The 122,418-nt window shown below is 44.7% G+C and overlaps 2 protein-coding genes across 2 annotated transcripts in view; both read left to right on the top strand.

Annotated features, from left to right (window-relative positions):
* The first annotated feature begins 936 nt into the window (after positions 1-936).
* LOC143788465 (cytochrome P450 2D15-like) lies at positions 937-75,336 on the top strand. Its single transcript, XM_077278158.1, has 9 exons — positions 937-1,396; positions 17,189-17,360; positions 19,181-19,333; positions 23,148-23,308; positions 44,863-45,036; positions 52,700-52,841; positions 54,032-54,219; positions 57,230-57,371; positions 74,982-75,336. Exons 1-9 carry the CDS (start codon positions 1,187-1,189, stop codon positions 75,158-75,160), a joined length of 1,521 nt encoding a protein of 506 aa, XP_077134273.1. The 5' UTR covers positions 937-1,186; the 3' UTR covers positions 75,161-75,336.
* A 45,368-nt stretch (positions 75,337-120,704) lies between these two features.
* The window catches only part of LOC143788251 (uncharacterized), a 9,835-nt gene continuing 8,121 nt past the window's right edge, over positions 120,705-122,418 (top strand). Inside the window, exon 1 of the mRNA XM_077277775.1 lies at positions 120,705-120,812. The gene's annotated coding sequence lies outside the window, so the exon portion shown is untranslated. The remainder of the gene's footprint in view (positions 120,813-122,418) is intronic.

Below are 122,418 nucleotides of genomic sequence, written 5' to 3'. Positions count from 1 at the left end.
TTACGTGAATAACTTCTGAACTACACATAGACTTGATATTTTTTTTGGCAAATATTGTTCAGGACATTGATATGTTCATTTTGAGTGCTAGTAGTCCAGGGTACCTCTTTTCAAATTGAACTTACGTACGATTGAGTGCGTTTGTTTATTCGCGACATAAGCGATTTACGTGAATAACTTCTGAACTACACATAGACTTGATATTTTTTTGGGCAAATATTGTTCAGGACATTGAGCTGGTCATTTTGAGTGCTAGTGGTCCAGGGTACCTATTTTCAAATTGAACTTACGTACGATTGAGTGCGTTTGTTTATTCGCGACATAAGCGATTTACGTGAATAACTTCTGAACTACACATAGACTTGATTTTTTTTTGGTAAATATTGTTCAGGACATTGATATGTTCATTTTGAGTACTAGTGGTCCAGGGTACCTCTTTTCAAATTGAAGTTACGTACGATTGAGTGCGTTTGTTTATTCGTGACATAAGCGATTTACGTGAATAACTTCTGAACTACACATAGACTTGATATTTTTTTGGGCAAATATTGTTCAGGACATTGAGCTGGTCATTTTGAGTGCTAGTAGTCCAGGGTACCTATTTTCAAATTGAACTTACGTACGATTGAGTGCGTTTGATTATGTGCGACAAAAGAGATTTATGTGAATAACCCAGGACCACAAGTAGGCAAAATAAACATCTCAAAGTCCTGATCAAAATTTTACCCAAACAATATCCACTCTATGTATAATTCCCCATGCATGGAAAATCGAATAGCTAACTAATAACTAATAGCTAACTGCCATACATGAAAATCGAATAACTAACTAATATCTAATAGCTAACTGCAGACTAACTTGAATCCGGTAGTGGATTATGGACTTTTTGTGATTTGCTTCCTCTGACGAGCAGCTGCTCCTCCTGGCAGTTTTTTCACTTGGCATCGAAGCTCTTAAAGCTGCTTTATATAATGTTCCTCATTCTTGTTATTAAAAAGGATTTTGCCGCTTTAAAGATTAGGACGGAAGTGAAGCTTGGCTGGCAAACAGCCCTGCTTTCTGTGCAGCAAATGAGAGCTGCTTCTTGTTGGCCTGTGAATGAACACCGTAGACTGAGGGCTGTGACTGTAGATAGCAAAAGCTTGGAAGTGACTCCTCTGCTGGTGGCCGCCTCCGACTCGCAGTAATGCAGCTGCTCAAGTTCTGCTCGTATATCCTTGGGTTCTTTTCTAATGTTTTCTCCTTGGGTGTTATCCTGGCCATCTCTCTTCTGTTTCTGGACTTCATGAAGCGCCGGAAGAGGTGGGATCAATACCCTCCAGGCCCACCTTCTCTACCTTTTGTTGGGAACATATTACAAGTTGACTTTTCCAACATTCATAACAACTTTAGAGAGGTAAATGGCCATGCTTCACTTATATTTTTTTCTATCCAAAGTTTACTTCAGAATTTATTTTGCTTTCAGTCATGCTTATGCTAGGTGCGTACTGTGCTCATAACCACTTTCTTATGTACCCAACAGTGGCCTGAGACTGCAACGTTGAAGGCATCTACCCTCCATAGATAGCCATTGTTTTTGAGGTGTCCCGCTGAATAGGAAAAAAAATTTGTCTACTTTGGAGAAAAATAACACTGTTTAAGATTTTCATTCTGAATTTTTCACCTCCAAAAAGATATAAATTAGTATTCGTTATGCTGTGTATATCCTGTCTTTGGCACACAGTGGAGGCCCAGTTTTTGCCGCTAACTGCTAACAAGATATACTGCAGATATAACAGCATGATATAACCTTTTTCTGTTAAAAAGATCGACACACCGGAAACCTGATTATTATCAATGGGTAACATAATGCATCCATATTACGCAGAAATGAATAACACAGGTGTAAACATGGCCTTAGCAATATATGAACTTTGCTGCCCAGACATTGTCCATCAGCAGTATGGCAACAATGTGGCTATCTATAGCCTATGTACTGTGCGTTCCAGCACGCCATACAATTCTCGCTGCGCTGAACTTGTAGATTAGTTTAATTTTCTTCAGAGGGATTTATCAAAAATATTAACAGTCCCATTTTGGTGGAATATAAACCACTTTTTCTTATTTGAGAGACGTGTGCAACATATTTTCATGGTAGGATGGTGCATGGCTCCTGGTTAGGCTATGTGCACACGATGCGGATTTGCTGCGGAACCGCAGCGGATTTTTCGACGCAGAAGCGCTGCAGATTCGCACTGTGATGTACAGTACAATGTTATTCAATGGGAAAAAAAAGCTGTGCAGATGGTACGGAATTGCTGCGGATTTCAAAGAGGTGCATGTCACTTCTTTTGTGCGGATCTGCAGTATTTCTGCACCCCTCCATGTTAAAATTCCGTAGTGGCAAAAACCACAGAAAATCCGCACAAAATCCGCATAAAAACTTCGGCAAATCTGTGGCGGGGGATTCTGCCAGGAAATGCGGATTTTGTGCAGAAAATTCTGCACCTCTTTTCCTACGTGTGCACATAGCCTAAATTCCATTAATATTACAATTTGTCATAAAATGGACACATGGTCTACAATAGGCTCTTGAGTCCTGTGTCTCTAATGACAAATTGTCATTTTGAAAGTGCTAAATTTTTAACATGTTGGGTAGAATGTAAGTCACGTGTAAAGATAGAACCATGGCCACTCCTGTGTCACCACATTGTGCCTTCACTCTATTATGGAAGCATTTAGCCTTAAGGCCAGGGCTCGCTCCAGGTTTTCGTGGGCCCTGGGCAAAAGAGTCTCAGTGGGCCCCTTTAACACATACCACGATACACGATGCACAGATACAGCAGAGAAATATAGGTATAGTACAATGCCAAAGACTTCACTTATCTATAGCTCAGAAACCGTACTGTATAGTCCTCCATACAGTATTATGGGCACCACATAGTGCTCCATACAGAATAATGAGCCCCATATATTGCTCCAAACAGAATGGACGCTATATACTGCTCCATATGTGATTGGCCCCATACAATGCTCCATATGTAATTGGCCTCATAAGATGCTCCATATGTAATTGGCCCCATAAGATGCTCTATGTAATTGGCCCCATATACTGCTCCATACGTAATTGGCCCCATAAGATGCTCCATATGTAATTGGCCCCATAAGATGCTCCATATGTAATTGGCCCCATATACTGCTCCATACGTAATTGGCCCCATAAGATGCTCCATATGTAATTGGCCCCTTAAGATGCTCTATGTAATTGGCCCCAATAGATGCTCCATATGTAATTGGCCCCATAAGATGCTCCATATGTAATTGGCCCCATATACTGCTCCATACGTAATTGGCCCCATAAGATGCTCCATATGTAATTGGCCCCTTAGATGCTCCATATGTAATTGGCCTCTTAAGATGCTTTATGTAATTGGCCCCATAAGATACTCCATATATAATTGGCTCCATAAGATGTTCCATATGTAATTTGCCCCATAAGATGCTCCAAACATTTAAAAAAAAAAAAAACCTCTCCTCGCTGGTCGCTGCTCTGCTCTGAACTCCTCAGCGTCGCCGCCTTCCGGCTCTCTGCACCATGACTGCTAAGGCAGAGTGCGCACAGACCTGATATTATTGTGCCCTATGACCTGAACATCATAGTCAAAGGAAGCGGAAGACGCCGCAGCAGTGGAACCAGGAGAGATAAGTATCGCAAGTGTGCTGCCTGAGCTGGAAGAAATGGAGCTGTTGGCTGACAGCGATTTGGAGATTGATGACTTTGAATTTGGGACTTGTGCTTTGTTGACCGCCGTTACAGCACTGCAGGCGAATGATAGAGACTTTGAGCAGTGGACTGTGGCAAAATAAGCAAAGATGGTGGATGTCACTGATTTACAAATGGCGCCAACCGCTATGGAGAAGATGGCCGCCGTTAGCGCGAAAAATGGGGAAATTGCCGCCTTTTGGCGGTGCCATGCAGAGAATTTGGTGCCATGAGAAAATAGGCAGCACCCCGTTGTGATGGATGCCCACCCTAACTGGGTGTGGGTGAAGACAGAGCTCTCGCCCCCACAGTTGAACTTCAAGAAATGGGTGGAGCCACAGGAAGTGACCCCACCCACGAATGGGTGGGACCCAGGAAAGACAGACTACCTGGCGTTGGACGAGGTGCCATTATCTGTTTACAGAGAGAGACACAACATGTCACACCGTGGTGGTATGGGCCACCAGGATTGGAGGCTCTCCAAGGTCTGTGTGGAGGCGGGTCTGAGGTTCGAGGCCTGGTGGTCGGAAGAACTGGAGGAGCAACCCCGATGTTGGCAGCCAGGTCAGCGACCGGAGGAGGAAAAGGACCTGACTTTGCCATGGTGGGAAACCTGAGGAGTACAGAAGACCCAGGAAGCAGCCTTGTGGGGGATCATGGCGACTGCAATCACCGACACTGGCGACCGTGCAAGAGGACTACTGATGGCTGTGGCGGTGAGTAAAGGACCCTTGCTCGGCCATCCCACTGTGCTGCCCTTGGCCTACTCACCTCCCATGGCTCTGCCGTCGTCTCTGGAGGTGCCTCGGCTGCTGACTCCGCCACCTTCCCTAGCCGTGCTGGTGCCTGCGCTCTCCTAGGCCGCACCCATCCCAGCAGATGTCAGCGGCCTATGTGCAGAGGAGCCCCATGTACCTTCAGGAGCCAAGTGGATTCACAAAGTGATCCGGGAGAAAAGGCGGCGGGAGCGCCACGTCCTTGATGAACTGCCGCTCCCTGGTGGAGGAACCGCTGCGGGCTGGATGACTTTCGGCCTTGTCCGGTACCTGGACCGACGCTGAGGATATAGTTTCCTGCAGGGGCTGGGGACCGGGACCAGAGTGTACCTGAATGCCGGGTCCCTCTGGTTTCATGTTCCTCTCTGGGAGGGAGACTATGTATTCTTCATCAAGGAAGAAGGACCCCGGGGGCCCTATGCAGTGGCTGTCAAATTGGCCTCTGATCAGGAGACTAGCCCACCACACGAGGTCCCGCATGTGGAATGGCAGGCCTCTACGGCTGTAAATGCCCCAGCCGCACAAGAGCAAGTGGTGCCTGGGAGCAGTGAGGGAGGCTGCTTCAAATGCCTCAGCAGAGCCGGAGGCTCAAGGAGCCACAGGACCACCACTGGAGGGACTGCAGAGCTGGAGGAATAGCGGAGACTCTTCCTCCTTCAGTGGGTCTGCATCTAATGTTTGTGTGGTTGTCCAGGGCCCCCATGCGTCCCACTATGCAACACAGCAGCTGTGTCCAGACTGATGTGGTTTCTTGAAGGAAGTGCTGTTAATAGGGGTCAGTTGCACCCCAGCTGTTCTAAGGGACTGTTGTGCGTTGTTGTGTCAAGAGGGCAGTTAGCCCTGCATGGCGCATGAAGGACAATGGCGCCTGATGTGGCCCCATGTTAATGGCTGCAATTGTTTGTTTTCCCCTCCTCCCAGTTTTGTTTGCACCCAATGGTACCTCCCTTACTGTATCACGGGACCAAGACCCCATGGGGGTTAAAGATGATGGACTTCAGATGTTGCTGTCGGACTGCCTGCTCCTGAACTTTGTCCCCATTCTCGTCCTTGGACTGGCCCCATGTTTAAATGCAGCCCACCACTGTCAAAAGGGCCCGTGGTCTGCTGAAAGGAGGGAGGGAGACTGTCCTCAGAAGGACTATGGTCACGTGGACCCTTACATAGGAGAAGGACTGTCGGGTCTGAGTGAGGCCCACTTCAAGGACTGTGGCCGCCCATGTTAAAGGGTTAACCTGCCATTAAAGAACTGAGTGTGTTTTGTGTTTTGCCATAGCCGGGGACGGCCATGTTTAAAGAGGGGGGATTGTAAAGAGGTGGCCGGTCCCCTCAGTTGCACCCTATCCTTCTCAGTGTGGACCCCCATGCTGTACATGGACGATTTACCCATTTAGTAGTAATGTCTGTATCATTATTGCCTTGTGTGTATCTGTGTTAACTTGTAATGTTTCTGTATTCCCCCATGGTATTAATGCTGTTTCTGTATCTCATGTTTATACTAGTGTCAGGGAAAGCAACAGTTAAACTGGTGGGCTGGGCCAGCAGCAGAGAGGCTGGACTTTCAGCTACAAGGAGAAAGGAAGCTATTGCTTCCTTAGAAATGCCTGGTACCCTGGCCAGGGCAGACATGTTTCACAGATGGGCACTGCCAGAAACCCTGGACAGGAGAGGTCTGTTGCCCTGGACTTCAAGGACTTTGAGGACCCCAGGATTCAGGAAGGGTCAGGAGGACTGAAGACTGCAGCATGTGCCCCAGGACTCTGGAAGGACCCCTGCTTCTTAAGGGTTAATACCGGCGTGTGGACTACTGTCTATTTTTGGCTTCTACAGCTGCTGTGGGTGCAACTGCGGAGAGTTTCAGGGAAAGATCAGGAATGCAGTGTTGTACTCTTTTTCCTTTTTTTCCATTCTATGCCATCCCTGTTTATTAAACATTTTTTCCCCGTTGAACAACGGTTGCCTCCCAGACTCTAATTTACTTGGACTACTGTGGACTGCTGTGACCAGAAGAGAAGGTAACCTGTGGGGAAAAGCTGTGTTGGTCCCGTCTATCTACGTGCAAGGGACCGGGGGTGCTCGCTAATAGTGTGCTCAGTGGACTCTGCCTATGTACTGTACCTTTAAGAACTCGGCCACAACTACCCCCTTGGTGTCCTTGTTACATATCCACCTCATGGGACATGCTGGGGTCGACGTGTATCCACCACATGGGACATGCTGGGGTCAATGTGTATCCACCATACGGGACACACTGGGGCCGGCGCATATCCATCACACGGGACATGCTGGAGCCAACGTGGAAACACTACATGGGACAGGCTGGGGCCGACGTGTATCCACCGCAAGGGATATGCTGGGGCCGGCGTGTATCCATTACATGGGACACACTGGGGCTGGCGCATATATGATGCCCCAGGGTCCTGGCCATCACAGTGGCATTGCTTTCCCCACGGGGAGAGTGATGTCACGCTTGGAAACGATGAAGGATAATAATATAATAATAATAATAATTTTTATTTATATAGCGCCAACATATTCCGCAGCGCTTTACAACTTATAGAGGGGACTTGTACAGACAATAGACATTACAGCAAAACAGAAATCACAGTTCAAAACAGATACCAGGAGGAATGAGGGCCCTGCTCGCAAGCTTACAAACTATGAGGAAAAGGGGAGACACGAGAGGTGGATGGTAACAATTGCTTTAGTTATTTGGACCAGCCATAGTGTAAGGCTCGGGTGTTCATGTAAAGCTGCATGAACCAGTTAACAGCCTAAGTATGTAGCAGTACAGACACAGAGGCTATTGACTGCATAAAGTGTATGAGAACATGATGCGAGGAACCTGATTATTTAATTTATTTATTAGGCCACACAGGGATAGTTAGGTTAATGCGTTGAGGCGGTAGGCCAGTCTGAACAAATGCGTTTTTAGGGCACGCTTAAAACTGTGGGGATTGGGGATTAATCGTATTAACCTGGGTAGTGCATTCCAAAGAATCGGCGCAGCACGTGTAAAGTCTTGGAGATGGGAGTGGGAGGTTCTGATTATTGAGGATGCTAACCTGAGGGCATTAAAAAGAAAAAAAAAAAACACAAGGCGCCCCCAATGTGTCACACTGTATATAGATAAATACAGACTTGGTAGGGAATATGCTCACCTATTGCAGTTGTGAAAATGGGTCACAACTCCCATGCGGGTGTAACCGTAGCAGCAGGTCTCCACAGAAATCCAGGAGGATGTTGGGAGTAGTAGTCTTAGGCAAAATGAAGACCGCGCTCACGGGATATATTTAAAATGGTTTATTATGGTTTAAAAAGGCAAAAACGATCCTCAATAACACCCAATAATGTCTTCAACCTTTCCTCCTTGGCATTGACTGTAACAGATTTAACCCTTTTATCTAGAGGTCTATCTTATTGCCCCAATTCAGGCAGTAAGAATCTTGATATATTTCTTGATGTTCATAGGTTTGTTAGAAAACTGACTTTAAAGAGACACCATGAAATCAAAAAATGTGTGCCTAATATTAATGATAATGTAGAACCATCTAATACACCCGAACTCACAGGGTTACATTTGGATGTCAAACGAAAAAGCAAATTTTATCCGATAGAAAGTAAGGGTCCTCATTTGGAAACATTTTCCAATTTACTACTTAAAAAATTTAATAATATTGAAAAAAATTGCAAGTTAAAATCTAAAAAAGGTGGGAATTTAACACCCGATGAGAAAGCGTCTCTTTTAAAACTCAAAAATAATAAAGAGATAGTCATCAGAGCTGCGGATAAGGGAGGTGGTATAGTGGTGCAAGACCGTGGTGACTATATAAAAGAAGCCCATAATATATTGTCTGACCATGATTTTTATTCTAAAATAACCAATGATCCTTTTTCAGAAATGCAAAAAGCCTATAAATTCATGATCAAGGAAGCTTTTGATAGTGGTGTCGTAAATGAGAACGAGAGCAAGTTTCTTTCCATAACAAACCCAAGCGTACCTTTCATGTACCATATTCCTAAAATTCACAAGAGTCTAAAAAATCCCCCGGGTCGTCCCATTATTTCTAGTATTGGTTCCCTGACCTCAAACCTATCTAGCTATATAGACAGTATTATGCAGGTACATGTTACCCAATTGAGAAGCTATATTAAGGATTCTGCACATGTGATCAGACGTATCAGAAATATTAAATGGAAAGATAGTTATGTATTTGTTACAGTTGATGTTTGCTCATTATATACAAATATCAAACACGAAATTGGACTTGAAAGTATGAAATTATTTATGGATACAGATCCGAGATTATCGGACAAACAAAAACAATTTTTAATGTCGGGAATGAGTTTTATTTTAAAAAATAATTATTTTACTTTCTTGGGTGAACTGTACCACCAGACACGTGGTGCAGCAATGGGATCTCGGGTAGCACCAACTTATGCTAATTTATTTATGGGTCATTTTGAGAATTCCTTTATTTATAATAGTGCTTTTACTGATTGTATGGTTTTTTATGGACGTTATATTGATGACCTTGTTTTTATTTGGGATACAACTTTTAAACCTCCTGAATTTTTAATATCAGAGCTGAAAAACAACCCCTGGGGTCTCGATTTTACTTCTGTTTTTAATAAAACTGCTATCAATTATCTAGATGTGATATTCTTTATTGTGGATGGCGAAATTCATACAAAGAACTTTTTAAAAAAAGTAGATAGTAATAGCTATGTTCATTATAATAGCAACCATCTTGATAAATGGCTTTGTAATATTCCAAAAAGCCAGTTCATGCGTATTAGGAGAAATTGTTCTTCTGATAGTGATTTTAAGGATCAATCGGAGGTTTTAAAAAATAAGTTTTTAGCACAAAAATACCCCAGGGAGTTGGTAAACAGAGCAATCGAACACGTTTTTAAGAATTTTAATCAAGAAATGTTATTAAAAAAAGAAAAAGGTGACACTGCAGCTAATTTAGATGAATACACCTGTAGTTTTTTAACCACATTCAGTACAGACCACAAATTCATTAAAAAATCTATTAATGAATTATGGCATATAATAAGAGAGGATAAAATACTTGGTAAACTGGTGCCACAACATCCTAAAATTATTTTTAGGAGAGCACCAAGCCTGAAAAACAAATTGGCTCCCAGCAGACTTCTTGATGAAAGAAAAAAATCATTTGTTGCACAAAAACCAGGGATTTTTAAATGTTTTCACAAAAAATGTCTATGTTGTGGTATTATAGCCCATACCAGTACAGGATTCAAACATCCTTCCTTTCCTTATTCTTTTCCAATCAGTCATGTCTTCACCTGCACCACTTCCTTTGTTATTTACATTATCACTTGTCCTTGCAACAAGATATATGTTGGTAGGACTACACAACCACTCCACCTCCGTATGAACTCACACCGACACAATATTAAAACAGGTTATCTAAAACATGGTCTTTCTAGACATTTCAATATCGCACATAATTGTAATCCTTTATTATTTCGTGTTCACCCCATTGATCACGTTCCTGCACATGTTTCTAATCGTATACAGTCACTTAATAGGAAATAAATTTATTGGATATACACCTTGAATTCCCTTGAACCTGAAGGGCTAAATGTAATAGCAGACATCCTCTAACCTATCAGGAACCAGTGGCACAATGACTTGAGGAGCTTAAATAATAGAATTACCATACAAGGGTCCCCGGTTCGAATACTTGTTGTGCTACCTGAGATCCCTGCCTTTTTATACTCAGCTCCCAGTTTATTTTTTATTTATTTTAATAATTTTTTTCATCTTTTCATGTTTCTGTTTGTCTTTTTAATAAATTTTCGTTTTAGGTTATTGATATTAATGTGTATTGCCTTTGTATTACCATATATATATGTTTTTAACTAGTTCAAGTACTATAATATAGGGGCATTGTCGCCGCTCCCCTTCCTTTCTTTTCTATAAATATACTCCATATTGTGTTATGTATTACATGCCCTGAGGAAGAGAGCAGGAACGCTCTTGAAACGCGTAGGCTAAAATAAACCATTTTAAATATATCCCGTGAGCGCGGTCTTCATTTTGCCTAGGAACCTGAGGTCATTAGCGGAGCGGAGGGCATGGGTAGGGTGGTAGACTGAGACCAGAGAGGAGATGTAGGGTGGTGCTGAGCCATGGAGTGCTTTGTGGATGAGGGCAGTAGTTTTGTACTGGATTCTGGAGTGGATGGGTAGCCAGTGTAATGACTGGCACAAGGTAGAGGCATCGGTGTAACGGTTGGTGAGGAATATGATCCTGGCAGCAGCATTCAGGACAGATTGGAGCGGAGAGAGTTTGGTAAGAGGGAGGCCGATTAGTAGAGAGTTACAATAGTCCAGACGAGAATGAATAAGTGAGACAGTAAGAGTTTTTGCAGAGTTGAAAGTAAGAAAAGGGCGAATTCTAGAAAAATTTTTGAGATGCAGATAAGAAGAGCGAGCCAGTGATCGGATGTGGGGGGTGAATGAAAGCTCGGAATCAAGGATGACCCCAAGGCAGCAGGCATGTTGCTTGGGAGTAATGGTGGAACCGCACACGGAGATGGCAATGTCAGGCAAAAGTAGGTTAGTAGAGGGAGAGAACACGAGGAGTTCAGTTTTTGACAGGTTCAGTTTCAGATAGAGGGAGGACATGATGTTAGAGACAGCGGTAAGACAATCACTGGTGTTTTCTAAGAAGGTCGGAGTGAAAGCAGGAGAAGAGGTGTATAATTGGGTGTCGTCAGCATAGAGATGGTACTGGAAACCAAATCTACTGATTGTTTGTCCAATAGGGGCAGTATACAAAGAGAAGAGGAGGGGGCCTAGGACTGATCCTTGAGGAACCCCAACAGTAAGGGGAAGGGGAGAGGAGGAGGAACCAGCAAAACATACAGTGAAGGATCGGTCAGAGAGATAGGAGGAGAACCAAGATAGAACGGTGTCCTTGAGGCCGATGGAGCGGAGCATAGTGAGGAGGAGCTGATGATCCACAGTGTCGAATGCTGCGGAAAGATCCAAGAGAATTAGCATGGAGTAGTGACCATTAGATTTAGCGGTTAGTAGGTCATTAGAGACTTTAGTGAGGGCAGTTTCAGTAGAGTGTAAAGAGCGGAAGCCAGATTGAAGAGGGTCGAGAAGAGAGTTATCTGAGAGATAGCGGGTAAGACGGGAGTGGACCAGGCGTTCCAGGAGTTTAGAGATGAAGGGAAGATTAGAGACAGGTCTATAATTAGCGGCACAGTTTTGGTCGAGGGAGGGTTTTTTAAGTAATGGATGTATGATGGCATGCTTAAATGAGGAGGGAAAAATACCGGAAGTGAGGGAAAGATTGAATATTTTTGTTATGTGAGAGGTGACAGCCGGGGAAAGGGACTGGAGGAGATGTGACGGAATGGGGTCACTGGTGCAAGTGGTCGGGCGAGAAGATGCAAGGAGCCTGCTTACTTCTTCTTCTGTAACTGGTTCAAAGTCAGAGAGTGAACTAGATGCAGTGGGGGGAGGGAGGACAGTGCCTGGTATGAAGAGATTGGGAGATGATTTCCTGTCGAATGTGGTCAATTTTTTCTTTGAAGTAATTGGCCAGATCGTCAGCGCGGAGATCTGTGGTTGGGGCCTGCTCTCTTGGGTTGAGTAGGGACTGGAAAGTGTCGAAGAGACGTTTAGGGTTATTGGACAGCGAGGTGATGAGGGTGTTGAAATAGGTTTGTTTGGAGAGGCGAAGGGCAGAGTTGTATGTTTTTAGCATGAACTTATAATGGATGAAATCTTCGGGTAGATTAGATTTTCTCCACAGACGTTCGGCGCACCTGGAGCACCACTGCAGCGTGTGCCACGGTTGTCGCCGTCTGTGCCGAGTTGTTCTATGTATAGGAGGTGCAGCTTCATCCAGGGCACTTTGCAGGGTTTCATTGTAATGCTTCAGAGCAGAATCAGGACATGAGATGGAGAAGATTGGGGCCAATGAGGACTGTAAGTTCTTCATAAGTTTCTGGGTGTTAATGGCCTGTATGTTTCTATAAGTGTGGAAAGTGGGGGTGACCTGAGCGGGATGGCAGTTCTTGATAGAGAATGAAAGAAGGTTGTGGTCAGAGAGCGGGAGAGGGGAGTTTGTGAAATCATCCACTGAGCAAAGCCGGGAGAAGACCAAGTCAAGGGAGTTTCCATCTTCATGCGTTGGAGAGTTAGTATGCTGCGAGAGGCCGAAAGAGGACGTTAGAGATAAAAGGTGAGAAGCACATGGGGAGAGGGGAGAAGCAATGGGGATGTTGAAATCACCCATGATAAGGGTGGGGGTGTCACAGGAGAGAAAGTGTGGAAGCCAGGTGGCAAAATGATCCAGGAACTGATGAGAGCGGCCAGGAGGACGATACACCACCGCCACTCGCATGGAGAAGGGGACGTAGAGTCTGACAGCATGGACCTCAAAGGAAGGGAATACAAGTGAGGGTACTTGGGGGATAACCTGGAAGGTACATTTGGGTGAAAGGAGCAGACCAATGCCTCCACCTGCTCTGTTGTCTGAAAGGATAACTTTCACCAGGTAAACACTACATGCAACACGTTCACACTCCAGACCAGAAGGGGGAGCTCTGAACTCGGATTCAGGGTGAACTCATCTTGATATATTCTGGTTTTGGAGGGAAAGGAGGCAGTTCATCCCAGACAGCAGACAGTGCAGACTGTCAGGGGACCTGAAGAGAGCAGACAGGCAGTGAGTGCCAGAAAGTCTGAAGGGGTCGGGTAGTCCAAGGTATTACATCTCCAGGAAGAAGGAAACAGAAAGGAAGAACAGCTTGTAGAAAGAGTGCAGGAGAGAGAAAGTGCAGAACAACACCAGTGGAGCAGAGCTGAGAAACTGCTACTTCCCTGGCTAGTGCAGATTCCGGTAGCTGGAAGACCGTGGTCATGCTAAACTCTATAGTGACAGCTGAAACCGGCAGGAAAGCTGGATTGTACATCACCTGTCCACATTGATACTCCTGAGACACAGTGATATCTATAGGGCCCGGGTCATGATAGAGACCCTGTAAAAAGGCCTAGTTCACCTGTCATATGGGTTGTGTCCTAACTTTTATGGGGAACAGAGAGGAACTGTGAGGATCTTATTGGAAGCCTTAGGCAGTAAGGGACTACAACACCACTGCACTTGGAGGAAGGCTTTGATCTCCACCTGGTAAGGGAGACTCTGGATTCACTTCCAAGCAGGCTGGACCCTGCCTGTACCTGTTGTCTGGTGCCCTGGACTGCGGTTGCCTGAAGCCTACAGTAAACTAGGTAAAGACATTGCAAACCTGTGTCCTCATTCTTCATCGCACCACCCACCGTCTTCACCATACACTGGGAGCCCTGGGAACCTACTTCACCTGAGGGAAGTTATACCATCTAGCTGCCATACCATCAGCCAGATGACCCCTTTAAGCAGCGTCGGTCCCTACTTACCAAATACCACAGGTGGCGTCATGAACTTTTTTCATAAAACCCCTAAAAGACTTTTCCTTTAACTAGGCGCCCAGGGCCAGGGACCGGGTTGCAGCCACCATGACATCCCCTTTAAGACCGGACCTGGTACCGAGTACCCCACTGCCCAGGCGGGCGACTCACATATCCATCACACGGGACACGCTGGGGCCAATGTGTGTCCACCACATGGGATACGCCTAGACTGATATACAGTATATACATTATATATGTAATATATGGAGCATGAAAGTGAAATTATGGGCTTTCTAAAATAGACATTGTCAGCTGGTGGCCTGTAATAGGCTGGCAGCCACTGTAGCTATTGCGGTGCAGGCAGTTGGTGGATCTCTGCGCCACAATATATGAAGGAACAGGTTAAGACCTGTTCACACAGGAGGAGAACTGCAAGGCTGCGAATAAGAGCAGAAAGAGATTCTGCAGCAGCAGAACCAGAGTGAAGCAGAACTGCAGGAGTACGGAGCACAGGCAGAGCCATAAGAGGACAGAGCAGGCAGAGAGACAAGGGTACAGAGCAAGCTGAACCGCAAGAGTGCGGAGCATTAGCAAAGCTGCAAGAGAGCGGAGCACAGGCAAAGTCACAGGAGTACTGAGCAGGCAGAGCTGCAAGAGTGCGGAGCATAAGCAGAGCTGCAAGAGTACAGAGCACAGGCAAACAGAGAGGACACAAAGAAAGACACAGCAGGGAAAAAAGCCACAGACAAGGAGATAGAGGTAGGACAGAGTTTAGACAAGGTAATGGAACGAGACAAGGTACAAGAACAAAGACACTGAGACCAGGATATACAGCCTCCTGGAGGGCAGACAGAGAAAAACCAAGCAAAGCTAGGAGTAGAGCCTCCAGAGAAGGAGGAACACGGAGCAAGACACTAACTGAGTTAACACATTGCACAGGCAGAGTTCCACAGGGTGGAGCTGCCCTAAATGCTAGAGGCCTCTTGGTAATTGGTCAAGAACACATTAGACAGGTGCACCCTGATTCCATAAGAAACAAGAGAGTTCTGGCACCGCCCCCTATGCACACAGCCAGGAAGCATGCAGAGAGCAGGCAGAAAGCAAGAGGCACAGAACATGGAGCCGGCAGCAGACAGAAATCACAATATGACCTGGAGCCGTGAGTAAGATGATGTGTGAGGGATGGGAGGTCATGCAGTGATGCCAACACAGTTGTTACATATTGCATTGCACATGCGCCAGCTTTACTTCTGGGTCATTGGCGCTCTTTTGCCTTTCTTGGCGCAGGTGGATTTCAGTACTGTGCTCTGCCTTCGGCAGAGCAGAGACAGGTGCGCTTGCGCTGGGGTGTAAGAATAGCAGGAACGCAGGATGCAGTGACGAGCAGGAGGTAGAGCAATAGTTAATTACAAGGAATACTCCTCGCAGGGCGAGGAAGGGTTAAGAGGCGAGTAAAACTGGGTATAGTGTCAGGGTGACAACAAACAGTTATAAAACTGGTAAACTTATCAGTCTGATGGTTTCCTGGCAGTGGAAACTTGGAATCCCACGGTGGCGCTGTAGGTGATGCGTGAAGTCTCTGGCCTGTTCCTGAAGGAAGTTGATGCACTGGCTCTTGACAGAAGCGACGTATCCTGGCTCCCAGAGGCAAGGTTATCGATTACCGGGCTGATGTACGTGGAGTGAAGCAGACTCTGACACCGCCGGAAAGCGAATAAGTTCAGTGGCGGTGACGGGGATAAGGCCACCTGACTCTGGGTGACTCACCTGGTAAGGATTGGGCCACGCACTCGCGGCAGTCAGTGGAACGATGTAGGGCAGACTGTCACAGGAGTTAGAGGATGCACGGATTCACGTCCTCCACAGTCAGAGTACGCAAGGGCTGAGGTGCTGCAGCGCAGGACTGTCCTATCGCAGAGTCCGCTGGAGAGTGTCAACCTTCTCCTACTGTGCGCTCTGTCTTCCAGCTAAGTGTCCCGCTTTCCCGCGCACACTGCCTTTTATCCCTGACATGCCCCCTACAGTCGAGTGCAAAGGTCTGTTCAGGTCAGAAGGCTGTCCCCCGGCAACAATGGTGACAGCCCCAATTAGTTCCAGAATTGACATGAGAGAAGTTTCACCGGCCCAGTCCATCTTCCTACAGGAGCACAATTGGGGTACCCTGTGTGGATAACATAGGACACCTCATCCACCCCAAGCAGGAAAGGAGGACGGCGATTGAAGTAAGAGAGTTGGCGTCGGATCGTGAAGGCACTAGGCCCAATTCAATATACATAAATAAAGTGCTAACCAAAATAAAGACACCAACACATTCATTGGATAAAATAGGCTGCAATATTTATTAAGGGTTACCATATTCAAATTAAAAAATCACTCCTCCCATCCATGTTTTTATCCTCTTAATATATTGCAATCATCATAGTATATAGCAATGTGTACTTACAATTGCTCATTTTGCCTTTCTACCAAGATAATTCTTCCCTCTGCTCTATGTAGAAACAGGAAGTCTATTTTCCCTCATTTATCATTCCCCTCTTCAACTTCTGACCGAACTGCTCTGCTCCTCCACCTGCCAGAGACTTTTGCAGTGAGTGATGACTCATACAGGAAAAATTATCCTTCTGTTTCTACATAGAGCTTAGGAGGATTCAGCTAGTCTATTTTTAACCACATGATGTCATTGAACAAATGGAAAGCAGAAGAAATAAGTGGGTAGAAAGGCAAAATGAGCAATTGAAAGTACACAATGATATATAATATGATGATTTCAATACATTAAGGGGATACAAATTTTGCTGGGAGGAGTGCTTCTTTAGTTTAACAATAGATAATTAAAAATTAGGAATTCATCAATAAATAAATAATGAATCAATTAATTTGTATGACCTTTAAAAAGAAACAAGTCCACCCAGCATTACCTGGTCGACTATAACATCTAACAAATATCGCAGTGGAAAAATTTGGGGAGAGTGGGAGAGGCACTTTTCTGGCGCCACTGTCTGTGCTCTCCACGTAGAAACTTCTGTAATTAGCTTTTATGTTGCTGTTCTGAGAGTAATATGCGTAGGTGGCTCAGAGAGGAAACGAAAAGCCTGAAAGATAGAAAGAGGCATTTGTTAGCTAACAAATAATATTAAACACTCTCTTTTATTTTCTTTTACTATTGAAATTAAATTAAAAGATATTAGTGACTTTTTATCCATGCATCTTATTCTTTACTCCCTAGCTTACCAAGCAGTATGGAGATGTATTCAGCCTGCAATACTTTTGGCAAAATATGGTTGTGCTCAATGGGTTCGAAGTCATGAAAGAAGCTTTGATGCAAAAGTCTGAAGATATAGCTGATAGGCCTCGATTTCCTTTGTTTGAATCTCTTGGGATAACTGGAAATTCAAAAGGTAACCATGAAATATATTATGGAAATACATTAAAGGGGTTTTCAGGGCACAAAAATTATTTAAACATTTTAAAGGTTTTCAGAAATGAAGACTCTTCATAATTCACTTGTACACAATGTGTCAAGGTCCCCTTAGTACCCCCACACAGTCATGGCCCACCATAGTAGCCCCTACACTCTGATAACCCCATTAGTAGCCCCCTACTATGTATGATGGCCTCCCCTCAGTAGTCCCCACTCTTTATGGGGGCTTCCTTATTAGCCCTCACTATTTTTGTTGAGCCCCCACACATTATGACCATAATGCAATTTTAAAAGAAAAAAATGATCATCATATACTCACCTTACCCCAGCAAGTACGTGGACAGCACACAGATTAGAGATGCCATCCGTGTGCTGTACTTGTGTTTCACGGACCCATATACTTGTATTTGCCCTTCTCCCTGTGTTGCCGGAAAAAAAACCAGACATGTCTCCATGTTTTGCATGGACACACTGTTCATGTAGAAACACGGATATGTGCATAGCACCATAGGTTATATTGGGTATACATGGTATCTGTGAAAAAAACAGATTCCACATGTATTGTAAACACTGACGTGAAGGACACCTTACACTTACACTTTTAATAAAGCTTTTGAGCCAGCCAGGGTATGTTAACACAGTTCTTGATCACATATATTGTCATAAAAAAGCACATTAACCACTCCAAAATGTGAGTAAGAACACTGTATGTGTTGTATGCTTTATAAATGTTAGTTGGCCCCCAGACAAAGCATTTTTAGTGAAACGCATATCAGGATTCTCTCGGGGGAATGTATGCTCGTGTGACCCTAGCCTTAAGGCCCCGTCTCACATAGCGAGATCGCTAGCGAGATCGCTGCTGAGTCACAAGTTTTGTGACGCAACAGCGACCTCAGTAGCGATCTCGCTATGTGTGACACGTACCAGCGACCTGTGCTGTGAGATCGCTGGTCGTGTCGGAATGGCCTGGACCTTTTTTTGGTCGTTGAGGTCCCGCTGACATCGCTGAATCGGTGTGTGTGACACCGATCCAGCGATGTCTTCACTGGTAACCAGGGTAAACATCGGGTTACTAAGCGCAGGGCCGCGCTTAGTAACCCGATGTTTACCCTGGTTACCAGCGTAAATGTAAAAAAAACAAACAGTACATACTCACCATATGATGTCCGTCAGGTCCCTTGTCGTCTGCTTCCTGCTCTGACTGAGATCCGGCCGTACAGTGAGAGCACAGCACAGCAGTGACGTCACCGCTGCGCTCTGCTCTCACTGTACGGCGGCACTCAGTCAGAGCGGGAAGCAGACGGCAAGGGACCTGACGGACATCAGATGGTGAGTATGTACTGTTTGTTTTTTTTGGTAACCAGGGTAAACATCGGGTTACTAAGCGCGGCCTTATTTTAAATAAGCCTTATTTTGCATACATGACAATTCACCTGTAAGATATATGCAAATCAAGACTTTTTATATCCACTACTATGAATTTCAATGGTTTTCTACTGCAAGCCCCAAAATGTGGAGCAATCACCTGTATGCAAATTAGGGGTCTTCTGTGCCTGCTCTGTGATGAGGAGGATTATGAATGCTGATAGAACTCGTTGAGACAGCTAAGTACAGCACAGTTCTATTCTGTTACTCCATCATGTAATATCTCCAGCTGTGCGGAGCCTGTGGTCAGTCCAGCAGTACCGGTATGAGACGACACTTGAGAACATTTTTTTCTGTGTGCAAAATTTCACTATTTTCTGTAAAATAGCAACGGATTTCAATCTGTGTGATATTTGCATCATATGTTATTAGGGGTAAGTCTGGCACATTATGGTCGAGCTTGGCAGGAGCAAAGAAGATTTACCTTAACTACACTGAGAGATTTTGGCATGGGAAAAAAATCTCTTGAAGCAAGAGTTTCAGAAGAAGCAGAATTTTTGTGTGCGGAGTTCCAATCACTAAAAGGTCAGTGAGCCTAAAAACTCTCTGGTAGTGCGCTTGTGGCGTGAATCACATGTCAGTGGGTAAAGTGCCAATAGATGAACTAAAAACAAGCCAGTTATCTACCTACAGTATATAGATGATGCAGGGGGGTAACGATTGTGGTCGTAAGGGGTTCCACCTGGCACCAAGGAGTATGGCGACACATACGGTTGTAGAAATAGCAGCTCTTTGGCCTTGTTTGCATGCACAGAGACGGCAAATGAGAAGGTTGGTGCGTTGTGGCAGTGACTGGCACTGTATAAACTATAGGCAAGATCGCTATATGCTGCCAGTCCAACATTTCTATATACAGCATTGAGTCAGAGAGAATCTCTAGATCAGGGGTCCCCAACCTGTAGCTCGGGAGCCACGTGTGGCTCATGGTCCCATGAATTGTGGCTCGCGGCTTTCTGCCAGCTTGGTGCATTAGCTCCAGATTTAGTAAACTGGTATGAAGAGCACATCTCAAAATGGTGAACTTTGTGAGTAGTCCTGCAGAGAAGAGCAGACCTGGGTACACATCTACTGGTCTTGGGGGTTTAGAGATAATTTAAGTATGGTGTGCTGGAGACAGGATGACACTACCAGTCAGAGAAGGTGATTGAAGATGGATGTGACTGTTGGGAGTGCGTGATGGGAGAATGCTGAATGTGATGGGGTTTGGTGGGAACCCCTGGATCTTGGTATACTGCTTCGGGGTGATTTGTGTGGAAAAGCTTTGGTTATCATTATACCCTTAAAGGGGGCTTTGGTTGCCAATACTGTGAGAGGGGCAGTAGCTGGATGTGGCTCGCGACCCTTTTGCAAATCTGAATGTGGCTCTCAAGGTCAGAAAGGTTATGGACCACTGCTCTAGATCATAAAGAGCTACATGAATACTATACTCTGTATTACCAGGGTTCCTATAGAGCCAGCTTTGTGCTTGGATCTGTCATGTTTTCATGTGCCTCCAGGATGGAGCCTAAAGCCTCTCCATCCCCAGCAATAATGCAGGCTGCAATTTCATATATACAGGGCTGTAGCCAGACTGATAGGAGAGGGAGGATGTGAGCAGAAGCAAACACAGAAAACAGGACACAGCAAATACAGCAGTCTCCTGTCTAGAGCCCGTTCCCCCAGCTGCTTTCTGTTTCATCCTTCCTCTCCCATTTAGTTGCTTTGCACTGTCCATCGCCCTCTGCACCTGATTTCTGACGTCCTCTGCCTCCTGCCTCTCTAGCTTATTTCTCTCTTTCTCTGCTGCTTCAGCTCTACTTATCTATTAGTACCTCACTTCCATCTCCTGGTATGAGAATACTGACTGACAAGAAGCTGTCTGAAGTGGCGTAACTAGTCTGATGGGCTCGGGTGCAAGATTTGGATCGGGCCCCTCCCCATCCAGATTATATATATGCCCTCCATCCTGGTATTTATGTCCCTCATCTTGACCCCATCCTGATATATATCCCCCATCCTGCTGCTGTTTTTTAATGTATATAAAAAAATAAACACGTATACTAAACAAGGGCATACATAAAAATCATGGGGCCCTATAGCAGAAGTATAATGCACTCCCCATAGAGCTTCATATAGCATAATGCGCACCTCATAGTCCTCCCTATAGTACAATGCACCTCTCATAGTCCTCCATACAGTATATTGCACCCCCCATAGTCCTCCATACATTATAATGCACCCCCCCATAGTCCTTAATATAGTACTGTACAATGCACCTCCATAGTCCTCCATATAGCATAATGGGCCCTTTCAATTTTTATCAGAGATTTTTAAAGCTATTTTTACTTTATTTTGCTTTTTTTGCACGTGTCCTACAAATTTGCTGTTGTGTGGTTCTTCACCTAGCTGGTTGTTCTATTGCTTCTGATGTAGATCCAACTGTTTATGGCTGTGTAGGCTGTTTCTGCTCTTACTACACCCTTCACGTAGTGTTAATGAGCATAGAAAGGAAGGTTGTTCATTGTATTGATTCCAAAGTGTACCAGTTAAGGTCCTGGCCCATTAATTTGGCTGGCAGCACCCAGTGAAAAAAGGTCATTGCGTCTTACAACTGTTATCTATCTATCTATCTCCTTAGAACGTTAATAAAGATAAATACTATAGAAGAAAAAGTAGCTATTGGCTTCCTGTCCCACCAGTCATTCTAGTATGGCCATAGGAAACACCAGGAATATGGCCTACAAGGTACTGAAACCTTAGTGTAGGCTGACACAATGTGATTAAATTACCCGACCTGTGCAACAGACAAGGAGCAGTGGTTTCATCTCCATAGTTGTGGCTTGCGATATGGACAGAGCCTTAGCAGAACATACAGTGGGGGAAATAAGTATTTGATCCCTTGCTGATTTTGTAAGTTTGCCCACTGACAAAGACATGAACAGTGTATAATTTTAAGGGTAGGTAACATTTTTTACATTTTAACATTGAGAGATAGAATATCAAAAATAAAATCCAGAAAATCTTATTGTATAAATGATATACATTTATTTGCATTTTGCAGTGAGAAATAAGTATTTGGTCCCCTACCAAACATTAAGAGTTTGGGCTCCTACAGACCAGTTAGACACTCCTAATCAACTAGTTACCTGCATTAAAGACAGCTGTTTTACATAGTCACCTTTATAAAAGACTCCTGTCCACAGACTCAATTAATCAGTCAGACTCTAACCTCTACAGCATGGGCAAGACCAAAGAGCTTTATAAGGCTGTCATGGACAAGATTATAGACCTGCACAAAGCTGGAATGGGCTATAAAACCATAAGTAAGACGCTGGGTGAGAAGGAGGCAAGTGTTGGGGCAATAGTAAGAAAATGGAAGAAATACAAAATGACTGTCAATTGACATCGATCTGGGGCACTATGCAAAATCTCACCTTGTGGGGGTATCCTTGATCATGAGGAAGGTGAGAGATCAGTATAAAACTACACAGGGGAACTTGTTAATGATCTCAAGGCAGCCGGGACCACAGTCACCAAGAAAACCATTGGTAACACATTACACTGTAAAGGTTTAAAATCCTGCAGTGCCCGCAAGGTCCCCCTGCTCAAGAAGGCACATGTGCAGACCTATCTGAAGTTTGCCAATGAACACCTGGATGATTCTGTGAGTGATTGGGAGAAGGTGCTGGGTCAGATGAAACAAAAATTGAGGTCTTTGGCATTAACTCAAATTACCGTTTTTGGAGGAAGAGAAATGTTGCCTATGACCCAAAGAACACCATCCCCACTGTCAAGCATGGAGGTTGAAACACTATGTTTTTGGGGTATTTCTCTGCTAAGGGCACAGGACTACTTCACCGCATCAATGGGAGAATGTATGGAGCCATGTACCATAAACTCCTGAGTGACAACCTCCTTCACTCAGCCAGGACATTAAAAATGGGTCATGGCTGGGTCTTCCAGCAAGACAATGACCCAAAACATACAGCCAAGGCAACAAAGGAGTGGCTCAAAAAGAAGCACATTAAGGTCTTGAAGTGGCCTAGTCAGTCTCCAGACCTTAATTCCATAGAAAACTTATGGAGGGAGTGGAAGCTCCGAGTTGCCAAGCGACAGCCTCAAAATCGTAATGGTTTAGAGATGATCTGCAAAGAGGAGTGGACCAAAATTTCTCCTGACATCTCTCAATGTTAAAACTAACATAGCCTTAAAATTATAGACTGTTCATGTATTTGTCAGTGGGCAAAATTACCAAATCAGCAAGGGATCAAATACTTATTTCCCCCACTGTAGAAGCAGAGTTTTGTGGATTCTGTTATAGTTTGAAGCATTGTTTTGTATTTTTTGCTCATATTTACAGGCCAGCCCTCTGACCCACATTTTTTGCTGAATACTGCAGTTAGCAACATTATCAGTTCCATAGTGTTTGGGGACAGATTTGAGTATGATGATGAAAAGTTTAATAAACTTCTGCGTGTCTTTGAAGATGCCTTAAAAGCAGAAAGTGGGTTTTTTGCACAGGTAAGAAAACTAAATATTTATTCATGTTTGTAGATTTTGTATTTGTATTTGCTCATTGCTTAGGTTACCGACCTCCTCTACAACCACGGAGTGGCCGGTTACCCAGAAAAAAGATTTTTCATTGTTTCACATATTGAAAATGTAACACAAAGTACACTGGTAGGTGTGTTGTTTTCTGAACCACTAAGTTGCTTATTTAGTAAGCACTAGTGGCTCACACAATATATTTGGAGTAAAGGGGCATTTACACTGAAAGATAATTGTGAAGTTGTTAAAAACGCTCATTTCACGATTATCTTGCCATGTAAATAGGCTGCGATCAACCCATAAATGAGCAAAAGCTTGTTCACTGGGTAAAATGATCTTTTGGGCAGCACAAAAAAGTCTATGGCAGCACAAAAAGAATCAATTGTGATCCCATCAGTGGCAGACACTGATAGCTTGGGGCCCCTGTGCAAGAAATGTGTCTGGGCCCCCTCCTTGCTCTATACACTGCTTATGATGATTGCAATCTGCCACTGGGACCTCTGGAGCCTCGGGCTCTGAGCAACAAGCAAGATTATCCTCCTTATTACCCCCCTACATAGCAATCACAGCGCCCAATAGCAAAAGTTCTATTTGGGCACCTCACACCTCTAAAAAATATATATTTACATAGTTTCACAGAGATGGAGATATATACTGTATATATACTGTGTGTCTATACATATATATACATATATATATTGTAAGAGTCATGTCGGCCTGGTAGTCGGGGGCAGGTATATCTCGCCCAGGTACTTGTCCTATGTGAATTAGGCCGCTCAGTATCTTCAGGATACCGAGGGGTTAATAACTGCAGGAATAAAGGCTGACCAGCTGGAGGTTTCAGGTGTCAGCCTGGGGCACACAGAATGCCTGTCTGTGTGAGACAATGTGAGTAAGAGCTGTGCTCATGACCTGTGTTATGTTTGCTGGGTGGGAGTAGCCCCCCCAGTTGTTAGATAGGAACGTGTTTGTTTAGTAAGTGCCGGACAGGCAAGGATTTATTTTTATGATTTGTTTTCTGTATTTGCTTTCACTTTAATAAACCTGACCTGAGGTCAGTCTACCTGGAAACCTGCTGTCGCCTCAGAGTTTAATGCACAAACCACGTGACCTTTGACCCCAGCAAAGGCGATCCCGGAGTGTTTTGTTACAATATATATATATATATATATATATATATATATATATATATACATATATATATTGAAAGAAAAAGGGGAAACAGCACAGCAGACTACAGAAAATATATAATATATAAGTGACCAAAAAATGTCATTATTACAATACAATATCTCAGATATTGTGCAGAGTACAAGTGAAATATCATAAATAGTTAAATGGTTCCAGGTGTCGCATCCTAATAGAAACCGCATTCACATGCTCCAAATAACGCTGCACGCCATGTCCTCGGCATCCATACATATCTATTGCGCATGTCTGTGATATCATAAAAGTTTTCCCATAGTTCCAGAAGCCCGCGCATGCGCACGGACAACCATGAGACTCATATCGTCATCTTGGAAAAGGTCAAATTTGCGATATACTCCCATATCTTCAAAGATGGCAGATTCAAAAACAGGGTTTGTAAATCCAAAATATATATACAGCGTTCATTACTCCAATGGGGTCACCAATGTCACATATACATAACCATATAAATAAGTTCACATAATTAGTATTCATGCAGAGAAGTATATAATAAAGGTGATATACCATAATATAAACTATGCCATAGCAGGCAGGGCATGAGTCCCTAAATGTCACTAGGTGGGGGAATATCCCAACAATTAAGTGGGACGTCCGTCCCACACCTTTATGAGGAAGGCAGAAAAGAGGGGAGTGTGAATCACCACCATCCATCTCCCACAATCTCAACAAAATAAGGACCCAACAGCCCCATAAATATATCTTCATCACTTCTCCACAAAAAGATTGTGACTAGTGATGCGCGAGCACTAAAATGCTCGGGTGCTCGTTGCTCGGGTCGAGCAGATTGGAATACTTGGGTACTCAGCCAGAACAATGAGCCCAATGTAATTCTATGGGAGACCCGAGTATTTTTACCGCGATCCCCCCTGGGGGTCCTTTTAAGGTCTAAAAACGTCTGAAAATGATGGAAACACTGCTCAAATGACACAGGAACATCATGGGGATCGCCCCTGGAAGCATTCCTGACTCCTAGTTTTTAATCAATTTTTTCCGAGATTCATGCCATTTTTCCCGGTGCCACAAAAAACACATTAAAACGAAACCAAAACGGGTTTTGCTTGGAAATATGTCAAGATACATCCTTTGCAGGTTAATGACTTGCCTGTAAGGCCAAATATTTAACCCCAGACCAAAAATTTCCTCCCCCACTTAGGCTTAGTTCAGACACAGCTTTTTTGAGTGGTTTTTCAAGTTTAACATTGCTTTCAACCACTACAAATGCATTCACTGGAAAATGTCATTGTAACATTTAACAACCCTAGCTGGCCATGTGGTGTGTGACACATAAGCAGACCCATCTTGTTTCATTTATGAAGGAGGAACTCTTAAAGTCACAGAGCTTATTTTTAATGGTGCATCAGGCGGCATTCATCTTTTTAAAGGGCCATTATGAAACAGTGCGTCTCCTATGCTGTTGTAGCCTACGCTGTGAGTGGATGGGCTGCCAAGAATTACGACGCACCACAATGCCCCTGTCATAAGATATCCAGGGGGACTCCTGAAAAAGTGGTGCATTGAATTCAAGGCCTGCCCTGCTACCAATTCATATGCACCCCAATAAGCCTTTGAACCCACATACTGGATGGGCCCATGAAAATCCACTGCACAATATGCATTTTGTACTCCCGTACTCCTTTGCTTTACACATTGGCAGCAAGGCATGCCCTGCTGCATAGTCAGTCATATGCACCCCATTACACCTTGGAACCCACATACTGGATGGGCCCATGAAAATCCACTCGTATTTTTAATGGTATCAAGGTTCCCTCTTTGCACAATTATTTACAGGAGAAATTGGCAATTTTATTTGCCATGTGTTTAACACTATGGTTCTGAAACGGCTTTAAAAAAGGCTAATACTTGCAATACAACGCAATTTTATTGCAAACTACAAAATTCAAGGACTAGTATGATTGAATAGTGTGAGTGTGCTCACTTTTGTATATGTTAACATACACAGGTTAATAAGTACATATAAGGATTAAATAAATATAGTGATTACATATATATGAAGATTAACTTCATACAGTATACTTAGATCATCACCAAGAGGCTTTTAACCATCTTCCATCTGGAATATCAGAGAAGCAACACCAAGACAGAGAACCCCTGGGAGATTACCTACCCTGCATGGGTGTTACCAATTATGCAGGTATCAGCACACTGTACATGTACAGGTACCCCAATTTTAGCATCTGTCTTTAGTTATGTTTCTCTGGTCTTATATAGCGATTTACACTATGTAGTAACTCTAGTTTCACCCAGACCTTCAAGTGGCCACTTTTCAAAGTTGGATGAAACTGAGATATCATGGACTCATCAGACGAGGGGCCATAAACCCCTAGAAAATAAAAGCCACAAGGATTTAGATCAAACCACCACTGGCATAGTTTCAGTAAACCTTAATGTTTTACAATGATAAACAGCAAACATATAGAGGCTTACAACTGTCTGTGAAGTGAATAAACAAGCATTAACCAAGATTGTGTCACTATGAGCATTGTCTGTCACATCTGTAAATGTTTTACAAGAAATGCAGCTCTGTGATTGTCTGAATGCATTGGGTATACAGTATTTAAATCTTGGTTACAAATCGCCATTTGTATACTCGCCATTTGTACATTTGACGCAGCCGAAGTTATGGCTCTCAATGAGAGAAACTAATATAGTGGACAAAGCTAAATTTTTAATGAACTACTGAGCCAAACTAACAGCATTGCTTTATCAAATTTATATGAAGTGTATTACATAGAAACATAGTAGCATAGTTATTAAAGTTGAAGGAAGACTTTAAGTCCATCTAGTTCAACCCATAGCCTAACCTACATGCCCTAACATGTTGATCCAGAGGAAGGCAAAAAAAAACCACGTGGCAAAGAGTAAGCTCCACTCTGGGGAAAAAAATTCCTTCCCGACCACATACGGCAATCAGACTAGTTCCTTGGATCAACACCCTAACAAGGAATCTAGTGTATATACCCTGTAACATTATACTTTTCAAAAAAGGTATCCAGTCCCCTCTTAAATTTAAGTAATGAATCACTCATTACAACATCATACGGCAGAGAGTTCCATAGTCTCACTGCTCTTACAGTAAAGAATCCGCGTCTGTTATTATGCTTAAACCTTATTTCCTCCAGAAGTAGAGGATACCCCCTTGTCCCTGTCTCAGGTCTATGATTAAAAAGATCATCAGAAAGGTCTTTCTACTGTCCCCTCATATACTTATACATTAACATAAGATCACCCCTTAGCCTTTGTTTTTCCAAACTAAATAGCCCCAAGTGTAATAACCTATCTTGGTATGGCAGACCCCCCAGTCCTCAAATAACCTTGGTCGCTCTTCTCTGCACCCGCTCCAGTTCAGCTATGTCTTTCTTATACACTGGAGACCAGAACTGCACACAGTATTCTAAGGGTGGTCGAACTAGTGACTTGTATAGAGGTAAAATTATGTTCTCCCCATGAGCATCTATGCCTCTTTTAATTCATCCCATTATTTTATTTGCCTTTGTAGCAGCTGCCTGACACTGGCCACTAAATGTGAGTTTGTCATCCACCCATACACCCAGGTCTTTCTCATTGATGGTTTTGCCCAGAGTTTTAGAATTAAGCGCATAGTTATACATCTTATTACTTCTACCCAAGTGCATGACCTTACATTTATCCCTATTAAAGCTCATTTGCCATTTATCACCCCAAGCTTCTAGTTTACATAAATCATCCTGTAATATAAAATTGTCCTCCTCTGTATTGATTACCCTGCAGAGTTTAGTGTCATCTGCAAATATTGAAATTCCACTCTGTATGCCCCCTACAAGATCATTAATAAATATGTTAAAAATAAGAGGGCCCAATACTGACCCCTGTGGTACCCCACTGCTAACCGCGACCCAGTCCAAGTGTGCTCCATTAATAACCACCCCTTGTTTCCTATTCCTGAGCCAGCTCTTAACCCACTTACACATATTTTCCCCTATCCCCATTATTCTCATTTTATGTATCAACCTTCCGTGTGGCACCGTATCAAAAGCTTTTGAAAAGTCCATATACACTACGTCCACTGGGTTCCCTTGGTCCAGTCCGGAACTTACCTCCTCATAGAAATTGATGAGATTAGTCTGACAGGAACGGTCCCTAGTAAACCCATGTTGGTATTGGGTGATGAGGTTATTCCTCTTCAGATACTCCAGCATAGCATCCCTTAGAAAACCCTCCAGGATTTTACCCACAGTAGAGGTTAAACTTACTGGCCTATAATTTCTGAGTTCAGTTTTTGTCCCCATTTTGAATATTGGCACCACATTTGCTATACGCCAGTCCTGTGGTACAGACCCTGTTATTATGGAGTCTTTAAAGATTAAAAATAATGGTCTATCAATGACTGTACTTAGTTCCTGCAGTACTCGGGGGTGTATCCCATCCGGGCCCGGAGATTTGTCAATTTTAGTGATTTTTAGACGCCGCCGTACTTCCTGCTGGGTTAAGCAGGTGACATTTAATATGGAATTTTGTTATCACTGATCATATTGGCTGCCATGGAATTTTCTTGTGTAAATACTGATGAAAAAAAGTCATTTAGCATATTGGCTTTTTCCTCATCCTCTTCCACCATTTCACCCAGACTATTTTTAAAGGGGACAACACTATCATTTTTTAGTTTCTTACTATTTACGTAGTTAAAGAATATTTTGGGATTATTTTTACTCTCTCTGGCAATGAGTCTCTCTGTCTCAATCTTTGCTGCCTTGATTTGCTTTATACAGAATTTATTTAACTTTCTGTATTTATTTAATGCCTCATCACTACCTACTTCCTTTAATTCTCTAAATGCTTTATTTTTGTCACTTATTGCGCCCCTTACAGCTCTATTTAGCCATATTGGTTTCCTCCTATTTCTAGTATGTTTATTCCCATATGGTATATACTGTGCACAGGTCCTATCCAGGATACTAATAAACGTCTCCCATTTTCTTTGTGTATTTTTATGTCTCAGGATATCGTCCCAGTTTATTGCACCAAGATCATCTCTCATCCATTGGAAATTTGCCCTCCTGAAGTATAGTGTCCTTGTCACCCCTCTACTACACATCTTATTAAAGGATACATGAAAACTTATTATTTTGTGTTTACTTTTCCCCAAGTGACCCCCAACCCTTATATTTGATATGTGGTCTGGCCTGTTGGTTAATATTAGGTCTAGCAGTGCCCCCTTCTTGTTGAGTCCTGAACCAATTGTGGAAGGTAATTGTCTCTCATAGTTGTCAAAAACCGATTACCTTTGCTGGAACTGCAGGTTTCTGTTCCCCAATCTATTTCAGGGTAGTTGAAGTCCCCCATAATAACGACTTCTCCTTGAGTCACAGCTTCATCTATTTGCTTTATGAGGATATTCTCCATTGCTTCCACTATTTTTGGAGACTTATAACAAACCCCTATCAGTATTTTATTATTTTTTCCCACTCCCCTTATCTCCACCCACAGGGACTCTACATTTTCATTAGATTCACCTATATTATCACTCAGGATGGGTTTTAAGGATGATTTTACATATAGACACACACCTCCGCCTCGCTTATCCGTTCAGTCATTTCTGAACAGACTATAACCCTGCAAGTTAACCTCCCAGTCATGGCTCTCGTCCAGCCATGTTTCAGATATCCCACACCATGTCATAATTATGCTCCAACACCATTAATTCTAATTCGTCCATTTTGTTGGCGAGGCTTCTGGCATTAGTATACATACATTTTATGTATCTCTCTGCACCTCTATTCTTTCTTAAATTATTAATTGATCTAACCCCACTCCCCATGCCACCGCCACCCCCAACTTCCTTATTTGTGCCCAGGTCTCTATCTGCACTATCTTCCCCTCCTATAAATTGAATACCCTCCCCCCATTCCCTAGTTTAAAAACTCCTCCAACCTTCTAGCCATTTTCTCCCCCAGCACAGCTGCACCTTCCCCATTGAGGTGCAGCCCGTCCCTAGCATAGAACCTGTAGCCAACTGTGAAGTCGGCCCAGTTCTGCAGGAACCCAAACCCCTCCATTCTACACCAATTCTTGAGCCCCTTAATAACCTTCCTAATCTCTCGTTGCGTCTCTTTGGCGTGGCACGTGGTACAGGCAGTATTTCGAAAAATGCCAAGTTGGAGGTCCTTGCTTTCAGCTTGCAGCCTAATTCCCTGAAATTGTTTTTAAGGACCTTCCACCTACCTCTAACTTTGTCGTTTGTGCCAATGTGCACCATGACCTCTGGGTCCTCACCAGCCCCTCCCAGTAATCTGTCCACCCGATCAGCGATGTGTCGGACTCGAGCGCCAGGTAGGCAGCACACCGTTCGACGATCCCTGTCTTTGTGACAGATTGTCGTCTCTGTTCCCCTAATAATTGAGTCCCCCACTACCAGCACCTAGTTATTAAACACAGTATACCCACACTAATCCACAGAATAATATTATTAATCTGGAAGATATTTAAATAAATCACAATATGCCCGTGGTTAGGATATGCTGTGAGACAACACCAGTGGAAACCACTGTAATCCAGAGACAGATACCAAACCACCGTGGATAGGAGATCACCAGAAAAAAATCAATGAATACGGGAATAAAAAAATAGGCCTTTATTTATAGAATTGGCAACAATTACATACAATAATAAAAGAATTTATTATATAAAATAACACATATAAAAGGTATATATACCCTACTGACGAGGTCAGGGAGAAAAAATGTTTTTCTGGTGATCTCCTATCCACGGTGGTTTGGTATCTGTCACTACCAGCACCTGTCTGGCCTGCCCTGCTCTCCTATTTCCCTCCTTACTGGAGCAGTCACTCCTCCGGCTTTCAGAGGACATGCCTGGCTACAGCAGTGCTACCCCTGTACTGGCATCCCCCTCATCTGCCAACTTAGCAAACTTATTGGGTTGTGCCAGATCAGGACTAGCCTCCCTGGCACTCTTCCCTCTACCCGGTCTTCTAACTGTCACCCAGATTGTGTCCAATGTGAGCAACCAGGCAACACAAAAAGGAGCTTTTTAAGGGAGCTCTTTAAGGTACACAAATGTTATGAAGTCTTTGCCAACAAGGAATCTGGTTTCACCAATGAGGGGTACCTTTCTTAAAAATATACTAGTGCCATCGCAGGCCCCTTGCCCAAAGCTCACCGGCCTATAACAGTACAAAGCACGTTCACCCTGGTGATCTAGTGGCAGTTAAACAAGAGACATTGCAGGAGACAAAGTTAAGAATTAGGCCCAATGTAGTGGTGTGTGTCTGTGAAACTTGTAATGCAGTGCATGAGCTGCCAAACAATTCCCCAATGGGGGTACCTTTTTTATAAATAGACTAGTGCTATCACAGCCCCCTTGCCCAAAATGCACCGTACAGAGCACGTTCACCCTGGTGATCTAGTGGCAGGTGAAGAACACATTGCAGGAGACAGAAAGAAGAAGTAGGCCCAATGTAATGTAATGCCCAATTCCCCAATGTGGGGTCCTTTTTTAAAAAAATAAGAGTGCCATCACAACAGCCCCCTTTCCCAAAATGCACTGTACAGAGTATATCCACCCTGTGTAATAATTATAGGGGATAATTCAGGAGACTCTGCGTGGAACAAGACAACAGGACACAGTTTTATAAGTGGTAAAGTTTATATTATCACATGGTGATTCAAGCAGGTGCAGAGAGAAACTCAAGTCCACAACACTTGGTGCAAATAATAAACGCAGCTTAGCAGTCAATAGGAAACTTCAGAGGTGGATGCAAACAAACAGAAAGTCTATGAAGCACAGTTATTCTTGAGGAAACTTGACACAAATAGATCCTTGACTTAGTCCAGACACAGATAGATATGCTATTAAGCAGTTCAAATCATATCTTAGCTCAACCAGGGAGGCCTGGTTAATAGTCTCAGGATTTGCAGAGCAGAAACAGCTTACATGTCCAGCAAATGCAGATGGAAGTAACACGAGCAGCAGATGAAGGAGGATTACTGAACACTGGTGTATGCAGCAGGAACTCAAAGCAGAGTGGCAGGATCTCCAACACAGGTTCACAGGAGCAGGTGCAGGTGCAAAGCCAGGGAGTAATCAGGAGCTGGATGCAAAGCAGAATAATCTAGCACAGACTGAAGGCTGGGGTGGAGTTTTATAGCAGGAAGACAAGTGCACATGAGACCAAAGACGCCATGTTGGAAAAGGGCAGTAATGCACAAAAGGTAAAAAATGTTCAGAGTCCTGACACCCTGGTGATCTAGTGGCAGGTAAAGGACACACTGCAAGAGACAGAGTTAAGAAGTAGGCCCAATGCAATGCAGTGGCCAATTTCCCAATATGGGGTCTTGTTTTTAGAAAATAAAATAGTGCCTTCACAGCCCTCTTCCCCAAAATTCACCGGCCTATAACAGTACAGAGCACGTTCACCCTGGTCATCTAGTGGTTCTGGATGATAAGGACGAGGATAACAACAATCAGACCAAATGTGAAAGAGTATACCCATGTGTGGTTGTGAAGAAGTGCATGAGAATACACCTCCCCAAAAGAGAGAATGTATTTGAGGTTATGTTTCGCTGTTTTCACTTGGTGGTGTACAGAATTCTTTCCCAATCCAACCCTTGTTCATTTTTATAAGAGGCAGCCTGTCAGTATTTTCAGTTGACAGGCGGATGCGTGTATCCGTTATAATTCCACCAGCGGCACTAAAAACCCGCTCTGACAGAACGCTAGCAGCAGGGCAGGCCAGGACCTCCAAGGCATAGAGAGCCAGTTCATGCCACGTGTCCAGCTTGGATACCCAATAATTAAAAAGCACAGAGGAATCACGGAGGATATTTGTATGATCTGCAAGGTACTCCCTCACCATCTTCACAAACATTGCACCCTTTACCTCTGTGCTGTCTCAATGGGAGGGTCTGAGAAAACTGTCCCAGAACTTTGCCATTGTTCCTCTGCCTGAGCTGGATTGCACTTCTGTCTCTCTCGCTTGGACTCCTTGGTTGTACAACAAACTCTGACGTCTGCTGCCAGCGTTCTCACATGGGAATTTTCTAAGTAATTCCAGTACAAGGGTCCTCTGGTACTGCAAAATTTTAGTACACCTCTCTGCTTCTGGTAGAAGAGATGGAAAGTTCTCCTTGTAGCGTGGGTCTAGAAGTGTCACCAACCTGTAATGAGTGTTACCCAAAATTTTTATAATGCGAGGGTCACGTGAAATGCAGCACAACATAAAGTCAGCCATGTGTGCCAGACTGCTAAAAGGCAAGACTTCCGTGTCCTCACCAACAGGACGACTGACCATGCTGTCCTCTTCCTCCTCATCCTTATCCTCCTCCTCCCTGTCCTCAGGCCATCCCCGCTGAACAGACAGTATGACAGCTGTGTTTGTAGTACCGTCTATAGCACATGAAAGTAGCTCCTGTTCTTCCTCCTCCTCCTCATTGACTACCAATCCACGATGAGAAGACATGAGGCTGAGTTGAGTGTAATCCCCCTGTATGGCTCCTTGCTCCATGTCCTTGTGCTCTGCCTGCAATACATCCTCATTAATTGTGAGCAGAGAGGTTTTCAGAATGCTGAGAAGCGGGATGGTGATGCTAATTATGGCGTCATCACCACTCAACATCTTGGTGCAGTCCTCAAAGTTTTGGAGGATGATACATATGTCGGACAGCCATGTCCACTCCTGATGTCTTATGTGAGGAGTTTGAACTGAATATCGACAGCCTTGTTGATGTTGGTAGTCAACAACTGCCCTCTTCTGCTCACAAAGCCTTTCCAATATAAGCAGCGTAGAGTTCCAGCACGTGGGGACATCACACACCAGCCAGTGAGCTGGAAGCTGCAAACGTTGCTGAAGCATGGCAAGGGTGGCTGAAGCTGTAGCTGACTTTCTAAAATGGGCAGACAGATGGCGTACTTTCACTATCAGATCCAGCAGCTCCGAGTAGCTTTTTAGAAAACGTTCAACCACGAGGTTAAGCACATGGGCCAAGCAAGGTACGAGTGTGAGCTCACCTTGCCTCAGAGCAGCCACCAGGTTACGGCCATAGTCACACATGGCCATGCCTGGCTGTAGGTTCAGCGGTGTTATCCAAACATCTGACTGCTCTTTCAGCTCTGTCCACAACTCTTCTGCATTGTTCAGTTTGTCACCTATGCAGATTAGCTTCAGCACAGCCTGTTGCCAATTGGCTGAGGCAGTGCTGCAGTGCTTCCAGCTTCTGACTGATGTGTTGATTTCAGAGATGGAGGATGAAGTGGAGGAGGAGGTGCAGGAGCTGTAGACTGTGGGGGCAACCCTGATTGACGTAGGGCCCGCAATCCTCGGCGTGGGGAGGATGTGGAACACATCCTCCCCACGCCGAGGATTGCGGGCCCTACGTCAATCAGGGTTGCCCCCACAGTCTACAGCTCCTGCACCTCCTCCTCCACTTCATCCTCCATCTCTGAAATCAACACATCAGTCAGAAGCTGGAAGCACTGCAGCACTGCCTCAGCCAATTGGCAACAGGCTGTGCTGAAGCTAATCTGCATAGGTGACAAACTGAACAATGCAGAAGAGTTGTGGACAGAGCTGAAAGAGCAGTCAGATGTTTGGATAACACCGCTGAACCTACAGCCAGGCATGGCCATGTGTGACTATGGCCGTAACCTGGTGGCTGCTCTGAGGCAAGGTGAGCTCACACTCGTACCTTGCTTGGCCCATGTGCTTAACCTCGTGGTTGAACGTTTTCTAAAAAGCTACTCGGAGCTGCTGGATCTGATAGTGAAAGTACGCCATCTGTCTGCCCATTTTAGAAAGTCAGCTACAGCTTCAGCCACCCTTGCCATGCTTCAGCAACGTTTGCAGCTTCCAGCTCACTGGCTGGTGTGTGATGTCCCCACGTGCTGGAACTCTACGCTGCTTATATTGGAAAGGCTTTGTGAGCAGAAGAGGGCAGTTGTTGACCCAAGGTCTGACTGGGTCCCAGCTTCCACTATGTTAACCCAGTGTGCCTTCAGTGAGATGTACCGTCCCTGCCCACAAGCACTCGTCCACTTGTTCTTGGTTAGGTGGACTTTCCCTGTAACAGCATTGTTGAGGGCACAGGTAATGTTGTGGGACACATGCTGGTGTAAAGCTGGTTTGGCACACTTGGAGAAATAGTGGCGACTGCAGACCGAGTACCTTGGGACGGCCGCTGCCATCAGGTTGCGGAAAGCTTCCATCTCAACGAGCCTAAAAGGCAGCATTTCTAGAGCAAACAGAAGAGAAATATTAGAATTTAGGACTGTGGCCTGTGGAGGGGTATTTCTGGTTGTGTTCCAAAGACTGGGTTATAGACAACTGAAGGCTTTGCTGGGACAAGGACGTGGATGGGCGTGATAATGGTGCTGCTTGACTGTGGGCCACAATAGGTGCAGGGCTAGAGGCATCTTCACATGCACGGTCTACTGGGGATTGGCTTCTCTGCAAAACAGTCGAAGAAGCAGTGGTGTGACCTGCAGGCAGTTGTCCTTGAGCCTGGGGTTCGGCCCACAGAGTTGGGTGCTTTGCTGCCATGTGCCTAATCATGCTGGTGGTGGTCAGGCTGGTTGTTTTGCTACCCCTGCTGATGCGCGCATGGCAGGTGCTGCAAATGGCCTGTTTGAGGTTATCGGCAGAGTCTTTATAAAATAACCAGACTCGGGAAGATATAACAGTTGGAATGGCTACTTCCCTCATGTTGATATTACGGGGAATGGATGCACGCTTTCTGTCTGTGGCCACCACACTGCTTCTTCCTGGCTGTTGTGGTGATATGTCTCCTTCCCCATGTGTGCTGTATCCCTCACTCTGCATGTCCTCCTGCCAGGTTTGGTCAGTCACTATGTCATCCACCACCTCATCATCCACATCCGCATCCTGCTCCTCCTCCTGACTTTCTGGCAATTGTGTCTCATTATCGTCCACCTCTTCTGACACTTTCCCACCTTCGCCTTCCCATGACCGGGGCTGGTCAAAGCTTTGGGCATCTGTACATGCAATCTCATCGGTCCCCACTTCAAGTTGACCGGCTGAGAGTTCAGAATCTTGAAATTGAAAACTGAAAAGCTCTTGAGAGTGTTCAAGTGTGGGATCAGCTGTCTCAGGGCACTCGGCATGGTGGGAGGAAGCAGGATCAGGGTGAGGAATATCCGGTACACACTCATGGCTACTCAGACTTGACCATGTGGAAGACATGGTGGTGGTGGTGGCTATGTGACTGGAAGCATTACCCGCTATCAAACCAACAATCGTTTCACACTGCTCTGGCTTCAATAGTGGTGTGCTGCGGTCCCCTAGAAACTGGGACAGGAAGGTCGGACGAGAAGATGTGGGTCTTTGTTGTTGCTCACTTTCTCCTTGGCCACGGCCTCGTCCTCTGTATGCACCATCATCATCACGTCCACTTCCCCGTCCCTTGCCCCTTGCCTTGCCCATTTTAAATGGACTACTGCACTATTTCAAATGCTCAACACAAATTTATTTATTAGTAGCCAAATAATATCTGATCACTTGATCAGTATGCCTGCAAATCTACGATTTTTAAAACCCAAACACCAGGCAGGCCTCAGCCTGATATAACGGACTGTGCTCAATTTTGGGGGGTTTTGTTGTGAAGTAAATTTATGCAAAATAGTGCTGTATAGAATTAGAGTATCAGTCAGCAAAAAAAGGGGTCCACCGACCTACAATGACCAAACTTTGAGCAGGCAGATATATGAGGGCTGTCACGGAAATACCACACTGGCAAAAACGTGTTTTTTCTTTTTTTAAATGCAAAATAGTGCTGTATAGAATTAGAGTATCAGACAGCAAAAAAAGGGGTCCACCGACTTACAATGACCAAACTTGGAGCACGCAGATATATGAGGGCTGTCACGGAAATACCACACTGGCAAAAACGTGGGGTTTTTTTTGTTTGTTTTTAAATGCAAAATAGTGCTGTATAGAATTAGAGTATCAGACAGCAAAAAAAGGGGTCCACCAGCCTATAATGCCCAAACTTGGAGCATGCAGATATATGAGGGCTGTCACGGAAATACCACACTGGCAAAAACGTGTTTTTTTTTTTTTAACCCCTTACTGACCTCGGACGGGATAGTACGTCCGAGGTCAGCTCCCCTGCTTTGATGCAGGGCTCCGCGGTGAGCCCGCATCAAAGCCGGGACATCTCAGCTGTTTTGAACAGCTGACATGTGCCCGCAATAGCGGCGGGTGAAATCGCGATTCACCCGCTGCTATTAAATAGTTAAATGCCACTGTCAAACGCAGACAGCGGCATTTAACTACCGCATCCGGCCGGGCGGCCGGATATGAGCACATCGCCGACCCCCGTCACATGATCGGAGGTCGGTGATGCTTCTCCATTGTAACCATAGAGGTCCTTGAGACCTCTATGGTTACTGATCGCCGGTAGCTGTGAGCGCCACCCTGTGGTCGGCGCTCACAGCACACCTGATTTTCTGCTGCATAGCAGCGATCTGATGATCGCTGCTATGTAGCAGAGGCAATCAAGTTGTGCCAGCTTCTAGCCTCCTATGGAGGCTATAGAAGCATGGCAAAAGTAAAAAAAAAAGTAAAAAAAAAAGTGAAAAAAATAAAAAAAATATAAAAGTTTAAATCACCCCCCTTTCGCCCCAATCAAAATAAATCAATTAAAAAAAAATCAAACCTACACATATTTGGTATCGCCACGTTCAGAATCGCCCGATCTATCATTAAAAAAAAGCATTAACCTGATCGGTAAACGGCGTAACGAGAAAGAAAATCAAAACGCCAGAATTACGTTTTTTTGGTCACCGCGACATTGCATTAAAATGCAATAACGGGCGATAAAAAGAACGTATCTGCACCAAAATGGTATCATTAAAAACGTCAGCTAGGCACGCAAAAAATAAGCCCTCAACCAACCCCAGATCATGAAAAATGGAGACGCTACGAGTATCGGAAAATGGCGCAATTTTCTTTTTTTTTAGCAAAGTTTGGAATTTTTTTTCACCACTTAGGTAAAAAACAACCTAGTCATGTTAGGTGTCTATGAACTCGTAGTGACATGGAGAATCATAATGGCAGGTCAGTTTTAGCATTTAGTGAAGCTAGCAAAAAAGCCAAGCAAAAAACAAGTGTAGGATTGCACTTTTTTTGCAATTTCACCGCACTTGGATTTTTATTCCTGTTTTCTAGTACACGACATGGTAAAACCAATGATGTCGTTCAAAAGTACAACTCGTCCCGCAAAAAATAAGCCCCCACATGGCCAAATTGACGGAAAAATAAAAAAGTTATGGCTCTGGGAAGGAGGGGAGTGAAAAACGAACACGGAAATATGAAAAATCCCAAGGTCATGAAGGGGTTAAAATGCAAAATAGTGCTGTATAGAATTAGAGTATCAGACAGCAAAAAAAGGGGTCCACAGACCTACAATGACCAAACTTGGAGCACACAGATATATGAGGGTTGCCACGGAAATACCACACTGGCAAAAATGTGTTTTTGTTTTTTTAAAAATGCTAAATAGTGCTCTACAGAATTAGAGTAATAGACAGCAAAAAAAAGGGGGTCCTCTGGCCTACAATGCCCAAACTTGGAGCAGGCAGATATATGAGGGCTGTCAGGAAATACCCCACTGGCAAATATGTGGCTTTTTTATATGCAAAATAGTGTTGTATAGAATTAGAGTATCAGACAGCAAAAAAAGGGGTCCACCGGCCTACAATGCCCAAAGTTGGAGCACGCAGATATATGAGGCCTTTTTCGGTGAATTTAAAACACAAAAAAAGTGGCACAAGGGTAGCACACACAACTATGCTACGTATGCCTGACAAACTATGATTTTTCAACAGGCCTCAGTCTTACAGAACAGACTGTATATTTTTGTTTTTTGGGGGTGAATTTTTGGAAAAAAAAAATCCAACTAGGTATATAGTAAAGAAGCTGCAGCAGCAGACAGTTATGGAGCTTTGGGAGGGATGCAGTGGGAGCAATGGATGCACATACCGTGCCTGCAGGCCTTGCACTAATGTGGATATGCTGTGCCCTGCCTACCTAGCGCTGCAATATTGGGACCCACGAATTCGCCCTAAAAAGGACTTTTGGTTTCTGAGGAGTTGTGGATTTAAGAGTTGCAGACCTACACTAACTCTAAAAACCACGATTCTGACCCTATCTCGGCACCAGCTCCCTCTACTCTCGCTGAATCAGGAACAGAATGCGGCAAACAGGGCGGTGACAGGTCTCTTATACTTGGGATGATGCTGTGCAGCCAAGCCAATCACTTCACGACCACAATAAAGATGGCTGCGGCATTTCATGGTCTGGGAGACAATCCCTGCACCGTGATTGGGTCTCTAAAGTCCGCCAAAAATGTTGGGTGGAGACACCAGTTACCGCCGAATAATCCCAGAAATGCTCGGTGCTCGCCGAGTACACCGAGCATAGTGATACTCGGGCGAGTAACGAGTAGTGGCTAGAACGTTTACTCATCACTACTCAGGAGGAATTGCACAGCAAATTGTATGGTGCAATTTCTCCTGATACGCTTGTGAAAATGCAAAATTTGGGGCCAAAATAACATTTTTGTGGGGAAAATGTTATTTTTTTTTATTTTCATAGCTCATTGTGAAGCACCTGGGGGTTCAAGGTGCTCACTACACATCTAAGTTAATTCCTTGAGAGGCCTAGTTTCCAAAATGGGGTCACTTGTGGGGTTTTCCACTGTTTAGGCACATCAGAGACTCTCCAAATGGGATATGACATCCGCTAATGATTCCAGGAAATTTTAAATTTAAAAAGTCAAATGACGCTCCTTCCCTTCTGAGCCCTGCCGTGCACTCAAAAAATAGTTTTCTCCCTCATATTGGGTATCGGCGCATTCAGTAGAAATTGCACAACAAATTGTATGCTGCAATTTCACCTGTTACCCTTATGAAAATGCAATATTTTGTGCTAAAAGCATATTTGTGCGGAAAATTTGATTTTTATGGCTCAAAGTTAAAAACTTCTGTGAAGCACCTTAGGGTTCAATGTGCTCACCACACATCTAGATCAGTTCTCTTAGGGGTCTAGTTTCCAAAGCGGTGTCACTTGTGGGGTTTTTCACTGTTTAGTCCCATCAGGGGCTCTCCAAACACGACATGGCATCCACCAATTGTTTCAGCAAATTTTCCATTCAAAATATCATATGGCGCTCCTTCCCTTCTGAGCTCTGCCGTGCGCCCAAACAGTGGTTTTCTCCTTCATATTGGGTATCAGCATGCTCAGGAGAAATTACACAACAAATCTTTGGTTTCATTTATTCCTGTTACCCTTGTCAAAATAAAAAAAAGTTGGATCTGAAGTCAATTTTTTTGTGAAAAAAGTTAAATGTTAATTAATTTTCTTTTAATAAATTCCTGTGAAGCACCTGAAGGGTTAATAAACTTCTTGAATAAAGTTTTGGCACCTTGAGGGGTGCAGTTACTGGAATGGTGTCACTTTTGGGTATCTTCTAACATATAGACCCCTCCAAGTGACTTCAAATGTGATGTGGTCCCTAAAAAAAAAACGATTTTACAAATTTTGTTGTAAAAAAGGAGAAATCACTGGTCAACTTTTAACCTTTATAACTTCATAAAAAAAAACTATTTTGTCTCTAAAATTGTGCTGATCTAAAGTAGACATGTGAGAAATGTTAGTTATTAACTATTTTGTGTAACACACAGTATCTCTGTGATTTAAGTGCATGAAAATTCAAAGTTGGAAAATAGCAAAATGTTCCAAATTTTCGCCGAATTTCTGTTTTGTTTCTCAAAAACGTAAGTCATACCGAAGAAATGTTACCACTATCATGAACTACAATATGTCTGTTGAAGCATTCCAGAGTTCTTGCCTGATACAGTGACAATGGTCATAATTGTAAAAATTGGCACGGTCAATAACGTGCAAATCACTCTTGGGGGTAAAGGGGTTAAACAACATATGGACAGGCCCAGACATCAATTTGATCTATTTTACGAGGCCTGGGCATTACATTTGATTGTCTAATGAGATCCAAATAGGAAAAGATGAGAATCCGTAAATTAAAAGGTTTAACCAGGACTATTTTTTTTATTGTTATGGGCCTACAAACTAACAGGCAGGTAGTTGCTAACTACATGTCTGCTCTACCAGGTACTGGCAAAGAGTGGTTACTGACTGCTCCTGCCGGCGATTCAGCCCAGTGAGAGCAGAGTGGAAGAGAAGCCACTGCTCTGTTGTAGTGATGTCAGTAGAAATCGCTGTATCACTGGTTGGGGTGGTCTGTCACCGCTCTGTGCTGGCAGAGATTGGTGCCAGGCACAACAGGCAGTTAGGTAGCAACTACCTGGCTTTTAGTTTTTAAGCTCATAGGAAAAAAATTGTCCTGGGTAAACCGTTTGTAAGGGTTAATCTGGCACTGCTCAACCCCTGATGCATAAGGAAGTCACATTTACGAATACCAGTCAGGACATGTGTACAATCGGCTATGAGTGTGGCCGAAGAACTCCCTTAACTTATTAATACATTTGAGATCTTCTTATGCGCCAATTCCGGACCCATTTTATTGAAGACCAGGCGTGGTACTAAAGATCCAAAGACTAGACATGGAATCTCACACTGCGCCCACCACCCACCCTAAGATGACAAAATTTCAAAACTGAGGCAAGTCACTGAAAAATCAGTGACCCATAGAAACACAGGAGGCAGATGGAGGGGCCAGAGCAGAAGAAGACCCTACCCTTCCAGGTCCGCCCCAATTCATAGTAGTTGTCATCAGAAGAAAACTTAAAACCATGAGTAAAAATTAACCACTGATCAGATTCCTTCAACAAAGGTATCAATTCAATCAATGTAATAATGCTATTATGGCCATACTTTCACTTTACAGTGCTAAATGCTGCTTAAGGCCGGCGTCACACTCAGCGTAAGACAATACGGTCCGTTTTTTACGGCCGTAATATGGCCGTAATACGGAGAAATGTTCCCAAAATAGTGATCTGTATGTCCTCCGTAGGCAGGGTGTGTCAGCGTATTTTGCGCATGGCATCCTCCGTATCTAATCCGTATGGCATCCGTACTGCGATATTTTCTCGCAGGCTTGCAAAACCGACATCTAATGGATTTATGTGCTCAAATGTCCGTTAAAACATATATACAGTATATATATATATATATATATATATGTCATTGAGACACACATATATATATTATGTATTTATAATAAATTCAGCGCGATATATGTGAAAAGCCGGTAATTCAATTGCCGGCTTTTCATTTCTCCTGCCTAAACCCGACATGATATGAGACATGGTTTACATACAGTAAACCATCTCATATCCCCTTTTTTTTTGCATATTCCACACTACTAATGTTAGTAGTGTGTATGTGCAAAATTTGGGCGCTGTAGCTGCTAAAATAAAGGGTTAAATGGCGGAAAAAATTGGCGTGGGCTCCCGCGCAATTTTCTCCGCCAGAGTGGTAAAGCCAGTGACTGAGGGCAGATATTAATAGCCTTGAGAGGGTCCATGGTTATTGCCCCCCCCTGGCTACAAACATCTGCCCCCAGCCACCCCAGAAAAGGCACATCTGGAAGATGCGCCTATTCTGGCACTTGGCCACTCTCTTCCCACTCCCGTGTAGCGGTGGGATATGGGGTAATGAAGGGTTAATTCCACCTTGCTATTGTAAGGTGACATTAAGCCAGATTAATAATGGAGAGGCGTCAATTATGACACCTATCCATTATTAATCCAATTGTCTGAAAGGGTTAAAAAACACACACACACGTTATTAAAAAGTATTTTAATGAAATAAACAAACAGGTTGTTTTAGTATTTTATTGCTCTCTCAATCCATCTGGAAGACCCTCACTTGGCAAAATAATAAACCAACAATATACATACCTTCGGATGAACTGTCAGGTCCCACGAAGTAAATACATCTGAAGGGGTTAAATCATTTTACAGCCAGGAGCTGCGCTAAAGCACTCGCTCGTGGTTGTAAAAACCCCGGGTGCTGAAAGGAAAGCAGGGTGATCTGTACTTACATTGAGTCGCGGTGAGGCGCCCTCTGCTGGATGAACTCATATGAACTCGAGCGTGGGAACTTTTCCAAGGCTGCAGTTCATGAAAACATCCACCAGAGGGCGCCTCACCGCAACTCAATGTAAGTACAGATCACCCAGCTTTCCTTTCAGCACCCGGGGTTTTTACAACCATGAGCAGTGCTTTAGCGCAGCTCCTGGCTGTAAAATGATTTAACCCCTTCAGATGGATTTACTTCGTGGGACCTGACAGTTCATCCGAAGGTATGTATATTATTGGTTTATTATTTTGCCAAGCGAGGGTCTTCCGGATGGATTGAGAGAGCAATAAAATACTAAAACAACCTGTGTGTTTATTTCATTAAAATACTTTTTAATAACGTGTGTGTGTGTTTTTTAACCCTTTCAGACAATTGGATTAATAATGGATAGGTGTCATAATTGACGCCTCTCCATTATTAATCTGGCTTAATGTCACCTTACAATAGCAAGGTGACATTAACCCTTCATTACCTCATATCCCACCGCTACACGGGAGTGGGAAGAGAGTGGCCAAGTGCCAGAATAGGCGCATCTTCCAGATGTGCCTTTTCTGGGGTGGCTGGGGGCAGATGTTTGTAGCCAGGGGGGGGCAATAACCATGGACCCTCTCTAGGCTATTAATATCTGCCCTCAGTCACTGGCTTTACCACTCTGGCGGAGAAAATTGCGCGGGAGCCCACGTCAATTTTTACCGCGATTTAACCCTTTATTTTAGCAGCTACAGCGCCCAAATTTTGCACATACACACTACTAACATTAGTAGTGTGGAATATGCAAAAAAAAAAAAAGGGGATATGAGATGGTTTACTGTATGTAAACCATGTCTCATATCCTGTCGGGTTGGGGAAGGAGAAATGAAAAGCCGGCAATTGAATTACCGGCTTTTCACTAACACCGCTGCGTATTTCTCGCAAGTCACACTGCTGGTCCGTGTGGAATCCGTATTTTTCTCGCCCCCATAGACTTTCATTGGCGTATTATTTGCGCAATACGCTGACAAACGCAGCATGCTGCGATTTTGTACGGCCATAGAAAGCTGTATAATACGGATCCGTAATATACGGCTGATAGGACCAGACCCATTGAGAATAATTGTGCCGTTTGTTTGGTGAGTTTTACAGATGTATTTTCTGCGCTCTTACGTCCGTAAAACTCGCTAGTGTGACGCCGGCCTAACCCTCAACACCTAGATCCATATATATAATACCGTATATGTTTTTTTCATAGGTGGTCTCTGCTATTCCTTGTCTGCGGCACATACCTGGGCTGGTCCAGAAGGTTTTTCAGCCTCAAGTCTACATGACAGCATATGTTTCAGACATGATTTCAGAGCAAAGAAACACTTGGGACCCTGGATACACAAGACACTTCATTGATGCTTTTTTGCTGGAAATGGAGAAAGTAAGTGTTCATGCTGGACGTTACTCTGGGTTGTGTGTAGTCTGACTGACCTGTTCTCCAATAAATAAGAAGTCTGGAAGGAGGAAATCTATAGAATTAACAAAAGGCAATGGAGGATATACAGTATATATATATATATATATATATATATAGATATATATATAGATATATATATAGATATATATATAGATATATATATATATAGATATTACAGTTTTTATACACTTGTTTTTTCCTCTCCTTCTAAGAGAAAAACTTTTTTTTTCATTTTTCTGTCACCGTAGCTGTATAAGATCTTGTTTTTGGGGGATTTTTTTACACAGCCTTTATTGTACTGTGACCTGGAAATATGATTCTTCAGATCAACAGAATTACAGTGAGGCCATGTTCACACTTTGCGGTTTTTACCGCGGAACCGCGGCGATTTTGATGCTGCGGGTCCGCAGCAGTTTCCATTGCGTTTACATTTACATGTAAACCCTATGGAAACCGCAAACCGCTGTGCACATGCTGCGGGAAAAACCACGCAGAAACGCAGCGGTTTACAACCCGCAGCAAGTCACTTCTTTGTGCAGAATCTCTGCGATTCTGCACACATAGGAATGCATTGAACCGCTTACTTCCCGCATGGGGCTGTGCCCACGTTGCGGGAAGTAAGCGGATAATGTGCGGGTGGTACACGGGGTGGAGGAGAGGAGACTCTCCTCCAGGCCCTGGGAACCATATTTGGGGTAAAAAAAAAGAATTAAAATAAAAAATCATGTTATACTCACCTCTCAGCGCTGCACGCGGCCGGCCGGTCAGAGTTGCTGTGCGAACAGGACCTGCGGTGACGTCGCGGTCACATGACCGTGATGTCACGAAGGGTCCTTCTCGCACATCATCTTTGGAACCGGACCGCCGGGTGCAGCGCCGAGGAGATCGGGACGTCAGAGGGTGAATATATAAACTTTTTTTTAATTTTAACATTACTATTGATGCTGCATATTGCTGCATATGCAGCATCAATAGTATAGGAGTAATCCCGCAGCGGAAACCGCGGAACAAACTGCGATAAATCTGCAGGGATAACCGCAGCGGTTTTGCCCTGCAGATTTATCAAATCCGCTGCGGGATTACCCGCAGAGGTCACCCGCAAAGTGTGAACATGGCCTGATACCAATGTGTAAAAAGAAAAAACAAAATAAATAAATTATATATATATATATATATATATATATATATATATATATATATATATATGGAAATGAACAAATGAAAGTCAGAGACATTGCTTTTCAACCATGCTTCCACAGAATAAAAAAAAAATAAAATAGAACACATGAAATAGGCCTCAACAGAAATGATGGTACCCCTGAAAATAATGTGACAAAAGGGCATGTTAAATCATGTGTGTCCACTAATTAGCATCATAGGTTTTCTACAATCTTGGAATCAGTGAGTGGGCCTGTATATAGGGCTACAGATACTCACTGTGCAGTTTGCTGACAGTTGCACATATTATTCAGAAATTTAAGATCCATGGGGCTGTAGCCAACCTTCCTGGACGTGGCCGCAGGAGCAAAATTGATGAAAAATCTAAGAGACGGATAATACGAATGGTAACAAAAGAACCCAGAAAAACTTCTAAACAAATTAAAGGTGAACTTCAAGCTCAAGGAATATCAGTGTCAGGTGGCACCATCCGTCATTGTCTGAGCCAAAGTGAACTTCATGGGAGACGACCAAGGAGGACACCATTGTTGAAAAAAATCATGAAAAAGCCAGACTGGAATTTGCCAAACTACATGTTGACAAGCCACAAAGTTTCTGGGAGAATGTCCTAAGGACAGATGAGACAAAAATTGAATATTTGGCAAGGCACATCAGCTCTATGTTCACAGATGGAAAAATGAAGCATATCAAGAAAAGAACACTGTACCTACTGTGAAACATGGAGGAGGCTCTGCTATGTTCTGGGGCTGCTTTGCTGCATCTGGCACAGGGTGTCTACAATCTGTGCAGGGTACAATGAAATATCAAGACTATCAAGGGATTCTAGAGAGAAATGTGCTGCCCAGTGTCAAAATGCTTGGTCTCAGTCACAAGTCATGGGTCTTGCAACAGGATAATGACCCAAAATACACAGCTAAAAACACCCAAGAATGTCTAAAAGGAAAACATTGGACTATTCTGAAGGGGCCTTCTATGAGCCCTGACCTAAATCCTATTGAGCATCATTGGAAAGAGCTGAAAAAAGAGGTCTGGAAAAGGCAACCTTCAAACACGAGACAACTGGAGCAGTTTGCTCTTGAGGATTGGGCCAAAATACCCGTCAAGAGGTGCAGAAGTCTCATTGACAGTTACAGGAATCGTTTGATTGTGCAACAAAATATTAAGTAAAGGGTACCATCATTTCTGTCCAGGCCTATTTCATGAGTTTTATTTTTTTTTTAATTCTGTGGAAGCATGGTTGAAAAGCAATGTCTGACTTTCATTTGTTCATTTTCATAGATTTTTTTTATTTATTATTACTTGTCAGATTCAAGTTATCTCTGTGACCATTGTGGGTTTTTCTGTCATTAATCAAGGGGTATCAACATTTTTGACCATATGTGTGTGTGTGTGTGTGTATGTGTGTGTGTATATATATATATATATATATATATATATATATATATATATATATATTTTTTATTCATACTATTATGGGGCACAGCTGCTGAAAAATTGCACTTCTGGTATTTCAATTTGTTATTTTCTTTGTGGATTTTACCACAATGGTTATGAAATTTTTCATATTTTGATAGCTTGTAATTGTAGAGATGCAGTGGGGGAAATAAATATGTGATCCCTTGCTGATTTTAAGTTTGCCCACTGACAAAGACATGAACAGCCTATAATTTTAAGGGTAAGTTAATTTTAACATTGAGAGATAGAATATCAAAAATAAAATCCAGAAAATTATAAATACATAAATTATATACATTTATCTGTATTTTGCAGTGAGAGATGAGTATTTGATCCCTCTGGCTTAATACTTGGTGGTAAAACCCTTATTGGCAAGCACAGCAGTCAGATGTTTTTTGTAGTTGATGATGAGGTTTGCGCACATGTCAGGAGGAATCTTCTCTTTACAGATCATCTCTAAATCATTAAAATTTTGAGGCTGTGGCTTGGCAACTCGGGGGTTCAACTCCCTCCATAACTTTTCTATGAGATTAAGGTCTGGAGACTGGCTAGGTCACTACATGACCTTAACCCCTTCCTGACGTCGGACGGGATAGTACGTCCGACGTCAGGTCCCCTGCTTTGATGCAGGGCTCCGCGGTGAGCCCGCATCAAAGCCGGGACATGTCAGCTGTTTTGAACAGCTGACATGTGCCCGCAATAGCAGCGGGTGAAATCGCGATTCACCTGCCGCTATTAACTAGTTAAATGTCGCTGTCAAACGCAGACAGCGGCATTTAACTACCGCATCCGGCCGGGCGGCCGGAAATGACGTCATCGCCGACCCCCGTCACATGATCGGGGGTCGGCGATGCTTCAGTACTGTAACCATAGAGGTCCTTGAGACCTCTATGGTTACTGATCGCCGGTAGCTGTGAGCGCCACCCTGTGGTCGGCGCTCACAGCACACCTGATTTTCTGCTGCATAGCAATGATCTGATGATCGCTGTTATGTAGCAGAGGCGATCGAGTTGTGCCTGCTTCTAGCCTCCCATGGAGGCTATTGAAGCATGGCAAAAGTAAAAAAAAAAAGTTAAAAAAATGTGAAAAAAATAAAAAAAACATAAAAGTTTAAATCACCCCCCTTTCGCCCCAATCAAAATAAATCAATAAAAAAAATTCAAACCTACACATATTTGGTATATCCGCGTTCAGAATCGCCCGATCTATCAATAAAAAAAAGCATTAACCTGATCGCTAAACGGCGTAATGAGAAAAAAATCCGAAACGCCAGAATTACGTTTTTTTGGTCGCCGTGACATTGTATTAAAATGCAATAACGGGCGATCAAAAGAACGTATCTGCACCAAAAATAAAAACGCCAGCTCGGCAAGCAAAAAATAAGCTCTCAACCGACCCCAGATCATGAAAAATGGAGACGCTACGAGTATTTATTTTTTTTTAGCAAAGTTTGGAATTTTTTTTCACCACTTAGGTAAAAAATAACCTAGTCATGTTAGGTGTCTATGAACTCATAATGACCTGGAGAATCATAATGGCAGGTCAGTTTTAGCATTTAGTGAACCTAGCAAAAAAGCCAAGCAAAAAGTGTGGGATTGCACTTTTTTTGCAATTTCACCGCACTTGGAATTTTTTTCCTGTTTTCTAGTACACGACATGGTAAAACCAATGATGTCGTTCAAAAGTACAACTCGTCCCGCAAAAAATAAGCCCTCACATGGCCAAATTGACGGAAAAATAAAAAAGTTATGGCTCTGGGAAGGAGGGGGGTGAAAAACGAATACGGAAAAACGGAAAATCCCACGGTCATGAAGGGGTTAATGTGCTTCTTTTTGAGCCACTCCTTTGTTGCCTTGGCTGTACCTTTTGGGTAATTGTCTTACTAGAAGACCCAGCCACGACCCATTTTTAATGTCCTGGTGGAGGGAAGGAGGTTGTCACTCAGGATTTTATGGTACATGGTTCCATCCATTCTCACATTGATGTAGTGAAGTAGTCCTGTGCCCTTAGCAGAGAAAACCCCCAAAACATACTGTTTCCACCTCCATGCTTGACAGTGGGCACGGTGTTCTTTGGGTCATAGGCAGCATTTCTATTCCTCCAAGATTTCTGTAGGAGCCAGAAATCGTAAAGGTTGGTAGGGGATCAAATACTTATTTCTCACTGCAAAATGCAAATAACATTATATAATTTATACAATGGGATTTTCTGGATTTTATTTTTGATATTCGTTCTCTCAATGTTAAAATTAACCTATCATTAAAATTATAGACTGTTCATGTCTTTGTCAGTGGGCACAATTACAAAATCAGCAAGGGATCAAATACATATTTCCCCTCACTGTACCAGATGTGTTTATTTTTTCTTTCTATATTTTTAAAGGAAGAAAACGTAGGGTCATTCAAATTGTTATTTACTTTTTAAAGAAAACATTTTTTCTTACTGTATATTTGTTCACCTTATTGGACTAGAATATACAATTTCTTATTATATATAGTGCAAATACTAAGAAATGCAGTGTGTAGCTAGAATCAAAGTATTTTATGAAGCTCAGCCTATGGCTAGACTTCACAGGATTACCAACATGGCAGCCTCCAGTATGACAATCTCTTGGTACCTTGTGATCAAGCTGTAAGTGGGTTGCACAAAAGGTGCAAATAAAATGCTGTTGTCAAAGATTGTTACAGACTTTTAAAGGATCACTGCTGTGGATGCTGGCTGTGTTACACGGCCGGCATGTGCAGTGTGTGAAGTGGGCTCACCTCCTGCAACCACAGATAACTGAGATAGGATGTGCAGACACAGTTGTGCTCAAATGTTTACTTACCTCAGCAGAATTTTTTCAGAGAATATGAATGATAACACTGAAACTTTTTCTCCACTCATGGTTAGTGGTTGGGTGAAGCCATTTATTGTCAAACTACTGTGTTTTCTCTTTCTAAATCAATGACAACTCAAAACATCCAAATGACCCCGATCAAGCATTCACATACCCTGGTGATTTTGGCCTGATTACATGCACATAAGTTGACACAAATGGGCTTGAATGGCTATTAAAGGTAACATCCTCACCTGTGACGTTTGCTTGTAATCAGTGTTTGTGCATAAAAGCTGAGTGAGTTTCTGGGATCCAGACAGACTCTTGCATTTTTCATCCAGCCACTGACATTTCTGGATTCTGAGTCATTGGGAAAGCAAAAGAATTGTCAAAGGATCTATGGGAAAAGGTAGTTGAACTGTATAAAACAGGAAAGGGATACAAAAAGATATCCAAGGAATTGATAATGCTAGTCAGCAGCGTTCTAACTGTGATTAACAAATGGAAAATCAGAGGCTCTGTAAAAAAAAAAATTGCGGTAAGGTAGACCAACAAAAATGTAGTCCACAACTGCCAGGAATATTGTTCGGGATGCAAAGAAAAACCCACAAATAGCATCAGCTGAAATACAGGACTCTCTGAAAACTAGCATTGTGGCTGTTTCAAGATGCACAATAAGGAGGCACTTGAAGAAAAATGGGCTGCATTGTCGAGTCGCCAGAAGAAAGCTATTATTGCGCAAATGTCACAAAGTATCTCACCATCAATATGCAAAACAGCACAGAGGCAAGCCTCAAAACTTTTGGAACATGGTAATTTCAAGTGATAAGGCCAAAATGGAACTTTTTGGTCACAACCGTAAACGTTACATTTAGAGCGAGGTCAACAAGGCCTATGATGAAAGGAACACCATTGCTACTGTAAAGCACGGAGGTGGATTGCTGATGCTTTGGGGTTGTGTGAGCTACAAAGGCACAGGAAACTTTTTCAAAGTTAAAGGAAAGATGAATGTAGCACGATATCAGCAAATACTGGTGGCAAATTTGCACTCATCAACCCCGAAGCGGCCAATGGGATGAACTTGGACATTCCAACATGACAATGATCCAAAACACAAGGCCAAGTCGACCTGTCATTGGCTACAGATAAACAAAGTGAAGGTTCTGGAGTGGCCATCTCAGTCTCCTGACCTCAATATTATTGAGCCATTCTGGGGAGATCTCAAGCGCACAGTTCATGCTAGACAGCGTGGGAATTTACAGGAACTGGAGGCTTTTTGCCAAGAAAGTGGGCAGCTTTACCATCTGAGAAAATAAAGAACTTCATCAACAACTACCACAAAAGAATTCGAGCTGTCATTGATGTTAGAGGGGCAATACACGGTATTAAGAAATGGGGAATGTGAACTTTTTTTTAGGGTCATTTGGATGTTTTGAGTTGTCATTATGATTTAAAAAGAGAAAACACTGTAGTTTGACAATAAATGGCTTCACTCAACCACTAACCATGAGTGGAGAAAAAGATTTGGTGTTATCTTTCATAGAAAAAAGGCCAAGAAAGCAAAAATTCTGCTGGGGTATTTAAACTTTTGAGCACAACTGTACATTCCTATACTGGAGACATGAAAGTAAGATTTTTATATACAAGATACAGAGGAGATTAGGATTGATTTACACACATACAGAGTTTTCTACTGAGCACTGCGTCAAATCCCCCAAAACAGGATTTTGAGCCCTGACAGTGCCCCTACAAAGCCATTAATTTCAATGAAGCTGATGGAGTTACAATGGACAATGTAGAGAACTGTATTTATTTTACTCACATATGGCGCCATCAATTTCACAGCGTTTTACTGACATTACCGGCACTGTCCCCATTGGGGCTCACAGTCTAGATTCCCTATCAGTATGCCTTTGGAATGTGGGAGGAAACTGGGGAACCAGGAGGAAACACGGGGAGAACATACAAACTCCTTGCAGATGTTGTCCCTAGTGGGTTTTAAATTCAGGACTTCAACACTACAAGGCTAACCGCTGAGCCACCGCGCTGCCCACATATGTCTGAAGCTAGCCTTAGATGCAACAAAACGTGTAAGAAAACATTTGTCAAACATTTCTTAAAAAATAGCTAGTAAATAAACATTAATGTATTCATTTATTGTCTGCATTTTCATAGGCAAAGGGCGATAAGGACAGCAGTTTTAATGAAAAAAGCCTTGTGGTCACCACAATTGATTTGTTTACAGCTGGCATAGAAACTACAACTACCACATTGAGATGGGCTCTCCTGTTCATCATCCTCTACCCAGAGGTGCAGCGTAAGTAGCTCCAGGTATCTGCATCCAAGATATTAACGACTGGAGGAAGTGAACATTGTGCAGTCAGGGTACAGGACAGAATTGAAGGCGTTGTGTGGCTTAGATCTTCCATTTTCAAAGTAGATGGATCCAGTTGGTCCACACCTAGATGTGTCATACTCCATTTTCTCTATGGTGACGCCACAAGACATTGGGTAATCGGTAAATTGTCAGGGAACCTGACAAATAAAAAGGAATTGCTAATCATTGGCAGAAACTGTAAAATAAGCACCAAGAAGGTATCATTACCTACTTTCACCGTTTTGTCTTTACTCAAATGAGTAAGTTTTGTTTGATTCTAAATAAATTCATGCAAAGAAAGCTCTTTCACTTTCTTTACAAGTTCTAATGATTTGAAAACTATAAAAAAAAAGTTGTGAAATTCACATTTTATAAGGCCTTTTTATATTCAATTTTGTCTGTTTGGGAACACAAAGCAAGGTTATATGTTAATTTTTAGAACTGATTCTAAACATGGACACATGAAGTAATCCAGATTAACCCCATAATAATCAGTGGGGTCCCTCTGCTTCTGTTTGCATCAGTTGTGCAACCAATCCCTTTTTGACAATAATTCCATTTGTCAGCTCCTAAAAACAGAAATGACAAATAGAATTTCCATTTGCAAATGTGAACGTAGCCTTAAAGGGCATCTGTCACAAGGTTTTTGCTACCTCATCTGAGAGCTACATAATGTTGGAAAAGAGACCCTGATTCCAACGATGTATCACTTACTTTACTGGGTGCAGCAGTTGTGAAGCAATCTCGGTTCTTAGATGTAGCTTGTAGCAGAGCTCAGAAAGCTGACTCCGCCCACACCAGGCTCTGTGTATATTGTATATTCACAGTAAGCTGCTAATCAGAGGAGGGGTGTGGTCTGACCACTTGGCACGGGGAGCCAGTCTGTGCAGTGATAATCTCCTGGTGATAAACATTCATTGTATGGAAACAACAGCATACAGCCTAATAAGTGACACATCCCTGAAATATGTGTCTCAGCACCTACTTCATGCTGTCCTCAGATTATATAGCAAAAACTTGCTGACAGACTTCCTTTAAATAACGACCCAGAAACGTTTTATCAACCCGTGTTTAATTTTTTTTTCTTGGCATGGTAATTAATACTAACGCTGTAATATATTCATATTTAGGGAAAATTCACAAAGAAATTGATGAAGTGATTGGCAGAAATAGAAAACCGACAATGGCTGATGTTCTGAGCATGCCTTACACCAACGCCGTCATCCATGAAGTTCAACGCTGTGGGGATATTTTTCCCGTCGCTGCTCATCATATGTCATATAGGAACACAGAAATAGGTGGATATTTCATCCCAAAGGTACACTTTACATTTACATATATTGGATATTATAAATTACCTGATATTCTTTCTTACTGAGATGTTTTCATCAAAATCATGATCACAATCAAATTACTTCTTTTTCCCCACACATCAATGGAAAAATATTGCTTGAATAAAAAAAAAAGAGAAAAAGTCTTCACAAAGTGATCTACAATAGTTACAATTTTTAGCCATGTAGGCCATGTTTACAAAATGTATTCCTGAAGTTCTGCTCTAGTTGACTGACAGGTATTTCTCTTTGTTTCTTTGTTTATGCATAGGTAAAGACATGTCAGTTAAAGGGATTGTGTAGGGAGAAGCCGCTGGGAACCTGCCTCAGAGTAGTCAAACCGAGACGTTCTACCAGGGAATCTGTCACCGTGTTTTTGCTACTCCATCGGACAGCAGCATAATTCAGTGGCAGAGACCCTGATTCCAGTGATATATCACTTACTGGGCTACTTTATACAGTTGTGATAAAATCACTGTTTTCTGAATATGTGAAAAATCATAGACATCTGAATGAGGTTTTAATCAAATCTGGCTACAATCACACGTGTGTGTGTTTCATGCTGCTGCCCGTAGGTTAGGCAGAATGAATCTGATGACCAGTTCCCTATAACACCTTCCCACAAATTACATAATTGTACGTAAAGGCTGCATGCGATTTACTGCAATTTGACATACAGTTACGCCATTGAGATGGCATGGCAGGCCTGGGCTGGCAATTTGCTGAGGTGGGCATATGCCCGGTGGGCTGGCGGTTCTGAACTGCAAAGTGGGATGCCGTCACTTTAAAACTTTCGAATAATTCCCCTGTGTGCGCTCACTTTCTTGGCACCTGTAGCGGCCCTTGTCAGAAGGTGCACTATGGCTGTCACGGCGTACTTGTCAGTGAAGGCAAGTGAAACAGCTAGCGAACATAGGATTTGATTCAAAAGTTCATCTTCTGCTTACCGGTACCAGGGAATCGTGATCTGCTTCTCTGCATGTCCGATACTACACGTGCTGTAGCTCCTCATCCATTCCTGCCCCCCATCGCACGGATCTGGGTGAGTCCCAAGATAGAAACATTTACCTGTATAATGTATGCGTAATATGTAGGTGATACTGCTACTGCTGAATATATGTTATGTAGGTGAGAGTGTGATTATGCACAGCAGTAACAGTGTCATCTATATATTATATGTACAGCAGTCTGTATACATTATATACAGTAGGTGATACTGCAATTATACACAAAATAACACTCTGAACTATGATTAAGAACCAGTCGGTTTGAAGCACGTAAGGCCATGACTTCCTGGGTTACTTGCCTTTTTTCTAAAATAATGGTTTTATACCATAATTTTAACCATGTTATACATTAAAGATTTGTTTTTAAATAATTATTCACCAATGGATCTGTTTTTGAATACTTTACTTTTAAAAAAGTGGAGGACTCTATTAGCCCACGTGGCAACATTTCGGATCCATAACAGAACATTTCACTGCTATGGAATTGAAATGTTACCACAGGGGTTAATAAAGAGTCCTTTTCTCTTATTTAATCGGTGTGCTGCTTATTTTCTTTTTATAAATGCCTATGATTTAAGGGTACATGTCCTAAAAGCATTTCACCCACTGCTTAACATTTTGTGATGCTCAGTTATGACTCATATATCAGGGCCTACGTCACCACCCAGCACACCCTGGCAAATGCTGGGGCCCTGGACAAATGGGGAGTCCATTAGCCATCGGCGACAAAGTACGCTATGGGGCTCATGATTCATGGAGGCCCGGTGCCAGCACCAATGCAGTTAAAAACAAAGATGGGTGAGGAAGCTGTCCACTGATGCTTCCTCTTCCATCATTCCCCCGCTGCATCTAAGCTCTGTGATGTCTCAGACATGCAGAGGGCATGATGACAACACTACAGCGCATCCTCTGTGCTGATCAATGCAATGGGTCAAAAGACACTGAAGATACCAGAGCAGCGGGGAATGGGGAGAGGTGAGTATTTGATTATTTATTTTTTATGTATGGAGCATTATATAGGGCCCATTATACTGTATGAATATGGGGTTCATTATACTGTATAAAGTTATATATGGGGCTCATACTGTCTGGAATAAAATATGGGGCCAATTATACTGTATGGATCATTATGTGGGTCCATTATACTATATGGAGGACTATGTGGTGCCCATAATATTGTATGGAGGACTATGTGGTGCCCATAATATTGCATGGAGGACTATGTGGTGCTCATAATACTGTATGGAGGACTATGCAGTGCCCATAATACTGTATGGAGGATTACGTGGTGCCCATAATAATGTATGGAGGACTATGTGGTCCTCATAATACTATATGGAGGACTACGTGGTGCCATAATACTGTATGGAGGATAATTAATACTTTGGGTGCAGCTACATGAATGAAAAAATGTAAATATTATGGCTCCTGGAATGTGACGATAAAATAAACAAAAAAAGGGGGTCATTAGGGAATCTGTCAGCTTACTCTACCCCCTCCTCATCCTGAAACTGACTATGTGTGTAAGTTATGAGTTACAAGAACACAAGTAAATCCATACCTATTATTAAAATAAATGCTGCCCTGATGAAGAGACGTCTACTGGAAGTTGGGAAAGTAGAAGCGCCCGGTGCAGTTCCTTCTTCATTCACTTATAAAGTCAATTTCTCTGCAAAAGAACAATGTCTTAGGTTAAAATAGGTATGAATTCACTTATGTTCCTGTGGCCTACATACACATGGAGTTTATTGTTTTATGTCTGGCATATGGTGTTTTTTTAAATATTTTTTACATATGTTTAGTAATTGGTGAAAAGTGTGATGTCCCATCCTCATTCTCCGAAAGAGATTTGAAAAAAATAAATGCTAGATTATATGAAGTAAAAACATACATTTTCATGCGGCCAGAGACACCTATACTCCTATTTTTTTTTGCTGAGGAATAGAATATAATATCACCTTATGCCGTTTTTTTTGTATTGTATTATTAGGGTACCATTGTTGTCACAAACCTGTCCTCTGTACTGAAAGATGACCGAGTGTGGAAGAAACCCTTACAGTTTTATCCTGAGCATTTTCTAGATGCAGAAGGAAAATTTGTAAAACAAGCAGCATTTATTCCATTTTCTGCAGGTAAGAAAATAAAAGTCAAGTAGATAAAATATCACACTGCAATATGCATAAAAACCAGTGCAGGCAAAATTTTATTATTGGCCAGAGCTTCACAACAGATAGGCAAATTACAAATTTCAGCAAAAAAAGGACATTATTTACAATAATAATAATAATACATCGTGAAAATGAAATCAAATCATTTTTATTAATATTTCCAAGTGTTCAATCTGTACAAAATAAAGTAAAGGAATACCCTCCACCCCAAAAAAACAACTCATCCCTCCCCTCCAATACAGAACGACATTGGAAGATTGCAGCCACCTCCACTCCTTACTTGCTTTCAGAAAGAATACACAGACATATATGACATATAATCAATACGTACTGTCACTGAACCGTTCATTATTCTTGTCATAAATCAACACGCACATAATGGAAAATAAAGATTTAAATGTATCAATTAATCAGATCCCTAAACCAATTTCCTACATATCACCAATCTGTACCACTATCTATTGTACATCTTTCAAGACAAACCCTCCTGGCGCTCAAGAGGGAAAGGGCCAGGATCAAGTTTTCTTAGCTGTGGAGCCAATAACTCTTGAAATTTAGGTAAAGCTTCTTTCTTGAGGTATTTTCACTTTTGCAATGATCGAATGTCATTTACAGTATTAACCCCTTCTTTCAAAATGACATATCTGTCCTTCCAGATTGCAAGTGTTTTTCTGCAATCTGTTGTATGACAGTTATGTCACAAGGATGGAAAGGACACAGGAGTTATGCCATCCACAGCGGAGGCCTGCTGTTATTCACAGCTAATCTCCTTCTGCATGTGGACCTTGCGCCGATCCCAGCACTTTATCCCCTCACATAACACTGTGAGGCATTTAAAAAGATCCTTCCTTTCTCAGCCCATCGGTGCAATCGTAGGGTGATGATGGTTGCCTACCAAATACCTGTGGGTCTACTATAAACTTCAGCCTAATAGATTCTGCCAGAAGCAATATATCTAACAGGTTACCTGTCAAACCCTGACAGGCTAGGTAGTGCAGTGTACTACACAGTATTACAGTGTATTATCAATGCAATCAAAAGATCACATGTTCCCTTGTGGGTCTAGAACATGATTGTGGAGACACAGAATTGTATCTTAATTAACCAGACATTTATTTTTAGCAATTCAAGAAAAATAGACTGATATCTGTATGTTAGCTTTCAAATTTAGATACAGGAAAGATATATATCTTGGTAGCGTGTTAGCCAGTGGATAGAAAAATATTTAGAACTGAGAGTCCTCAGTGATTGATATCTTTTAATGGCTAACTTAAAAGATGGTAACAAATTGCAAGTTTTCGAGACTACTCAGGTCTCTTCATCAGGCATAGACTAATACAAATTCTGAAAAAACACATATTTATGCACAACACAGAACAGAAAAATGCCATAGATAAGAAAGGTGAGGTGAAGCAGAACCACCATTAAGTGAGTGATAAACAGTTGTGTCCATAAATATTGGAAAGTTCATAGTTAAGGAGTGTGAATGTTTTATTGTCCTGTGATTGGGGTCTGGTTCTGTTATGATGACTGTCATGATTCTCAATGGCGAGAGAACATAGCCCAGCATATATGAGAACTAGCTCTTGGAAGATGGAAACTATACTGACCATGAACTAAACCTGCCGCACAACTAGAAGTGGCCGGGTAGCATGCCTACGTTTTTTTATCCCTAGATGCCCAGCGCCAGCCGGAGAACTACCTAATCCTAGCAGAGGAAAAGACAGTCCTGGCTCACCTCTAGAGAAATTTTCCCAAAAGGCAGACAGAGGCCCCCACATATATTGGCGGTGATTTTAGATGAAATGACAAACGTAGTATGAAAATAGGTTTAGCAAAAATCGAGGTCCGCTTACTAGATAGCAAGAAGACAGAAAGGGCACTTTCATGGTCAGCAGAAAACCCTATCAAAACACCATCCAGAAATTACTTTAAGACTCTAGCATTAACTCATAACACCAGAGTGGCAATTTCCGCTCACAAGAGCTTTCCAGACACAGTAACGAAACAGCAGCTGTGAACAGGAACAAAATGCAAAAACACACAAGGACAAAAGTCCAACTTAGCTGGGAGTTGTCTAGTAGCAGGAACATGCACAGAAAGGCTTCTGATTACATTGTTGACCGGCATGAAACTGACAGAGGAGCAAGGTTATATAGCGACTCCCACATCCTGATAGGAGCAGGTGAACAGAGGGGATGATGCACACAAGTACAATTCCACAAGTGGCCACCGGGGGAGCCCAGAATCCAATTTCACAACAGATGACCCCACATGGTCTGAGGGGCAAATTCCTTAGTTGATGTAAAAAGACATAAATCCATGCAACACATTCATTCCTGCACTGAGAGTGTCAAAGCTCATCATCAGCTTATACTCCCAAACTCTTCTGTCTCTCTGAGATTTGAAGTTACCTTTTAATACAAGTAATTTCATGTCCATAATGCTATGATCGGGGAGCCAAAATGTATTGCCACAGGTAGATCCATTCTTTTTTCTCTTATTGTGTGGTGATGAGAATTCATTCTAGTTCTAAGCTTTTGCCCTGTCTCCCGCACATACAGACCCCCAGTTTGACATTTAGAACAAATATTTAAGCACACCACATTAGAAGTGATGCAGCTGAAAGTACCTAGTATCTTGTAGTCCTGATGTGAATTGGGGATCTTTATCTTGTCCGTGGTCATTATAAATGGACAGGTTTTGCATTTTTTCTGGTTGCAAGGAAAGGTTCCTGCAGCTGTTGGAGACGACAGGGAGCTTCTGACAATGATGCTTCTAGATTTGGGGGCAGCCTTAAACACAGTAGTGGGGGGGTCTGGAAAAATGGATTTCAAGCGGGCATCTTTTTCACCTCAGAAAGACCTTTCTGAATCGGGGCTACCATCCAAGAACAATTCAAAACCAAATTACAAGAGCAACTAGAATATCAATGAATCACCTGCTACATTACAAAGCTAAAGAAGAAAATAATAGGGTGCCTCTAGTAGTCACCTACAATCCAAATCTGGAGGTGCTAAGGGGAGCTGCACGAAAGTTACAACCTTTACTACAAAAAGATGCCATTAAAAGGTATCAACCACTGAGGGCTCTCAATTTTAAATATTTTTCTTTTGAATTTAAGCATTTCTTTCTAGCCGGTCAAGAAAACAGACTTTTGTTTGTGTAAGCCTGTAAAATTGACTTGAAAGCTGATATGTGATATAACAAAGTTTGCTCTTATCCTTGATGACTAGTGATATGATAATTATGCATTGGGTAGCCCAAATAGTTTATTAATTTTTAAAACAAAGGAGGGAAATCGATGCAAATAGATTACATCAAACAAGGCGACTTGGTCATCTCTATTCTTCCCCTTATCTGTGATACTAGACTGAAGGACACTGGTTAAACATAAAAAGAGGTGATATGCCTCAGAGAGACAGAGACAGAGAGACAGCCAGAGATTCTGCCAAGACAACCAAACATCCAAGGGATCCTACAAGACTGCTGCCAATTCATCATGGCTCCCTCATGAAGGACACGGATCTATCATTCTACGGGAAACAACCTAGGGTTTTTCAGCCTCAATGGAAGAATACAGATCTGCTCCATTGACTATTGCTGAACCATGGATATGTTTGAAGAAAGACAGAATTTGGACCCACTGGTCACCTGGCTACATTGAGATGTTTGGAGAAGCCAGTGTTAGGGTTTGCGGAACGCACCGAATATATTTATTGATGTGATTGATTGGTGCGTTCGCAACCCGGGATCCACCGTGCAGGAAATATCCTGCCGCTTAGAGAATGGCGGCACAATATGGCGGTATTAACCAGCTCTGTTAGCTTCACAGATCGGCCGAGAAAGCAAAGCTCTGTGCCCTGTTAACTCTCACAGAGACACAGGCTAACTACCCAGAAGAGAGCAGTCAGTGGTCATGCATGCACACAACATTCCTCGCCGGAGGTGCCAGCATTCTAGGGGCTTATTTCAGCCGGGTCCCTGAATACTCTCATACACAATCTCCTCGCCGGAGGTGCCAGCATTCTAGGGGCTTATTTCAGCCGGGTCCCTGAACACATTCACGCATATGACCACAGTGGCGCAAAGATACTAGCACATGGCCGTGTGGCCATGCGAGCCTTAAATAGCTGCAGCACGTACAGGACCTTCCAAAAGAGCACCAATAAGAAACTGCTACAGAGCCTGCGTACCTACAGGACCTTCCTAGAAAGAACAATAGATTTGGCTGCAGTACCTGAACATGTGACCCTTGATCTCCAGTGAGAGATCTTACCCTGGGCATGCTCAGTGTGTGCAAAGCAGGACTTAGTCCCAGAAAAGCCTGTTCACCGTAGATCAGTGCAGGGTACAATAGCAGAGTCTGGAGAGGCGGCAATAACCCTTTGCACTGAATCAGACTCAGTGAGACGCTGGGACCGACGTCTCCGCTGAGCAAGCTCCACTGCGGCCGATGGACAATGGGAGACCGCAGCAGACACAGATCGAGATTCCCCCTGTGCAGCAGAGGAAACTTGACTCCTAACATTACCCCCCCTCCTAGGGCCCCCCCTCCTTGAGCCTCGCTACGCTCTAAAGCTGCAATGAGCAGCGGAGCCCGAATGTGCTCCACAGGCTCCCAGGTTCTATCCTCTGGACCGTGACCCTCCCAATCCACCAGATAAAATTTCTTGCCATGTACCACCTTGCACCCCACGATAGCATTCACCTCAAACTCATCCGTGGATGAACCCGATGTCCCGGCAGATGACTCAGAAAACCGGGACAAATGAATGGGCTTTAAGAGGGAAACATGAAAGGTATCGGTGATACCAAGGCATGGAGGAATAGCCAAACGGTAGACCACAGGGTTCACCTGTTCCAGAACCTTGAACGGGCCAATGTAGAGAGGCGCAAACTTAGTGGACTCAACTCGCAGCCTGATGTTACGGGCGGAGAGCCACACTAAGTCGCCAGGAGCAAAGGTCGGAGCGGGGCGCCGGTGTGTATCAGCCGAGACCCTCATTCTCTCCTTGGAGGCCCGGATGGCATCCTGTGTGCGGTCCCAGATGTCACGTGCCTCCACCGCCCAGTCTGCCACCCTAGAATCGGTGGATGACACGGGCATGGGCACAGGGACACAAGGATGCTGGCCGTAATTAAGGAGAAAAGGAGTCTGACCAGTGGAATCGGCTACGGCGTTGTTCAAGGCAAATTCCGCCCAAGATAGCAAAGATGGAAAGTCATCCTGCCTAGCAGAGACAAAATGACATAAGTATGTCACCAGAGTCTAATTGGTTCTCTCTACCAACCCATTTGTCTCGGGATGATATGCAGAGGAGAGATTCAGCTCTATGCTGAGTAAACGGCAGAGCTCTCTCCAAAACTGAGACGCAAACTGGGGACCCCGGTCGCTGACAACTTTATCAGGCATTCCATGTAAGTGGAAAATATGTTTAATGAACAACGCCGCCAAGGCCCGTGCAGAAGGTAACCGTGGTAGCGGCACCAAATGCACCATTTTCGAGAAATGATCGGTGATGACCCAAATGATGGTACAGCTGCGAGACTTGGGCAAACCCACCACAAAGTCCATCCCGACCATCTCCCAGGGCCTGTCTGCCACCGGCATGGGGCAAAGTAACCCAGCAGGCTGTTGCCGTGAAGACCGATTCTGGGCGCAGGAGACACACGCCCGAATATAGTCCCCGACGTCACGGGCCATATGCGGCCACCAGTACGTCCTCGCCAAAAGCTCAGATGTCCTCTTGGTTCCAAAATGTCCACCCACTCTGGACGAGTGAGCCCAAGAGAGAACCTCCGGTCGCAAATTCGCTGGTACGAAAGTCTTGCCCGGGGGCACGGACTCTAGTGAAACCGGGGCCACAGTTCTCAGGCTTTCAGAGGGGACAATAAGCCGAGGCTCCTCATCCTCCTCCTCAGATGACACTACGGAGTGGGAGAGAGCGTCGGCATGAATGTTCCTCTCCCCAGAGAGAAAATGGAGAGTAAAATGGAACAGGGAGAAGAACAGGGACCATCTGGCCTGGTGAGAATTCAGCCACTGGGCCGACTGTATGTACACCAAGTTTTTGTGGTCGGTGAATACTTGGAAGGGAAAGCGAGCTCCCTCCAAGAGGTGTCTCCACTCAGAAAAAGCCAACTTCATTGCTAGCAACTCCCTGTCTCCGATGGAATAATTCCTCTCCGCTGGTGTAAAGGTCTTGGAGAAGAAGAAGCAAGGATGCTTCCGACCTTGAGCATCCTTTTGGAAAAGGACTACTCCAGCAACAATGGATGAGGCATCCACCTCCATTATAAATGGCTTATCTACATCGGGGAGATGTAGAATAGGAGCGCTATTGAAGTGTGACTTAATCAAAAGGAGTGCCTTGGAGACATCCTCCGACCACAACTTGGGATTTGCTCCCTTCTTGGTGAGGGCAACCAAGGGAGCTACCAAAGTTGAAAAGTGTGGAATGAACTGGGGATAGTAATTGATGAACCTCATAAAGCGCTGCACCGCTTTAAGTGAATGGGGCTCCTGCCAGTCCATCAAAGCCTGTAGTTTGGCAGGATCCATAGCCAAACCCTGGGCAGAGATGATATAACCAAGGAATGGCAAGGACTCCTGCTCAAACACACACTTCTCCAACTTGGCGTAGAGGGAGTTTGCCCGTAAGAGGTCGAAGACTTTGCGAACATCTCTCCGGTGGGAGTCAATATCTGTAGAGTAGATGAGAATATCATCCAGATAGACTACGACCGAGGTGGTGAGCATCTCCCAGAAGATGTCGTTCACAAAGTCTTGGAAAATGGCTGGGGCATTACAGAGCCCGAAGGGCATCATCAGATATTCATAGTGCCCATCCCTGGTGTTAAAAGCCGTCTTCCACTCGTCCCCCTCACGGATGCGAATCAGGTTATAAGCACCCTGCAGATCTAATTTAGTAAATACCCTTGCTCCCTGTAGCCTATCAAAGAGCTCAGATATCAGGGGTATTGGGTACTTGTTTTTAACGGTGATGGCGTTAAGACCCCTGTAGTCAATGCATGGACGTAATTCTCCACTCTTCTTCTGCACGAAGAACCCAGCCCCTGCAGGTGACACTGACTTCCTAATAAAACCCCTTGCCAGATTCTCTTGGATATACTGAGACATTGCCTCCGTCTCCGGGAGAGATAACGGATAGACTCGACCCCGGGGAGGCTCAGCACCAGGCAAGAGATCGATAGGACAGTCATAGGGGCGGTGAGGCGGAAGGGTCTCCGCAGCCCTTTTGGAGAACACGTCCGCATAAGGCCAATAGTGCTTGGGGAGAGAGGAAAGATCTGCGGGTACCTCAGTTGTAGCAACCTGAACGCACTCCCTCTGACATCTACCCTCACAGGATTTACTCCATCCCAAAAATTTTCCCTGAGGACCACTCTATATGAGGAGAATGAAAACGAAGCCAGGGTATCCCCAACAGGACCTCATCAACTCCCTCAGGAAGGACCAAAAGAGAAATAATCTCCTGATGTGATGGAGATACAGAAAGAGTGAAAGGGATGGTTTGGTGTGTAATCTGTGAAGGTAGTGTCGACCCATTTACCACTCGAATGGTTATTGGCTTGGCGAGCATCACCAGGGGTATTGCGTGTCGCTGAGCGAAAGCGGATGACATAAAATTACCCTCCGCCCCAGAGTCCACGACACGATATCCGGACTGCCGGCAAACATGACAGACCTTAAGGGCACGAGCGGCCTGGGACTTAGACCCCGCTCGCGACCCCCCTATGGCCTCATGTGACTCGAGTGCCTGGACCGGAGATTCCAAAGGTCTGGCGAAGGTGGGAGCCATCCGAAACCTCTGCTTACACTGGGCTCGCTCCAACCCTCGCTCGTGAAAACGAAGGTCTATGCGAGTTGATATAGATATGAGCTCCTCCAGTGTAGCGGGAATCTCCCTAGTGGCCAATGCGTCCTTCACATGGTCAGCCAGCCCCCTCCAAAATACTGGGATGAGGGTTTTATCTGACCACTCCAACTCAGACGCTAAAGTCCGGAAGAGAATGGCAAAGTGGCTGACCATGGTCGAACCCTGAGTCAATGTCAGCAGTTGGAGCGCCATATCATGGGTGACTTGAGGTCCTACGAAGACCTGCTTCAGAGAGCCCAGAAACATGATGAATGCTGATAATCAAAAAATGAACGGACAAAAACTTAGCTTGTCTTGGAGAGGCTGGGAGCAAGGTAATCACAAGGAATCTGAAGAGCACTGAATACATTGATAGCAGGCAAGGAACTGAGTATCCAGGAGAGCTAAATAGGAAACCAACCAAGGATAATGAACCAGCTGATGCAGCCAACCTGCAGAAAGACAACACTACACAGTACCACTTGTGACCACCAGAGGGAGCCTAAAAATAGAGTTCACAACAGTCCCCCCCTTGAGGAGGGGTCACCGAACCCTCATCAAGACCCCCAGGGCGAACAGGATGAGCCGCGTGGAAGGCACGAACCAAATCGGCCGCATGAACATCAGAGGCGACAACCCAGGAATTATCCTCCTGGCCATAGCCCTTCCACTTCACCAAATACTGAAGCCTCCGTCTAGAGATACGAGAATCCAAAATCTTCTCCACCACATACTCCAATTCTCCCTCGACCAGCACCGGAGCAGGAGGCTCAACAGAAGGAACCACAGGTACCACATACCTCCGCAACAAAGACCTATGGAACACATTTTGAATGGCAAACGATGCTGGGAGATCCAAACGAAAAGACACCGGGTTAAGGATTTCCAAGATCTTATAAGGACCGATGAAGCGAGGCTTGAATTTAGGAGAGGAGACCTTCATAGGAACATACCGAGAAGACAGCCACACCAAATCCCCAACACGAAGTCGGGGACCCACACCGTAGCGGCGGTTGGCAAAGCGCTGAGCCTTCTCCTGTGACAACCTCAAATTGTCCACCACATGGTTCCAAATCTGCTGCAACCTATCCACCACAGAATCCACCCCAGGACAGTCAGAAGACTCAACCTGACCCGAGGAAAAACGAGGATGGAAACCAGAATTGCAGAAAAAAGGCGAAACCAAAGTAGCAGAACTAGCCCGATTATTAAGGGCAAACTCGGCCAATGGCAAAAAAGTCACCCAATCATCTTGATCAGCAGAAACAAAACATCTCAAATAAGTTTCCAACGTCTGATTAGTTCGCTCGGTTTGGCCATTAGTCTGAGGATGGAAGGCCGACGAAAAAGATAAATCAATGCCCATCTTAGCACAAAAAGTCCGCCAAAACCTGGACACAAACTGGGATCCTCTATCAGACACAATATTTTCAGGAATGCCGTGCAAGCGAACCACATTCTGAAAAAATAGAGGAACCAAATCGGAGGAAGAAGGCAACTTAGGCAAGGGCACCAAATGGACCATCTTGGAAAAACGATCACACACCACCCAGATGACAGACATTTTCTGAGATACTGGAAGATCCGAAATAAAATCCATGGAAATGTGCGTCCAAGGCCTTTTCGGGACAGGCAAAGGCAAAAGCAAACCGCTGGCACGAGAACAGCAAGGCTTAGCCCGAGCACAAATCCCACAAGACTGCACAAAGGAACGCACATCCCGCGACAAGGAAGGCCACCAGAAGGACCTAGCCACCAAATCTCTGGTACCAAAAATCCCAGGATGACCCGCCAACACCGAAGAATGAACCTCGGAAATAACTCTGCTGGTCCATCTATCTGGGACAAACAGTCTCTCTGGTGGACAACAGTCAGGTCTATCCGCCTGAAATTTCTGCAGCACTCGTCGCAAATCTGGGGAAATGGCAGACAAAATCACTCCCTCTCTGAGAATACCAGCCGGCTCAGAAACTCCCAAAGAGTCAGGCACAAAACTCCTAGAAAGTGCATCAGCCTTCACGTTCTTCGAACCAGGCAGGTATGAGACCACGAAGTTGAAACGGGAGAAAAACAGCGACCAACGAGCCTGTCTAGGATTCAGGCGCTTGGCAGATTCGAGGTAAATCAGGTTTTTGTGATCAGTCAAGACCACCACACGATGTTTAGCTCCTTCGAGCCAATGACGCCACTCCTCAAATGCCCACTTCATAGCCAACAACTCCCGATTACCAACATCATAATTCCGCTCGGCAGGCGAAAACTTTCTTGAAAAGAAAGCACATGGCTTCATCACAGAGCCATCAGAGCTTCTCTGCGACAAAACAGCCCCTGCTCCAATCTCAGAAGCATCAACCTCGACCAGAGAGACATCTGGTTGACATAAGACTGGAGCTGAAGAAAACCGGTACTTCAGTTCCCGAAAGGCCTCCACGGCCGCAGGAGACCAATTAGTCACATCAGAACCCTTCTTGGTCAAATCCGTCAAAGGTTTAACCACGCTAGAAAAATTAGCAATGAAACGACGGTAAAAATTAGCGAAACCCAAGAACTTCTGAAGACTCTTAACAGACGTAGGCTGAGTCCAGTCATGAATAGCCTGGACCTTGACTGGGTCCATCTCCACAGTAGAAGGAGAAAAAATAAAACCCAAAAAGGAGACCTTCTGTACTCCGAAGAGGCATTTTGAGCCCTTCACAAATAAAGCATTAGCACGCAGGACCTGAAACACCATCCTGACCTGCTTCACATGGGACTCCCAATCATCAGAAAAGACCAAAATGTCATCCAGATACACAATCATAAATTTATCCAGATATTCTCGGAAGATGTCATGCATGAAGGACTGAAACACAGAAGGAGCATTAGAGAGTCCAAAAGGCATCACTAAGTACTCAAAATGGCCTTCGGGCGTATTAAATGCTGTTTTCCATTCATCTCCCTGCTTAATGCGCACAAGGTTATACGCACCACGGAGATTTATCTTAGTGAACCAACTGACCCCCTTAATCCGAGCAAACAAATCAGACAATAGTGGCAAAGGATACTGAAATTTGACTGTGATTTTATTCAGAAGACGGTAATCTATACAAGGTCTCAAAGAACCGTCCTTCTTGGCCACAAAAAAAAATCCTGCACCAAGAGGGGAAGAGGATGGGCGAATATGTCCCTTCTCCAAAGACTCCTTTATATAACTCCGCATCGCGGCATGCTCTGGTATAGACAAATTAAAAAGTCGTCCCTTAGGGAATTTACTACCAGGAATTAAATTTATAGCACAGTCACAATCCCTATGAGGGGGCAGGGCACTGGACCTGGGCTCATCAAATACATCCTGGTAGTCTGACAAGAACTCAGGGATCTCAGAAGGAGTGGAAGAAGCAATAGACACCAACGGAGTATCGCCATGAATTCCCTGACAACCCCAACTTGACACAGACATAGCTTTCCAATCTAAAACTGGATTATGAGCCTGCAGCCATGGCAGACCCAAAACGACAACATCATGCAAATTATGCAGAATGAGAAAGCGAATCACCTCCTGATGTACGGGAGTCATGCACATGGTCATTTGCGTCCAATACTGAGGCTTATTCTCAGCCAATGGCGTAGCATCAATTCCCCTCAGAGGAATAGGAAATTCCAAAGGCTCCAGGACAAAACCACAGCGCCTGGCAAATGACAAATCCATCAGATTCAGGGCAGCACCCGAATCCACAAAAGCCATAACCGAGTAGGACGACAAAGAACAAATCAAAGTAACAGACAAAATAAATTTAGGCTGTATCGTACCAATGGTGACAGGTTTAGCGATTTTTTTTAAACGTTTAGAACATGCTGAGATAACATGAGTAGAATCACCACAGTAAAAGCACAACCCATTTTGACGTCTATGACTTTGTCGCTCAATTCTGGTCAGAGTTCGGTCACATTGCATAGACTCAGGTCTCTGTTCAGAAAATACCGCCAAAGGATGAGCAGATTTGCGCTCCCGCAAACGCCGATCAACCTGAATGGCTAAAGCCATAGAATCACTCAGACTTGTAGGGGTGGGAAACCCCACCATAACATTCTTAACGGCCTCAGAAAGACCTCTGAAATTTGCAGCCAGGGCACACTCATTCCATTGAGTAAGCACCGACCATTTCTGAAATTTTTGACAATACACCTCTGCTTCATCCTGACCTTGAGAGATAGCCAGCAACGCTTTTTCTGCCTGATTCTCAAGATTAGGCTCCTCATAAAGCAGTCCAAGAGCCAGAAAAAATGCATCTACATTAAGCAATGCAGGATCTCCTGGCGCCAGAGAGAAAGCCCAATCTTGAGGGTCGCTACGCAACAAGGAGATAACAATTTTAACTTGCTGAGCGGAATCACCAGAGGAACGAGGTCTCAGAGACAGAAATAACTTACAATTATTCTTAAAATTCTGAAACCTAGATCTATCTCCAGAAAACAACTCAGGAATGGGTATCTTTGGTTCTGACATAGGGCTATGAATAACAAAATCCTGAATACTTTGCACCCGTGCAGTAAGATGATCCACACTAGAAGTCAGAGTCCGAACATTCATGTCTGCAGCTGAGCTCAAAACCACCCAGAGTTCAAGGGGATGAAAGAAGCTAAACAGACTGCAGCAAAGGAAAAGCGGGAGGAAAAAAAAAAAAATGTACTCAGGTCTTCTTTTTATCCCACTTCTGCGATGCATTAAACACTTTTTTGGCCTGCTATACTGTTATGATCCTTAGTGGTTGAGGATCACGAATTACTCCAGCTAAGTAACAAACATAGGACAAGCTCTAGGGAGGTGGCAAACTGGACTGACCGCAAATCTGAACCTATCCAAACACACTAGAAGTAGCCGGTGAACGTGCCTAAAAATCCTAGATGTCTCGAGCCAGCCTGAGGAACTAACTACCCCTAGAGAGAAAGAAAGACCTCTCTTGCCTCCAGAGAAATAATCCCCAAAGATATAGAAGCCCCCAACAAATAAGAACGGTGAGGTAAGAGGAAGGCACATACACAGGGGTGAAAACAGATTCAGCAAATGAGGCCCACTAATACTAGATAGCAGAAAATAGTAAAGGGGTCTGTGCGGTCAGTAAAAAACCCTTACAAAATATCCACACTGAGATTTCAAGAACCCCCGCACCAACTAACGGTGTGGGGGGAGAAACTCAGTCCCCTAGAGCAACCAGCAAGCGAGGAGATCACATCTTAGCAAGCTGGACAAGAAACATGATGAATGCTGATAATCAAAAAATGAACGGACAAAAACTTAGCTTGTCTTGTAGAGGCTGGGAGCAAGGTAATCACAAGGAATCTGAAGAGCACTGAATACATTGATAGCAGGCAAGGAACTGAGTATCCAGGTGAGCTAAATAGGAAACCAACCAAGGATAATGAACCAGCTGATGCAGCCAACCTGCAGAAAGACAACACTACACAGTACCGCTTGTGACCACCAGAGGGAGCCTAAAAATAGAGTTCACAACAATGGGGGCGGTGGATCGGTGGCGGCGGTGGAGGCAGATCGCGGTCTCCAGCCATGGCCAATGATATTGCAGCATCGGCCATGGCTGGATTGTAATATTTCACCAATTTTCATTGGTAAAATATTAGGATTGCTCTGATTGAAAGTGAAACATCACTTTCAACAGCCAATCAGAGCGATCGTAGCCACGGAGGGGCGAAGCCACCCCCCTGGGCTCAAGTACCACTCCCCCTGTCCCTTTCACCCGACCTGCAGTAGCGCGATCCGACCCTGACGCATATGCTGCGTTGGATTGGCACAGGTCGGATTGGCACAGGTTTTCATGACGCATACGCTGCGTCAAAGGTTGGGAAGGGGTTAAGTATGACAACCATTCAAAGGAATAGGAAGGGGGCAAACAATATTTCACACAACTGTATGTCCATATATTAAGTCACTTGTAATAATGAAAAATGACACAGGGAAAAAGTATTGAACACGCTTACAGAAATGCATTTAATACTTTGTACAAAAGTCTTTCTTGGTGATGACAGCTTCAAGATGCCTCCTGTTTGGATAACCCAGTGGCATTCATTGCCTAGGTGTGATTTTGGCTCATTCATCCCCAAAACATTCTTCAAATCCTGAAGGTTCCGTGGGCTCCTATGAATTCTGACCTTCCATAAATTTTCTATTGGATTCAGGTCAGTTGATTGGCTGCATAATTTTAGCAGCTTCATTTTCTTTCTCTGACACCAATTAAGTATTTCCTTGGTTGTGTGTTTGGTATTATTGTCTGGCTGAAATGTCCACCCTCGTTTCATCTTCATCATCCTGGTAGATGGCATCAGATTTTTTATCAAAATTTTTTTCATACATTTGTCTATTCATCCTTCATTCAATTGTATGAAGTTTGCCACCCTTAAACTTCACTGCTGGTATACTGCTTTTGGTGGTGATATGCAAGTGCCTTTTGACTTCTAAACATGGTGTGTAGGGTTGAGCGACTTTTATTTTTATAGGATCGGGTCGGGTTTCACGAAACCCGACTTTCTCAAAAGTCGGGTCAAGTGAAATCGGCCGATCCTATAAAAAAGTCGGGGTCGGCCGAAACACGAAACCCAATGCAGTGCAATGGGATACTATGGTTCCCAGGGTCTGAAGGAGAGGAAACTCTCCTTCAGGCCCTGGGATCCATATTTAAGTGTAAAATAAAGAATTAAAATAAAAAATATTGATATATTCACCTCTCCGACGCAGCCTGGACATCGCTGCTGGTAACCGGCATCTTCCGTTCCTAAGAATGGTGCTTGAAAGACCTTTCGATGACGTCACGGCTTGTGATTGGTCGCGGCCGCCCACGTGACCGCTCAGCGACCAATCACAAAGCCGTGACGTAATTTTCAGGTCCTAAATTCCTCATTCTAGGAATTTAGGACATGAGAATTACGTCACGGCTTTGTGATTGGTCGCTGAGCGGTCACGTGGGCCGCCGCGACCAATCACAAGCCGTGACGTCATCGAAAGGTCCTTCACGCGCTCATTCTTAAGAAGGAAGGCTGCCGGAAAGAAGCCGAGGGTGAGTATATTCCTATTAGGTATATACTCACCCTCGGACGCGCCCTGCTTCTTTCCGGCAGCCTTCCTTCTTAAGAATGAGCGCGTGAAGGACCTTTCGATGACGTCACGGCTTGTGATTGGTCGCGGCGGCCCACGTGACCGCTCAGCGACCAATCACAAAGCCGTGACGTAATTCTCATGTCCTAAATTCCTAGAATGAGGAATTTAGGACCTGAAAATTACGTCACGGCTTTGTGATTGGTCGCTGAGCGGTCACGTGGGCGGCCGCGACCAATCACAAGCCGTGACGTCATCGAAAGGTCTTTCAAGCGCCATTCTTAGGAACGGAAGATGCCGGTTACCAGCGGCGATGTCCAGGCTGCGTCGGAGAGGTGAGTATATCAATATTTTTTATTTTAATTCTTTATTTTACACTTAAATGTGGGTTCCGATACCGATTTCCGATATCGCAAACATATCGGAACTCGGTATCGGAATTCCGATACCAGATTCAGAAGATCGCCGACCTCATGGCCGACCCCACACAGGGGTCGGGTCGGGTTTCATGAAACCCGACTTTGCCAAAAGTCGGCGACTTCTGAAAATGGCCGACCCGTTTCGCTCAACCCTAATGGTGTGTATTATGACATCGAAAGAGTTCAAGTTTGATCTCATCTAACCAAACTTTATTCTCCCAGTATTTCACAGTTTTGTTTAAATGTTTTTGAGCAAACTTTAAACGTGCTTGAACATCCTTTTTGTTCAGCAGTGGAGTCTTGCGTGGTTAGTTTGCATACAGGACATGGAGGTTGAGTGCATTACTAAGGGTGAGTTTCCACGGTCAGTAAACGCTGCGTGTTTGACGCTGCGCAGAGCTGCAGCGTCAAACACGCAGCGTCCAGATGTTCCAGCATAGTGGAGGGGATTTTTGGAAATCCCGTGTCCACTATGCGTGGAAACCCGCATCCGTCTTCCCTGCGACTCCGGACATGCTGCGCGTCTTTTCAGATCGCAGCATGTCCGTACACCTTGCGGGGACGCAGCGTCCCCGCAAGGCATATCACAGGGCGCTATGGGAGAGAGCGATGATCCCGGATGTGTACAGTTAACACATCCGGCATCATCGCGTCCCAGAAAGGGGGCGGGGCTTAGCGCCGAGCGGCTTCGCCGCTGCGGCGATACAGCCGGCCATCCTGACCATGGACACATACCCTTATAGTTTTCTTTGAAACAATTGCACTTGCTGATCCCAGATTTTTCTGTAGCTCTCCACAGTTGGTCCTTGCCTCTTCTGATAATTCTTTTCACTCCTCTGTCTGAAAACTTGTGGGGAGCACTATTTTGTCAGTATATATTGAAATTATGTTCTTTCCACTTCAGAATTATGGCACCAAGAGTGCTGACTGGAACCTTCAGTAGTTTAGAAATTCTTCTGTAACCAATGCCATCAGTATTTTGTAACAATAAGTTTGCAAAGGTTTTGAGACAGCTAACTTGTTTTACCCATCATGAGATGTTTCTTGTTTTGCACCTTGGTAATGAGACACCTTTTAATAGACCATCAGTTGAACCAGCTGATATTATTTTTCACTAAGTGGTAGGATTGCTTATTACTGATAGATTTCAGCTTTTGTCGTGACTTTCTATGGCTTTTTGCAACCCTCTTTCTTCATATGTTTTACCTGTGTAATTTCTCATTATTACACATAACCTAATTTATGGACATCTTTGCCTGTGTATATTGGATAGATTGCTACTGACATCTGGTGAGAATGTCATACTCATGATTGTATTAATCTGCACAATAAAGGTAATATGACAGTTATACCTATTGGTGAGTAGTGCTAAAAAATCATACATTTAGAATTTATGTTTTGTTTTGTTTTTTTACCTCCCAAACAGTGTAATAAAAAGTGATCAAAATAATTGTTGATCTTCATAGATGATGTTGTCATTACATTGGGCTCTCTAAAATATATTTCAATATCAATACTAAATATGAAGTCAAAATATAGTATAACATTCTAAATGTGCTTGAACTGTTGCATAATTTGCACCACAAAGCTGTTTGCCACAAATTGTACCATATTTAGGATGTGTTTTAGACACTTTTTATGACTTATCTGACAAGGAGGTGTAGCGTAGTTGAAAAGGGGTATGGTGTATTGAAAGGGGAATGTGTTGGCATGTAACACAATTAGGGTGCACATTTCTGACACAAAGTAAGACAACAAATTGGTGATATAAACTTAGAAAAGATAGATTTCTATAAATATAAAATAACAGCTACAACTAATAACAACTCGTATGTTAAATTTGGCACATTTAAAAGTGAACCTGTCATTTGATTCATGATGCCCAAACCATGGGCAGCATGAATTGCATGATTGCAGCCAGGTATATTGTTCTTTGAAACACTTCATGTTTCAGAGAAGATATACTTTAAAGATACGGCCACTGGAGAGACCTTGCAGTTACCTCTAGCAGGGAGAAGAGCTGGGTGAAAGTGGCGCCAGACTAGTCTGCTCTCTGGCTATGTCCCTGGTCAGATCTTTAAAGTATACCATCTCTAAAACACCAGTGTGTTTCAGAGAAAATTGTTCAGAGACATTATGTTAATTTTCTCTGTATGGCTTTAAAAATCAAATATTTTCTTCTTAGGCCGACGGGCTTGTCCAGGAGAGCATTTGTCCAGGATGGAGCTCTTCCTTTTTTTCACTACCCTCCTGCAATCTTTCACATTTCTGATACCTGACAAGATGCCTCGTCCACAGGAATCACCAGTGCTGGCCGTAACACTCTGCCCACAGCCTTTTAAGCTTTGTGCCGTAGTCAGATAACAAGATGCTAAACCAAAAATGATGATTGTTTTTTTAATCTTAATGCTGGTAATGAGTTGATATATATAAACCAAATAAGTCTTGAACCTGATATTTAAGAAATATGTATCTTAAAAAATGTTGCTAAATGAGAAGTATTTCTTGAATAAAAATAATATGCTTCTTAGCAGGTTAAATAGGTGGTCCACTACAATCTTTATTGAGCACATCAATCGAAACCATTTAAACAAGTATTTTTTCAAATACATTCTTTCTTCATGTTTACCTGTCAGCGGCGCTATGTCTGCTCGCTCAGTGTGGATCATGTGATGCCCGGCTGCAGCCGCCGTTGATATTCAGTAATATCACGTCAACTTCTGGACTCTGAAACTTGAGGTTGCATCACCGAGGGGGTGACCAAGTCTCATGCAGACTGCGGCCACTGCCCCTGATGAAAGCAAAGAAGGAAAGATGAAAATCTTCAACCACACTCTGGATACTGGGCTGTGACATGGGGTGCCCACATCCCAGTCAATCAGCTGTAGTGGCCACAGTCTGTGTAAGAGAGGGTCGGAAGTTGACATGACATCACCGGACATCAGCGGCAGCTGCAGTCAAGGGTCACGTGATAGGCACTCAGCGAGCAGAGATAGCACCAATCACATTCAAACATGAAAAAAGAATGTATTTAAAAAAATACTTGTTTCAATGATTGTTTTTGAGGGACATTTTTTGCACTTGATCTAGATATCCATCAATATCTACTTTTCTTCTTCATACAAAATTCTATAAAATCATACATACTTTTCACAAAAGGCTCATGCAGAGGTAAAATCCTAATTCTGTATTTTATGATTTTGCTCAAATTGTTTTAAGAGAATCTCATACTCATACGGCAGGTATGGACACTGATATTTTGTGGCCCTGTGAAAGAAGTATGTCTGGGTCCCTCTCCCTTTATGTTATGTTCGGACATGGGTAAGTCCGGCGGATGACACAGCATATAAATACAATGGGATGGAAAAGGAAGATGAAGGCTCTAACGGTCGGGAGCACGGGATGGGACACCTCCTGACACCAACCTGTTCTTGTCCTTATGCTTATTTAACACCCTATGCGAGTCCTTCCCCCCACCGCTATCATGTGCTTAGTCCCTGACTGTAACCTCTATTAAGCCTGGCTAGTGCACTGGCCTGCAAGGACGTTAGCCTCACCACTGCAGATGATAACACACAGGGGAAGAGACAAACAGGACAGATCAAAAGTATAATACACAGCAGCAGAGATCATGGCACAAGGATAAGGCTACTTTCACACTAGCGTCGGACAACGCACGACGAATTGCGTCGTTGCGATGTACCGACGCTAGCAGTGAATGCACCGCACAATGGGGGCAGCGGATGCTGTTTTTCAACGTATCCGCTGCCCCATTGTGAGGTGCGGGGAGGCGGGGGCGGAGTTCCGGCCGCGCATGCGCGGTCGGAAAAGACGGGAACGATGCACCAAAAAACGTTACAAGCAACGTTTTTTGGTGGCAACGGTCCGACGCAACACGACGCAACCATCGCACGACGGTTGCGATGTGTGGCAATGCGTCGCACTGCGTCGCTAATGCAAGTCAATGGAGAAAAACGCATCCTGCAAGCACTTTTGCAGGATGCGTTTTTTCTGCAAAACGACGCATAGCGACGTGCAGTGCACGACGCTAGTGTGAAAGTAGCCTTACAGAACTCAAACAGCAGCAACGCCACCGTCACAGGCGAGCTCCTCACCCCTAGCTGGTCTGCATAGTAGAAGACCTCTATAACTGATGATCAGCTGATGGGTGATGTGACTATTTAAAAGAAGGTGGGAGTGGTTACCATCCAACATCAGCTGTCCAGCCTAAAAAGAAACTGTCAGCAAGAGACTGACATTAACTCTTGCTGGACCAAAGGAAAAAAAATATATAAATTTCAGCAGATCCAGAGCTGCCACGATTCACTTAATGATTTGTGGCATTTTATGGTGATAAAGCTGGATATTATTTGTTCTATATATACAGTACAGACCAAAAGTTTGTACACACCTTCTCATTTAAAGATTTTTCTGTATTTTCATGACTATGAAAATTGTACATTCACACTGAAGGCATCAAAACTATGAATTAACACATGTGGAATTATATACTTAACAAAAAAGTGTGAAACAACTGAAATTATGTCTTATATTCTAGGTTCTTCACAGTAGTCACATTTTGCTTTGATGACTGCTTTGCACATTCTTGGAATTGAATAAATTCCCCACACCATCACACCTCCTCCTCCATGCTTCACGGTGGGAACCAGACATGTAGAGTCATCCGTTCACCTTTTCTGCATTGCACGAAGACACGGTGGTTGGAACCAAAGATCTCAAATTTGGACTCATCAGACCAAAGCACAGATTTCCACTGGTCTAATGTCCATTTCTTGTGTTCTTTAGCCCAAACAAGTCTCTTCTGCTTATTACCTGTCCTTAGCAGTGGTTTCCTAGCAGCTATTTTACCATGAAGGCCTGCTGCACAAAGTCTCCTCTTAACAGTTGTTGTAGAGATGTGTCTGCTGCTAGAACTCTGTGTGGCATTGACCTGGTCCCTAATCTGAGCTGCTGTTAACCTGCAATTTCTGAGGCTGGGGACTCAGATAAACTTATCCTCAGAAGCAGAGGTAACTCTTGGTCTTCCTTTCCTGGGGTGGTCCTCATGTGAGCCAGTTTCTTTGTAGGGCTTGATGGTTTTTGCCACTGCACTTGGGGACACTTTCAAAGTTTTCCCAATTTTTCGGACTGACTGACCTTAATTTCTTAAAGTAATGATGGCCAATCATTTTTCTTTACTTAGCTGCTTTTTTCTTGCCATAATACAAATTCTAACAGTCTATTCAGTAGGACTATCAGCTGTGTATCCATCAGACTTCTGCACAACACAACTGATGGTCCCAACACCATTTATTAGGCAAGAAGTCCCACAAGAGGTTCCTGTGGTGTTTCCTGATGAAGGAGTCTTGAACTCTGAAATGCGTAGAATAATAAAGCCACATGTACTAATAATTCTAGAATTCTAGTGATTCAGCAGCGCAGAAATCTAGCACAATTTTCTCAATCTGCATCTAACGGCTGGTCCTTCCTGGACTCGTGGATCTGCTGCAGTGATTCCTTTCAATGCTTCAACTCAGCTACACCTGGTGAGTGCAATTTTATGGATTAACCTTTAACCTTCTCAGATAAGACATTAGTTGCGCTCTTTCCTTCAACAGTTTTCTTATAATAAGTTATGACACTATAAATAATAAGAGAGGAACACTGTACATACTGAGAGAGGTTGTTATGCAATAATGGGACACCACTATACATATTAAGGGTGGTTGTTTCACAAACGAAAGTATTACTCCTATCATCTCTATGCTAGTCATAAAGTATAGATACAGAATAAATAACTATCCAGTGACTTACTGCTAACTTCTCATCTGATTGTGTCACTTTCCTTTATTTCTTCTCCATCTGGTCAGACACTCATGTTGATCTCTCCCAGCCATGACTTATCTTACCTCATCCCTGAAAATAACAAGGTCATGTATATGTGGTGCCCCAGGATCCTGGTTGTCACAGTAGCATTGCTTTCCTCACGGGGAGAGTGATGTTACGTTTGGAGGAAAGAAGGGATAACTGTCGCCAGGTAAACACAAGCATGCAACACATTCACACTCCAGGCCACCAGGGGTAGCTTTTGATCCTATTTACTAGGTGACTCCCCATATATACTGTATATGGTAGTTTTGGAGGGAATGGTCAGAACAGTTCTTGCCAGGAGACAGACTGGATCAGTCGAGGCAGAAGAGGGTTCACGGAGCTGTGTAGCCACAGTGCTGCAGCTCCTGGAAAGAGACTTACAGAAAGCCGAATATATTGCAGTGAGCATGTAGGAGAGCGAAGCACAGGAGAGGATTCCAGTGGGAGACCAGCCACAAGCAGGCTGCCTCCTTCTGAGGCACAGAGACCAGTAGCCAGAACACTAAGGTTGTAAGGCCCTCTAGGACTTACATCAGAGACCGGCAGGACAGCTGAACTTCACGTTACCTGTCCGCCTTAATACCCAGGAGACACGACATATTTAGAGCCCGGGGCATGCTTGAGTCCCGATAAACAGACTCAAGTCACCAGTCATACGGGTTATGTCCTATCCTATATGGGGGACAGAGAGAGAACATCTGTGAGGACCTTATCTGAAGCCATAGGCAGTAAGGGACTACAACACCACGGCGCTAGAGGAAGGCTTTGATTTCCACCTGGAAAAGGGGACTCCTAACTTGCCTCCAAGCTAGCCGGACCCTGCCTGCCCTGTGATCTGGTGCCCTGGACTGTGGCTGCCTGAAGTTTTCAGTAAACAAGGTAAAGAGACTTCAAACCTGCATCCTCGTTCTTTATGGCACCATTCACCATCTTCCATCTACACACCGGGAGCCCTGGGGATATACTTCACCTGTGGGAAGTTATACCATCTAGCTGCCATAACATCACCCCAGAGGACCCCTTAAAGCAGCATCGGTCCCCACTGACCGAATACCACAGGAGGCATCACGAACATAAACTTTATTCCCTTTAAAGACCTTTCTATTTTACATGGGCGCCCAGGGCCACGGACTGGGTCGCCACCGTGGCATCCCCCTGTGAATCACCGGACCTGGTACCGAGTACCCCACGGCCCAGGCGGGTGACCCATTTCTTGGCGTCACGAACAGGATGGACTGACCAACCAAATCGGGTCATGTGCGCCTAAAAGATTGTGCCTGAACTGTGCTTTATTGAGAGACTGTTTATTGTGATTTGCCACCAAAACCGCCACCATTACAATGCCACGAGGAGCGCCGCAGAAGAAGGGTGTGCCACCATGGAAGGAGACTACCAGAGCGGCGCAAACAGTAATGAACGCCCCCTACGAATGTTACTATATGACGGGGATGTACCCGTCTGCCAAAGAGGTCCGCCTCCTGATATGCTATGACGGGAACAAGGAGGAGAAGGAGCCCCGCCTCTGGGAGACAGAGGAGCAGCGTGCGTGTGTGGTCGCAGACCCGGAAGAGAAGATGGCGACCGGTGGGTACACAAAAGATGGCAAAGCGATCTGTGACCATCCCAGGCAAACGGAGGAAGACCCAGACTTACCACTGCTGGAGGCTCCGGACTTCCTGAAGATTAAAACCTACAAGAGAAAAAAGTAAGCAAAAACCCTGATGTAACTAAGTAAAAAAAGCAAAAGTGCATTTAAATAACACGGAGTTTTTAGTAATACGGTTTTTAGATCAAAAAATAGCACAAAAGCCATCCCACCTCCTCAAGGTAACTCTGATCGGGACAGTCCTACACTGTCTAATATTAAAACCTTACCATGTGTCAATGTTGAACACATGGTAAGGTTTTAATATTAGAGACAGTGTAGGACTGTCCCCATCACATTACCTCCACCATGTTTGACAGATGGCGTCAGCCACTCTTCCAGCATCTTTTCATTTGTTCTGCATCTCACAAATGTTCTTCTGTGTGATCCAAACACCTCAAACTTTGATTCGTCTGTCCATAACACTTGTTTCCAATATTCCTCTGTCCAATGTCTGTGTTCTTTTGCTCATATTAATCTTCTCCTTTTATTAGCCAGTCTCAGATATGGCCTTTTCTTTACCACTCTGCCCTGAAGGCCAGCATCCCGGAGTCGCCTCTTCACTGTAGTCGCTGACAGTGGCGTTTTGCGTGTACTATTTAATGAAGCTGCCAGTTGAGGACCTGTGAGGCGTCGATTTCTCAAACTACAGACTCTAATGTACTTGTCTTGTTGCTCAGTTGTGCAGCAGGGCCTCCAACTTCTCTTTCTACTCTGGTTAGAGTCTGTTTGTGCTCTCTTCTGAAGGGAGTAGTGGACACCATTGTAGGAAATCTTCAGTTTCTTGGCAATTTCTCACATGGAATAGCCTTCATGTCTAAGAACAAGAATAGACTGTAGAGTTTCACATGAAAGTTCTTTATTTCTGGCCATTTTGAAAGTTTAATGGAACCAACAAATGTAATGCTCCAGATTCTTAACTAGCTCAAAGGAAGGTGAGGTTTATAGGTTCTCTAATCAGCCAAACTGTTTTCAGCTGTGCTAACATACTTGCACAAGGGTTTTCAAGTGTATCCTAACTATCAATTAGCCTTCTTCACAGTTAGAAAACATAAAGTACCATAAGAACACTGGAGTGATGGTTGTTGGAAATGGGCCACTATATACCCATGAAGATATTGCATTACAGACCAGACATTTGCAGCTGTAATAGTCATTTAACACGTTAACAATGTATAGAGTGCATTTCTGAATCATTTATTGTTAGCTTCGTTGGAAAAAACTGTGCTTTTCTTTCAAAATTAAGGACATTTCTAAGTGACCCTAGACTTTTGAAAGGTAGTATATAGTATATACAGTATATTTATAGCAGTGAGTAGTGCTGGGGCTATCAAGCAGTTTGTAGTGACTGTATCAGTGGTATATACATATATTCCATGCGTTGGGAATTAGAGGTGTATATACCACATGCTCACTGTTAGTTTCCAAATAACTGGTTTATTAGTGGAATCAGGCTGTAGCCGCCTCCGTTAATCGTCGATCAATCGTGTAATTGTCTGGACAATAGGGGATAGCAGAGAGCTGTTTGACATAAAGATCACAGCGTGTGGTTTTGTGTGACCGTCTCGGGATCTTTGACACCCCCAATCAATATGATTGGCCCCACCATCGCAACTTCCCCTTTTACTATGATTGGCCTCCACCAGCCGCCATTCAGTATAATTGCCCCCAGCATAACCCCACCCAGTATGGTTGGCCCCCAGAAGTCCCACAATTAATATAATAGCTCCTGCAGCTCCTTGCTCTGTGCAATGACCCACTCAGTATTATTGGCCTCCACCAGCCTCCTATTCATTATGATAGACCCTTACCAACTCCAAATAATATGATTGGCTCCGACCAGCCCGACATTCAGTATGGCTGGCCTCCATCAGCCCCCCATTTATTATGATTGTCCCCCACCAGGCCCCTATTCAGAACGATTGTCCCCCACCAGCCCCTATTCACTAAGATTTACTCCCACGAGCCCCCATTCATAGTGATTGGCCCCCACCAGTCACCCATTCAGTATGATGGCCCCTACAACTAATGACATTTAAAAAAGAAAAAATGCTCACCTCTCCCTGTTCCTTGGGTGTGCTACTACAGTCTATGGAATGTGAGTACTGAGGCCTCCACACAGCAGATGCAATCTAGTGATGTCATGGTTTCTGCAGTGCATGGAGTCTCGGAGTCTCAAGAGCAGGCTTTGGCTCCCTGATCCAGTATTCAATTCAATGTGTGAGGGGTTGACTCACTCAGCTGCTTGCAAAGGTAGACACAGGAACGCTTTTTGTGTAAGTCACCTGCTAGTTTATTATAGCACAGAATAAACCATGGCAGGGTTTAGCAAAATAAACATGGCCTTTCTAGCAAAACAAAAGATAAAGTATAGCAAAGTCCTTATGTCGTGGGATTCACCCACAGAGGACACAACAAGTCTTCAGCTCCACCTGGAGCCACAGTCTGGCTACCTTCCTCTACAACCATACAACACAGAGGAAAAAAAACAGTTGCTGAACATTTACCGTAACTCCCCAGCCACACCCTGGAGGTGGAGATATGGTGAGTAGGTTCCCGCTCATCTCTCACCTAGTCAACAAAAAACCCAGTCACTTAGGCCGGGGTCCCACTTGTGAGTGCAATGCGAGAAACTCGTTCGAGTCTCTCGCCTCAATACCCGGCCGCCGGCACTCGAAATACAGCAGTGCCGGGTATTGATGCAAGAGACTCGCGTGAGTTTCTCGCATTGCACTCGCAAGTGTGACCCCGGCCTTCTCATGGCTGATTAACCTCTTTAGCACATAGCATGCTGGAGACAAACTTCTGGGTTTTAGATCACGGAAGAAAACAATCTTCGTGACACATATCTCCCCTCATATACAGTACCAGTGACCCTGTCACCTATCTCCTCCTCTGTCCAAAGCCGGGGGGTTTTGGTACCTTCTGACACCAAACAGGGGATTCGAGAGAGAGCATCCGCATTACCACGTAACTTAATTCCTATATGTCCAAAAAGGTCAGTAGTTGTTACACTTCAAACCCAAATATATCGACCTGGTCTGTTGCGGTAAGATGCCGCGAGACAAGAGGTGATTCCAACTCACAAATATTGAAGTTAAAATTAAATATTTATTTATAGCAATTAAAAGACAATGATAAGATAATTAAAAAAAGACAGGGCTATATACCTCCAAAAAGGGAAGGAGATGCACAGTATAATAGCATTAAAGAAATGAGGGGACCAGAAGTATGTGTAAACTGGTGAAACAACCACATATATATATATATATATATATATATATATATATATATATATATATAATGCACAACAATTAATATCACTGAAAAGGAATAAAAAGCACAGTTTACTAGTGTGAAGTGCTACTTAGTGGAAGAGTCTCATCTGTAGAAAATGTATTAAATAAGTAGTGTTTTAACATAGGAGAGCTCTATATCAGTAGGCTTGAGAAGATACAGGGGTTAAGTTATGTAAGTGCACAGTATTCTAGTCTTATATAACAACTAGCTATTGAACCCGTTCTACGCCCGGGTGGCGAGCATTTATATTGGTATATGGTCTCCATCCTGGTATGTGCTGCTCCCATCTTGCTCTCCCATCCTGTCATGTGCTGCTCCACCGTGTCATGTGCTGCTCCATCCTGCATCCCCATCCTGTCATGTGCTCCCATCCTGCGCCCCCATCCTATCACGTGCTGCTCCATCCTGCGCCCCCATCATTGCGGGCGGCTGTGCGGAGTGCGGGCGGCTGTGCGGAGTGCGGGCGGCTGTGCTGAGTGCGGGCGGCTGTGCTGAGTGCGGGCGGCTGTGCTGAGTGCGGGCGGCTGTGCTGAGTGCGGGCGGCTGTGCTGAGTGCGGGCGGCTGTGCTGAGTGCGGGCGGCTGTGCGTGGCGCTGCTGGGTGCGGGCGGCTGTGGGTGGCTGTGCTGGGTGCGGTGGCTGTGCTGGGTGCAGCGGCTGTGTGTGGCTGTGGGCGGCGGCTGTGGGCGGCTGTGCTGGGTGCGGCGGCTGTGCGTGGCTGTGCTGGGTGCGCAACTGTGCTGGGTGCGGCGGCTGTGGGTGGCTGTGCGTGGCTGTGCTGGGTGCAGCGGCTGTGCGTGGCTCTAGGCGGCTGTGTGTGGCTGTGGGCGGCTGTGCGTGGCGGCTGTGGACGGCTGTGCTGGGTGCGGTGGCTGTGCTGGGTGCGGCGGCTGTGCGTGGCTGTGCTGGGTGCAGCGGCTGTGCTGGGTGCGGCGGCTGTGCTGGGTGCGGCGGCTGTGCTGGGTGCGGCGGCTGTGCGTGGCTGTAGGCGGCTGTGCGTGGCTGTGCTGGGTGCGGTGGCTGTGCTGAGTGCGGCGGCTGTGCTGAGTGCGGGCGGCTGTATGTGGCGCGGCTGTGCTGGGTGCGGGCGGCTGTAGGTGGCTGTGCTGGGTGCGGCGGCTGTGGACGGCTGTGCTGGGTGCGGCGGCTGTGCTGGGTGCGGCGGCTGTGCGTGGCTGTAGGCGGCTGTGTGTGGCTGTAGGCGGCTGTGCGTGGCTGTGCTGGGTGCGGCGGCTGTGGACGGCTGTGCTGGGTGCGGTGGCTGTGCTGGGTGCGGCGGCTGTGTGTGGCTGTGGGCGGCTGTGCGTGGCTGTGCTGGGTGCGGCGGCTGTGCTCGGTGCGGCGGCTGTGCGTGGCTGTGCTGGGTGCGGTGGCTGTGGTGGGTGCGGCGGCTGTGGGTGGCTGTGCTGGGTGCGGCGGCTGTACTGGGTGCGGCGGCTGTGTGTGGCTATGGGCGGCTGTGCGTGGCTGTGGGCGGCTGTGCGTGGCTGTGCTGGGTGCGGCGGCTGCGGACGGCTGTGCTGAGTGCGGTGGCTGTGCTGGGTGCGGCGGCTGTGCGTGGCTGTGCTGGGTGCGGCGGCTGTGCTGGGTGCGGTGGCTGTGCTGGGTGCGGTGGCTGTGCGTGGCTGTGGGCGGCTGTGCGTGGCTGTGGGCGGCTGTGCGTGGCTGTGCTGGGTGCGGCGGCTGTGCTGGGTGCGGCAGCTGTGCGTGGCTGTGCTGGGTGCGGCGGCTGTGCTGGGTGCGGCGGCTGTGCTGGGTGCGGTGGCTGTGCGTGGCTGTAGGCGGCTGTGCTGGGTGCGGCGGCTGTGCGTGGCTGTGCTGGGTGCGGTGGCTGTGGTGGGTGCGGCGGCTGTGCGTGGCTGTGCTGGGTGCGGCGGCTGTACTGGGTGCGGCGGCTGTGCTGGGTGCGGTGGCTGTGCGTGGCTGTGGGCGGCTGTGCGTGGCTGTGGGCGGCTGTGCGTGGCTGTGCTGGGTGCGGCGGCTGTGCTGGGTGCGGCGGCTGTGCTGGGTGCGGCAGCTGTGCGTGGCTGTGCTGGGTGCGGCGGCTGTGCTGGGTGCGGCGGCTGTGCTGGGTGCGGTGGCTGTGCGTGGCTGTAGGCGGCTGTGCTGGGTGCGGCGGCTGTGCGTGGCTGTGCTGGGTGCGGTGGCTGTGGTGGGTGCGGCGGCTGTGCGTGGCTGTGCTGGGTGCGGCGGCTGTGCTGGGTGCGGTGGCTGTGCTGGGTGCGGTGGCTGTGCGTGGCTGTGGGCGGCTGTGCGTGGCTGTGGGCGGCTGTGCGTGGCTGTGCTGGGTGCGGCGGCTGTGCTGGGTGCGGCAGCTGTGCGTGGCTGTGCTGGGTGCGGCGGCTGTGCTGGGTGCGGCGGCTGTGCTGGGTGCGGTGGCTGTGCGTGGCTGTAGGCGGCTGTGCTGGGTGCGGCGGCTGTGCGTGGCTGTGCTGGGTGCGGTGGCTGTGGTGGGTGCGGCGGCTGTGCGTGGCTGTGCTGGGTGCGGCGGCTGTACTGGGTGCGGCGGCTGTGCGTGGCTGTGGGCGGCTGTGCGTGGCTGTGCTCAGTGCGGCGGCTGTGCGTGGCTGTGGTGGATGCGGTGGCTGTGGACGTAAGTGGCGTAAGTAACAAATAGCTGTGGCATGAAGTGCCAAAGCCTCATGGCACAGCAATTTGTTACTTGCGGAGGGTGAGTATACTTACCTGTCCCGTTCAACCGACGCCATTCCGGGCCATGAATATCCCCCTGCTCCCGGAATCGGCGCCTGCGCAGTCCGCGCTTTCCGGCGCCATTTTCTTGAAGACACATTGCAGTGTGTCTTCAAGAAAATGGCGCCGGAAAGCGCGGACTGCGCAGGCGCCTTTTCCGGCACCAGGAGGACAGATTTTCTGTGTCCTCCTGGTGCCGGAATCGGCGCCTGCGCAGTCCGCGCTTTCCGGCGCCATGTTCTTGAAGACACACTGCAATGTGTCTTCAAGAAAATGGCGCCGGAAAGCGCGGACTGCGCAGGCGCCGATTCCGGGAGCAGGGGGATATTCATGGCCCGGAATGGCGTCGGTGGAACGGGACAGGTAAGTATACTCACCCTCCGCCTCCTGGCTCGTCCCTGTTTCTCTGTTGGAGATCGCGGTGTGCGTTCAGCGCTTACGCATACCGCGATCTCCTGGGAGCGTCGCTCTGTGGGGTCCAGACTGCGCCGGCGCTTGCGCTTGCGCAGTCTATAAAGGCTTCGGACAGAGTGACGCTCCCAGCGTTATATATAACAATGTTATTCCCACAAGATACAAACACTACTGACATAGGCCCTGTAATGTGACCATATCCTTACAGCGGTATGCCAGTGTTTATTAACACACACCCTGGAGGGAGGCACAGCCTGCCATAGGGACCGCAGCTCCATCCCTTACCCAGCACAGTTAGCTGCATGGATCAAAACATCACTGTTTACCCAGGTAATGAAATCATGTGTATTAGCATTGTATTAATAAACACTGGGATGCATACACGGTACATAACATTACATATTTAATATATTTTCTGCTGATGAACCTCTTCCACTAAGTAGCACTTCACACAAGTAAACTGCGCTTTTTATTCCTTTTCAGTGATTTTTATTATTTTGCATTCATATATATATATATTTTACTTGGTGTTTCACCAGTTTACACATACTTCTGTTTCCCTTATTTCTTTATTGCTATTATACTGTGCATCTCCCTCCCTTTTTGGAGGTTTATAGCCCTGTATTTTTTTATTCTCTTATCATTGTCTTTTAATTGCTGTAAATAAATATTTAATTTTAAATTTATCCCCTTTCCGATATCGGGCATAAGAGTACGCCGATGTCGGACTCCCTCCCTTTGATGTGGGCTCTGGTGGTGAACCCACATCATTCCCAGCACATATCAGCTGTTTTGAACGGGATTTGGAAGTTTCACCCCCAGCAGTTCGCCCCTGGGTACATTTCGCCCCCACACATTTCACCCCCAGCAGTTTGCCCCGAGCAGTTCGCCCCTGGGTACATTTCGCCCCCGCACATTTCGCCCCTAGCAGTTCACCCCTGGGTACATTTCGCCCCCAGCAGTTCACCCCTGGGTACATTTCGCCCCCGCATATTTCACCCCCAGCAGTTCGCCCCCAGCAGTTCTCCCCTGGGTACATTATGCCCCTGCACATTTTTCCCCCAGCAGTTCGCCCCTGGATACATTTCTCCCCTGCACATTTCACTCCCGCACATTTCGCCCCCAGCAGTTCGCCCCTGGGTACATTTCGCCCCTGCACATTTCGTCCCCAGCATTTGGCCCCCAGGATGTTTCGCCACCGCACTTTTCACCCCCGCACATTTCAACCCTGCACATTTCACACCCAGCAGTTACCTACACATTTCACCCCCGCACATTTTGCTCCCAGCAGTTCGCCCATTTCACTCCGGCAATTCACCCCCGGATGTTTGCACCCTTGTGGTTCATGAATTCCAGTCCATCATCAATGTTTCGCCCCCAGCAGTGCGCCCCCGGCAGTTCTCCACACATTTCACCCCTACACATTTTGCCCCCAGCAGTTCGCCTATTTCGCCCCCGGCAGTTCGCCCCCGGATGTTTGTACCCTTGTGGTTCATGAATTCCCGTCCATCATCAATGTTTCGCCCCCAGCAGTTTGCCCCCAGCAGTTCGCCTCCAAATGTTTCTCCTACAGCATTTGGTCCCTGGATGTGTCTCTATCTGATGTTTTGCCCCTAACATTTTGACCCCAGATGTTTCACCCTCAACTTTTGGGGTCAACATGCAAGGAACAAAACATCTAGGGCTGAACATACCTGGGGGTAAAATATACAGGACCCCAATTGCTGGGGATTCCTGTGGCTGCCTTTTCAGCAGCTCACTCAGTGTCTCTTCTAGCTGGCATTAAAGGAGGATTATCACCCTAGAACAAAAAAAAACGGACATACTTACCTGTCGCAGCTGCAGCTCTTTGGGTCACGGACTGCAGTCTAGCGGTTCCCCGTTATGTCTTCTCCTGCTTCTGGCTGTCTTTTCATCTTCCCTGGATCACTGATCCATGAAGCATGATGAATGCCGTGGCAGTGAGGCCGAATGTCTCCAGGCCGCTCACTGACATGACGTCACTCCTGCCCCCATTCATCAGTCAATCCAGAGGGTAGGATGCTTCTCCTATCATCAAGGCACTGCTGCACATGCGCAGTGCCACGATGAGATCAGGCAGAAGAAGAGGATGCTGGGAAGAAGGAGAGGACTCGTGGTGGCCTGCGGATCCAGCAGGGCGATCGCCAGCCTACACAGCCAGGAGAAGATCATGCAAAGATGAGCAGAGACCTCTAGGTAAGTACTAGGAGGGGAAGATCGGCAGCATGCTTACCGCAACATGATTCCTGAAAGCATGCTGCCTTATTTTGCTGTTTGGCATGAGAATACCCCTTTAATGCAGGCTATGTATGGAAGCAGGGGGATTGTTGACTGACTACAGGGTTAATCCCACCAACCATCTCTGCAGAACTGAGATATTAGCTTTGCTGAACTAAGGTGGTGGTTAACCAGCTTCTACAGAACCTCTATCAGGTCTTCAGAAGGGCGGGTTTGGGATTAGCCCTCACAGAACACTATGCCAGTATACCAAAGAATGGAGCTGCAGATAAAAGTGGTATTCTCACTTCAGGATCCCTTTTTCTATTGATGCCCATTCCTCAGATTAGGCCAAGAATAGGGTCCAGTTGTATTCTGCATTGAACCAGCTGTTTATCAGCAACTTGTCAATGACAAGTTAGTGGAAGCTGCAGCCATAGCTCTCCATGATTTCAGTGAGATCCAGGGAAGATGTGACAGCACCTGGTAAAGAGCTGATCCACCATGACATGCCTTATACAGGGGCATGCACTGCTCTGTGCAGAGGAATGCATGTTCTGGACAGGACTCGGTTGTGTGCATCCGGTCTTTCAGTAAAAAATGACCCTTTGGGGACAACCATTAAATTGGTGTGGCCCTTGGTGAATATGAGTTTGACACCCCTGATCTAAGACAAGTGACCATCATTTTACTGTCATGTACTAGTGGTGTTACACTTAATGGCTTCTTTTTGTCATCCATTACATATCATACTGTATCTAGTGATGAGCAAGCCCAATCTGGAAAGCTTAGGGTTCGTATCGAACATTGCCTGATCGGGTTCAACCACACCGACCCCAAACAGAGGTTTGCTCATAAGAAAATAAAAATCACTTCTCTCCCCTTTGCTGAGGTCCCGACCTGTGTGGAGAGTCTTCTTTTATTATTTGAGAGACACCACACACTCTAGTGGTTAATTATGCAAAATAGTGTGAGTTTATTCAACATAACTCAATATCAGTAACACATGGAAGCAATTTCTACAAACATAAGGAAAAGCGATCAAATCTAGTAACAGAATATGACGTTTTGACTCTCCCGAGTCTTAATCATACCATCCATTGGTATGTAGATAAGAATGCCTAAATGAAGCAAATCCTTAGTTTTTTAGAAACATGGGTAGTGCTAGTTGGTGGTGAGGTAATGTAAAGCCCACAGTGGTTTGTTGCCATATGTATGGGACCTGTGAAGTGCGTCTTGGTTAGCGGCGCTCCCGCACCCTGCTGCAGCCGGAGAGTCTTCTTGACCAAGGGAATCCCTAGCTAGGAATCCTGAAAGGGATTCCCTCGGGTACTATGACATATTCACACAATGTGAAAGTGCATGGAAGAGGACTGAAAAGGACCCTCCGCGTCTGCCGGTACCTGAGCAAAGGGGTAAGTAGCAATATATATATTTTTGTTTTACTATCTGGTCAGTGATGAGGATGTGGTGGACAGATCCTCCACTCCTCTGAGTCTCCATACCCATTGAGTTTAATGGAGATGATAGTTCGGGGGTGCTGAATACGAACCCGGATTTTCTTGTGTGTTTGGGACAGAACTGCCCAAACTGAACTGAATGGTTCTAAGATGTATAAACTGCCGGGGGGCGGACTGCTGGGTGCGAACTGCCGGGAGCGAACTGCTGGTGGCGAAACATTGATGATGGACGGGAATTCATGAACCACAAGGGTACAAACATCCGGGGGTGAACTGCCGGGTGCGAAACATCCGGGGGTGAAATGGGTGAACTGCTGGGAGCAAACTGCTGGGGGCAAAACATTGATGATGGACGGGAATTCATGAACCACAAGGGTACAAACATCCATGGGTGAACTCCCGCTGGCGAACTGCTGGGGGCGAAACATTGATGACGGATGGGAATTCATGAACCACAAGGGTACAAACATCCGGGGCAAACTGCTGGGAGAACTGCTGGGGGCGAAACATTGATGACGGATGGGAATTCATGAACCACAAGGGTACAAACATCCGGGGGCAAACTGCTGGGGGTGAAACATTGATGACGGACGGGAATTCATGAACCACAAGAGTAGAAACATTCGGGGCAAACTGCTGGGGGCAAAACATTGATGACTGATGGGAATTCATGAGCCACAAGGGTACAAACATCCGTGGGTGAACTGCTGGGGGAGAACTGATGGGGGCGAAACATTGATGATGGATGGGAATTCATGAACCACAAGGGTACACACAAGGGTACAAACATCCCGTGCAAACTGCTGGGGGCAAAACATTGATGACTGATGGGAATTCATGAGCCACAAGGGTACAAACATCCGGGGCCAAACTGCCAGGGGTGAATTACCTTGTGCAAATCATCCGGTGGCAAACTGTTGGGGGTGAAATGGGCAAACTGCTGGGGGCGAAACGTGTGGGGTGAAATGTGCAGGAGTGAAACATCCTGGGGGCCAAATGCTGGGGACAAAATGTGCGGGGCGAAATGTACCCAGGGGCGAACTGCTGGGGGCAAAATGTGCGGGGGTGAAATGTGCAGGGGCGAAACATCCTGGGGGCCAAATGCTGGGGACAAAATGTGCAGGTGCGAAATGTGCCCAGGGGTGAACTGCTGGGGGCAAACTGCTGGGGTCGAACTGCTGGGGGCGAAACATCCTATAACCGTTTTGAACAGTTGACGTGCCCGGAATTACTGTGGGTGGATCGCGATAAACCCATTAGGCCGTCGTCACACTAGAGAGTTTTACGGACGTGTGAGAGGCGCAAAAACTACGCATTGCACACGGACCAATGATTCTCTATGGGGCAGCTCCTATCTGCCGTATATTTCGCAGCCGTATTTTACAGCCGTACAAAATCGCAGCAGGCTGCGTTTGTCAGCATATTCTGCAAAAAATCCGTCAATGAAAGTCTATGGGGATGAGAAAAATACGGATTACACAAGGAACATCAGTGTGACTTGCGAGAAATACACACCAGTGTTCCATAGAAAAGCCGGCAATTCAGTGCGGTGTACAGTAAAATCACTCTGACAGGTAAGAATAGAATAGATCAAGTAAATGTCTACACATAGTATAGGTAGATATATATATATATATATATATATATATATATATATATATATATATTTATATATATATATATATGTCATTGAGACACATATATATTTATATTTAATACAGAGCTAGGTAGCATAAAAGCCGGTAATTCAATTGCCGGCTTTTGCTATCTTCTTATCTAACCCGACAGGATATGAGACATGGTTTACATACAGTAAACCATTTCATATCCCTTATTTCTATATCCCTTATTTTTTACATATTCCTCACTAATAATGTTAGTAGAGTGTGCGTGCAAAATTTGGGGGCTCTAGCTGTTAAAAATAAAGGGTTAAATCACGGAGAAAAATGGCATGGGCTCCCGCGCAATTTTCTCCGCTAGAGTGGGAAAGCCAGTGACTGAGGGCAGATATTAATAGCCTAGAGAGGGACCATGGATATTGCCCCCCCGGCTAAAAACATCTGCCCCCCAGCCACCCCAGAAAAGGCACATCTGTAAGATGCGCCTATTCTGGCACTTAGCCTCACTCTTCCCACTCCCGAGTAGCGGTGGGATATGGGGTAATGAAGGGTTAATGTCACCTTGCAATAAGACACCTATCCATTATTAATCCAATAGTAGTAAAGGGTTAAAATAATAAAATAGACACACACATTATGAATAAAGTATTTTAATGAAATAAATACACACATGGGGTTGTAAAATCTTTATTGTACGCTTAATCCACCTGAAGATCCTCATTCTGTAAAAGAAAAAAAAGAAAAAAGCAACAATATCTCATAGCTTTTCGGCGTGCAGTCATCTGCACCCCATCTGAAGGGGTTAAATAATTTTACAACCAGGAGCCTGCAAATGCAGCTGTTGCTCCTGGTTGTAAAAACTGCGGAATGAATGGAATGCAGGGGAAGGTAGCATCGTAGACTTGCGGTGATGCGCCCCCTGCTGGCATAAACTCATATGAACTCTAGCATGAGAAAATATTCAGAAAGATTCCCACGCTAGAGTTCATATGAGTTTATGCCAACAGGGGGCAAGTCTACAATGCTACTTTCCCCTGCATTCCATTAATTCCATTAATTCCCCAGTTTTTACAACCAGGAGCAACAGCTGCATTAGGCCGTAATTTTAAAATGTAAAACTGATAAAGATAAAAATAAAAAAATAATAAAATATAACAATGAAATTATCCTTTTGGTTTTATCTTTTTTTACATTTTACATTTTAAAGGATAATTTCATTGCTATATTTTGTTAATTTTAAATTTTATCTTTATTAATTTTACATTTTAAAATATTATTTAAAAACAAATACAAATATACATGAATCATGCATAGAAGGGTGGTGGCCGATTTCATTCACCAGGAATAACTTCTCTTGTAGCGACATGGATAGTGGAGGGAGCAGAATGGGGATTGTTTATACCCTCAAACAAGTTCTTGTCCCGTCAGTTCGCACACATTCCCATTTTTTTCTATTTTTTCCGTTTTGGCCTCTGAAAAATGAATGAAATTTTATTATATTGTTCATCAGTTGTAATCATGATATCAACGATTTACATACATGTTGAAAATAACTTATTTTTATGTAATACGGCTTTTTTGAACGCTGACACTGCTTGTCACATGTCAGAAGACGGTTTGGCGCCATTATTTGAATTCTAAATGTATATAAGCGAGGCAACAGTACCATGTGTTATATCTTTCTGTGGAAACTTCCTGAAGAAGAAGCCATGAGCTGCGAAACGCGTTGAATAAACCACCCGAACATCTTATAACTATATCTGGATCCATCATTTGTCGCAGCAGCGTAGATTTTATCAACATTCATCTATTATAACAGTTCTAAGAGGTCACAGTGCCGACCTGTGGATCTGCAGCAGCTGACAAGTACACGCTTTTACTGTGTACCACCAGGTGAGCAGTTCTCTCATAATTGATTGGAAACAATCCTGGGGATAAGACCCTATTTTTTTTGTCTCCTACCTTTCTATACTAGTGGAGACTATTGAAGCATGCCAAAAATAAGAAAAAGTTTTCAAAAATATAAAGAAAAATTTAAAAAAATGTAAAAGTTCAAATCACCTCCTTTCACCCCAATCAAAATAAAACAATAAAAATAAAATTAAACATACACAAATTTGGTATCGCCGCATTCAGAATCGCCCAATCTATCAATAGAAAAAAGGATTAACCTGATCGCTAAATGGCGTGGCGAGAAAAAAAGTCAAAACACCAGAATTACTTTTTTTGGTCACCGTGACGTTGCATTAAAATGCAATAATGGGTGATCATAAGATTCTATCTGCACTAAAATGGTATAATTAAAAATGTCAGCTAGGCATGCAAAAAATAAGCCCTCACCCAACCCGAGATCTCAAAAAATGGAGACGTTACAGTTATTGGAAAATGGAACAACTTCTTTTTTTTTTCTTAGCAAAGTTTGGAATTTTTTTTCACCACTTATATGAAAAAGAACCTAGACATATTTGGTGTCTATGAACTCGTAATGACCTGGAAAACCATGATTGTAGGTCAGCTTTAGCATTTAGTGAACCTAGTAAAAAAGCCAAACAAAAAAACAAGTGTGGGATTGCAGTTTTTTTGCAATTTCACTGCACTTGGAATTTTGTCCTATTTTCTAGTGCATGACATGGTAAAACCAATGGTGTCGTTCAAAAGTACAACTCGTTCCACAAAGAGCAAGGCCTTGTATGACCATATTGACGGAAAAATAAAAAATTATGGTTCTGGGAAAACGACCATATTGACGGAAAAATAAAAAATTATGGTTCTGGGAAGAAGGGGAGTGAAAAAGAAAAACGCAAAGCCGAAAAAAGCTCCGGGGGTTAAGGGGTTAATATTTGTGAGTTGGAATCACTTCTTGTCTAACGGCAACTTACCACAATAGACCAGGTTGATATGTTACCATGTAACTTGCCTGGTCTATGCTCTATGTGTAAGCTGAAATCTAGGAGGGCTAAGAACCACTTAGTCAGCCGGGCATTCTTATCCTTCTTTTCCCATAATAATAATAATAATCTTTATTTATATTACGCCAACACATTCCGCAGCGCTTTACAGCTTAAGGCCGGCATCACACTAGCATATTGCATCCGATGCAAGAGCATCGGATGCGATATGCTAATGACACTCGGCTCCTGCTTGCAGCAGAGCAGGAGCCGAGTGTCATGCGTCTGTGCGCCGATTCTCTCGCACAGAGAGGATCGGAGCACAGCTGCGGAGGAGGCGGAGAAATGAATTTCTCCATCTCCTCTACTGCTGGGGTCTGCTTATAACGCACATCACTTGGATGATTGTTGTGAATTCCGTTCTCGAGCTCCCTCCTGTGGTCATGAATGGTACTTCGGTGAGTTCTGTCTGTGGACTCCCTCTGGTGGCTGTGAGTGGAGCTGCTGGTTCTGAGATTCCTTCTCCAGCTGCCCTCGTTTAGGGCTAGGCTGGATTCTCTATTTAGCTCCACTCAGATCGTTACTCCATGCCAGCTGTCAATGTTCTAGTACTGGTTCAGATCTCTCCTGGATCTTTCTGTGGACCTGTCTACTCCAGCACAAGCTAAGTTCCTGCTTGTTCATTTGTTACATATGGTTTTTCTTGCTAAATTCTTGTCCAGCTTGCTTCCATGAAACTACCTGGCTAGCTGGAAGCTCTGGGGGTGCAGAGTGGCACCACCGCATCGTGAGTCGGTGCGGGGGTATTTTTTGCACACTCTGCGTGGTTTTTGTAGCTTTTTGTGTTGACCGCAAAGATCCCTTTTCTATCCTCAATCAGTTTAGTTAGACTGGCCTCTCTTTGCTAAAACCTATTTCATCCTGTGTTTGTGATTTCCTCTTATCTCACAGTCAATACTTGTGGGGGGCTGCTTTTACCTTTGGGGAAATTTCTCTGAGGCAAGTGAGGCTTTGTTTCCTTTCTTTAGGGGCAGTTAGCTCTTAGGCTGTGAAGAGGCGTCTAGGCAGAGTCAGGCACGCTCCACGGCTATTTCTAGTTGTGTTTATAGGAGTAGGGTTTGCGGTCAGCAGAGTTCCCATTTCCCCAGAGCTCGTCCCGATTCCATGTTTAATTATCAGGTCATTTCTGGTACACCTAACCACCAGGGTCATAACAGTACAGCTGGCCACAAATTGTTAATGCATCTCAATAGAGGGAAAAGAGAAGTTCTGAGACCTTTTTTTTTTTCTCTGCAGTGTGTTTTGCCTTTCTTTTCCCCTTAAACTCTGGGTGGTTCAGAACTTAGGTGTGGATATGGACATTCAAGGTCTGTCCTCTAGTGTAGATCAACTCGCTGCAAAGGTACAAAACATTCAAGATTATGTAGTTCAGAATCCTATGTTGGAGCCTAGGATTCCAATTCCTGAGTTATTTTCTGGGGATAGATCTAAATTTCTGAATTTCAAAAACAATTGTAAACTGTTTCTTGCTCTGAAACCCCGCTCTTCTGGTGACCCTATTCAGCAAGTAAGGATCATTATTTCTTTGTTGCGTGTTACCCTCAAGACTGGGCGTTCGCCCTGGCGCCAGGAGATCCTGCATTGCGTAATGTAGATGCGTTTTTTCTGGCGCTGGGTTTGCTTTATGATGAACCGAATTCTGTGGATCAGGCAGAGAAAATTTTGCTGGCTTTGTGTCAGGGTCAGGATGAAGCGAAGGTATATTGCCAGAAGTTCAGAAAGTGGTCTGTGCTTACTCAGTGGAATGAGTGTGCCTGGCAGCAATTTTCAGAAAGGGTCTTTCTGAAGCCCTTAAGGATGTTATGGTGGGGTTTCCCACGCCTGCTGGTCTGAATGAATCAATGTCCTTGGCCATACAGATCGATCGGCGCTTACGTGAGCGCAAAACTGTGCACCATTTGGCGGTATCCTCTGAGCAGAGACCTGAGCCTATGCAATGTGATAGGACTTTGACCAGAGCTGAACGGCAAGAACATAGACGTCAGAATGGGCTGTGTTTTTACTGTGGTGACTCCACTCATGCTATCTCTGATTGTCCTAAGCGCACTAAGCGGTTCGCTAAGTCCGTCACCATTGGTACTGTACAGCCTAAATTTCTTCTCTCCGTTACTTTGATTTGCTCTTTGTCATCCTATTCTGTTATGGCATTTGTGGATTCAGGCGCTGCCCTGAATTTGATGGACTTAGAGTTTGCCAGGCGCTGTGGTTTTTTTCTTGGAGCCCTTGCAGCATCCCATTCCTTTGAGGGGAATTGATGCTACGCCTTTGGCCAAGAATAAGCCTCAGTACTGGACCCAGTTGACCATGTGCATGGCTCCTGCACATCGGGAGGATATTCGCTTTTTGGTGTTGCATAATCTGCATGATGTGGTCGTGTTGGGTTTGCCATGGCTGCAGGTCCATAATCCAGTATTGGATTGGAAATCAATGTCAGTGTCCAGTTGGGGTTGTCAAGGGGTACATGGGGATGTTCCATTATTGTCAATTTCTTCACTCCTTCTGAAGTCCCTGAGTTTTTGTCAGATTACCAGGATGTATTTGATGAGCCCAAGTCTAGTGCCCTACCTCCTCATAGGGATTGTGATTGTGCTATTAATTTGATTCCTGGTAGCAAGTTCCCTAAGGGACGACTTTTCAATTTGTCTGTGCCAGAACACGCCGCTATGCGGAGTTATATAAAGGAGTCCTTGGAGAAAGGGCATATTCGCCCGTCGTCGTCACCATTGGGAGCAGGGTTCTTTTTTGTGGCCAAGAAGGATGGTTCTCTGAGACCTTGTATAGATTACCGCCTTCTTAATAAAATCACGGTCAAATTTCAGTACCCTTTGCCTCTACTGTCTGATTTATTTGCTCGGATTAAGGGGGCTAGTTGGTTCACCAAGATAGACCTTCGAGGGGCGTATAATCTCGTGCGTATTAAACAGGGCGATGAATGGAAAACAGCATTTAATACACCCGAGGGCCATTTTGAGTACCTGGTGATGCCATTCGGCCTTTCTAATGCTCCCTCTGTGTTTCAGTCCTTTATGCATGACATCTTCCGAAAGTATCTGGATAGATTCATGATCGTATATTTGGATGATATTTTGGTCTTTTCGGATGATTGGGAGTCTCATGTGAAGCAGGTCAGAATGGTTTTCCAGGTCCTTCGTGCTAATTCCTTGTTTGTGAAGGGATCTAAGTGTCTCTTTGGAGTTCAGAAGGTTTCCTTTTTGGGCTTCATTTTTTCCCCTTCTACTATCGAGATGGATCCTGTTAAGGTCCAAGCTATTTATAATTGGACTCGGCCTACATCTGTGAAGAGCCTTCAGAAATTTCTGGGCTTTGCCAATTTTTACCGTCGTTTCATCCCTAATTTTTCTAGTGTTGTTAAACCATTGACTGATTTGACCAAGAAGGGTGCTGATGTGGTGAATTGGTCCTCTGCGGCCGTTGAGGCTTTTCGGGAGTTGAAACGTCATTTCTCTTTGGCTCCTGTGTTGTGTCAGCCAGATGTTTCGCTCCCTTTTCAGGTCGAGGTTGATGCTTCTGAAATTGGAGCAGGGGCTGTTTTGTCTCAGAGAAGTTCTTATTGCTCTGTGATGAAGCCATGCGCTTTCTTTTCAAGAAAGTTTTCGCCTGCTGAGTGTAATTATGATGTTGGCAATCGGGAGTTGTTGGCTATGAAGTGGGCATTCGAGGAGTGGAGACATTGGCTTGAAGGAGCCAAGCATCGCGTGGTGGTCTTGACAGATCACAAGAATCTGACTTATCTCGAGTCTGCCAAGCGGTTGAATCCTAGACAGGCTCGTTGGTCGCTGTTTTTCTCCCGTTTCAATTTTGTGGTTTCGTACCTTCCGGGTTCTAAGAATGTGAAGGCTGATGCCCTTTCAAGGAGTTTTGTGCCTGATTCTCCTGGGGTTCCTGAGCCGGCTGGTATTCTCAGAGAGGGGGTAGTTCTGTCTGCCATCTCCCCTGATTTGCGGCGGGTGCTGCAGGAGTTCCAGGCTGATAGACCTGACCGTTGTCCAGCGGAGAAACTGTTTGTCCCTGATAGATGGACTAATAGAGTTATCTCTGAGGTTCATTGTTCGGTGTTGGCTGGTCATCCTGGGATTTTTGGTACCAGAGATTTGGTGGCTAGGTCCTTTTGGTGGCCTTCCTTGTCGCGGGATGTGCATTCTTTTGTGCAGTCTTGTGGGACTTGTGCTCGGGCTAAGCCCTGCTGTTCTCGTGCCAGTGGGTTACTTTTGCCCTTGCCGGTCCCGAAAAGGCCTTGGACGCATGCTTCCATGGATTTTATTTCAGATCTTCCTGTTTCTCAAAGGATGTCGGTCATCTGGGTGGTTTGCGATCGCTTCTCTAAAATGGTCCATTTGGTACCCTTGCCTAAATTGCCTTCTTCCTCTGATTTGGTTCCATTGTTTTTCCAACATGTGGTTCGTTTGCATGGCATTCCGGAGAACATCGTGTCTGACAGAGGTTCCCAGTTTGTTTCAAGGTTTTGGCGGTCCTTTTGTGTTAAGATGGGCATTGATTTGTCTTTTTCTTCGTCTCTCCATCCTCAGACAAATGGCCAAACCGAACGAACCAATCAGACTTTGGAAATTTATCTGAGATGCTTTGTTTCTGCGGATCAGGATGATTGGGTGACCTTCTTGCCATTGGCTGAGTTCGCCCTTAATAATCGGGCCAGTTCGGCTACTTTGGTTTCGCCTTTTTTTTGTAATTCTGGTTTTCATCCTCGTTTTTCTTCAGGGCAGGTTGAGCCTTCGGACTGTCCTGGTGTGGATTCTGTGGTGGACAGGTTGCAACAAATTTGGACTCATGTGGTGGACAATTTGACCTTGTCGCAAGAGAAGGCTCAACGTTTCGCTAACCCCTGTCGCCGTGTTGGTCCCCGACTTCGTGTTGGGGATTTGGTTTGGTTATCATCTCGTTATGTTCCTATGAAGGTTTCTTCTAAGTTTAAGCCTCGTTTCATTGGTCCTTATAAGATTTCTGAAATTCTTAATCCTGTATCATTTCGGTTGGCCCTTCCTGCTTCTTTTGCCATCCATAATGTGTTCCATAGGTCGTTGCTGCAGAGATATGTGGCGCCTATGGTTCCCTCCGTTGATCCTCCTGCTCCGGTGTTGGTCGAGGGGGAGTTGGAGTATGTGGTGGAGAAGATTTTGGATTCTCGTATTTCGAGACGAAAACTTCAGTACTTGGTCAAGTGGAAGGGCTATGGTCAGGAGGATAATTCCTGGGTTGTTGCCTCTGATGTCCATGCTGCCGATTTAGTTCGTGCCTTTCATTTGGCTCGTCCTGATCGGCCTGGGGGCTCTGGTGAGGGTTCGGTGACCCCTCCTCAAGGGGGGGGTACTGTTGTGAATTCCGTTCTCGAGCTCCCTCCTGTGGTCATGAATGGTACTTCGGTGAGTTCTTTCTGTGGACTCCCTCTGGTGGCTGTGAGTGGAGCTGCTGGTTCTGAGATTCCTTCTCCAGCTGCCCTCGTTTAAGGCTAGGCTGGATTCTCTATTTAGCTCCACTCAGATCGTTACTCCATGCCAGCTGTCAATGTTCTAGTACTGGTTCAGATCTCTCCTGGATCTTTCTGTGGACCTGTCTACTCCAGCACAAGCTAAGTTCCTGCTTGTTCATTTGTTACATATGGTTTTTCTTGCTAAATTCTTGTCCAGCTTGCTTCCATGAAACTACCTGGCTAGCTGGAAGCTCTGGGGGTGCAGAGTGGCACCACCGCATCGTGAGTCGGTGCGGGGGTATTTTTTGCACACTCTGCGTGGTTTTTGTAGCTTTTTGTGTTGACCGCAAAGATCCCTTTTCTATCCTCAATCAGTTTAGTTAGACTGGCCTCTCTTTGCTAAAACCTATTTCATCCTGTGTTTGTGATTTCCTCTTATCTCACAGTCAATACTTGTGGGGGGCTGCTTTTACCTTTGGGGAAATTTCTCTGAGGCAAGTGAGGCTTTGTTTCCTTTCTTTAGGGGCAGTTAGCTCTTAGGCTGTGAAGAGGCGTCTAGGCAGAGTCAGGCACGCTCCACGGCTATTTCTAGTTGTGTTTATAGGAGTAGGGTTTGCGGTCAGCAGAGTTCCCATTTCCCCAGAGCTCGTCCCGATTCCGTGTTTAATTATCAGGTCATTTCTGGTGCACCTAACCACCAGCGTCATAACAGATGATATCCAAGTGATGTGCGTTGTCTCACTCGCACCCATAGGCTTATATGGGTGCGAGTGAGCCGAGAGTTTTCCTCGGTCCGAGACAATCGCAGCATGCTGCGATTGTCTCGGACCGAGGAAAACTGCTGAGAAAAAGTCGGCTGGTGGGAGCTGCCCCATAGCTTAACATTAGTCAGAGTGCAATGCGATTTTTTTATCCCATTGCACTCGCCCGTTTAAAACACCAGTGTGACGCCGGCCTAACAATTTCAAACACAACAGTCATAAGTAACAACGTTAACAATACAATAATTAAAGCACAATAAGACGACCCTGCTCGTGAGAGCTTACAATCTACAATGAGGTGGGGGAGATACAAAGTGCAGGAGCTTATTTACAATTATGTATTTACAATAATGGTCCAGCCATCTTCAGGGAGCGGGGTGTTGTGAATTTGGATTTTGGGCTCCCCCGGTGGCTACTGGTGGAATTGAACTGGTGTCTTCATCTTCTCTGTTCACCTGTTCCCATCAAGATGTGGGAGTCGCTATATAACCTTGCTGCTCTGTTAGTTGCTTGCCGGTCAACAATGTTATCAGAAGCCTCTCTGTGCTTGTTCCTGCTCCTAGACAACTACTAGATAAGTTGGACTCTTGTCCATGTTTGTTTTTGCATTTTGTTCCAGTTCACAGCTGTAGTTTCGTTACTGTGTCTGGAAAGCTCTTGTGAACGGGAATTGCCACTCTGGTGTTATGAGTTAATGCCAGAGTTTTAAAGTAATTTCTGGATGGTGTTTTTTTGATAGGGTTTTCAGCTGACCATGAAAGTGTCCTTTCTGTCTTCTGCTATGTAGTAAGTGGACCTCAAATTTGCTAAACCTATTTTCATACTACGTTTGTGATTTCATCTTAACTCACCGCCAATACATGTGGGGGGCCTCTGTCTCCTTTCGGGGTATTTCTCTAGAGGTGAGCTAGGACTAATATTTTCCTCTGCTAGCTTTATTTAGTCCTCCGGCTGGGCTGGGCATCTAGAATCAACGTAGGCATGCTACCCGGCCACTGCTAGTTGTGCGTTAGGTTTAGTTCATGGTCAGCTCAGTTCCCATCTTCCAAGAGCTAGTTCCTATATATGCTTATGCTATGTTCTCTTGCCATTGAGATCATGACAGTTTGACCGGCCGACAAAGTGTTAATTGTTTGGGCTGAAGCAGGAGAAAAAGAAGTGTTGAAGGGAAATTTTTTTTTTTTTCCCCTCAGAGTTTTGCTGCCTAGCCCTTAATTGCTGTCTAGCTGCTTCTTACCTCCTCTTAACCCTTGAATGGCTCTGTGTCCACCTGTTTGTAATGGATCTTCAGAGTGTAACTGCAGGTTTGAATAATCTCGCCACGAAGGTACAAAATTTGCAAGATTTTGTTTGTCATGCACCTGTATCTGAGCCGAGAATTCCTTTGCCGGAATTTTTCTCGGGGAATAGATCCGGGTTTCAGAATTTTCGAAATAATTGCAAATTATTTTTGTCTCTGAAATCTCGCTCTGCCGGAGACCCTGCACAGCAGGTCAGGATTGTGATTTCCTTGCTCCGGGGCGACCCTCAAGACTGGGCTTTTTCATTGACACCAGGGGATCCTGCGTTGCTCAATGTGGATGCGTTTTTTCTGGCCTTGGGGTTGCTTTATGACGAACCTCATTTGGAGCTTCAGGCAGAAAAAACTTTGATGTCCCTATCTCAGGGGCAAGATGAAGCGGAAATTTACTGCCAAAGATTCCGTAAATGGTCTGTGCTTACTCAGTGGAATGAGTGCGCCCTGGCGGCGACTTTCAGAGAGGGTCTCTCTGATGCCATTAAGGATGTTATGGTGGGGTTCCCTGTGCCTGCGGGTCTGAATGAGTCCATGACAATGGCTATTCAGATCGATAGGCGTTTGCGGGAGCGCAAACCAGTGCACCATCTGGCGGTGTCCACTGAGAAGTCGCCAGAGAGTATGCAGTGTGATAGAATTCTGTCCCGAAGCGAGCGGCAGAATTTTAGACGGAAAAATGGGTTGTGTTTCTATTGTGGTGATTCTACTCATGTTATATCAGCATGCTCTAAGCGCACTAAAAAGCTTGGTAAATCTGTTTCCATTTGCACCTTACCGTCTAAATTTATTCTATCTGTGACCCTGATTTGCTCTTTGTCATCTATTACCACGGACGCCTATGTCGACTCTGGCGCCGCTTTGAGTCTTATGGATTGGTCCTTTGCCAAACGCTGTGGGTATGATTTAGAGCCTTTGGAGACTCCTATTCCTCTGAAGGGGATTGACTCCACCTCATTGGCTAATAATAAACCACAATACTGGACACAAGTAACTATGCGTATTAATCCGGATCACCAGGAGATTATTCGCTTTCTGGTGCTGTATAATCTACATGATGATTTGGTGCTAGGATTGCCTTGGCTGCAATCTCACAACCCAGTCCTCGACTGGAGAGCTATGTCTGTGTTGAGCTGGGGATGTAAGGGGGCTCATGGGGATGTACCTGTGGTTTCCATTTCATCATCCATTCCCTCTGAAATTCCTGAGTTCCTGTCTGACTATCGTGACGTCTTTGAAGAATCCAAGCTTGGTTCGTTACCTCCGCACCGAGAGTGCGATTGTGCCATAGATTTAATCCCGGGTAGTAAATACCCAAAGGGTCGTTTATTTAATCTGTCTGTGCCTGAACATGCTGCTATGCGAGAATATATTTTTTCCCCCTCTTCCATTGAAATGGATCCTGTCAAGGTTCAAGCTATTTGTGATTGGACGCAGCCTTCTTCTCTTAAGAGTCTTCAGAAATTTTTGGGCTTTGCTAACTTTTATCGTCGATTTATTGCTGGTTTTTCGGATATTGCTAAGCCATTGACCGATTTGACTAAGAAGGGTGCTGATGTTGCTGATTGGTCCCCTGATGCTGTGGAGGCCTTTCGGGAGCTTAAGCGCCGTTTTTCCTCTGCCCCTGTGTTGCGTCAGCCTGATGTTGCTCTACCTTTTCAGGTTGAGGTCGACGCTTCTGAGATCGGAGCTGGGGCAGTGTTGTCGCAGAAAAGTTCTGACTGCTCCGTGATGAGGCCTTGTGCCTTCTTTTCCCGTAAATTTTCGCCCGCTGAGCGGAATTATGATGTTGGGAATCGGGAGCTTTTGGCCATGAAGTGGGCTTTTGAGGAGTGGCGCCATTGGCTTGAGGGGGCCAGACATCAGGTGGTGGTATTGACTGACCACAAAAATTTGATTTATCTTGAGACCGCCAGGCGCCTGAATCCTAGACAGGCGCGCTGGTCATTATTTTTCTCTCGGTTTAATTTTGTGGTGTCATACCTACCGGGTTCTAAGAATGTTAAGGCGGATGCCCTTTCTAGGAGTTTTGAGCCTGACTCGCCTGGTAACTCTGAGCCCACAGGTATCCTTAAGGATGGAGTGGTATTGTCAGCCGTTTCTCCAGACCTGCGGCGGGCCTTGCAGGAGTTTCAGGCGGAGAGACCTGATCGTTGCCCACCTGATAAACTGTTTGTTCCTGATGATTGGACCAGTAGAGTCATCTCTGAGGTTCATTCTTCTGCGTTGGCAGGTCATCCTGGCATTTTTGGTACCAGGGATTTGGTGGCAAGGTCCTTCTGGTGGCCTTCCCTGTCACGAGATGTGCGAGGCTTTGTGCAGTCTTGTGACGTTTGTGCTCGGGCCAAGCCTTGTTGTTCTCGGGCTAGTGGATTATTGTTGCCCTTGCCTATTCCTAAGAGGCCTTGGACGCACATCTCGATGGATTTTATTTCAGATCTGCCTGTTTCTCAGAAGATGTCTGTCATCTGGGTGGTGTGTGACCGTTTTTCTAAGATGGTCCATTTGGTTCCTCTGCCCAAGTTACCTTCTTCTTCCGAGTTGGTTCCTCTGTTTTTTCAAAATGTTGTTCGTTTGCATGGTATTCCTGAGAATATCGTTTCTGACAGAGGGACCCAATTCGTGTCTAGATTTTGGCGGGCATTCTGTGCTAGGATGGGCATAGATTTATCTTTTTCGTCCGCTTTCCATCCTCAGACGAATGGCCAGACCGAGCGGATTAATCAGACCCTGGAGACATATCTGAGGTGTTTTGTGTCTGCTGACCAGGATGATTGGGTTGCTTTTTTGCCATTGGCGGAGTTCGCTCTCAATAATCGGGCCAGCTCTGCCACTTTGGTGTCCCCGTTTTTCTGTAATTCGGGGTTTCATCCTCGATTTTCCTCTGGTCAGGTGGAATCTTCGGATTGTCCTGGAGTGGATGCTGTGGTGGAGAGATTGCATCAGATCTGGGGGCAGGTGGTGGACAATTTGAGGTTGTCCCAGGAGAAGACTCAGCTTTTTGCCAACCGCCACCGTCGTGTTGGTCCTCGGCTTTCTGTTGGGGATTTGGTGTGGTTGTCTTCTCGTTTTGTCCCTATGAGGGTCTCTTCTCCTAAGTTTAAGCCTCGGTTTATCGGCCCGTATAAGATATTGGAGATTCTTAACCCTGTTTCCTTCCGTTTGGACCTCCCTGCATCCTTTTCTATTCATAACGTTTTTCATCGGTCATTATTGCGCAGGTATGAGGTACCGGTTGTGCCTTCCGTTGAGCCTCCTGCTCCGGTGTTGGTTGAGGGTGAGTTGGAGTACGTTGTGGAGAAAATCTTGGACTCTCGTGTTTCCAGACGGAGACTCCAGTATCTGGTCAAGTGGAAGGGATACGGCCAGGAGGATAATTCTTGGGTGAATGCATCTGATGTTCATGCCTCCGATCTGGTTCGTGCCTTTCATAGGGCCCATCCTGATCGCCCTGGTGGTTCTGGTGAGGGTTCGGTGCCCCCTCCTTGAGGGGGGGGTACTGTTGTGAATTTGGATTTTGGGCTCCCCCGGTGGCTACTGGTGGAATTGAACTGGTGTCTTCATCTTCTCTGTTCACCTGTTCCCATCAAGATGTGGGAGTCGCTATATAACCTTGCTGCTCTGTTAGTTGCTTGCCGGTCAACAATGTTATCAGAAGCCTCTCTGTGCTTGTTCCTGCTCCTAGACAACTACTAGATAAGTTGGACTCTTGTCCATGTTTGTTTTTGCATTTTGTTCCAGTTCACAGCTGTAGTTTCGTTACTGTGTCTGGAAAGCTCTTGTGAACGGGAATTGCCACTCTGGTGTTATGAGTTAATGCCAGAGTTTTAAAGTAATTTCTGGATGGTGTTTTTTTGATAGGGTTTTCAGCTGACCATGAAAGTGTCCTTTCTGTCTTCTGCTATGTAGTAAGTGGACCTCAAATTTGCTAAACCTATTTTCATACTACGTTTGTGATTTCATCTTAACTCACCGCCAATACATGTGGGGGGCCTCTGTCTCCTTTCGGGGTATTTCTCTAGAGGTGAGCTAGGACTAATATTTTCCTCTGCTAGCTTTATTTAGTCCTCCGGCTGGGCTGGGCATCTAGAATCAACGTAGGCATGCTACCCGGCCACTGCTAGTTGTGCGTTAGGTTTAGTTCATGGTCAGCTCAGTTCCCATCTTCCAAGAGCTAGTTCCTATATATGCTTATGCTATGTTCTCTTGCCATTGAGATCATGACAGCGGGGGATAGATGGAAGTAGTGAATGGGCTACACACAAACATAAAATGACTGATTAGGGAACGTGATAGGCCGCTCTGAACAAATGTGTTTTGAGGGAGCGCCTAAAACTATGCAAATTGTGAATGGTTCTAATATCTTCGGGTAGAGCATTCCAGAGGATTGGCACAGCACGGGAGAAGTCTTGGAGTCGTGAGTGGGAGGTACGAATTAGTGCAGAGGTTAGTCGAAAGACTCGAAAGTCATTTGCAGAGCGCAGAGGTCGGTTAGGCCGATAGACAGAAATGAAGGAGGAGATGTAAGGGGGTGCTGCACTGTGAAGAGCTTTGTGGGTGAGAACAAGTACTTTGAATTGGATTCTATAATGAATGGGCAGCCATTGTAACGACTGGCGAAGAGCGGACGCGTCCGAGTAACGATTAGCTAGATAGAAAACCCTGGCTGCTGCATTAAGGATAGACTGGAGAGGGGAAAGTCGAGTAAGGGGGAGGCCAATTAATAGAGCATTGCAGTAGTCCAGGCGGGAGTGGATCAGGGCAACAGTGAGAGTTTTTGTTGTTTCCATAGTGAGAAAAGGGCGGCTTCTAGCAATGTTCTTTAGGTGTAAGCAGCACGAGCGGGCAAGGGATTGTATATGGGATGGGAAGGAGAAATCGGAGTCAAACGTAACACCCAGACAGCGCGCCTGCTGGCGGGGTGTTATTATGGTGCCACCCACGAAGAGGCAAATGTCAGGTTTAGGGAATCAGATAGGAGGAGAACCAGGAGAGAACAGTGTCCTTAATGCCTAGTGACTGGAGCCTAGAGAGTAGGAGAGGGTGGTCAACAGTGTTGAAAGATGCAGAAAGATCGAGAAGAACAAGCAGAGAGTGGTCACCGTTACATTTTGCTGTCAGAAGGTCGTTGGTCACTTTGATGAGTGCAGTTTCTGTCGGAAGTCAGACTGTGAAGGGTCTAGGAGGGAGTGAATGGAGAGGTAACGGGTAAGGCGGGAGTAGACTAGGTGCACCAAGAGTTTAGAGATGAAGCGGAGGTTGGAGACCGGTTTGTAGTTATTGGTGCAGGATGGGTCGAGGGCGGGTTTCTTTAGTAACGAAGTAATGATAGAGTGTTTGAAGGAGGACGGGAAAATGCCTGAGGAGAGAGAGATTACAGATTGTAGTTAGGTGAGTTATGACGACTGGAGAGAGAGACTGGAGGAGATGAGAGGGAATGGGGTCGGTAGTGCATGTAGTCGGACGAGAAGAAGAGAGGAGCCTGGAGACTTCTTCTTCTGTGATGGGATCAAATGTGGAGAGTGAGCCAGGGGAGATGCAGGGAGGGATGGGAGACACTGCACTTGGTGGCTGGGAGCGGATTTCCTGACGGATACTGTCTATTTTCTCTATAAAGTGGGAGGCCAGGTCATCAGCACAAGTGTCTGTGATAGGGGCTTGTGCTTTTGGCCTGAGGAGGGACAAAAGGTGTCAAAAAGTTTCTTGGGGTTGTTGGATAGTGAAGAGATAAGGGCGGTGAAGTAGGTCTGTTTGGCGAGGTGAAGGGCAGAGTTATAGGTTTTTAACATAAATTTGAAGTGTATGAAGTCTTCTGGTGTGCGAGTTTTCCTCCATAAGTGTTCAGCACTCCTAGAGCATCGCTGCAGAAATCGGGTTTGCGATGTGAGCCAGGGCAATATTACTTTCTAGGGGGCAAAATATGGGCACTGTTTTCTAGGGCACTTGCACCTGGCATTACTATATTATAGAGGGGTGCCTTAGAATTTAGAGGGCACAGAGAACCACACAGCAGGGGCAGTAATAGGGACACATACGGCAGCAGTGGCTCAATATTGGGGTATCAGGTGCAGTAATAGGGACACATACCGCAGCAGCGGCTCAGTATTGGGGTATCAGGGGCAGTAATAGGGACACATACGGCAGCAGCGGCTCAGTATTGGGGTATCAGGGGCAGTAATAGGGACACAAACAGCAGCAGCGGCTCAGTATTGGGGTATCAGGGGCAGTAATAGGGACACATACAGCAGCAGCGGCTCAGTATTGGGGTATAGGGGCAGTAATAGGGACACATACGGCAGCAGCGGCTCACTCTTGGGATATCAGGGGCAGTAACAGGACACATACGGCAGCAGCGGCTCAGTATTGGGGTATCAGGGACAGTAATAGGGACACATACGGCAGCAGCGGCTCAGTAATAGGGTATCAGGGGCAGTAATAGGGACACATACGGCAGCAGCGGCTCAGTATTGAGGTATCAGGAGAAGTAATAGGGACACATATGGCAGCAGTGGCTCAGTATTGGGGTATCAGGAGAAGTAATAGGGACACATACGGCAGCAGCAGCTCAGTATTGGGGTATCAGGTGCAGTAATAGGGACACATACGGCAGCAGCGGCTCAGTATTGGGGTATCAGGGACAGTAATAGGGACACATACGGCATCGGCTCAGTATTGGGGTATCAGGTGCAGTAATAGAGTCACATACGGCAGCAGAGGCTCAGTATTGGAGTATCAGGGGCAGTAATATGGACACATACGGCAGCAGAGGCTCAGTATTGGAGTATCAGGTGCAGTAATAGGGTCACATACGGCAGCAGAGGCTCAGTATTGGAGTATCAGGTGCAGTAATAGGGTCACATACGGCAGCAGTGGCTCAGTATTGGAGTATCAGGTGCAGTAATAGGGACACATACGGCAGCAGTGGCTCAGTATTGGAGTATCAGGTACAGTAATAGGGTCACATACGGCAGCAGAGGCTCAGTATTGGAGTATCAGGTGCAGTAATAGGGTCACATACGGCAGCAGTGGCTCAGTATTGGAGTATCAGGTGCAGTAATAGGGACACATACGGTAGCAGAGGCTCAGTATTGGAGTATCAGGTGCAGTAATAGGGTCACATACGGCAGCAGAGGCTCAGTATTGGAGTATCAGGGGCAGTAATAGGGACACGTACGGCAGCAGCGGCTCAGTATTGGGGTATCAGGTGCAGTAATAGGGACACATACGGCAGCAGCGGCTCAGTATTGGGGTATCAGGGTGCAGTAATAGGGACACGTACGGCAGCAGCGGCTCAGTATTGGGGTATCAGGTGCAGTAATAGGGACACATACGGCAGCAGCGGCTCAGTATTAGGTTATCAGCAGGATGAGGAGTTTGTGCAGGTTGGGAATAGATGGTGATGGGCATGGAATGTGAGAAGTGAAATGTGTCTTTGTTGTATTCTCTGCAGCCGAGTCATTGCTGGAAGAAGTTGTCATGTCGGTCTGGGCCAGATGGAAAAGACGGGAAAAGTGACGACTCCATCATAAAGAATGTCACCGATAAGACATTATCTGTAACTGTGCTGTGATCTCTTATATGTTCTGTAGGACTGGTATCTACCACTGACCATATGGCGGTAATATCCATGTTGGTCATTATATAGATATTATCTTCAGTAATAGCGCGGTCATCTGCTGAGGTTCTCCTCCACTATTAGGGCGCATCACCGAGTTGTAATCAAGGTTACCTTGTTAGGGGCCCACTCAGAAGCTTCGCCCCCCCTGAGCCAAAACCCTAGCTACGCCTCTGGGCAACACATAATGGGAAGAAAAGTAATTGAGTCCACCGTCTTGTAGAAATTTTTGGTGCTCAATTTATTCTGGTCCACCATTACAGTTAGGTCCAGAAAATTGATCTTCATAGAACTGGTCGTGGCAGTAAAAATTAACCTGAAATCATTAACATTTAATGTAATTAAAAAATTTGATAGGGTATCATGTGATCCTTTCCAAATAAAAATAACACCATCTATAAAGCGATTCCCATCTTCCTACATATAAGTTTCCATAGCTTGGGGCAAACTTTGTGCCTATATCCGTGCCCCATTTTTGAAGATAAAACTGCTTGTTATTTCCAAAAAATTTATGATTTAAATTGAATAGAATACTTTCCTCAATAAACTGAATTTGTGTAGATGTGTGGATACCTTTTTGTCTAAAAATAGCTTTGCCGCCTGACATCCTTTTTCGTGTTCTATAACTGTGTATAGGGATGTTATGTCTAGAGTTCCAAAAATATAATTGGGTTTCCATACTATAGTTTCCAAAATTTGAATGACATGACACGTGTCCTTTACATAGGCTGGCAAGGAAGGTACACATTGTTATAGATGTTGATCCACATATGCTGATAAATTGGCAAGTGGATTAAGAGAATTACATTGCCAGGTGCTTGGATGAAAAGGGTGGATTATCAACCTATAAAGCAGTGTCCTGCACCTAGGTGTACAGACACACTGAGGAAGTGGAGACGTGTACTCCCCGAAATGCATCAGATTGCTTTTTGGTCCTTCTCAGCCCCGTACTCTTTGTGACTTCACACACCGTCTACAATCACTGTCAGCCATTTTCCTGCCGGGTATCCAGGGACGCTACCAGCCGGAGCGCTCCTAGCTCTGCAGCGTAGATTTCTGTCCCACGGAGAAATTTAATGTTTCAGCTCGCCACGCTCTGCATCCATTCACTCCCAGTGGCAAGCCTGTCTTTTCTACCAGCAGCACGGAGAGTCACAATGTCAGCAAGCTGCAGTATCAGCAGGTCTATGTGCAAACACGGTATGTAAACTCAACCTGTTCGTAATATCAGTTGGCACTTATTGTACCAGCTTTCCACTTTGTATGTTTTATTCATCTAACATTTTTACCTTTTTTTCGGTATAAACAATTTAAAGCCATTTTTCTTAATTTATTAGAGCAAAAGATAACCATTTTATCACCTTCTTCTTTCAGTTTGGATTTTATCACACAGAATCCATAATCTGCCTGCAGCTTATAGTGCCTCTGCTCCCCCATTCTAATCTTTACATTATAGGCGCTGGTGTTTTTCCTGTTTGTAGTTTTTTAAACCCTTTGTGTATTACACTTCAGCTGCCTTTTCACATAGCTCTTAGGAATCTATGGTTAGATAGAGGAAATATGATTTATTTTGTTCAGGGTTTTTCTCAACCCAGTAAGAACCCCAAATCAGGCGACATTACATTGGTCAAACGTCTTTTCAGGTCCCTAGAAAATCTTTCAATAACTGAAATGAGAGCCCTATGGAAGTAGCCTCACTTGATAAATATCAACAAACTTGCTCTGCACCAAAAGATCTAGAGGTGCAAATAAATTTGGCAAGTGATTTTGGGGACCCATCGATCTCTAACGAATGGGATCATATGTTTAATAGTTTTTCAAAACAAACCATACAATTTATTATTAGTAAAAGGAGGGATAGTCTAATTAAAACCAATAAGGACATTCTAAACATTTTTAAAGAACTTAAACCTTTTAGTCATCTCAAACCCATTGTAGAATTATCTAAAAATATTGAGAGAAGACTAAAAAATAAACAAAAGGAAATTATTGATAAAAAGATCAGCAAATTTAGGAGAGATAACATCTCCCACATAGAAATAGGACTACCTATTCTGAGCCACTAGAACTATCACCTTGCTTAGTATTTGATGAATACAATGCCACTCCCATTACAGAATGCTGTAGAAAAGCCCCTGATGCCGGTGGCCTTAGCTCATATACAATTTTTGGGGTGACAGATTCCCTTTAATGAACAACAGGCTATCAGATCACTTCAAATTAATAACCAAATTGTTATTTGCCCAGCAGACAAAGGTGGTGGTATTGTGATAATGGACATGGATACCTATCACCAAAAATCCCTTCACCTGCTGAGAGATGTTAAAACTTATCAATTACTTAGTAGAGATTCAACTAACAGTTTTTTGAAAGAACTAACTAAATTGGCTAGTGTAGACAAGATGAAAGCGATATTAAACAAAAATGAATTTTTTTTTTACCATATACCAAAAATACACAAAAATGTCAAAAATCCACCAGGTTGACCTATAATTTCTGGTATAAATGGCCTAACTGCCAATATATATTTGCATATGTGGACCAGCATCTGCAACAATGTGTACCTTCACTGCCAGCCTATTTAAAGGACACGTGACCAGAATAAATTGATCACCAAACGTTTCTACAAGGAGGAGGACTCAAATAGTTTTATTCCCATTACGAATTGCCACCTTCCATCTTGGCTAGCAATTATCCCAAAAAGCAAATTTACCTGCCTACGGCGTAATTGCACTAAGACATTTGACTATGTAGAGGAAGCACAATTTTTAAAAGACCAATTTATAAGTAAAGGATATAATCAAGATTCTCTGGAAGACTCCATAAAAATGGTCCAAAACAAGGACAGAACGAATTTTATCCACAATCATAGGCCACCAGCAGCTCCTTTGAGTTTACGGGAACAACTACAAAAGACTGCCATTATTATCCAATATCATACATATAATGGCGTCTTTAACCCCTTAATGACCGCCGATTTGCCTTTTAATGGTAGCAGTTAAGGGTGCTCATTCTTCAGCGCCGCTTTTTAACGCTGAGAAATAAGTGTATGGCACTCCCCAGCGTCGGAAGTTCTCTGGTGTCTCGGCTACCAGTGGTAGCTAAGACCCTGGGGAACATGAATGGGGTCAGTTTTTCCGACCTCAGTGTTGTGATCACCATTTTTCAGGGACTAAAGGCTAGTGGGGTCCCCTGAGCTCCCCCGGTATCTCCTGTGTCCCTGGACCCTCCTGCATCCCATGATCCTGTCCCCCGGTGTCTTCTTCCAGGAAGAAAATGTGCAGTACACCCACTGAGGTCTGCTGGTCGGCACCCGGCAACAATAGGAAATGTTTCCTAATGGTTCATTTTGATCACTGTGATAAACCCTATCACATTGATCAAAATAAAAAAAAATAGTAACTCAACCCCCACTTTATCGCCCCCTTAGTCAAGTAAAAATAATAAAATAAAAAAAAAGTATTTATTTCCATTTTTCCATTAGGGTTAGGGGTTAGGGTTGGGCTAGGGTTACAGTTAGGATTGGGTTAGGGTTGGGCTAGGGTTAGGGTTGGTCACTAAGCAGCAAAAAGAGGACTTGAAAATCCTCCAAAAGATTGAAACACCAGCAGAAAAAAGGCAGAGATGTTTACCTGCCCAGGCCTCCAAACAAATGCACTAACAGGATGCAGTGGACTCATTTAACACAGGTGCAAAAATGCCAATGAGGCAACCTCTTACAGCCTGCCAATCCATGGAGGTGGTAGTTGTTTGGCATGTTGTTTTCCCCTGATGAAGCCGTACCGTATACGGCGATATGCATGAGGACAAGTCCGGGTCCTCCACTCATGTCCCCGCCTGCTTGGAATTTTCTTCTTGGTTGACTCAACCCTGGTTGCATTGCTGTGAGTGTCTCTCCAAATATACTTGATGCTCTTGCTGGTCTTTGTTCTATTCTATTGGCCGTGCGGCCACTTATCATTTTTTTCACCAGCTCATTTCCAGTCCATGGTTGCTTACAGTGCTGCCCACCACCTGGGTTTTGGTTCTCTCATGGTACTTTGCCTGCAGGGGTTCTTTATGCTTCAGCTGATAGCTATTAGACCCTCATTTGGGTCTTGTGGGTCATATCAGGGACACATTCCAAGTGTACATGTTTATATGCTTTGTGCTCACAAGTCATATAGACCCCAGGACATACTGGTCATTATCAATTATGAGCCATATTGTTAGACTCTTATAAGGCTTGCTATATGCAATTGCACTATGTTGAGATTATATATAAATTATTTGCAGGGGTGCTTGAGTGGTTGTATTTACATGCTTTTACTTATGTTTTAATGTCACTTTTTGTAATTGTGTGCCAATAAAGGTTATTCCTACCACATTTATATTTCTTCTGGTGTAGTGTGCATGCACCTTACAGCAGTGCCTTTTCCTTCTCTTTAATCTTGATCATTATTCTTACTGCTAGTTATTGCACCTCCCTATACTAAGTATTACTATAGTAGTGCGTCTGGCTTCTTTCACCACATTCCCCTTATAACGTCCTAACAAAAAAGCTATCTTTCCAAAATTGTGCTGATGTAAAGTAGACATGTGGAAAATGTTATTTATTAACTATATTGTGTGACACCACTCTCTGATTTAAGGGTACAAAAATGAAAAGTTTTAAAATTGCTAAATTTTCCAAATTTTTGCCCAATTTCAATTTTTTCATAAATAAACTCAAGTTATGTTGAAGAAATTTTACCACTAACATGAAGTACAATATGTCATGAAAAAGCTGTATCAGAATCAGTGCGATACAGTGAAGCATTCGAGAGCTATAACCTCATAAAATGACAGTGGTCAGAATTGTAAAAATTGGCTTTGTCACTAAAGGTACCGTCACACTCAGCGACGCTGCAGCGATATAGACAACTAGCCAATCGCTGCAGCGTCGCTGTTTAGGTCGCTGTAGAGATGTCAAACACAGCAGCTCCACAACGATGCAGGAGCGATCCTGTGACGTAACGGCGACTCACTTATCGTTCTCACAGGTCGTTAGCTCCATGTAAAACATTGCTGACATCGTTGCTTTTGCTGTCAAACATGACGATACACGCCGACCTGGCGACCAAATAAAGTTCTGGACTTCTAGCTCCGACCAGCGATATCACAGCGGGATCCAGATCGCTGCTGCGTGTCAAACTCAACGAGATCGCTATCCAGGACGCTACAACATCACGGATCGTTGTCGTTCTCATTGTAAAATTGCTCAGTGTGAAGGTACCTTAAGGAGTTAAAAGGATTGTAAATAAATATTAGCACATCCTCCATTGGGGACCATTTACCGCTACACCCAAGGTTCGCATGCAGACGTGCTTCTAATTTGGGACTTAAAATAGCCCCACCAACAAAGGCAACAATGCACAGGCATATGGAGGGGAACAGCGTGCATTTGAACAAGGAGGCTTCACCCCATGCCATTTCTGTTCCTGTTGCAGACAGTGTCCCAGCAACAGAACAGGTACAATTAAATTTAATAACTCAGAAGGCACTGAATCATATACCATTAACGATAGTATAACTTGTTCCAGCATGGGAGTCATTTATATTATTTAAATGCCCACGTGAAAAAATATATGTGGTGCACTCAACAAGAAAATTATTACAGAGAATAAAAGGGCATCTCAACAATATTAAAAACGGATTTGTGGGACACCCATTGTCGAGACACTTTAAGGAAAATCATAACAAATCCAAATTGCACCTAAATATTGGAAAGGTGGAAACTACATTGAACAGATGTATCAAGTAGAATCCAAATGGATAATCCTATTAAATAGTTTGGCCCAAAAAGGCCTTGATTTTGACATAGAATTACAAGCTTTTTACATATTATTTTTTTACTTATTATTCCCCTTATTTTTATTCTCCAATTCTATTATGATATATTTTTTCATTTAAAAAAAAGTTCATTAAAATAAAAAAAAATATGTAACATCTCTTTTCTTTTTTTCTGAAGTAAAATTTTAACAAAATGCAATTACCGTACTTATTTTTTATATTTATAATTATATGCTTAATTAATTCAATACATCAGTTAATAAATATTAAAATGTGTACAATGTATACAGACAATATAAAAAGTGCTCAGTGCATATTTCAGTGACTGTTCATAAAATATCATTATTACAATAACGTCTCAATATTGTGAAAAATATATGTGAAGTATCATAAATGGTTAACTAGCTCCAGGTGTCACATCCTAATAGGGACCGCACTCACATGTTCCTCATAACCCTGCACACCATGTCCTCGGCATCCATACATTCCCATTGCGCATGTTTGTGATGTTACAAAGATTTCCCATAGATCCACATACCCGCGCATATGCGCACGGACAACTATGAGACACATATCGCCATCTTGGAAAAGGTCAAATCTGTGATATCTTCCCATATCTTCAGGAATGGCAGAATTTGTAAATCCGAAGCACATATAGTGTTGGTTACTTCAATAGAATCACTGATCATATATAAATATTCATACAATTAAGTTCACATAATTATTGTTCCAGCAGAGAAGTATATATTAGCGATGATATAGCATAATATAAGGTTTGCAATGCAGGCAGAGTTTGAGTCCTCACATGCCACAAAGTGGGGGAATATCCTAACAATTAAGCTTCTTCCAGGGGCGTGTCTGGGGTGGGTAAGTGTGGAGTTTTTATTGTGAACTAGCGCCATTACAATTAAAAGACAGAGTCATGTGATAAAAGGTATGCAGAGTTAGTACCTGGCATATACGGGGCATGAAGCGCTCCTCCCCACTTCCTGATATAAAGGACATTTCCGGACATGCGCTCGCTGGAACGCACGCTGAAGCACAAGCGGTCCAGCTGAAGAGCGCATCCGAAAGTGAACAGGGCGGGGAGCAAGCGCATGCCTACAGGGTCTGCCTATGGGGATCTGCTGCCTTATTACAGGGTCTGCCTATGGGGATCTGCCTTATTACAGGGTCTGCCTATGGGGATCTGCTGCCTTATTACAGGGTCTGCCTATGGGGATCTGCTGCCTTATTACAGGGTCTGCCTATGGGGATATGCCACCTTATTACAAGGACTGCCTATGGGGATCTGCTGCCTTATTACAGGGTCTGCCTATGGGGATCTGCTGCCTTATTACAGGGTCTGCCTATGGGGATCTGCTGCCTTATTACAGGGTCTGCCTATGGGGATATGCCACCTTATTACAAGGACTGCCTATGGGGATCTGCTGCCTTATTACAGGGTCTGCCTATGGGGATCTGCCTTATTACAGGGTCTGCCTATGGGGATCTGCTGCCTTATTACAGGGTCTGCCTATGGGGATCTGCTGCCTTATTACAGGGTCTGCCTATGGGGATATGCCACCTTATTACAAGGACTGCCTATGGGGATCTGCTGCCTTATTACAAGGACTGCCTATGGGGATCTGCTGCCTTATTACAGGGTCTGCCTATGGGGATCTGCTGCCTTATTACAGGGTCTGCCTATGGGGATATGCCACCTTATTACAAGGACTGCCTATGGGGATCTGCTGCCTTATTACAGGGTCTGCCTATGGGGATCTGCTGCCTTATTACAGGGTCTGCCTATGGGGATCTGCTGCCTTATTACAGGGTCTGCCTATGGGGATCTGCTGCCTTATTACAGGGTCTGCCTATGGGGATCTGCTGCCTTATTACAGGGTCTGCTTATGGGGGGCTGCCTTATTACAGGGTCTGACTATGGGAGTGCTGCCTTATTACAGTGTCTGACTATGGGGGCTGCCTTATTACAGGGTCTGACTATGGGGGCTGCCTAATTACAGGGTCTGACTATAGGGGCTGCCTTATTACAGGGTCTGACTATGGGGCTGCCTTATTACAGGGTCTGACTATGGGGGCTGCCTAATTACAGGATTTGACTATAGGGGCTGCCTTATTACAGGGTCTGACTATGGGGGCTGCCTTATTACAGGGTCTGACTATGGGGGCTGCCTAATTATAGGGTCTGACTATAGGGGCTGCCTTATTACAGGGTCTGCCTATGGGGATCTGCCGCCTTATTACAGGGTCTGCCTATGGGGGGCTGCCTTATTACAGGGTCTGACTATGGGGGTGCTGCATTATTACAGGGTCTGACTATAGGGGTGCTGCCTTATTACAGCGACTGCCTATGGGGGGGCTGCCTTATTACCGGGTCTGACTATGGGGGCTGCCTTATTACAGGGTCTGACTATGGGGGCTGCCTTATTACAGGGTCTGCCTATAGGGGTGCTGCCTTATTACAGGTTCTGACTATGGGGGTACTGCCTTATTACAGGGTCTGACTATAGGGGTGCTGCTTTATTACAGGGTCTGACTATGTGGGCTGCCTTATTATAGGGTCTGACTATGGGAGCTGCCTTATTACAGTGTCTGACTATGGGGGCTGCCTTATTACAGGGTCTGACTATGGGGACTGACTTATTACAGGGTCTGACTATGGGGACTGACTTATTACAGGGTCTGACTATGGGGGCTGCCTTATTACAGTGTCTGCCTATGGGGGCTGCTTTATGCTACAGAGTCTGCCTATGGGGAGTGCATTAAACTATATTGTGGACTATTTCGTGCATTATGCTACTGTATATGGAGGCTATCTAGGGGGCCATCATACAGTATGGAGATTACAGTGTGAGGGTAAATATACATTGTTGGAGCTATCAAACAGTTTGGGGGCTACTAAGGGGTCAGTATACTGTGTGAGTGGTACTATACAGTGAGGGGGCATTATACTGTGTATAAGAGAGCATCATGCTGTGTATAGGGGAGCTGTACAGGGGGAGACTCAGGACATTATTAAATGTAAAGTGGGCACTTATTGCTATAGGGGAACTCAGGTTACTGTGGCTATCAAAGGTGCACACAGGGCATTATTACTTTCTAGGGGGCAAAATATGGGCCCTGTTTTCTAGGGCGCTTGCACGAGGCATTACTATATTACAGAGGGATGCTTTAGAATTTAGAGGGCACAGAGAACCCCACAGCAGGTGCAGTAATAGGGACACATACGGCAGCAGCGGCTCAGTATTGGGGTATCAGGGGCAGTAATATGGACACATACGGCAGCAGCGGCTCAGTATTGGGGTATCAGGGGCAGTAATAGTTGCACATACGGCAGCAACGGCTCAGTATTGGGGTATCAGGTGCAGTAATAGGAACACATATGGCAGCAGCGGCTCAGTATCGGGGTATCAGGTGCAGTAATAGGGACACATATGGCAGCAGCGGCTCAGTATTGGGGTATCAGGTGCAGTAATAGGGACACATACGGCAGCAGCGGCTCAGTATTGGGGTATCAGGTGCAGTAATAGGGTCACATACTGCAGCAGAGGCTCAGTATTGGGGTATCAGGGGCAGTAATAGGGACACATACGGCAGCAGCGGCTCAGTATTGGGGTATCAGGTGCAGTAATAGGGACACATACGGCAGCAGCGGCTCAGTATTTGGGTATCAGGGGCAGTAATAGGGACACATAGGGCAGCAGCGGCTCAGTATTGGGGTATCAGGAGCAGTAATAGGGACACATACGGCAGCAGCGGCTCAGTATTTGGGTATCAGGCGCAGAAATAGGGACACATAGGGCAGCAGCGGCTCAGTATTCTCAGTATTGGGATATCAGCAGGATGAGGAGCTTGTGCAGGTTGGGAATAGATGGAGATGGGGCTGGAATGTGAGACGTGAAATGTGTCTTTGTTGCATTCTCTGCAGCCGAGTCGTGGCTGGAAGAAGTTGTCATGTCGGTCTGGGCCAGATGGAAAAGAAGGGAAAAATGAACGATTCCATCATAAAGAACGTCAGCGGTAAGTCACCATCTGTAACTGTGCAGTGATCTGTTACATGCTCTGTAGGGCTAGTATCTACCACTGACCATATGGCGGTAATATCCATGTTGGTCTTTATATAGAGATTATCTTCAGTAACAGTGCGGTCATCTGCTGAGGTTCTCCTCCAGTATTAGGGGGCGTCACCGAGTTGTAATCAAGGTTACTTGGTTAGGGGCCCACTCAGAAGTTTCACCCCCCCTGAACCAAAACTCTAGCTACGCCTCTGGAGTGGACAATAAATGGTATAAAGAAATGGGGTATGTGAACTTTTGATCAAGGTCTTGTGGATGTTTTGGGTTGTAATTATGATTTAAAAAGAGAAAACACAGTAGTTTGACAATAAATTGCTTCACCCAACCACTAACCATGAGTGGAAAAACAGTTTTAGTGTTATCATTCATATCCTCTGAGAAAAGGCCAAGAAAGCAAAAATTCTACCGAGGTATGTAAAATATGTAAAATTTTGAGCACAACTGTACATTGCCAGGTGGTTGGAGGAAAAGGGTGGAGTAACAACCTATAATGCAGTGTTCTGCACCTAGGTGTACAGACACCCTGAGGTGTACTCCCTGAAATGCATTGGATTGCTTTTTGGTCCTTCTCAGCCCCTGAACTTTTTGAGACATCACACGCCATCTCTAAGCACTGTCAGCCATTTTCTTGCCGGGTATCCAGGGACGCTACCGGCTGGAGCGCTCCTGGCTCTACAGACCAGATTCCTTTCCCACAAAGAAACTTAATGTTTCAACTTGCCGTGCTCTGCATCTATTCACTCCCAGTGGCAAGCCTTTCTTTTCTACCAGCAGCACGGAGAGTCACAACAAGCTACAGTGTCAGCAGGTCTATGTGTAAACACGGTATGTAAACCCATCCTGTTAGTATTATCAACAGGCACTTGAAGTGCCGGCTTTCTACTTTGTATGTTTTAGTGTCAGCAGGTCTATGTTCAAACACAGTATGTAAACTCATCCTGTTAGTAATATCAATTCGCACTTGTTGTTTCGGCTTTGTATACTTTGTTCATCTAACATTTTTACCATTGTTTTTTTTTGGGGGGGTATAAACAATTTTAAGCCATTTTTCATAGTTTATTAGCGCAACAAATCACCATTTTATCCCCTTCTTCCTTCAGTTTGGATTTTATCACACAGAATCCATAATCTGTCTGCAGCTTATAGTGCCTCTGCTCCCCCATTCTAATATTTACATTATAGGCGCTGGTGTTTTACCTGTTTGTAGTTTTTTTATAAACAGAAATGGAACTTGTAATGAAGGGGTTAATAAATGTTAGAAAGAAAAGGGCCCAATACTGACCCCTGTGGTATCCCCACTGTTAACTAGGGTCCAATCTGATTGTGTTCCATTAATAACTACCATATGTTTCCTGTTACTGAGCCAGTTGTTAACCCAGTTACATGTATTTTCCCCTAGGCCAATTTCGCTCATTTTATGTGACTCCGTATCAAACGCTTTTGAAAAGTTCAGATAGACAACATCTACAGTGTTACCCTAATCTGGAACTTACCTTTTCATAGAAAGCTGATCAGCTTAGTTTGACAGGGCCGATTCCTCATAAACACTCGCTGATGTTGGGTCATGAAGTTATTCTTATTGAGACACTCCAGGATAGCATCTCTTAGGAAACCCTAAATGATTATACCCATGGTAGAAGTTAAACTTACCGACCTATATTTCAAGGCTCAGTTTTTTCCCCTTTTTGAATATTACCACCACATTTGCTATGCACCAGTCCTGTGGTATAGACCCTGTTATTATGGAATACTTGAATATTAGAAATAATGATCTGTCTACCTTATCTCCTGCAGTACTTGTGGGTTGTCTACTTTAGTTTTTCTGATACAACTTTGTCCTACATGCTGGATTAAAGGGAGTCTGTCAGATGGTTTTTAAGTATGAGAGCAGCATAATATACAGCAAGAAAGCCTCATTCCGGGGATGTTTTACTTATTAGGCTGTGTGTTGTAGTTTCAATACAACCTTTTATTAGCAAGATATTTTCACTGCCAGACTAGGTCTCACCTGCAGGCCATATGAGCTAATCTATATAACCCTGCCCTCATCATTGATTGGTAGCTGAAGTCCCTAATAATAATGACTTCACCCCCGGAAGAAGACAAATGCCGAAACGCGCGTAGGGGACCCCATTGCACACCTATGCTTGGGTAATTACTGTTTGATAATTCTTCTCTACCTCTATTTTGCTCATGCACTTTATCATACCCATTTACTCTGTATATTCAAGGACTACACTATGTGCAGAATTATTAGGCAAGTTGTATTTTGATCACATGATACTTTTTACACATGTTGTCCTACTCCAAGCTGTTCAGGCTTGAAAGCCAACTACCAATTAAGTAAATCAGGTGATGTGCATCTCTGTAATGAGGAGGGGTGTTGTCTAATGACACCAAAACCCTATATAAGGTGTGCTTAATTATTAGG

Source organism: Ranitomeya variabilis, chromosome 8 (genome assembly GCF_051348905.1).
Source record: "Ranitomeya variabilis isolate aRanVar5 chromosome 8, aRanVar5.hap1, whole genome shotgun sequence".
NCBI lineage: Eukaryota > Metazoa > Chordata > Amphibia > Anura > Dendrobatidae > Ranitomeya > Ranitomeya variabilis.
This window is presented reverse-complemented; position numbering and strand designations above follow the sequence as displayed.

Excerpts from the sequence above, each read along its gene's own strand:
- LOC143788465 (XM_077278158.1), top strand. The coding sequence starts at position 1,187 with ATGCAGCTGCTCAAGTTCTGCTCGTATATCCTTGGGTTCTTTTCTAAT. Across the intron at positions 19,334-23,147 it reads GGAGTTCCAATCACTAAAAG|GCCAGCCCTCTGACCCACAT; the intron begins GTCAGTGAGCCT and ends TCATATTTACAG. Across the intron at positions 45,037-52,699 it reads TTTTGCTGGAAATGGAGAAA|GCAAAGGGCGATAAGGACAG; the intron begins GTAAGTGTTCAT and ends GCATTTTCATAG.